Source organism: Carassius auratus, chromosome 41 (genome assembly GCF_003368295.1).
Source record: "Carassius auratus strain Wakin chromosome 41, ASM336829v1, whole genome shotgun sequence".
NCBI lineage: Eukaryota > Metazoa > Chordata > Actinopteri > Cypriniformes > Cyprinidae > Carassius > Carassius auratus.
Window position 1 is genome coordinate 19,666,040 of NC_039283.1, and position 101,467 is coordinate 19,767,506.

Genomic DNA, 101,467 nt, shown 5'->3' on the forward strand with positions numbered 1-101,467 from the left:
TAAACACAAATAATAAAATAATGATTCTAAACTTTTAAACGGTAGTGTATATCAGAATAAATAATACTGTTCATATAAATACACATATGCTAGTCATATTTAAATATAATACCCTCACAGTGTCAAAATAATCATGAAATTTCATGATATTTAATCATATAAAAAGGTTTTGTTTTGTGTATGTGTGTTTTTTTCCTTTCCTAATTGACGTCACTGATGTCTGATATCAGCAGAAACTAGTCATACACTTCTTCTGCAGCAGCAGGCCTGTGAGTGTGTTGTGGGGAAAATCGGTCAGCAGTGGTTTCAAGCGTGCAACATTTAGACCATCACAAATTTGCTGAACAACAGTAATGGGTAATAACAAAGAAAACCACAACTCACAAGTTACACAGTGTGTGCTTGCCCAACATGACTGTGCTCTTCGCTCAGCTGAACATGCTTAGATTCTTCACTCTCTCATATTTATGAAATTAGTTTAAATTTACTGTGAATCAAATGCAAAGGTTTTGCTTGAGATTTATGTGTAAAACATACACAATTATAGTTTAGCTTATTTTTAGTATTTGTCCAGAAGTCAGAAGTCCAAACTACTCCATTATAACTATTTATTTCTCAATTGATTATATCAGAAACACATTCGGTCAGAAATGTGGTTACAAATGACTGATATCAGCAACAATTACTATAAGTAAAATATTTCTCGTTATCGTCTATCAATCTGAGCTTGACTTACCCTGAGAGAACGACACGCGAGGACGCAGGGAGGCCTGAGATGGATCTATCAGTCCTAAGAGAAGGACCTTAAGCATCCAGATCCTGAACAATCCTGCCATGATGCTAAAGGATGTTTTAAGGTATAGAACCTGTTCTGATCAGCTACCGAGACAGCGAGTGACTGGATCTCACTTCCTCTGATATAACCTCTTTGAGCACAGCAGGAAGAAAGGCTAAAAAACCTCAAACCACTCTCAGGAGTTGACTCCTCTCTTTCTCAGTATCCACTACTAGACACTTACTGCTAATGGCACTTCTTCTGACAGCAGCACGGAACTGAAGAACAATGATACTATCTAGATATATTTTTATATTCAGTGAGCTTAAAAGCTTAAAATCTTTGGCTAGTTAAACTAGTCTGATTTGGGAGACAGAGGCTTTGGGAACCTTTTAGCTGGTTAAAGTGGTAAACCAACTCATTGGTCAGCTAAACCAGTCAAGCAGAGACCATGCAGCATATACTGTAATAAAGAATACATATCACAAACAAATAACCCTACTGAGCGTTACAGTTAGTTTGAATTGATTAAATAGATTGCTGTAAATAAACTGCAATATCGAATGAATCGTGAACGATTCTTGTAGCACTGCCTTATAATATGCAATAAATTACAATAAAAATATGGAGTTACAGAAGGCAGCACAATCATGCAACCATTTTTTTTCAACTATTATGAAATGTAGGTAAGAAGGTCTTAAAACACAGCTAGAGAGCGAAAGTGGTGGGGGATGCAATATGTGGCTAAAAGAGGGGATGTGGATAAACTTAACGCATATAGGAACATGCTGATTGCAATGAGAATAGGCCAAGTTGCTATTTTAGGCATTAAAGTCAATTTTAAAAAAAAGATGTTGAACTGAACTCTATAGGCAGAAGCAATGCATGGACTTTCAGTATGACATAACGTTTGTGCTCAGTAGGAGTGGAAACTGGGCAAGCAAGTATACTCACAGAGGTGAAGAACAGTTTAGTGAGTTCAGAAAGTCAAAAAACTCTTCTGCTATAAGAACTTCAACATTTAGCAGCATCTTCAGAGGCAGCTCTGAATACACAAAGGTGACAATATGGAGCTATGACCTTTGACCCTCCATGCTTGAGCTTTCAAATGGGACAGCATAACTGTAAACATGTTTTATGCTATAAGAATGAATCATTCTGCACAGCACACAGCAAGGTTTACACCAAGTAATGATACAATGACTTTGGTTTAGCTACACCTGTCAAAATTTTTGTACTTATATCATCTCATTTATTATTACTATGAATGTCATGCTTTTCCACATTTAAGAATAATGCATAGGTTATTAAATTTATGAATTATAATTATGAGGAATTGTTGCAACCATTAATAAATAAATATATTTTAAAATGGATTTATATTAAAGTTTGGGTACCTAATTAAATGTGAGTTAGCTTTTTTTTCTTGTAATTGTGATCTTATGGAAGTTCTTTCTTAGAATTGCGGAATCCACAGTTCCGACTTTATTCCTAAGTGTCCAAACTCTGCATTGTTAGCATGTACAATGCGAATATTGTTATTAACACTAGCTTTATCAAATGGAGCCTATCCCAAAACAACCAAATTGTGTTTCTTTTATTTTAATTTCTTCTTCTTTGTAATTGCTGAACATAACAGCAACAATAAAGTTGCATTTCAAGGAGCAGAACAGCAGTTTTGTCAGTTGGAGGGATTTTTTTATTTATTAATTTGAGCTTTTTATTATATCCCTCATTTCCCCACTCCCTTCTTTTTCCATGTATTCTTCTTTTTGTTGTTCATTTCAAAGGTGTTCAAAGGAGTTTTGTTCTACTGTCAGCTTTATAACACCTGCAGATCCTCCAAAACACCTCCAGGGGGCGAAACCAGAATTCTGATGATCAGAATCCATGCTAAGTCTCGTATAACTTTAAGATAAAATATTATACAGTGCAGTTTTTATTGATATTATTCTATTAGCAGTTAGACTGATAGGACTTGATTTATTTAATCTTATTTGTTAATGTTAGGTTTGTTTCGGATTGGATTGTTTGACTACTAGGCGATTTGTTTAGTGTGTGACAGCACTCAAACACTTTGTCTTTGGTTTTGTCTCAAATCTGCATATGCTCGCAGAAAAATGCCTGAAAAAGCTTAATGACTCACTGTTTCCTTTTTTCCTCTACCACAGTAATTCTCAAATCCTGCTTCTGGCAGCTCTGAGACACGGCATACTGAGATGCCTTCCTCCTCTAGCACATGTAATTCAACTCATCGTCTCATTATTAGAGGCTCCATGACCTGAATTGTGTGTAAGATCAGTGAGACTCCTAATATGTGCAGTGCCAAGGGGCCACTAATATACACCTGGGAGCCACTAATATAACACTATTTGAGATGAAATTGCTCTTACACAAACCTTACAAATGCTGATAACAACACAAGTATTAAAGAATTTCATAGAACAAAAAAACAGCCTAAAAGTATTTTCAGTTTATTTTTCATATACTTATTTGATCACAGCTGTGAAATATTGTTTTTTCTTTCTTTTCTCTCTGAGCTAGTACCTTTGGGCCACCTAGTGAGCTGTAGTAAATTCCACTTGTCAAGAATCTGACAAAATCCTTAATATTACCATTAATTGGTATTTCTCATGGCAACATTATAACCAGTGGTGGAAATGACCAAACTTCACTAGAGGGACTCTAGTTTCAAGGGAGAGGTGTTATTTTAGATAAACTTTCAGATGTATTTAATTGTAAAAGCCTTCATAATCTATAATAACATTACAATGATTTAATGTTTCATATTAACCATATGTTTTCTTGGCACATTACAGGTCAGTGAACAACGTCCATTAATAATGTGGGGCATAAACATTCATTATCAGATAATTACCTGTGTAATTCTGGCCAAATTAAATACACATTGTGTAGTTATCTGTGATCATTTAAGCATTATTAATGAACGACCTCTTGTTTTTAATAAAAGATTAGCACTTGCGCTCCCAATTTAAACAAAATTAGGAGATCAATGACAAAAATTAACCTTCCAATTAAGAGATGATATTTGACTCCACAAAGGGGTCATGTGACGTTGATAAAAACAACATCATTTTGTGTATTTGGTGTAATGCAATGTGAAATGCAGTTTAAGGTTAAAGAAACTTTTTTTTTTCACATAATGCACATTATTGTTGTTCCTCTTTGCCCCGCCTTTCTGCCTTTTCGTTTATTTTTACAAAGCTCATCGTTCTGAAAAGCGAGGTGTACGCTGATTGGCCAGCTTTCCAGTGTGTTGTGATTGGCCGAATACCTCATATGACGGAAATGTTACACCCCTCACTATAATGTGATGCCTGTGTCCTGGTACAATAATACAAAAACAATAAAACCCATAATTAAAAAACATAATTACTGTGTTTTATACGTGTTGCATTGCAAACCTTTAATGTCAAAATTATAAATTCGTATTATAAACCTTTTAAAAATAAATTAATGAAAACGATAAACAATAAACAATAAAAATAAGTAGGAACAACTAGGAACAATGAGGAACAATAAGTTACCAATCAAATGGAATCAACCAAATGCATCTTTGCACTACAGAGGTGGCACAGAAGAACACAAAAGTGGCATTTACGTATATTTACACTGTTTAAGGAGGATGAGTTTAATGTTTAAATATAAAGTTTTGAATACAGAAATACCAAATTATTTAAAAACTTTGTTACTGAACCATTCATTCAATCTATTCGTTCAAAAAGGCAGATTCACTCATAAAGGAAGCACCCCTGTATAATGGAGATGTGCAGCGGATCAGCTGTGACCTTTGATACTGTAAAGCTACTCAGACACAATCAGCATTGTATAAACAGCTGTGGGTTTTGTTTGTGTATGTTTATTGTTTTTTTGTGTGTTTTAGCTTTGATCCCCATCCACTTACATTATAAGACTGATAGACTGCACTACAGATAAAGGTGAATTTTTTATCAATTGATTATCGTTGAGGAAGCAGAGCAAAAACAGTGTAAGTCACTTAATATTACATTTTTAACTGAACTGTATAGCCTAAAATCAGTATCACATCTGCAAACTCTTTTAATAATTAGCCTATTAAAAGCTGTCACTAAACTCACTTCATCGCGATCCAACAAACTTCTGTTATAATCAATGATAATCTGTTATAATCAACGGATAACTCAACACTGAACAAAATGTGTTTTGGCCGTTAACACAGCTTTATATCCATATCAAATTTTCAGTTATCGAATATGTATCCTAAGATTTTGGGCAAAATCTTATTTTTATTTTTTATGAGGCACAGAATAATCATCCCGCAGGGGGAGCATGGTGGCTCAGAAAGGCAATTCTTTCACTAAAGCCACTTAATCTCTCACTGTATTTTGGTTTTACTGGAAACACCTGTACACCAGTAGATGAAATCAATTAAATCTGTTACATATATGGATTGGTTTTTATCAGGAAAATGGATATCTACCTCATCAGTATCTATCAAATCTATTTAATAAATCGTCGCTTAATACTCTGTGATTGGTTAAACCCAAAAGCGCTGAGAAAAGTAACAGGGAGCATGTGACTATAGTGTTCGCTTCAGACGCAATGTTGATGATAAAATGTCAAAAAAAAAATACAAGATCAATGTTTTACTAAATTTAAATTAAAAAATTAAACAAAAAGTTAAATTAAGATAATTATGTTTTCAAAACCAACCAAACCACGCCCACCTTCTATATACATTTAATGCTAATTGTCATTCCACCCGCTTATTCCATTTCTATGGCTCAAGTGAGAGTCAGTCAGAGACTGATCCAAAGCATCAGAAGAGAAAAAGACGTGAGGAAATTAACAGCTGCGTATCAGAAAAAGACTATCATGGCATCGATAGATCTCGGGTTCAACGGGGCTCGTAGAAAAGTATTAGCGCGTATCAGAGCTGTAGAGAGGAGGAATCTGATCACCGTTTGCAGGTAAAATATAATTACACATTCATCATCACTGTAGCCCTCCGGCGCGCGGAACGTGTGGGATGATGTCATAGTTATTTTTTTAGCAAGGTAGTTTTTTTTTTTTGTAAATTGCTGATGCTTGAACAGGGGAGATGAGATAATGTACGTGCACCGCACACAGAAGCGCTGATCTGAGATCTGTCTTTAGAGCATCACGTCATTTAGATGGAGTCCTTAGAAAAAGTACAGTGGTGATATCTACTGAATGATTCGTGCACCATGGCATATACATTGTGCTCCAAGGTACTGAAAAGAATGCATGAAAAAAAAAGGTTTTTTCTATGGTATGTAAAAAAAAAGAAAAAAAAGAGAGACAAAAGCACAGTAGAGTATCTAAAAATATTTAAAAAACCTTTGGACAAACAAAACATAATGCAATGGTGTAAAAAAAAAAAACAGGTACATAGTACAGAGTACATATTAATATTTTACACCATTTGATGGCAGTTTTTCATTAGATGTTTGTTTTATATTTAGAAAGCTTGTGTCTTATAGCTGATGTCTGATGACTGAGACTTAAAAAGAATTTGAAAGAAGAGCATAAAGTGACAGTTCACACAAAAATTTAAATTATGTCATTAATAACTCACCTTCATGTTGTTCCAAACCCATGAAACCTCCGTTTATCTTCGGAACACAGTTTAAGATATTTTAGATTTAGTCTGAGAGCTCTCAGTCCCTCCATTGAAGCTGTGTGTACGGTATACTGTCCATGTCCAGAAAGGTAAGAAAAACATCTTCAAAGTAGTCCATGTGACATCAGAGGGTCAGTTAGAATATTTTGAAGCATCGAAAATACATTTTGGTCCAAAAATAGCAAAAACTACAACTTTATTCAGCATTGTCTTCTCTTCTGTGTCTGTTGTGAGAGAGTTCAAAACAAAGCAGTTTGTCAAATCCGGTTCGTGAATGAATCATTCGATGTAACCGGATCTTTTTGAAACCGTTCACCAATTTGAACGCATTAATCCACAAATGACTTAAGCTGTTCAAATTTTTTGACGGGGCTGACACTCCCTCTGAGTTCAAACAAACCAATATAATTCATTTACTCAAACAGTTGCTACACTGACTGAACTGCTGTGAAGAGAGAACTGAAGATGAACACCGAGCCAAGCCGTCTAATTAGGCAACACCACAAAGGGTACATTTGAAGCAGGAAAAGTGTAAGTCTGAACACAAATGAATGTCCATGAGGGGGCACAGCAGGAATCAGCCAATCAAAAGGCTTCGAGTGTGACGTGTCCATACATGTACAATCACAGTATAAGACTGAAGCTCACAGCTCAGTCAAATAAAGTGATTTTTACTGTATGTCTGAGGAAGAAAGAACAGAGAAATAGATAAGCAAAATCCATTTCCTCTCATGTTTGTTCTGTGATATCTGATCTAGAGTTCGTTCAGGACTGAAATAAATCACTGCAGGTCCTTTATTATTATTATTTTTTTAAGAATTATGAAAGGAAGTTCATGTTGTCAGAATGTCTTGAATGAAGATGTAATCTGAATAATTGATCTAGATCAATGCTCTTAAAAAGGCTTCAAATAAAACTTCAAAGAAGTCCAGAGAATTTGAGACCATATCAACTTAGATGTCAGACTGGTTTAATCTGCTTGAGTTGTCACAGGATGGCTCCTTCAGATGGTTTTATGAGTATCAGATTTAACATTGTCAGTGTGACAATTTTGTTTGGTTATTTAAAGTGTTTTCAAATCTCTCTCTGTGCCATAAAATACTGTTTCAATAAACATTTCAAGAAGCAGTAATATAATTGGTGCCATGTGACTTTATTACATTGCATAAGTTTTACTATTATCACACTTACTGTAAATGCTATTTTACTATAATTTATATACAGTTATAGTAACATTTGGAATTAACTTTTATATTTGTATTATCAGTTTTCATTTTAATCAATTAGATTTTAGTAATTTTGTTATGTTTGTAATTATTTTATTTGTCCTTTATTTAACATGCCAAAAATGTGTAATAGTTTTAGTTTTAGTCATAAGAATTTAAGAAGGAGAATTTAAGCATTCCACAGGATACACACACAAGCTTTCAGGTGTTTGCAAAACCTTGGCATGCTGCTCTGCATTTTTTTATTTTTATGATGATACTTAACAGTTATACTAAAACTTTTTCCTTTTTTTCCCCTACATTTGCTCTGTGTGTTTTAGAAAATGTCAGAAGTGAAATTATCTCTGAAATTACATTTGCATGAAGGCTGCTGGTAGGGATGAAAGGATGCACCACGAGCCAGTTGAAAATTCATACAAATATGTGGTGATTCAAATCGGTTAAGATATTAAAGGGGTCATATGATACGATTTAAAAATGTCATATTTCAGTTTCAAATTATCAGCATTTTGTTCAAGCAATAATAAAAGGACATCTTTTCTTTTATAATTTGTATGAAATCCAATTTTGTAAAAAAAAAAAAAAGAAAAGAAAAAGAAAACAATCTTGAGAAAATCGCATCGTGAAGTATTTCATCGTTAGTTGAGTGAATTACATCCCTATCTGCTGGGTATTTGGAAGTCACAAAGAGACACATAAAAGAACAGTAGCTGCATATAATGAAAAGGACTGTCATTTATGCCATAATTACATTTGATGAGACCACAATAAACGGCACTAATGGTCCTCCACAAAACACAAAACCTCTCCTTTGACTCAAATGCACTTTTAGTGGTTTTTAAAAGCTTTATTTTAGGGTTTTACTGAATATAATATAATATAATTTAACTTTTTTTTTCTTTTTTTTCTGGGTTTTATTTTGTGTGTGTGTGTCACTGTGTCCAAATAGCAGCGTTGCTATTGTTAACTAAAACTAAAGGTATTAAAATATTCTTTTTTGTTAATTACAATAATGTTGAAATTAAATAAAAATAAATATTATTCAAAAATGTCAATTTAAACTTAAATGAAAACTAGAAATGTTGCCTTGCCAACTAACTGAAATAAAATTACTAAAACGCAAATAAATATAAAGATAAATATAAATAAGTGTCAATAACATATGAAAATTACTCAAACTAAAATAAATAAAAATAATATAATAATAATAATAATAAAATAATAACATAATAACATAACCGAGCATTAAAAGATATTTAATGCATTATGAGTTGCATTAAAATATGGCCAAATCTCAGAAAGTAGCATAATAATGTTAATTATTTATAAGTCTAAAGTTTGTCAGTGTTTTACTGTATTGGCAATTAGATATGTTTGTATGAGTTTAAACTGTATTGTGTAATTTTCTGTTGTGCCCATGATTGTGTGTGTTTGAGTACACAGGTTCTCAGTGAAGACCCTCATTGATCGCTCATGTTTTGAGACGATAGACGACACATCTGCTGAGTTCAACAACTTTGTCTCCGTTCTAGAAAATATTCTCAGTCATAGACTGAAAGGTGAGGAACAAGATACACAACCTGTCCAATTCCACTTTGAAATGTAAACGGCATTGTATCTTTATCTGAGCAGCACATTTTTAGCAAACTGAACTTAACTCGATAATAAACACTCAGCATGTGTGAGCACAGCAAAACAACATTTACTTTTATAGTTATTGTATAATTTTTTTTATATATATTTATTTTATAATATATTATGCATATATCACAAAACAACAACAACATACAATTGGCAGCGCCTTAGACAACAAATGAACTGACATACACACTCAGAATAACTGTTGAAGTGAGCTGTGCCAGAAGCTTCACACATCATTGCATAGTGATGCTGTGATGCATGCTGTTAAAAGACCTACACACAAACACACACACACACACACACACACACACACACACTCCTGCTGCTGTAATGAAGTATAAAAACAGCACTGATTGTCTCATTTTGTGTAAGAAGAGCTTAGACGAATCTCACAGCATGACAAAACAGCTCTCACACTCACACATCGATTATTTTAGACGTTCAGCAATATTTGATCACTCCATGTTAATGTATGTTTCCTGAAATGGTTTTAAAAGTTAAAAATCCCTGTTGAGTTCATCACTTGTCGAAATCAACCCTTTCAAACACTAGCTCAGATATTAACCAACAATGTTTTGCATCCTGAGGAATCACTCTGCTTTTACACTGCATTGTGTGTGTGTTTTCCCTCTGTAGGTCAGGTCAGCTGGTTTGGCTACGAGAGCCCGCGCAGTTTCTGGGATTACATACGTGTGGCGTGTAGTAAAGTCCCGCACAGCTGCATCCATAGCATCGAGAACATGGAGAACGTCCGCAGCTCTAGAGCAAAGGTCAGGACACACGTTTGTGTTGCAGTGTTATTTTAGTATTTATTATTATTTTCAATTACCTTGTTTTAAATATTTTTAGAGTAAGTTTTTGTAATTTTGTTACATGCCTTTGTCATTTTTATATATATTTTTTGTGTATATACCATTCATTTATATTTATATTAGCTTTATTAATTTTCATTATTATTTTTTTTTAAAGTTAACTTATTAAAGTTTTAGTAATTTTAGCACTTCAACTAATTCCAATTTTCAGTTTTAGTTTTCATTTAAGTTTTGTTTCATGTTAATTTTAGTTTACATTTAAGTTACTTTATGATGTGCTTGTTATTTTTATTACTTTTTAATATAATATTTATTTAGCTTAATTCCTATTCATTTCAGATTTAGTTTGAGATTTTTTTGTTTTTAGAAATTCATTTTATTTTAGAGAGTTGCCAATGCAAAATTTCAGTATTATGGGTATTTGTTTTAAAAGTATTTATATGCGTTTTCTTTTTTTTTATTTTCTTTTTTTTTTTTTTTTTAGTTGACAATAACAACATTGGTTTGGTGTCATATTTCACCAAAGAATAACACTCTCATGCTATCACAAATTATAAAATCACAAAAACTCCCAGATCAGACTTGTCCTGTTTAAATCTGGTATTGTTATCCATCTCGGATGATTCAGTCACAAGCGGTCCACTAAGACAGAACACCGGCTCAGATACTGTGATGTTACTTCAGTTGTAAAGGCTTCAGTGGTTGACAGGTAAGAGCATCTCTCTCTCTCTCTCTCTCGTTCTTTCTCTCAGGGTCGTGCCTGGATTAGAGTGGCGTTAATGGAGAAGCGTTTGTCTGAATACATCTCTGCAGCTCTGAGAGACTTCAAAACTACAAGGTATTTTTCCGCAGCACTCGTCTAAGATACACACACCGAGTTCTCTTTTTTATGGGTCCCTATTGTCAACATCTCCACAACATGGATTGTTTAAACATGGCAACTTCACTGAAATAAAAGCAGCACCGTATGACTTTTTAGCAAACTGTCAAGTTTCATCCATTCTTCCATGTGTACCATACCAGTTTCATGTGCAGAGACATCAGTCATTTATAGCTTGACTTTCTAAAAGTCGCTGTGGCACTATCGAAACATTGCTTCTTCTTTTTTTGAGCAGTCTGACATGTCACCTTCTGGTTTAACTGAGTGGTTTTAGTTTGGCGGAACAGAAGATTGTCAGAAAACATTAGTATTTCATTCAGTTAGAATTCATTCTGTTGTCACAATGAAACACTGACACTGAAATTACACACTTCATCTTGAAAATACCAGGATTCCCATGATCTTAAAAAACCTGGAAATATCATAGACAATTTACAGCATCATTACTCCAGTCTTCATCGTCACATGATCCTTCAGAAATCATTCCAATATGACGATTTCCTGCTCAAAAAATTCTTATTATCATCAATATTAAAAATAGCTATGCTGCTTAATATTTTTGTGGAAATGTTTATAAACACATCTTTGTGGAAATACATTATTTAAGGATTTTTAGAGAAATTGACAGCATTTATTGAAATAGAAGTCTTTTATAACATTTTAGGGTCAGTATTTGCATCCTTTGATTAATTTAAAAGTTTTAATTTCTTTAAAAAATATGTTACTGAACCCAATTATTTGGTGGTATTTTACATATCTACATTGTAAAAAATTATAATAATAAAAAATAGCAACTACAAAATCATGAGAATACAAAAGTGCTGTTCTTTTCTGGTCTTCATCAGTTTTGTGTGTTTGTTTGTCAGGAGGTTTTATGAGGAAGGGGCTGTAGTTCTGGGTGAGGAGGCGGGGCTTCTGGCAGATACACTGATTGGACTGAATGCCATTGACTTCAGGTACGTTTATGTTCATTCACTTCCTTTCTATGGGTGGCACTGACATTCAGCTATGCCCCAGCAGGACAGGATGCTGATCATTCATTCATTCATGGGTGGTGCTCTATAAACACCTGCTGACACAAGCTGCAAACACACACACACACACGCAAAACATAGATGCTGAGAACAGCCTCTGTATTGTTTTGTAGGATAACCACCACTTTCCATAATATAGTACCCTACCACCATGACATTCTCATCAAATGAAGAGCATTTGTTAGCTTATGCTGAAATTTTAATTCTTGATTGACAGTTTTTGTCTGAAAGGGGAGGGGCTTGATGAGAGCTGTCCTGTCGCCATTGACTACACACCGTACCTTAAATTCACACAAACGTAAGAGCACGACATAAAAACACGCTGGCTTTGTGAACATGCTTTAGGCCTTTTTAATGCTTGTGATTGAATATAATTCATGTGTGTGCTTTAGTTCTGACAGCATCAGCAGTGATGAGGAGGAAATGAGAACGCTGGGCAGCAGCGGCAGTGAAGCAGGCACTCCTGAAACCCACATGGCCGCCAGTCTGATGGCCGATCAGAGCACCTGGTACAGCAAGAGCAAAAGACTAGAGCAGAAATACAGAGTCGTGCTGGAACAGAAGGTGAGGAGGACTACTGATCGTACTGTTTATGCAGTATGCAGAGCCTACTGCGCACAGTATGTAGAATTTTTGTATGAATAGAACACCCACATATACTACAGTTATGGCGTCAGAATTGTTGCATTATTCCAAATAAATAGATTATGATCCATAAATAAATGTAACGAGATTCACAAAAATATATCAAATTCACAAATAAATGTAAAGAGTTTCACAAAAAAATATAAAACACACAAATAAATAAAATGAGATTTGCAAATAAAAATATATATATTTACAAATGTGTTTAATGTCACAAACACAACTCTGCCTGGCATTTATTTGTGAACCGCTGTCCGTGCATTTGTAAATCACTGCACGCATTTGTGGATCGGTTCCTGTGCATTTGTGGATTTGAAACACTTCTAGCGTCGACGTGCAGATAAATCCACAAATAAGTGGACTCCACCCACCGTCTACTTAACCCAATCAGACAACGCCCATGTTGCCCTGACCAATCGCAGCACGCTCTCTCTCCAACCAATCACGTTTTGCCTAACAATCAGGGCGGGACCAGACACATGAACGCGAGTCACTCGCTACAGTCTCTTCAACATGGCCGATCAAGAGGAGTAAAGACAGGTGAGTGATGCTAATTGAACACAGTAATTAACTGAAGGTTTACCAGGTTCTTGATATTTCATCATTTGTCATAACTAGTGAGGTAGTTTGACAATGTACACCATGAATACTCTAAATAATCATAAAAAATTGTTGAAGACAGGCATCCGATGTCCCCTTTAAAAAATCTTTGTAGTCAGTCAACGCTGCATGGTGTTTACATACGTTTTAAAGTACCGTATTTTCCGGACTAAAAGTCACACTTTTTTTCATAGTTTGGCTGGTCCTGCGACTTATAGTCAGGTGCGACTTATTTATCAAAATTAATTTGACATGAACCGAGAGAAATTAACCAAGAGAAATTAACCAAGTGAAAACATTACCGTCTACAGCAGCAAAGGGGCGCATGTAGTCTACACTGAGCAGCATAGAGCGCCCTCTTGTGGCTGGAGATGATAATGTTTTCTCTTGGTTCTTGGTTTTAAATAAATGCGACTTATAATCCAGTGCGACTTATATGGGTTTTTTCCCATCATGACGTATTTTTGGACTGATGCGACTTATACTCAGGTGCGACTTATAGTCCGAAAAATACGGTAGTATGTAGTATAGAATCTAATCTGTCATACTGTATATGGACTGTACATATATTGTGAGACATATGCAGTAAGCTGTACTCTGGTTTTCTGTATTCTGTGATGAACTTTGAATGTTAAACTGAATGTGAATATTTCTAGATCAGTGATTCTTAGTGCTCCTGAGTGTGTCACATTTTAAGTATCTAGTCTGACAGCCTTAGATCAGGTCGTGGGGTCTGTACCGATGAGTGGATGAGTCAGTCAGGTGGGTGTTAGATAATAGAGACATCCTGGGGGACCCGGGAGCAGGACGAGCAAATACTGACACCGATCACCTGAATTATTATAATTGTTCAGGGTTATTTGGAGGAGCTGGTGCGTCTGAGGGAAATTCAGCTCTCTGAGTCTGTCTCTCAGAATAAATCTCTACAGCAGCGGCTCACAGACACAAAAACCAGCCACAAACTGGAGAAAGAGCACCTGGAGTTCATCATACTGGAGCTGCAGGATCAGCTGTAAGTTGTGTATGTGTGTGCATGTATATATAACCTCTTTTATATACACACTATATATATATATATATATATATATATATATATATATATATATATATATATATATATATATATATATATATATATATATATATACACTTTTTGATATTATTTTTATATTTTCAGTTTTAGTTTAAATTTCAATTACTTTATATATGTATAAATGTGTGTGTGTGTGTGTGTGTGTATGCTTTTATATTATTTTTATATTGTTTATATATTTTCAGTTGTAATTTAATTACAGTTTAACTTATTTTGTTATGTGCCTTTCTTTTTTTATGTTTATTTTTTTAAAGAAATTATAATTTTATTCTGTAAGGATCAAAAGTGACAGTAAATGCTTTTATAATGTTAAAAAGATTTATATTTCAAATAAATGCTGTTCTTTTGAGTATTCTATAAATCAAAGAATCATGATTATATATATATATCGTAATATCCGGACTATAAGTCACACTTTTTTTCATAGTTTGGCTGGTCCTGCGACTTCTAGTCAGGTGCGACTTATTTATCAAAATTAATTTGACATGAACCAGGAGATAGGAACCAAGAGAAAACATTACCGTTTAGCACACAGCTATCATGTGTATATACGCCAAGTTCATCTTTTTAGCACTGTCTCTTTAAATGATCATATTTGTTTTTCCAGGACGGTGATGAAGAATCATGACCTTCGCTCCAGACAGGAGCTCACCTCGCACCTGACAAACCAATGTCCCTCACCTGCTACCTTGGATACCAATGCAGTTGCCTTGGATACACTCCTGTACAGGAAACGCACAGGACCATGGGAAGAGTATGTTCCTTCTGTTTTTGTATTTCATAAAAGTATCCTCTCAGATTGTGACATCAACATGTTCTTTACTTTTTCATGACTTTAAACCATGCGTGTGAGCACAGGAAAAGCTTCAAGAGTTTGGAGCATCTTTCTGCAGATATGAGTCTCTCGCAGATGTCTCTGGATCCAGCACAAGTGAACACACACAGTCTGGAGAGCAAGGCAGGACTTACACACTGGCACAGAGAAGGTTTGTGATGTGTGTGTGTGTGAGTCATCTATGGTGACATCATTCTCTGATAACCAGCTCTGTTATAGATTATTTCATTTTGCAATGGAAGGGACATCAGCATCCCTTCCTCAGTATTTGTGTGAATCTCATGAAGACACCACACAATAATACAAAGAAAAACAGGAAATTATATTTACTCTAAGAAAATAAGGTATATTTTAAGACAATTAAGCATTTATGCATTGTGACATTATTTAGAAAAGGTACCCACATTTTCATTTCTTTAATGATTAATGCAGTTTGGAGTTTCTATTAAAAAAATAAAAAAATAAATAAACATAAAAATAAAACCTTTTCAAAACATTTGCATAAAGGCAGAACAGATAAAATGTATGTATAAAACACTTAAATCGTGTAGAAGTCATTTTTTTGTTAATACAAATGTTTGTATTTGTATTGATGCTGACAAAATCTAAATAATGCAAAACCGTTAACAGTTCTAAAAATTGCCAAATATGATTAAATTGGAATTGAAAAATATATTTTCTTAAATCACAGTTGATATTGCTTTCGGTTTGTTCACTTGGCAACATTAATCAGATAACAGTCAGGTTGAGCGCAATGCATTGTGGGGTAGGCAAAGTATCTAGAGTTATTTTAGTATTTTATTCTAGTATGATACTTATTAATATTTTTAATTAGCTTTAAGTTTGATATTTTCAGTATAATTTTGGTTTATGTTTAAGGATTTTTTTGTGTGCTTTTTTTTCTTTATTTAGCTTTAATGCATTTTTATTTCGTTTTTTTAGTAATTTAAGTACCTTAAAATCTGAAACAAGACGAGAAGTGTTGCCTTGGTAATTATTCATTTTTAAATTTTATTTCACATTTATTTAAATTACCCAACTCAATTTTTAATAGTTACATTTTTTATTAAAAAACAACTATTGCTGCATCTGTTGTGCAGATGTTGTGGCTACATCCTCGCTCGTGTGTGAAATGATCAGTGATGTCTCCACACTCTCGCACTGTGTGTATATGTGCTTGTTTTTTCACAGGGAAAGAGGATACTCCGTCTCTGAGGGGTTTGTGTGGTTCCTTAACCTCAATGGCCAGTTACAAATCTCTGGCCAGTCTCAAGTCCAGTGAGTATCTGGCCAGTCCAACATTAGACATGACCAGCCCAGGACTGACACCATCCTGAGAGACATGTATAGACATATAAACGCATACACAAACACATGAAACCTCAGTGCCTTCCTGACTGCTTTTAGTTTAATTTGAAGTGCAATTCATTTTTAAATCTGAACGTTTGGCTGATGAAGTCCATAGCTAGTGTTAGCATTAGCATTATTGAACATTGAGCATAATTTATGATGATGAATGACAGTCTTGACTCAGGACATCAGTGAATTTCAGTTGTTAATATACCTAGTTCAAATGTTAGCTGTTTTTGGAAAGTCCATAGATTAAGGTTTTTGCCTCTGCTCATAAAATTTGTCCTGTGTGGAATTATGCTTAATTATTACTAAACTTCGATTTAACTTCAGTGCCCCTATTGAAAATGATAGTTTATGAAAAAACAACAACATCAGATTCAAAGCACGTCATAGCTACTTTATACCAGCACAGCTGTGTGGAAAATTGGTTGTCTGGGCCAATGACCAATTTACAATGATATCTCATTATTTAACTTAATTTTATTTTATTACATTTTATTTCATCATATTTTATTTTAATAAAGATTTCTAGTCGCAAGCCTCCTCTAAAATCAACTTTTCATAATAAATTATATCAGTTATTGTGATTAATCTGGCCCCTCTTTAGACATTTTGGTCCTTTTTAATAAAACAGAATGAACGTGCCAAGTAAAATACATTTTAAACCATTTCACCAACCAACACCCCTTTCAAAATTTTTACATGAATATATAGCTGTGATATTCAGTAAGAAACATATTTAGGATGTTAACTTAATTGTATCCACCAGAAATTGTCTGGATTGTGAGAAGTGGGTGATCTGTCTCAGAATGGAAAAACTGGAGCCCTAATAATGTTGAATTGTCCAATTAGGACAGAATTGTGAACAACAAATACTGCTTTGTTGATTTGCCATCATTTGTCTTTTTAGGGAGTAAGAGGAATGTGATTTCAGAAAATTCTCTGGTGTGCTTAATGTGGATATTAATACATTTGTTTATTATCTCTGGCTTTTAACTGAAGTGTTTTGAGATTCACTCTTATGTGAGGAAGTTTTACATATGAGTTCTGTGATTTACATAATCATACAGCACTCAAACATCAGTTTTGCATTTTTTCCCCATCTTCACTCACAGATGGTGGCTAATGTGCGCTGGTGTGAAGCATTGCCATGCATTTCTATACATTAATAAAAATAATATGATGCATGTTGGACTAGAACTAGAATGTATTCAGAACCAAAAGCAACGATCTTTAGCTTCATCTGTAAACATCTGAACCAGTGTTGTCAATTTCATGGGATTAAAGTTTATCATTTCCTTTCATTTTGACCCATACAATGTTTTTTTTTTTTTTTTTTGCCATTGCTACAAATATACCCCAGCGACTTAAGACTGTTTTTTTTGTCCAGAGTCACATTTTACATGTGAAATGCATGTTTTACAACGTTCAGAGGCCAGTACATCTAAATGTGCATCTCAAGATTCTTACTGCACTGTTTGTGCAATTAAATGCATTTTATGTGTATAGTGGAATGAAGGAAATGCATTTGAGTACCCGAGTGTTACGTTTCTGTTTCAAGAGTTTTAGCCTTTAAATTTGAGAAAAAAATAACACGTTTGAAACTGCAGAATTGTCACATTGAGACATTTTTGAATGTATTTTCTTTCTCAATGCTTTGAAATCTTTTTTTGTGATTGAGCTTTTGTTTCTATTGTGTTCGGTTACATTGTGACAGAAATAAATGGGGTGAGGATAACGAGGCGCAATGAGATGAATATCATATATTCAGCTAATTATAATTTAGCCTAAATATATTCAGTCAAATTTCACTTTATGTCCTCATCTATGATTTTTTTATTTATTTTCTTCAATAAATTAAAATGTAAATACAAGCTTGGCTGAATGCTGATTTTATTTCATTGTTTATGTTTGCATTGGAATACTAGCTTACAGAATATTGTCACAAGACCTCATCACATTACAGCTTTAATTTGGTTTTTGATGTCTAGTTATCAATACAAATTAAATGCAATTTTGTGTAAAAACAAAACGTAAACGGAGAATGCTAAAATTCCTTCTCATTCTTTTATCACACTGGGAATAGAAGAAAAATTATTACAATTTTGCACATTGCATAAGATCTTATGCGCTCCTGGTTAAAGCAACATGAGTGTAAATTAAAATAACTACAGACAATATTCTGGACTGAATTAAGGAATTCACAACAAAGAGATTTTAAATAATTAATGAATCACTGTTGAAGCACTTAAAAAGAAAAGAAAATTACAAAAAGCACAATTGTTTAAAATGCTGTGAATATTCATTCTAAAAAAAATTAGATAATCATCATCCTTATTTTTGGCACCATTTGCACACACTTGTCTTAATTTAACATAAACCTCGGAAACTGACTTAAACACTAAACAATTACAAGTCAACAAGACAGAACAGGTAGAACAAAATTACAAGGATGAACATGACTGATGGGATTAAATTTAGTGTGAATTTATCAATTTTCCTAACCCTTAAAATAAAATGAAGATGCATTTATAAGCAAGGGTTTATGTTTCTTCACCTTTTTTAATGAACACATTTAAAAACACAAATATTGAACTATTATCTTCAATAACTTGAACTATGTGGAAGATACTCTGTTACTTTTAAATATTTACTAGAGAAAGTAAATACTGATTTATTTCACAGCAACTCTATATAAATCCTCTTTTAGACTGACAGCAAGAGTGATAGATTACATGCTGGGTAAATTTGTGGCGTAGCCTGTGGTTAATTTACTGAATCTTAACAAAGGTGTGTGATGTGGGATCAAGTGTTCTTCTAAATCAGTGCTTTTCTGAGTGAGAGCAAGTGCTGGGCTGCAGTTGTGTCCCCCTCTGTTTCTTCTGGTTGTATCTGTGGAAAAAAGCTTTTCCGAACTCATATGTGCTGATCATTATAGCACACGCCGGAGCCACTTTAATCAGCCTGGGCAGAAAACCTGAGAATATGAGACAGAGAGAAATCTGAGCTTTACTGCTGAGACATCTAGTGGTGATTAGAAAATCATGGCCCTTTGCTTACATATACTGTATATAAATTAATCATCTTATTTAGCAAGGACGCATTTAATTGATCAAAAGTGCCAGCAAAGACATTAATAATATTACTAAAATTATTTTTCAAATAAATGCTGTTCTTTGGAACTTTCTATTCATCAAAGATTTCTGAAAAAAAGTGTCACAATTTCCCCAAAGGATACAGTTTTTTTAATATTGCACAACTGTTTTCATATTAGCATATTAGAATGATTTATGAAGGATTTTTTTTTCTTTTTCTGAAGGTTCACGTGACACTAAAGCTGGAGCAATGACATTGAAAATTCAGCTTTGCATCAAAGAAATAAATCACATTTGAAAATATATTAAAATAGAAAAAAAATATTTTAAATTGTAATAATATTTCACAATTTCAATATACAGTTTATTAATTTTATCAATCTCAGATTTTAGAACAGTAGTGTGTGTTCTATATGAATATACATATTTACCTGCAAATAGTCCTGATACTCCATTTTCAGCAACTATCCTTTTCATCACATGATACGTGCTGGATGAGACGTGTGTGGACACTAGACCGATTATACTACACATTAATGTCATATTCTGTTTCTGATGTCAAATCAAAGCTCAGAATCCCAATTATGGAAGCCATTTACATAATTTCACCTGTATACTCACATTTTATCGTCTGCAGTTCACCCAGTTCTACCTGTCGTTTTGTCTTGACCACATCAAACGGCAGTGTGATGACCGATGCAAACTAAAGCAAGAGAATTCAGGTACTTATACAGGTACTTGACATATCAGGACATGTTTTTATTTACTGTCCAAATACAATGAGGCCAAGCACAACCTGGATTTTTCACACTGAACTATACTTATGCATGTATTTAGTACCAGTAAATGAGACCCATCAGAGCTCTGATGATACAGATGTAGTAGATCACAGACTTACTGATCCAGACAGTGCTCCAGCCGTGAATGTGATGGCAACGGTTGGATCTGTACAGTTGTAATATTGACAGAGCCAAACTTTACCCTTCTCATAGTTAAACCAGTACATAGCTAAGGAGAAACAAAGTCAAATAAGAAATTAGGAAATAGCAGCAAACAATACACATTCAAAGAGTCGTATGAAGGTATATGTGACCCCTTCAAAATATGGTCAAATGGTAAACATTCTGCTATTTCGTTGCGCATGTCGGTTTAAAAGTTTGGGGTTGGAAATATTTTTTAAATGTTTTTGAAATAAGTCTTAATATTATCAACGTTTATATAAATCTATTATAGAATATAACCAATTTGTGGGTGGATTTGATATCCATCAGAAATCCCATTCAGTTTTATATGTGTTTCTGTCTTAGGTTTAGTATTTTTGAGTCTTGTGTTTCTAAATCAAGTGCTTCAAAATGTGAAGTGTGTCATGTGAAGGCTGTGTGTGTTTCACCTGAGAATGGGACGTCTCGGAGCAGCGTGGGTCCCCAGCCCCTCCACAGAGACCGCCAGCCCTTGTTGTGCAGCGCTGACCGGATAATGGCGCTCAGCTCCTGGTACGACTGCTTCTCAGACTGCATCTTTGTGCGGACCAGCTCCAGGGGGCTGATTACTGTAGCCGACCCCACTGTCACATGCAGAAAAAACTCATGTGATGCCAGGCTCACTTTGATATAGAAGGTCGACATGCAGAGAAAAGGTCAAACACTGAATCAGCAGGGATGAACTGTACCTCTCGCGATGGCGCCGGCCAACAGCGGTGCATAATCTGATCGTTCTCCCATCCTGTGCTTGAGAACGGCACACAGCTGATCGTAACATGTGAAATAGATTACGGTTGCAGGTACAGCCATCACTCTGCAAGGGGAAATGCATTTCATAATTTATATCCCAGGGTTTGGACAGCAGAAATGTAACTGAACACCTACAGTGTTGGAGGAAGGCCGCTCCATAGAGAACTGACTCCTTCCATACGTATAATCTTAATAAAAGCATCCTGAAAGAGAAGAACTGAGCATTTGAATGAGTTCAACCTATGGTAATATTTTTTATAAAGCATCACAGGTGAAGAGAAACTGTATTCACATTTTTTTATGGTTTAGCTTACCAAAGTGCCGGTGAAATGACCAGGTGTTTTGTACCATGCCTTTGAATTGACATTCTCACAGACACATATATGATCCATCAGGCCATTACAGAACACAAAACATTTCCCTGCAAGGCATTAAAAAAAGGAGTGAGTCAAGTTTTCAAACACATGAACATTTGAGTACATTTGAACAGAAAAAAGCACCAGCTTACCTTTGGGGAAAGGATTGTTTTGTGCCTGCAGTCTGATCTTCACCACATCCAGAGGTGTTACTGTGGACATAAAGAAAAAAAAATATTATTATATAGTTATATTTTAATGAATAGATGAAAGCATCTGCTAAGTGAGTAAACGTACTAACGTAGTGTTCAAAAGTTTGGGTTCTGTAAGATTTTTATGATTTTGAAATAAGTTTCTTATGATTACCAAGGCTGCATTTATTTGATCAAAAATGCATAAAAACAGTACTATTGTGAAATATAATTACAAATTTGCAACAACTGTTTTCTATTTGAATATATTTTAAAATATAATTTATTACTCCCCACTCTCAATTTAAAACAGTGTCAAACCATAACACTGTGTACTTTTATGAAATGTCTCAAAGAATGTTAAACATGGTACAGACTATTAATAACTGTTATTAGACTCCAGACTATTTTAGATTAATAGATTCACTTTACATTGACATTGCAATTTACTATGAAGCTAAACAAAATATGTGTGTTTTTGTGTCACTGAACCCTTCAGTGCACATAATATATTGTTTATATTTGTAATTACGTATTGCTTTTTTGAATAACATAGTCAAATGTGTATTTAGCAAAAAAGCAAATCGATGCAAATCGATTTATAGAACAGTATATTAATGGCGATTTTTAACAGAAACATAAAATCTAAATTGTATATTTAATATCACTGAATCTAAATGTATTGCCATTCACAAAATATGTAATGTTAAAAAATATATTTCTGACCTGCTACATTCTAAAGGTCATAGGTTAATATATTTTTCCGTATGTTAAGATATACAAAATCCATAGTCTCTTACCAAACAGTGACGTAATAATTGCCCCTGAGCAAGATGCGATCATCTGCTGGATGGGTGTAATGTCCTTCGTGGGTACTGAAGAACTTTTCTGAGAGTTCATCTCCATGCTTGCGATGTAGAGAAAGTTCCGGTGAATCTGGTTGTACAGACTCCGTTAACCTTTACTGAGTGACATGCCAAAAATGGACCACATTTCCCTTGTTCCCAATGGAGCTAAACATATAAACCGGGTTTACTGCATTGACCTCTATCAGTTATCATTATAGACTATAGACTAGGTAACGTCGAAAGAAAAAAGCATTGTCATCAGTGCAGTCCAAGGATATGAATGAATCCCATTATTCTTTGAGTTTCACTCTACTGCACTAGTGTGCGCATATGTTTGTCTAGCAGTCTATTTCGCACCAGCAGATTCGTAACTTCCGGCTATTTAAATTTCGCCATTGGACACAATAAAGCGCTCGCGGACGTGACAGTGTATCAAAGTCATATTTTATACTTTTAACATTCGTTTTATTATGCATATTCTACATAAAATTCAAGTTGTTTATATTGGTGTAATTGACGTTTCAAATGTCAGCGCTTTGCGGAGTCGTTTTTGAAATGTCAAAAAGTATACGTCGAATCTCCCTTCATGAACTCCAAGATTACAGCAGGTTTTGTCGAGAGAGTCTCGAGCGGGAAGATGGAAACAGGTTACGTCGAGTGTTTGTTATGAAGACATTTACAAACAGTAGAGGCATTTAACACACCGTTGTGTTTTTAGTTCAGCGTTTTAATTAAGGAACACTTATTAGTAATGCTGCCATATGTTGGGGGTATAACTAGCTGGTATAGCCGGGTTTAGGGCTGTAACACGGTTAACCGTTGGAAGTAAAAGCTACATGATGAAGCACGACACTTTCTCACAGTGTAAGGACAGAGGTGCTGTGCTGTTTATCTCTTTTAAATAACTAATTTAACTTACGCTTTTTTTCTGTAAAAGTGTCCTTTGAAAATAACACGTTTCCATGCTGCTTATGTTGTTCCGTATGTACACAAAATGTATGTGTTGTTTATTTTAAGTCTATGGTATATTGATCTTCACAGATTCAAAACTGGACGGACATACTAGTGTATCATCTAAAATCAAAGTTAAAGCCACATGCGATGCTCTTCAGAACAAACCTTTTAAAGGGAGAATATTTTACTTGGATCTGCCATGGAATATGAAAACACAACGCTTGGAAAATGACATCAAAACACTTGGTGGTGTAAGTGCAGTTTACTGTTTATTGTTATAAGTATAATATATATAATCAATGCTGTTTTGCGCAAAATATAAATATTTTCACATGCAGGAAGACAATGCCCTTTAAATTGGAAAAATTTGACTGCTGTCTCTTTAGAAACTCAGGAAAACGACTAGTTTAATTAGCTTCACGATTATGTACTTGTGTTCTCTTCTGTCGATGTAAACAAGACTGGAATTTCTGCGTAATTTAAAGTTTATTATATGAATTACATCTGGGTAAGAACTAAGAAGTGATAACAGTCTGTAACTTAAAAGGAATGGTTCACCCCAAACCTTCAGGACGTCCATTAAGATTGTTTCTTCATCAGAACAGATTTGGAGAAATTTTGCTTTACACGTATCACTTACACTGTTCTAAGGAAAAAACAAACTAATCTACATTGAAAATAGCCTGAGGGTGAACCATTCCATTAAAGGGTTAGTTCACTCGAAAATGAAAATAATGTCATTAATGACTCACCCTCATGTCGTTCCAAACTTAGTAAGACCTCGCTCGGTTCATCTTCGGAACACAGTTTAAGATATTTTAGATTTAGTCCGAGAGCTTTCTGTCCCTCCATTGAAAATGTATGTACTGTATACTGTCCACGTCCAGAAAGGTAAGAAAAACATCATCAAAGTAGTCCATGTGACATCAGAGGGTCAGTTAGAATTTGTTAAAAAGAAGCATTAATAATACATTTTGGTCCAAAAATGATGACTTAATTCAGTATTGTATTCTCCTCCGGGTCTGTTGTGAGTGCTTTCACGACTCTGCTGACATGTTTTCTGGCGCGCCCAATAACAAAGATAACACTTCAGCAGCATCACTGCAGTGTTGTGAACGTGCTCACAACAGACCCGGAAGAGAAGACAATGCTGAATAAAGTCGTAGTTTTTGCTATTTTTGGACCAAAATGTATTTTCGATGCTTCAACAAATTCTAACTGACCCTCTGATGTCACGTTGACTACTTTGATTATGTTTTTCTTACCTTTCTGGACATGGACAGTATACTGTACACACACTTTCAATGGAGGGACATAAAGCTCTCGGACTAAATCTGAAATATCTTAAACTGTGTTCCGAAGATAAACGGAGGTCTTACGGGTTTGGGACGACATGAGGGTGAGTCATTAATGACATAAGTTCCATTTTTGGGTGAACTAACCCTTTAACTAAAATCACAGATGAAGTAACCTGTATGTTCTGGTCATCAGACAGTGGAAAAGTTCTTCAGCAAGGAGATCAAGTATCTTGTGTCCAGTAAGCCGGAGGCCCGTTATGCCCAGCGTCTCCTGCCGGAATCTCCTGCTCCCAGTCCTGATTCTGGTGTCAGCTCTCCTCATCCCAGCAGCAGGAGAGAAAGCCATGGGCACAGGGGCAGCTCTCAGGGAGTCACGGATACGGTTAGACAGGATGCTTTTTTTAAAAGCATTTTTAATTTTTTAAAGTCTTTAAAAAGTCATTGTAAACTTATGCTGTAAATGTAATTTTTGTTTTATGCCTAACTAAATTGTAAAGTGGAGTTTCTTAACAGCGCCCTTTAGCTATTCAAATTTCACTGTAAACCATGGATTCATGGGGCTCATTGCTTTTATATAACATTGGGTTAGCATGCACTTATCCCACAAATTAAGTCAAAATTCACTGACATGTTTATCTTGCGCTGGAATTTCACAGGTGGCTGTAAGTCGAGGCAAATCCCTTGTGGAGAGAGTCGTTAAAGAACAAGTGAGTCAATCTTTATCATAACTCGTTTGTTTGTTTGTGAATGAACTCTGTGCTGCAGTCTTGAGTAGTTTATCACTGCTCTGATTGAAGGTTTTCTGTTCTGTTTTAGGAACGTGTTCAGATGAATGGGATCTTGGCCAATGCTCTGGAATGGGGGGTCAAAGTCCTGCATGTTGACGGTATTATCTTTATCACCATTAATACTTGTTAGAGAAATGAGATATGGTTTCAGTTTTTCATGGTATTTGATGCTTGACTTCCTAACAGATGTTGTTTCATATGTTGACAAGAAGAAAGCAAAACTCATTGCAATGAACGCTGCTAACCCAGTGGTGAAAAGAGCTGTGAGTAGTTTTGTCTGTTGCACATTTTATTATATTTTTTATATTAAGAACCAAATGTACAAGTTAATAAAATTAACCATTGAAAAAAACTTTTCTGAATATTGTGTTTAGTAAATAACTATAAAATTTGTTATTTACTGTCTTGTAGTCTAAAATTACTCATGTAGAGTCTGCACAGGTTCTCACTATTTCTGCCCTCATTTGGAAATCTGTGGATTGTAAATTGCACAGAGAGAAATCTATGGAGCTACAAGCTCTGTGCAGCACTGCATATAAACTTTTTTTCCTGTATATATTCAGTTTATCACTCTTTATTTTTAGGCCAGCATTCAGCACACAGAGAAAAATACATATCACAAACTCAATGGTAAGTAGATCGTAAAGAACCTGTTTTAAATGGTTGCATCCTCCAGTTGAAAAAGTTGAATATATAGCAGTCTTTATTTGATTTTGTTTATTTGTTTTTTATTTTCCAGCTGGAAGAATTTGTCGTCCATTTGTGAAAGTAGAGGACTCAAGCAGGTGCATTTCCTTTGTCGATTTTCTTGTGTTTCATGTTACTTGTCAAGTTCAAGAACAGTCTGTGATGTTTATGCAGGCATTATCGTCCCATCTACCTTCCCCTGTCCAAAATGCCCGTGTGCAACCTCCGGTCTCTTCCACCCTGCTGTCCATTCCTGATGGATGAACATGGGAAAGAAGATCCAAAGAAGAGACCGAAAGAGCCAAGGTACAATGAGAATCAGAAATCTCTTTTTGTAATGCAGTCATTTTTGAGAGTTTGTGTGTTTGAATGAGAATCGGTGTTTTGCCTCAGGTCTGGAGGGGAACGAGGACCTCGAGGAAAGAAGGACAGGCGCAGAGGAGATGCAGGGCAAGAGAAAAGGAAAGGAGGGTACTGTGAGTGCTGTGAGGTCAAATTCAACAACCTAAAGATGGTAGGTATTGGAAACAATAGAAAGGCACTCAATTTTTAATAAACACTTTGTATATGCTGTTTCTCATCTGAAAACAAACAAACAGTAATTATACATTCTGGGCTGAACCAAGATTTGCATAAAATACATGACATCTGTGCACACCTTCTGACCAACAGCACCTAGAGAGTGAGCAGCATCAGACTTTCTCTAAGAGTGAGGAGTACACAGTTGTAGATCGAGTCACTGCTGGGCTGACCTGTGACCTTATTAACATTGGCATGCACAGCAGAAGGTACAAACGTCCTTAAAAATTTTAGCTCTCCTTATTGTTTATTGTTTTTTTTTTTGTTTTTTTTTTATGGCATTATTACAGCACTATTTCAATGTCCCTCTGCCATAGGGTGAAATGCAGTACATCAACCCCTGTTCTGTGTGCTGGAGCTATGTTGCCTTTAAAGGAAGATGTGGGATCTGTAAATGTTGATTGGAAACATGAAAGCGATGAGTCTTTGCCTTGGAGCTCTACATCAAAGCAACCTCTTTCAGAACAGACCAAAGAAAAACCTCTGTCAGTTCGCAAACGCAACAGGGGCCAGTGTGAATACCCTTTGAGCAATCGGGACAGCTTTTTCGACCAATCTGACGTTCTGGAGAAGTCCCAGTCTAAGCGTGGAACCTTTGCGTGGGAATTCCACTCACAATCTGCTGTGCGGAAATCTGAAGGTGCATCTTTTCTCAGCAGAGAGCAGAACTGTGACTCTAATGCACCTGAATGCAGGACAGACCAACAAACTTGGACAAACCCTGACATGTACACCGCTCAACAGTTCAGGGAAAGAAACCGAGAATCATTAACAAGATTTGAGTGCTTTAGGACTAACTGCTGTGAAGTTTATTTGCAAAGTATGCCAGAAAATCAAGTTGAAAATTCAGCTCTTTGGCCTTCAGGCAACACAGAACCCGAACCGGACCTCGATAGCCCCAATGATTCACTGCAACGAAAGGTTCGGAATGTCAGATCCAGAAGAAGAAAGCAAGTACCAGCCCTGCACATTGACTCCGTGAGTAAAGAGAGAGAATCAATGAGCTCTCTTACACCTGTTAAACCTGTACTAGAGTCCAAGAACCCACCTGATTATCTCCTGGACCTGTGGCAGCTCTTTCAGTCCAGTGACAACATGGATGAAGACTTTAAGGGTTTTTCAGATTAAAGCTGTGTAGAGGAATTTAACATTTATGTATTTGTTATAAAAGTTATTAATGTGCCAAATAATATATATTAATGAATCTATTTTCTTTCAGCAATATGATGGAAAACTGCATTCTTACTATACAGGCTTTAAAAGAACGTATAGGCTGAAAAATACCTGCTGACTTTATACAGGAAAGAAATGTGTGGAGATACTCAGCAAGTATGTACATTTAATGAGTGGATGTAATTGAATAATATAGCAGCATGAGATTTTCTTGAAATGTTTTCCTGGTTCCTGTATTAAATTGCTAATTATTTTTTTTACAATGGTTTAGGTATTGTTTTTTTTATTATTATTATTTTATCATGGTTTACAAGCACCAGTGTTTTGCAAAAACGTGTGTGTGTGTGTGTGTGTGTGTGTGTTTCTGATTTGCCATGGGCTTCTGTTTATCAGTGCATAATGTGTGATAAGTACATTAGGGGGTGTATTCATAACATCTGTATGAGAAAGTATTTTTCCATTACCATCAGTGTTTCAAGATTTTCTCAGACCGATTAATATTTTATATACACTACTGTTCAATCATTTTGGGCTGGTAAGATTTTTTAATATAATGAATACATTTATTCAGCAAGGTGCATTAAATTCATCAAAAGTAATAGGAAAGACTTTTGCATAAAATCCCCAAAAGTTTTAAAGATATTAAGGAGCACAACTGTTTTCAGCACTGATAATAAAATGTTTTTTTTTTTCTTGTGCAGCAAATTAGCATAATCAGAATGATTTCTGGAATATCACTTGAGACTGAAGATTTGAGTAAAGATGCTGAAAATTCAGCTTTGCCATCAGCATGAACTAGATTTCATGAATTATAAATATTAACTTGTAAACAATTACTTTCAAAAAAATGAAGCATTGATGTGCAAAAACTTAACGATATATATGTATATGTATGTGTGTGTGTGTATATATATATATATATATATGGAAATTCTGTGTTATTTGAAATTCAAGCTCTGTTTTAAGACTTGCTCAGGATAATGCGAAATTTATTTAAAAACGTGTTTCTTTCCAGGGTAATAAATCACAGTCACAGAAATCGCAATCACAGAATTTTACTGTTTTGGTTTTATTTTTGCTCTTTTCTGGATAATCTGAACATTATAAAATTATTAGTGCATAAAGCATTATTATTCCCTGTATGGTTGCATGCTGCATACTAAAGGACGTTACGTTATTTAATAATCTGTAGTATATTTCCATATCAACCACAGTGTTTCACTTTTCTTGTGCATCACACGGGATCTTTATCTGTTTGGCGCAGAAGGTGAAAGCAGGTGGAGCGCGCACTACACTACCCGTCATCCCGAGTGGAGCTCGTTCATGTATATTTATGAGGCGTTTCTGCAGTGAGGCGGATGGATATTTTTGATGTCTTGCTAAGGAGGTGGTGGCTTCTGCTCACTGAAGAAAAAAGGGCCTGAATTTAGTTTTCCAGAACGCACCCGCCTTCGACCAGTCATTCGCCCGCCGCTCGCGCTACCCGCGTCTCGGTGCGGAGGCTGCTCGCGCGTCACTAATGGCAACCAGCGCGCGAAAGGATGTGTGTGCGCGCCTTCCTGAGGGAGAACGAAAATCGCGTATAACTTGGGATTTAACTCGTGTATCGTATAATTTGGGATATATGTGATTAACCGCGATCTTCAGAAACGAATGGACGCGGGAATGATGCCTCTCCGTGTCGGGATTTCCTTTCTGTGTCTCTTTGTAGCAGTGATGAGCTCTGTTATACATACCAGCATCTCCCTGACTCATTACGGTGAGGGTGCGTTTTTATACATTTCATAACAAAACTAAATAATTATGGCGTATTTTTACCATATTAGTGTAGTATTGTAACGTTACTCCCCCATATTCGTTTCAGACGATGTAAACAACTATAATGTGTAAACGGTAAATATTCGACACTGAGCCGTGATTTATCATTATGTATCCTATCCAACAGAATATTATATACAATTTCATACGTGTCCCTCGAGAGAAAAATCTGTAACGTTAGTTGTTAAAATCTACTGCCGTGTTTTTGTTATTCTAGGAGACGCCTTGGTAAAGACGAGGGCTCGGCGTGATGACGCCAGGTTCCTCGGAAGAGAGAACACGGTCCCGGTCCGGTTAGTGTACCGAATGGACGAAGACAGTCAGGCCGGTCATGATGTTCTCAACACACGGGTCCGAATAAGCTCTGACGCTAAACAGGTGTGTATTATTTTTATCCCATGTTCGAATGTCATCTGTGTATCACAAGGATGCTCTCTCCACTCGTTGCCATTGGAGACACGCTGCTCTTGGAATGATGTGTGTTTTTGTACTCAGACTCATATACAAAATAGTATATACAGTAATATTGTGAAATATTACAATTTAAAATAACAGTTTTCTGTTTTGAATCAATATAATCTATTCCTGCAATGACAAAGTTGAATTTAATCAGCCATTACTCCAGTACAGTGTCTCATGAGTCTTCAGAAATCATGCTAATAGTATAAGCGTTTTTTTCCCATCCTGCTCAGGTGCTCATACTTTGTGTTTCTGAATAATTCACAAAGGCACAGATATGCAAACGCTTGTGGCCTTGGTAATGTATTGAGTCTGACTGGTTAGAATGACTGTACATGTGTCCTAACGTCCCTGTTTTGTACTTTGGGCTGTGTGTGCACGTGTGGGGCTTAACCCTTTGTCTGAAGTGTGCAGCTGAGCTCTGTGTAATTCTCTCGAAGGCTTTTTTGTAATGTCAATACATTGTATTGATTTGATCATTGTGGTGTTATACGTGACCCTGGACCACAAAATCAGTCATAAGGATACATTTCTCAAAATTGAGATTGTATGCATAATCTGAATAAATAAGCTTTCCATTGATGTATGGTTTGTTAAGAACAGATAATATTTGGCTGAGATACAACTATTTAAAGATCTGGAATCTGAGGGTGCATAAAAATCTAAATACTGAGAAAAACACCTTTAAAGTTGTCCAGATTAAGTTCTTAGCAATGCATGTTACTAATCAAAAATTAGGTTTTGATATATTTACGGTAGGAAATTTATAAAATATCTTTATGGAACATGATCTTTACTTAATATCCTAAATTATTTTTGGCATAAAAGAAAAATCCATAATTGTGACCCATAATCCTTTTTTTGGCTATTGCTAAAAATATACCACAGCACAGTGACTTAAGACTGGTTTTGTGGTCCAGGGTCACATATATGATTATACATTAGAGACTGGATTAGAAGCATATGCCAATGAAATAAATGTTATCATAAATGCATTCTACATTACAAACTAAGCTTGGGTCTGTTTCTAGCTCCACGTTTGGCTTACAGTTGGATCTTTTTGAAGATGGTTTTATTTATAGAAATTCACTGATGCAAAAAAAAATGAGGGGAAAAAAAGAAGAGAAGTTTGCTAATTTTAGATTTTCTCCTTTTTTTACACAAAATGTAGATCAGAAAAAAATAAATAAATTGAGCATTTTAAAACAATATTATGATGAAACGGCAATCGATGATACTAAAGGCGTAGTCTAATGGCCAAAAGCTGCAGCCCAGTCTCTTTATTAGATTTGTGTGTTAGAGTGTTATTGTGCATCTTGTTTAGACTTCACAAACAAATACACATTTGAGGAGCAGGAGATTGATGTGGGTGTGACTCTGTGAGGTTTGGCGCAGGTTGGCCCCTACATATTTCTTCCACCCCTTCATTCTCCTTCCATTTTTATTGATAACTACTTTGCTCGCTTAGGGAGAGGTGTGATCCCCTGGGGGTGTTAGACTCTCCTCACCTCGCTCATATGCTTCTATTTCTGCCTACCCCCCACCTCACACACACAGACACACACACACATACACACACATCCACTCACAAGCAAAGAGAACAATGCATTGCAATCCAAAAGCTTCTCTTTCCCCTGAGGGGGTGTTATACGGCCCTGGCCATATGGGCCCCAAGCAGGCAGTGAATTAACCATCAGACAGCCACCAGTCCTGCACATCAAAGTGTACCGTGATGGATAAAAAAAAGCAATTAGCGCATCTAATTTTAACCCCCCCCCCCCCCTCAACACACCAAATATGTTCTATTTTTTACATTTTTTATTGTCTCGGCTCATGTGTGACATTATAAGAGATGAGAATGACAAGGTATCATCTTGTTTTGTCTCTTATAGAACCACATGGCTCAGGCTAGCTTCCAGGTGCAGGCCTTTGGACAGACCTTCATTTTAGACGTGGAACTGAACCAGTGAGTATTTGCTTTCAGGATGTCATGTAGCTCTTTGAGCTCAGAAAAGCACTGGAAAAATGCTGTGTGTGTGTGTGTGTGTGTGTGTGTGATATGACTAATGTGCATCAGATTCTATTCAATTAGCAAAGGGTTTTATGTTGCTGCTGATGGTCTGCATGATCATAATGGCTGATGATTTATGCTGAAAGATTGGGAAAGACCTAACCAATCTATCGATGATGACATCTACACAATTGTCTTTCTCTGTCTCTCTTTCTGTCAGGATTCCATACATTACATGTTTTCTTAATTTTGAAAAAGATCACTATTTTCATTAATTCCTTGTTCTCATTTGATTGGTCCTGTAGTGGCAGTTTTTGCATTTTTGTGATTGTTTTGAATTTGAAGTCATAATGCCCTAATCCATTTACTAATATTTTAGTACAAATATTTTATATTAATAACATAAAGCCTTTTAAGGATCCTAAAGATTTCTTGCATTTTTACATTATTTAGCCAAGCCCCCCCCCCCAAAAAAAAACCTTATTATAGTTTTTTTTTAATTCTTATTACTCTCATTTATGATCCTCATTAGATTCCCTTTACTGTATAACAGTGAATTTTGTATTTAAATCGGCATAAATTAAAGTACAGCAAATATTGCCATGACGAATAAATACTGTACTATTTGAATCTATTCTTTTTTTACATTCTACTAATTATTTTTTTTTCTTGCATTATGGTAATGAGAATTATGTGGAAATTATGCCTTATTAAGAATAATTCGATTGGAAATACATTTTGAAGTATGAAACATTAGTTATGAAAATGTCTCAATGCAAAAATAAATAAATAAAATTGGGGCTGAACCATAACCTGGCATGTTCTTACATCCTCAACTGCACACACATCTACATACTTTAAACTGGTGCCAGACAGAGTCAGAGTCAGCAGATTTGATTTCATTACAATAATGCATCATGAATATTTCAGTGTTCTCCTTCAGTGTCTGTGTTTCTCCTGAATCATCTTGGTGGAGAGAAACTCTGGATTTAAGATGCGACTCCCTGTGTTTTTGTCAGGCCCTTTTTTAATGGAGTGTGTTTGTGTTGTGCTGTTGGCATTCTCATATAGTTATACCTCTGTAAAGGAGTCACTTCATTTGAGTTTGACATGCATAACTGCTGTTAATATTAAAGGACTTTTAGGCCTTGAGGGCAGTCTTTATGAGTGTTCAATGTGGCGCTGCACATACCCATCTGTGATAGTTGCTACTTCAAAAATTGAAAGCGGAGACATTAAGTCGCACACTTTCTGCTCCTGGTAGTGATGCTTGCGTGATGTTTGCATACTCCAACTCCCCCAGAGTTAATAAATTGAGTTTTACCATTTATGAATCCATTCAGCCGATCTCCGGGTCTGGGGAAGTCACTTTTACCATAGCTTGATCTTTGAATCCTATTAGACCAGTAGCATCACGTTAAAAAATGACCAAAGAGTTTGGATGTTTTTCCTATTTAAAACTTGACTCTTCTGTAATAATATCGTGTACCAGTGGAAAATGAAAATGAGTTGCGATTTTCAAGGCTGATATGATTAGGAACTATACCGTATTTTCCGCACTACAAGACGCACCGGATTATAAGGTGCACCTTCAATGAATGGCCTTTTTTAGAACTGTTTTCATATATAGGGTGTACCGGAATATAAGGCGCATAGAATAGAAGATACTGCAGTCAAACATTTGACTGGGTTTGCTTTATGCATCCACTAGATGGAGCTATGCCAAAGGGAATGTCAACATTTTGACAGAGTGCCTTGATCCATATATAAGGTGCTCCGGATTATAAGGCGCACTGTCGTTTTTTGAGAAAATTAAAGGCTTTTAAGTGTGCCTTATAGTGCGGAAAATATGGTACTTCAATTCCGGCATAATAATTAAGGAACTGTGCTGCCGTAAAAATGTGTGTAGTTGCAGCAATAGCAGAGTTGCTGGGAACTATTTTCAGGCGCTGCATAATATGTTATGCAAATCTTCCCACATAGTGACGTAAAGATGTGGGGGCGTGTTAGAACGAGCCGTTTTAGGGGGGTGTGGTTGACTCTTAACTTTAAAAAGAATATCTCTTTGATTTTGAGTCTTTAGTCTTTGCAACTTTACAGATCTAGATTTACAAGAGCTTGTTACACTCAAAAGAGAAAGGAAAAATCATATGACCCCCTTTAAATTTTTATGGGCTTGTTTCTCCTTGCAGTTTATTTCAAGATCAGGGAACACGAATGAGTCAAGACGTACCTTGTTGCTTGTTCCCTGTGATTTCTTGCACTGTGAATACAGAAGAGAGACACATCTCTGATGTCATTAACAGCTAGTTGTTTAGTTTGGTTCCCAACAATCTGTGCGATGGTACTTGTGTGTGCTAAAGACAGTCATGTTTTGCTTGTTTGTACATAGTATTGTTTTTCACAAGTTGTTGCAGTGCATTTTGGGACTGCATTTCCACAAAATTTACATGCACTGCTGGCTAAGAATTCCAGAGGTTTTCTTAAAGGCAGCATAATCATGCTGCCTTCCTTTTTTAATAGTCGACGCGTCAGGGGCACACCTCTGATACTTTTTTTACTCTGATAAAATCCTGTCTGCGTAGGCTGCTCACCAGGTTTTGGATTAGAGCCATTGATACAGGTTATTATATCAGTTAGTGTTCTCTCTTTAAGTCTGAATGTAGCTTGTCTTGTTCAGTACAGGTTTTTGCATTAATGGCTTCTGATAGGATGGATTTGATTTCCTCTGTCCCTTTGAATAGTGCTGTGTGTATACAGTATATTGCAGCGAGAATCACAAAAGTGTGTGTTGCGTTGTTTAGTTTGTTCTTCTGCACCCATGGAGAGCTGGCAGTAGGATCCGTCCTGACTGACCTGCGTCCAGATTCGTTTCCCAGTTTCCACCTAGGAAACCAATTCATTCTTTCATTCTCATTCTGTCACCTCTCTCTGTTCATTTCTAAAGTGTTAGGAATTTTCTTAACTTGTTTGTGTGTGTGTTTGTGTGAATTTGGCTTTTCACTGGCCTCCTGCTGAGACCTACTTTCCTCAAAAATGTATTTTGTATAATCGTTCAACATCTATAGCTTAGCAATCTCAATACATATTAGCAATCTCAATTGACATATATCATTTTCCACAACAATAAGTCTTATTTTGCTTGTATTATTTGAATAACACACACACACGCACACACACACACACACACTGGCTTGCCCCCTGCACCCTCTCATGCACTCTGCATAATGAATGAGGGTGTTTGATTAAAGCGGTTGGTGCAAATGGACTTTCTGCTTTTCAATCATGCTTTGTCATCGTGACAACGGTCCATGTGGCAGAAAGGAAGCATTGAAATCGGTCAGATATTGCTGATGCTGGGGGGTGGGAACAGACTGCTTCAACTCAGAACAGATAAAAAACTATCACAAGTTCACCTTTGAATTTAGAAATCAGTGCAGACAAGTCATCCATTAATATCAAATCTTTGGTATGTACATGATAAATCCCATTTTTGTCTTGCTTTCCAGTGCCCTCATCTTAACTTCCTTAAAGCAAAATGAATCTACCTGTGAAGCAAAATTCCCATTAAACATGACAGAGAATGTCTTGAATGTGTTTTATGAATCAAATGCATTAAATTGGCAAATTTGTTTTCATGTTAACTAAATCATTATATTGTAAGAATAATGAAATAATTATTTAGTTTTTCTTCACCCTTTGTGTTTACTTGATATTTCAGAATATATTTGAATCCATTAAATTGATCAGAATTGACGGTAACGTTTTAATGATACAATTTTTATTTCCATTTTCTTTTTATTTTATCCAACATTTATATAATAGTATTTGTTTTACTGTATTTCTGATCAAATAAATGCAGCCTCTATGAGCATAAGAGACTTCTGTCAAAAACTCTATTTTTTTTTCATTTGTATGCTACAATACATATTCATTTTATTATCTGACAATAATATATAGATTTAGTGAGAATGCCAATGAATTATTGAATCAGAAATTGTAATAAAATTTCCCAACAGTATACACATTTAATTTGGAGATGCAAAACATCCCGGTCATGTCTTTCCCATACTCACAAGTATGTAGAGATACTTTAATGTCTCTAATGTGAGACTCATTATATTAAATATTTGAGTATTTTTAATATTTATTTATGAAACTCAAAAGTAATAATGTGTAATGTTGATGTTCATTTTATACATTAATCTGTAGTAACATTTAAAAATTTCCCTGTAAGCAACACCCACAGACTCCATGCAGGGTCTGAGCTCAGCAAAACACAGTGCAGAAGAATCCCAGTGTCATCTGCCATCTGCTATTATAAACTTCTGTCTGACCCAGTCAGCACACACATGAGGTCTCATCAGATCAAACCTGTGACAGGACACGTCTGTTGAGATGCTGGTGTGTGTCTGATTGCTGTTGAGTGAGCTGTATGCAGATTGGTTTTGTTTTGGGCATTTCATACTTGTAATTATAAATCATTCTAAAAGTTTATTTTAGAGATAGGTACAAGCATACACACACCTCGGATGAAAACACTTCATGCATTGCCATTTACATTTATCATCCTTTCACCTGTGTTCAGCATGCATGAAAGAGTCCAAACACACCTCAAGACACACTCATTGGTTTAATTTCAGATGTCTGTTGCATCTGAGGGTTTTGTAGCATGTGTGTACATGCGTGTGAGATGTCGGTTTCTTATCTTCGTTTGATTCTGTGGTACTGAGTTTTTTAGACATTATGATCAAAGAACCGGTTCTTGTTTCCAAACCATAGGGTGAGTGTGTGGCTTGATCAAAATAATTTGCTTCTATATAACAACACATTGATGTCATTGTAATCATAATTTAGATTATACAGGAAATATAATAATTTCTTTAAGTGTTAATTGTTAATGTGAAATAGTTAACACATCATGTATTTAGTTAAGCAGAAATGTTATTATAGCGTGCAATTACAACTTGTTCATGATTACAGTATAAGGATGATGTTCCAATATAAATATAATATTTGACATTGTTGTTATGTCGATGCAAAGTTGGCATCATCTGGGATCTTCACAATAGTAGATAAACAACAGTATCCAGATATGAAGACAACTAGCACAATATTGACTAAAGCCATTTTTGTAAAATATCTATTCAGTGTTTTGAATGTCAGTGTCCAGATCTGTTATATGTTATCTTAAATAGCTTGAGTTTATAATGATTAAATTTATTCAGCTCCATTTTACCATCCTTTCAGAAAACTGCACAGTAAAGGAAAGCTACACAAAACATGAGAAAGAGGCAGAGAGAGAGAGAGAGAGAGAGAGAGAGAAAGTGAATAAGTTATTGTATGGAGGGAGAGTGAAGTGTGTGTAGGTGTGTGATGGAGGAGGAGATGGATCCAAGAGAGAAGGAGTCAGGAAAAACAGCTGGCGTCAGAGTTTCAGAAGTGCTCCTGCTCATATAGTTCACATGTACCATGACGCAAGATCATTTCAGAAGCAGGTCTAAGACTTTCTGCTCTACCTGTCCATCTTAAACAGATTTACACAGATTTGTAATTAGCATGCACCTATATTATCCTCTTTTTTCCTTTTTCTTTCTTGCAATGTTGCAAATGGAACATTTGATCATTAGGCGAATCTTATTTGTTATGCTGTAGCATGTTGTGGCACGTTTATTTTTGGTGATCTTTATTATGTTGTTTCTTGGATTCCTTAAGGTATTGTTCACCCAAAAATGTAATTCTGTCATTAATTACTCACCCCCATGTCATTCCAAACCTGTAAGATTCTCATTCATCTTCAGAACACAAATTAAGATATTTTTGCTGAAATCCAAAAGCTTTCTGACCCTGCATAGACAGCAGTTCAACTGAAACGTTCCCAGGACCAGAAAGATAGTAAAATGTTATGTTGCTATGTAATGTTATGAAGCTACAAGAATACATTTTGTTCACGTTATTTTTGTTATCTTTGCACACAAAAAGTATTCTCATAGCTTCATAACAATATGATTGAACCACTAATGTCACGTGTACTATTTTAGCAAAGTCCTTACTACCTTTCTGGGCCTGGGAACGTTTCAGTTGCCCTGCTGTCTATGCAGGGTCAGAAAGCTCTCTTAAACTGTGCTTATAACAAGTAACGTTTGTTGAGTGAGTAACAAATGTGACCATGAAGAATAGAGTAATGCCTGCAGAAAATTCAGCTTTATCATCACAGGAATAAATTACAAAGCAAACTATATTCAAATAGAAAACAGTTGTATTAAAATGTAATAATATTTCTCTGTTGTGAATTACTGATTAATTCAGAAATGTTTCAAAAAATGTTTAAATCTTATCAACCCCAAACTTGTGATGGTAGATTTGTATATGTATATATTTAGAGAGAAAGAGAGCGAGAGAGAGAGAGAGAAATGACTAGAGAAGTAATGTAAATTCATCACCTGGTGTGTGAGAGATTGTGTTTAGATTGTGAGTTATTGGGGGGATTTGATTTTGAAGGCATATCGGTGTAAATAATGAGCATATTTGATATGAACAAGCTCAGTGGGAGGAGCTGGTGAAACACACGTTCACAAAGAGAACTACTGCACCTGCTCCCCTCAGAATATTTCTTCTTATGGGGGGAAGGGTCTCTCTGTGAAATATACCAAATCTGTCTTACATTGTAAATACATTCCCCTGTGTGTGTGTGTGTGTGTTCATGCATGTTTTATGGTTACATATTGCTGATTCTATTGTGCACATTTAATTTAATTATAGTGATTATTTGTGGGTACTGTGAATGTGTATGGATAAGGCTGCTCGCAAGTCTTTTGTTTGCTGAGGCTGCAGTTTTGTCTCTTCGTGAACACGGGCAGAGCTGCAGGTTTAAAAACTCCTGGACAGCAAAAGCACAAAAGAGCTGAAGCGCTCAGCATACTCTTTACAATACTGACTTCAGCTTTTACAAACACACACACATTCCCAAATGCTCTCACACAATACTTTAACATGATGTTGATGTATTAATATCTCAATACACTCTAGATACCTTAGACTTGCATCCACTTTTGTCTAATGAAGATGTATTTGTCATGAACAGGCATTAGTCTCTATTGGGAATTTGAGTCACTGCTTTAATCTCAAACACACATAAATCACAGCAGGAATCAGAATCGCGAAAGTCTCCATATTTCCATGGAATATAAATTGTGGAACAACACACTACTTTTACTACTCTCATTTGTTTACAGTAGTTGTAAGTGTGTCAATTAAAAAGTCAACTTTTACTGTATGTGTTCAAGTAATTAAATCAGAGATCGGGGGCTCCAGCTGTGCTGGGGGGCATCCTTTCCTCACAGGAGAAGTTCTTCTGCTGCTCTCCAAGGTCTTGAACCAGACTTACTCTTTAAAGATGCTGCATATGTCAAAATGTACTTGTCTTATAAATTTGCATTTATGTAATTGTGTACAAATGAAAAAAAAAAACTACAGTTCAAAGGGATGGGGTCGGTAAGAATCTAATGTTTTTGAAAAAAAAATTATTCTCTTATGCTATATCAAAAATACAGTAAAAACTGTAATATTGTAAAATATTTTTACAATTTAAATGAACTGTTTTCATTTATCCTATATTTTAATGTATGATTTATTCCTGTAATGGCAAAGCTGAATTTTCTGCATCATTACTCCTTCAGAAATAGTTAAAATATGCTGCCTGATTTGGTGCTCAAGAAATATTTCTTATTATTATCAATGTTTAAAACTGTTGTGATGCTTAATATCTTTATGGAAACTGTGCCACATTTTTCAGGATTCTTTGATTAACAGAAAATTCAAAAGACGTTTATTTGAATATGAAGTATTTTGTAACATAATAAATGTCTTTATTTCACTTTTTATTAATTTGATGTTTCCTTGCTGTGGAAGGAACTCCAAATGATGCCTTTTACTGAAATCTCATTTTCATTCGTATAGGACTCTGAAGTTTGTCTGAGCAATAGACCAACTAGGAGATATAAACTTGCATTTGTAAGAAGAAAAGTCTGAATTGTGAGATAAATAGGTAAATGTTATGTAAAATTGTATAGGTTTAAACAGTATTTTATTGCATGCATTTTAACTGTAGGGCTAATACAAAATGTCCCCTATGAATACTATATAGACCTATTGTTTAAATCAAATTTGTGCTTTAAAAGTAGGGTGATCATAGCAGGTTTCATCCATAGTCTGTCTGTTTTCCGCTATGTATCCTATGTCTTTGGAAAGGACACATGCTGTCTTGTCTTAAAAGGGGTATTACTGGTGGCAGCAGAATTATGGCAGGATGCTTTAAAATGTTGTCCAGGTAGGCAGCTCACTAGGTTTTTGGACAGAAAAAATCTCTGTAATAAAACCTCTTCACCTCACACACACACAGAAAAAGCAGCACTACTTCACACACAATCTGTTCTCTTGGCTGCAAACCCCTTCATTTCTATTTCTCTGGTTTCCCTCTCTTCTTTAATTAGCATGTCTCTCTCTCTCTCTCTCTCTCTCTCTCTCTCTCTCTCTCTCTCTCTCTCTCTCTCTCTACCTCTCTCTCTACCTCTCTCTCTCCCTCTCTCTCTGACAATGGACCAGTCCATTAAGCTTTACATGAGAAATGAGATCCATTTTGTAGTCATGTGACGGAGCCATATTTAAATGTTTTTAGGGCAGGGTGTGTGTGAAGAGGGATGGATTGGAATGGGATGGGGAATTATGGGGCTTTCCTTATAAATAATTCAAATCCCAAAGCAATTAAAGCAGAAATCTGCCATCAACTTTGCATTTCACAAAGGACAATACACTGCAGATTTCCACCTCTGCTTAGACTGGGACAGTGCAAACACAGGACAGGTATTAGATTTTTCTGCTAACAGATCTCTAGAGGTCCCCTGCATGAACAAATAAACGAAATATACTTTGAATATATTGAAAAAGTATTATATAAGGGAAAATTATTAATATTTGAATAAATATTATAAATATTATAAAAATAATTTTAGGAAAACTGTTATTAGAAAATAATGTTAAATGTATGATCAAATTTAATACAGTATACATATGTAATACACACACACATACATTTTAGAATGTTCAAATATTTTTCCTATAAAATGTTTTCTATAATAATATTTATTATCTTGAACTTAATTTGATGACACATAAAACATATTAATTGCATTCAGTCACCAAAATGGAAATAAATGGAACAAAAGCATAGTTGCAGATGCACTTTAACAGAGAGAGAGAGAGACTGACTTACCTTGATTATGATGTTGCAATTGACATAATGACATAAAGCTTTATTTTCTTGTTTTATTTACTTATTAAAAAATAGACAAAATGCAGTTTTGTGGTCAGAAAAAAAAAAGATTATTTTCAGCAAATTCACCCACCTTTTTCTGACAAGGGTTGGGGAAGGAGACGCAACTGTATATGCTTTTTTGTGTGAGTGTGCAAAGGCAGCTCTTATAATCTATCACAATGTATCTCTCCTTTGACATCCCACTTTATCACTCCCTCTTTATCTTCCTCTGCTCCTGTTCTGATCCTCTTTCAGTGCTCAGTCATTTTCTCTCTGTCTGCTTGTTTTGATTTCCTTCTCACAGTCACATATATTTGATGTACATTTGCATTTACCACAGAATGAGTCTTTAAATACAAAAACGTATTATTTTTCCTGTTATGGTACTGTGGCTCTATAAATACCCTACTAATCACCTAGTTTAGTGAACTGCTGCTAAAGACGAGTGTTTCTGTCTTTAAAGGCAGGTTTGATGTCATGCTGTGATTGTCCTAGTGATGAGCTCACAGTAACTAATCTCACAGTCAGTGCTCCTGCTGCGAGACACTTTCACCCATCTCTCCTCCTGCGCTCAGTCTGTTTTTCGCTTCATTGCCAATTTGTGATCATTGCAGTTATATCATTTGGCTCATATAGTTTGGTTTTATTTACATGCTACAGTCACTAAGTATCATCCTCCAGGGGAACAGTGTGCTCTCCCAGTGAATCTCTCGACCCAGTTTATGAACAACTTTTTGAGTCCAGCTTTGCCACACAAACTAAAGTGTCCTTGAACACCACTTAGTGTGAGTTGTGATGTATGAAATCATCCATGGATCTCTCTGCAGGATTACTGTGCTCATAACTCTCCAGATTCTGTTCCATTTCAGGCCCCTGTTAGATAAGCTGCACACATGAGTGACATCAGTGTTGATTTGATCTGCTCATTGAATGTGTGATGCCAGGATCACCAGGAGTGTTTGGGAGGATGATGAATCATATTTACAGTGCCCATATTCATCAGGCAGTCTGTTTTCCTTTATTTTCTATTTCTCCACTAAGTTTCAGCAAGTATTTTTTAGGTTCAAGCTTATAATATGTATATACAGCACGTCTAAGATTAAAAGATCACCAGTAAAAATATATAGAATTACATAAAATGTGTGCGCGCACACACACACACATATATTAAACTTGCACTCTATTTATTTACTAACTGCTTGTTTTCTTAAAAAAACACTAGCTTCTGTATTCTATCTCTTTGTTTTCTTTTTATCATCTAATTAAAAAAACGAAACAAAAAAGGCCTCTAAAACTAGCTTGCTCTATTCTTTTTTTATTCTACCTGTTTTCTTTTTATTTATTTAATAATTTAAAAAACCTTGCTATGTGTACTGCGTTAAGCTAGCTAAGAATTGTTTTAGCACTTGCATATCATCGCTGTCTTGTTGATTTTGTTTGTTTCCATTGTCCTCATTTGTAAGTCACTATGGATAAAAGCGTCTGCTAAATTACTTAATGTAAATGTAAATATATATGTGTGTGTGTAATCTTAATTTTATCAATATATTTAATCTTAAATTATTTTATCTTAAGTGTGCTGTATATTTATTTTCTCTTTAAGAAATGTGAGATATTGTATAAATTGCAATGGCAGCATTATAGTATTTGCATACTGAAATCTGTTTGATATTTGCTCACTTGCATTTATTTACGGTCATAACATTCCAGACCATTTCTGAACCAAAGCCTAAAATCTAACCTTAGGTGACGCTTTTATTCTTTTGATGTTTTGCAAGCCCTGCTATTTTCTTTAGGAAATGCAATCAAGTTTTTTTTGTTCTGTACTCTTGTAAGATTTCTGTGATTTGTTTTAATTTAAAACAAGTTTCAGAATAATATTTAACAAAATAGTAGAATAGAACTTACATTTAGTAAAAATGTAATAACTTTTTACAAACTTTCACTTTTTTTGCAGTGATCTTCTATCATCAAATTACATTGAGAGGCACATAACAAAAGAGGGGAAGTCAGTTGTCAACAAAGTGAGTATAAACTCTCATTCCAATATCAAATAAATATCTGCTTTAGACCAGAAGTATATTAAACCTTTAGCTCATGATTACTCCACTATTACTTTTTTTTGTGTGTGTATACAACCAAAAATGTATTATTTTGGACCCAGCCTGTCTCTCTGTGATTCTTGGGACTAATGCTTGCTGGGTCATTATTCTGAGAGGGGCTGTTTCTACAACAACTGCACTCTTCAGGAATGTCTCTGTGTTGTTGTGGTAGAGACTGTCCTCAGTTCTTGATTAGCTGAGAACCCCTGAGGACAGAAAGTGCTACATGTGGAAAAAAGAAGCAGAAGTGCTCCAGAGCAAGCTAGAGGAAAGAGAACAGCAAAAGAATGGATAAAACTCAACGTATGACACTTTTTGTCCAGTGCAGAGAGAGGGATGAAATGAAATTGATCTGCTGGTAAATGTTGCAGCCTCAGTCCTCAGAGAAAAACCAGGAAGAGAAAAACCTGCATCTCTAATGGCAGTCGAGCACTTACACTAAAAACATTTCATAAATAACAAACACACTCAGGAATGCTCTTACAAGTCTTCCGATCACTTCAGTACTAACAAAAGTGGCCAATATAAATGTTGACCCACACACATGCAGAATTTATACATTTAATATCAACATAAAATACAACAATCCATGATCTTAGTCTTATTGGTGATACTGCTTTTATACAAGTTCAATATACAAGTTAATGTTGCTTACATTTTAGACACAATAATGGCTGTTACTTTTTCCGCTACTTTTAATTTCCAAATAGAGCTGCAACAGAACCATTTTGTCTCTGAGTAACACACAGTAGTGGCGCTTCAGTCCTGAATGAATCAGCGTTTATGAATGATTCTGTTGAATGAATGTTTCAGTGGCTCAGTGTTTTTTATTCTTGAAAGATAATGCATGATTCCGTGACTCACTCACAGATATGAATGAATTGGCATTCTGAACAAATCGTTTCAAAGAACGAGTCAGTGATTCACTCATAACGACAGTCATTTGTCGCCACCTACTGGTGTAACGATGTAGCATACAGAAAGAGTCATTAGCTATGTTTCCATCTAAATTTGCGAATTTGATGTGTGCAAAACTGTGCTGCATAAACAGTGTTAAACATTTGCGAATAAGCACCGTTTCCATCCAAACAAATCAAAAAGAACTAAACCGTCACTTCCTGATAAACTGGCACTTAATATCACTAGGAAAATAACAGAAACCACTGAATATAATATTTTCCATATATAATAAATTACTTGCATGATTACCTTGTCTCATTTGATTATTTTCTCTTTTTATTTGGAAACTGATGGAAGCAAATCCTGATTATACATAACAGATGAATAATAAATCCAGCAACGGCTGCTTCACATAATGCTGCATTTAAGTTAAAAACAAAACAATAAATCTAATATTATAAGAGGGATGGTCCTTCTGACTTTTCTTACTAAATTCTGATTGAATTAGCCACATTTAAAGCTGTTTGTGATAATTGTTTGTTTGTCCCTGCAGGGTGGAGAACACTGTTACTACCATGGGAAAGTACGTGATATTCCAAAGTCATATGTGGCGCTTTCAACTTGCCATGGATTACAGTAAGTCCTTCTAAAGATGTGCCCCACGTCTGAATGAACATGCAAGCACAACAGTTTACAAAAGCAGTTACAGTTGCCCACAGAACTGTCCGTCTTTTTCTAAGACACATTCATAAAGAAACACATGTTTGCAGGCCAAAGCTGCGATTAACCCATTCAGCAATTAGAGCTGTATAATTACAGCATGCTATTATCTTCCTCTCATATTACACACTGATGCTTTCGTTCTCCCATGTACTGGTGCTGTAATGTATTGCATCACATCTGGCCTTTTGATCTTCTATTGCAAGTGGAAAATGTAATATATGTTTTGTTTGTAAGATCTATGTTTGCATTATTGTCTACCAGCCGTGTAAACCTGAAGTAAACCTAGCTGTGTTCCTGAGCCGCTCATGTGCCTGAGGAGAATTGAGTTAGTCTCTATAGAGCCTTATGAACACACACCACCTCTATGCATGGCCCTCTGGGATAGCTCAGTTCCATCCGTCTGTATTTTTAGTGAGAAAAGGAGTCAGGTCATTTCGATCTCTCTCTCTCTCTCTCTCTCTCTCTCTCTCTCTCTCTCTCTCTCTCTCTCTTTATGTGAATGTCAGGTCAGATGCAGCTCAGAAATAGAGCAGCAGTGCTCTTCACATACATAGTCATCATTCTTGAATGTTTAGAGCTTTAATATCTTCTCCTCAAAGGATCACATATGCACAGATTTAGGAGGAAATTAATTGCTGTTGTTGTTTGCTTGCACATGCTTTCTTGGCAAAAGAATAAAAAAAAATTCAACAAATTGTATTACAATATAGTATACTCGTAATGTTATTATTCCAGGACAGTGTTCACATGTTTTTTGTTAAATGTTGATGTATGTTTAAATAAATATATAAAATATTAATTTTAGTTGATAAGACAAATATTAATCTCATTAAAACTAATTAATTTGATATTATGAAATACAAATTATCATTATTCTCTTATTGACCCCAAATGGAACTGTAAAAATGAGTAAATAAACTGTGACATATAAGAGAAGTAATAATACTTTGAGTAATTGATATCTGCTTATGAGACTGCAGTTTTATAGTGGTTTATCCAAATGTCATATCATGGGTCAGACATACAGCATTACACTCTAACAGTCACGGGCTGCTGATGACAGCCTACAGCAGACACTTTTAAAACCCCTCATTGACTGAGAGCTATTTGACCTTTTGCAGATCACTGACCTAAAGCCATTATTGATGTAGTTATATTGACTGACTGTTCTATTATGATACAAACTTGGCTTAGGGTTACTTTAAGATCCTTTGCATTATGTCTACACTGGACACAAGCAGCATGATGCATTAAAAGTATATTTAATTTATTTTTATTTATCTGTCTGTCTTTTTTTTTTTTCTCTCTAAATGAGAAACAATGTGAGACTAGTGTCTGTCTTGATGAATCTTCATTTTTTGGTTTTCCACTGAAATTCTTTCATGATTCATTCAAGTGTGCATGTCATGAATGTAGTCAGGCTAAAAGGCTTTATATTACCAAAATGCTTATTATTCAAATGCTTTCAGAAGTCACCTTGAGTGTCTGTGCTCCGTCTGGAGGCTCTGTGAGAGTCACCGACTGATTAATCTAAAAGATAAATTCCATCAGAGCAGAGAATGATATCCTCTCTGCATGTCTCAAAGCTAAAAGGGAACAATGTCTGAACTCACAGATATACCAACACACAAACGCAGTCTCCACAAAACAAGTGTGAGAATTACCTGCATTTGGACAGTCAGCACTGAAACATCTAGATGGATCAATCTTATTACCGTATGCTAAACCTTTGTGGACAAAATTGCATTAAAGATGCATAGTAACCACTTTTATATACAAGATTGAATGAATTATGCAGCATGGTGAGGTTTATGTGCAACAATGTAGCATACAGCTGTTAATTGCATGTTTTTTCAAAATTAGCAGGCAGTATACAGTATACTGTGCAGAATTAAGCAAGAGTCATGTAGAATTCTGAAGAACTTCAACCTTTGATTTCATCTTAGTATATATAAGGCAGATAGAAACCTCCAACTTTAAATGCTTTTTAAACTTTTATCAAGATTGTGTCAAACCAGCATCCAAGTTTTTTGACAAACTTTGCTTCTAATTAAAAAAAATGACAGTTTTTATTCAATTCTTTAAATGTTAAGTCGTTTAAATTGTAAGTCTAAATTGGATAGATTTAGCTAGCAAAATTACAATTTAAATGTGGATGTAAGAAACATTCAACATTAATTCTAAATGATCTTTAATCAGCATGTTTTTGTATCACATTCCTTTTTAATATAATGGCCACTAAACTGTATAACATACTAACTACACTGTAAAAAACCACTGTAAAAGTAATGGCCAAATTCTGACAGTACTGTTTTCCATTGTATCGGTAATGTACTGTAGAAAACAATCCAAATAATTTTCACGGTAAGCAACTGCTGTTAATTTACAGCCCATTTTCAACACTAATCTACTGTATCTATGTATTAAAGTTTTGTACTGTAGTACGCAATGCATTCTGGGCTGTCAATTTAAAGCAATAGCACAGTGGTGCTGAACAGTTGTTTCACATGAGTTTGAGAACAAGTAAGTCTTTGCCTATCCTTGTTTGCGCCGCTCATGACAGGAATATATGTGGAAAGTAGAAGAAAACTGATCAGAGGAGAGGGAACTTTGAACCTGACTGCGGTGAGGACTGGGGAGCTTGTTCTTTTAAAACTGGACTGGAGACTGTGATGAGCGGGAAGAACTGAAACTGAAAAAGTGCTGCCTCAAACTAACCATTCGTGTTCTCTGCACTTATGACACAACGAATCTCATAAGAGAGAATTTTGAAACTGACAGTGAGGAGCACATTCTTTTAAAACTGGAGGTCTTTGTCGAAGTGTTTTCTCTCACATCCAAATTCACCCTATCGGTGACCGATGAGCTGGAACTGAACAAGCCGGAATGGTGCTTGAGAATGCTTATAATAAGTGAGTGCTTATAAACACATTAATAGAAAAGGGTAAAATTCTGCCGATGCACTGTAATACATCATTTATTCCCAACTTTCAGTGCTTATTAAGGCTTTCAGCATGTGTATTATGGCACTGTAAAACACACCAAATTATTTGTTATATTTAGTTTTTACACATTATTGATTGTTAAACTTTTAAAACACATTTTCTTTTTGTCTGTATAAGCTATATTACTGAGTTTGAGTTTGTACTCTTATGCACTTTTTCTTATAAAAATGTTCACATTGCTCTTAAAGGGGTCATATGACATTGATAAAAAATAAAAAATAAAATATATATATATCTATATATATATATATATATATATATATATATATATATATATATATATATATATATATATATATATATATATATATAATTTTTATTTTTATTTTATTTTTTTTGGTGTAGTGCAATGTGTTTACGCAGTTCCAGGTGAAAAAAAAACATTATTTTCCACATGAATATTATTGTTGCTCCTCTATGCCCTGCCTTTCAGAAATGCATTGATTTTTATAAGGCTCATCGTTCTGAAAAGCGTGGTGTGTTCTGATTGGCAAGCTATCTTGAGCATGTGACAGAAATTTTACGCCCCTTACCAGGTTCAGGAAAACATTAAATCGCATCAAATGACCCCTTTAATCTTGCCTATTTTTGTCCATTTTGGGTGTTCATGTTTATAAATATTCGCCTTTTATTAGCCTATTACTATTGTCTGTGTTTTTAATTTCCTTATATGATTTAAAAATAATTTAACAGTATTAATAACGTAGAATTACAGTATATTGCTAGTGACTCTGCTGTCAGTATTTTACTGTAAAATAAGAAATACTGAAAAATACTGTGTTTTGTTTTTACGGTAATATGCTGTAAAGCAGTTTCACAGTATTCATACCATAGAATTACAGCAGATTGCTGACAACTCTGTTGCCAGTATTTTACCCTTATTTTACATGATTTTTTTACAGTATATGCATCACCATCTCTCTCTTTTTCTTTCTCTCTAGTGGAATGTTCTTTGATGGGAACCACACATACATGATTGAACCAGGAGGAGAGAATACTACAAGTGTAAGTATAGTGGATTCCTACATTAAACAAAGAAAATAGTGCCCATATCAGTATTATGAGATTTATATATGTCATCATGTTGTTTATTAGCTATAAAGTACAAATAATTTTTGTATTGCCACAGTTTTTATATATTTTTATATACTTGCTCCATCTTTACTTTGGTTTTAAGGTGTCTGTAGATTAAACTGTGATTGTGAACTTGATAGTGATTGTTTGAGGCAAGGAAACACCCCAGAGCTGTTTAAAAGGGTTTTTCCAGTGCAGACAGGTCATATGTTGACTGATAAGCCCTTCACACAGTCGATAGAGTTACCTGACTCTGCAAAAGCACAGCTATTATCTGCTAATGGCAGAATCCCATGTGAACACTGGCAGAGAACGAGGATGGTGTATCCGGGAAAGACAAGCTAAAGCTGTGTCACTGAGACACTGAGGTTTTAGAAAGGAAATATCATTTCTCAGTCACAGAACGATGATCTGATTCATTAAGTGACTCACAGAGGTACATGATAATGAAGAGATCTGTGTCATTTAAAGCAGCAGTGAAAGGCTGAGATGTTGAAGTTCTTTCATTAATGAAAGAATGAAACCTGTTTAGTGACACAGGAGGGAGTTTATGATCCATTCACAGTTTGCTTTTTTTCTCACAATTTTGTTGTATCTGTTCAGTCACAAATATTATAAGTCCATCTTTATGCCATCAGAAATGACTTAATGAATGAAATTCAGCATAATTCTCACAAATGTTTATCTCTTTATAAATGTAAATGTATATTAAATATTCATATATATATGATAATGCTTAAAGATTTTATAAACACTTGTATACACAATAATGTGGAAAATAATGTCATGTATCTGATTGTTACTGGTTTCTAGGTTATCTCCAAGTTAATAAGCAAGTTAATTAAATTTCTTCAGTGGGAATTTGAGGAATCCTTATCTTCTCACTTTTGTTGTACACTGCTTCGTCTGCTTGTCTTATGAGCATCTCACCCTGAGAAATGACTCGGTTTCTTTGTCGTCTTTCTGCTGATGGTTTTGTCATAGTTCGTATCAACCCTGTGACCTGGCGTGTTGGGGGTCTCAGCAACAGGGCAGTCCTCTGATCTGATTCAGTCAGACACAGTCAGAAACCAAAGGGACAGAATCGTCCTGTGTACCATATGGCACATGCATCTGTTATCCGCCTCGCACTGCAGCGGGGGACATGAAAATGTGTCCCTCTTTGGCCGCTGTAGCGTCTCTCACTGCTGGATCCTGCACAAAGCTCACAGAACATGCAGCGCCTCTGCCTCTCAACCTACCTGAAGTCATAATGAAACTAAAGTGGACATTCTTTACTTTACCTTTACTTCAGATTTTTTGACAGTTTCCTCAGTGTCCATGTTAGTCCTAAGAAAACAATGTAATAATGTATTCCACCTCTGAAACAGCAGTTCTTTATGATTGACGTTTGCTTGACTGGAAATAATTTGAGTCCTTAGCCAAATAGGTAAGATTACAGCTACTATTGCATGGTAGTATATAGCTTTTCTAAAATTTTACACAGTGAAGTATAAACAATCATTTAATTTATTTGATAAAATATATATGTGATAATAATACATTTGTGTTTATTAATAATAATGTATTTATTTATTTACACAAAATTAATAGTTAGCTATAGGACAATAATGGAATTATAGTGGAAAATATTTCAAGCTGTTCTTTTGAACTTACTATTAATGAAAGCTGCACCAAATCAGCATATTAGAATGATTTCTGAAGGATCATGTGACACTAAAGATTGCAGTTAAATGCTGCTGAAAATTGAGCTTTGCCCTCAATTATATTATGCCCAAATTATTTTTTTAAATGTTATATTAGAAAATAAATCGTAAATATTTTTCACAATATTTCTGTTTTACTTTATTTTTGATCAAGTAAAAGCAGCCTTGGTGAGCATAAGAGACGTATTTCAAAACAATTAAAAAATCTAACCCCTTGCTTTTGAACAGTAGTGCATATATTACTGATTATATGCTTATAATTATTTATAATAATAAATTATTAACAGTAGTTTAATGTTTGCTAACATTAAACAGTGAAACCTAATAGAGGTTATGACAATAACAGCAAATATTGATAAATAATATAAAAGACAGAACTAGATAATTTATGATGCCAAATTCTGTCTGCTGATACACCATTTTAATTTATAATAATAAAATAAATATCAAATATTGATATATACAATTAATTAAATTATGCATGATGTAATTAAGCCTTGTTCAGACAGTCAACCCAAATCCCGATTTTTGTGAATATCCGATTGGAATCCGAGCTAGATGACTCTCCACACTGTGTATCACAACTGTTCAGATCTGATTTGTGTGTCCCGTAGCACTCATTCATTTTACTGAATATCTGCAGTGGGTACTTTCTATGGCAATGCCGTTGCATTGTTACGCCTGCGCTTGAAACAATAACAGCAATACAGCTGTGGTTTTATGACATGACAACATGTTGCCGTCACGCTGGATTATATTTTGTTTTATGAGGTAGCAGCAAATATGCAGGAAGCTGGAATGTGCGACTTTTTTCCGAGTTGAGTTTCAAAACTCAAAAAGTGTATTCTTGCAATAGGTATATTTTCTTTTTCCACTTGGTTTGCACATCGCAACTACAAAAGCTTGTTTCTGCAAAGACATTTAGCAAGTTTCCTACAACTGTTTATGTTTTACGTGGTGTGAGAATGTGAAAAAGCTATGCTAAATCTTACCTGACTGGTCAGACTGAAACAGATTTCTAGGAATACGATTTGAATAGGACTTAAACCACATATGAATGTAGCTCGAAACGGATCTGCAAAAATTCCATGTCGTTTGTTGCCATTCAGAGTATTTTAATATAATCTGATTTAAATCAGATTTGCACAAATATCAGATTTGGGCTAACTGTCTGAACAAGGCTTTAGTTTGCTTAAAATCGTGTTTGTGTTTTGAGAGACATCTCTTACTTGTCTCTCCATGTCTTTTTAGACTCAGAGGACAGTTGGGCTGTTGGTGTTGGGGGTGGGTGATCGTCTCTGGAACAGGGCAGCAGGCACCCCACCCCCTCAACATTTTTAACACACTTTCCAAAAAAATGAAAGTGTGCCATCCCCCAACCTGCATTCTATTCATAAACTAGTCCCCAAGAGAACACTCACACCCCTTCCTCTGCTCCAATACAGAAAACCCCATCTTATTTTAAACCAATACATCTGAGAGGCCATCTGCGTTATATGGCTAATCCTTCACTAAGTGCTGCCTCTCATACGTGAGTATATGGGTGGTGGACTGGAACAACCTCCATAGAAACGAGGTCTGTGTCTCCCTCGTCTTTCTTATCTAGCTCACTGATATTCCCCCTGGCAGCGAGTGCAAGCGTGCAGAAGTCTGCTGGCAGGATGTGTAGTGTTCCTGTAGCTCAGCTGGTAGAGCATGGTGCTAACAATAGCAAGGTCATTTCCCAAGAAATGCTTATCTGATAATACGCACATCAAATTCACTTTAAATCGCTAGTGTCTGCTAAATGCAGTGATGTAAATGTTGAATACTGTAGTTGTCTGATATTTCACGTCAGCTTTTGTTTAACATCTCGAGACTGACTGGCTCTCTGTTCCAAAACCTAGTGAGCTGCCATCCCACATAAAAAGGAACCTAAGTGACTGATTTGTAATGGTTTGTAAGGTTTGTAATGGTTTGTAAGCTTTCGACATTGTACTCTATCTGTTAAGCATAAAATGCATATAGCAAACAAATTTTGGGTAAATTATTAATAAAATATTGATTAAAAAAAACTAAAGATAAAAATAATTAAATATTGTTCAATATAATAAACGTTTTACCTAATAATTTTTATTTAAAAATATTAGGGACTTTGCTATTAGGGAAATATTAGGGAAATGCTATTCAGACAACAAGGGACAGCTCTATGCTATATTTCAATAAATCAGCAGATTTAATTTAATCAATTGCAATCAACACATTAGTACTCTATACAGGTTACATATACACACACACACACTCACACACATATACATGTATTAAAAAACATATTAAAAATGACATAAACATTTTGCAATAGAGCTTTGTAGAAACAGGCAAGATGAAATTGATCTGTGCAATATGTCATAGGCAATGTTATAGGAACTATTTGTTTTAGAGACATTAGTGTTTTTAAAAAAAATGTAGCAATGGACTATGTAACAGTAAACAAACATACTACTACAGCATTTAATTAAAATGCTCTGAGTTACACTGCAATGACTTCTCTGGTGTGACACCTTTAAAATGCAATAAACATTTGCACTAAAAGGAGAGAGTGGAATGCAGTGTAGTGTTTCATTCATGGTTTGTAGCTCATGTAAGGCTAATTACAAAGCATAAATCAAAAAGTGGTAGTACAGTCTTGATAACAGTAGCTAAACTGCTCGAAGGCATCAGGCAGAAATGAGTAATGAACCCTTAAACATATATAAAATAAAATAAAAACAGATTCTGTTACACAAGTGTTCATGTAGCATCTTGACAGTTTTTAAACTGAAAACAAAACGGAAATAAAAATGTATTTCCATTGCAAAAATAATAATAAACAGCAGGTAAATCTACTTCTCCTTCACTTTATGTAACATCAGAAATTTAGAAAAAAAAAAAACATGATGTTCAGTTATTACAACAATAAGGCAAATATGAAAATTCATGGCATTGACAGTAGGAATAGTGTAAGCAGTCATAAAACTGTAGGTTGCGTCTCTTAAGCATTTACTAATCACATTTAGATGTTAGCAGGCATATTCACTAACAGGTTAAAACAGTGCTTAACATCAACATAAAGTTCAGTGTTAGTGTTGAGGTTTAAAAGCAGAAAAAAGACTTAAGGTCATGCAACGTGAACGGAATGAATTTCTGTGTACATAATACGTAAACCTGTCACACTGAATTCAATGCAATGCAACATATTCAGGGAAATTATGAACAGTTTACACAGAAATGTGTACTGCTTGGGTTTTATGAATAAAACTCATTGAGAGAGGTACACAACTTTCTAATTGCACCTGTGTTATTGGTTTGATAATTTTTACGTTGTATGGCCATTTTCAGTGCTATTACTAAGAGGCACCTGGCTACATCAGTTGAATAAAAGGCATTTCTTTTAGTTTCACTTTATTTTGTTCACTTCAAATTCCCTGCCACAGTTAATTTACCATTACTAATTTATAGGAAGAGAACACCAGTTTTACCTGTTTGATTTGAAACAACTAACTCATTGTCAGTCTGTAAGGACAGGAATGTCAATCTCAATGCCGGACATACGGGAGCGTGTGGAATAGCGGTGCCCAGCATACCTCTGTGAGGGGGCGTAGCTTTGAGATGGGGCATATCCCTGAGAAGGCGCGTAGCTTTGAGAGGGAGCGTAACTATATGCCTGTGAGGCTCCAAGTTCTATACCGTAACCATCAGGTATGGACATCTGTGGCATGTAGACATGGGGCGGCATAGGCTGTGTAGGTGCAGGCTGAGGGTAACCCTGTGCTGGGAAAAAAGTGGGGGCATCCAGAACAGCCGGAGGGAAGCTCTGGGGCCCATATGTCATGGGAGAAGGCAAGCCATTGGCCATGAGGGGCTGAGCTGAGAGGCTGTTGGTCATTGCAGGAACTTCAGGTAGAGGTAGCCAGAAGGGTGAAGGCAGTTTTTTACACATGCAATACCACATGAGCATCAGCAGAGCGGCTAGGATTAGCCCACCAGCACTGCCAATGGCCACATACACCCCAAACTCAACAGCAAACAGATTATCATACCGCTCATTAAGCTTACGCGTGTGGAACAGGAACCAGACAGAGGGTGGCATGGCAATTGCCCCGCCTAGAAACAGAAGCATCCCAGCCACTAGATGGCAGCCTGAGCTGTTGACCAAGCAGCGGGAGTTCTTGATGTCATCAGGAGTTTTGGAGCAGCAAGCAGTTTTACACATGCCAGTGAGGCAAAGCAGAAGAGCCAAGCTGGAAAACAGCAGGCCTGTGGAGAGAAGAGGCTGATGTCAACAGAATAAACCCTATGATTTCCGTGACGCAAATGAGGACAGAATAACTGAAACCAGTCAAAAAAAAAGTTATTTAGTGTACAATGCAGAATGTTCTGGAATTTGGCACAAATTGGATAAATAAAAGTAGAGCTGTAAATGTAATCAAACTGTGATATGGATTAGTGTCAGTGAATATAAACTACAAAAAGACTGCCATTTAATATGAAGTAGATTAATAAGTAAATGAGCGGCACAGCTTGTGTTTTCAGCAACCACTGTCTCATTATATATAGGTCATAGGACACTACAAATGAACTTCATCTCCAGAGCTGCTCTAAGAGTCACATCACGAGTGTTTTACCATTACATTGGACAAAACTTTGTCATATAGACGCAGAAACCCAAAGGTCTTAACTACAATCTGTTTGGTTTGAAACCTTGGCCACTTTTAAGGAGGCACTTGATCTTTGTTTCCAGGCACAACGTTAAAAAATGCGACACACACATCTCCTGGAAATCCTGTATAATTTCATTTTTCAATGACTACTTAGAAACTCCTTAAGTATTTCCAATTTTGTGTGCCGTATGTATCAGGCATTCAGCCAACGGTCCGTGGGCGTGACGTCTGAGGCTGAGACTACAGTTCACCTAACCGTCTTTCTCTGCATATGCCTTTGAGCAGGCATTATGCTAATATTTTAAACTGTGATGTAGATGTTTGCAGAAGTAATATCTAGGCTTCAATCAATGCATTTTAGGCAAGTCTGGAGCAGTGTTCTCTGTTTGAAGAAATAAATCCCTTTATGGGAGACTTTGAGCTTTGTAACTTTGCGGATTTTATACATAAGCAGCAGATACAAAAAGAAAACAGTCAAAATCATCATATGGCCTCTTTAAAATGAAGCTATTAAAACATCATTAAAATGGAAAAAATTTAATTTGGGAGGAAAATGTATTTAATACAGCTTTATTAACTGAAGAACAAGTTCATTGAACCCATCATTAGCACCTACCTGCAGGTAAACAGAACTGAAGTAGTCTGAGGTCCAACTGGTCTACTTTGGCATACCAGTCTGCATCAAAGTAATAGCAACCTGAAGAACCATCTCGAAGCACACACTTTGTCCACAGGCCATCGTACACGGTCACGTTTTTAGCATTGCGGTTAAAGGTGAGAAGGCGGGTGGTTCTCCACTGGGGAATGAGCATGGCGACCATCAGACCACCCACTGACAGCATTGCGATGATGAAGGCGAAAGCATTGGTGGCGTGAACGTCACGACAAGACATGGCTGGAGGCAGGAGAAAAACTGGAACCTAGTGGGGAAAGGGGACATGAAATGACATTTTTAGACAAGAGGGGTGATGAGAAAAAAGCTATGTTTTTATTTATCCATATTTCATTCTGCAGTCTTAAGGTAATTTGCAAGTTTGCTTACAAAAGGGAAAGTTTCATAAGATTGTATGCAAATACAGAAAGTGTACGTTACTGGAAATCTTACTGTAATGTCCACTCCTTCACAAACATACAGTAAAGATGAGTCAGAAACCAGTGATGCTTGCAATGTTTAAATATGAGTCGTATTAAGTATAAGTGTGTGTATTAAGCATTGATGTGTTTTTCTAAGTGTAGACCACAATAAATGTATCTGTGTATATGTAAAATAGGTATGTGTAACGTTACTGTTTACATGGAGAGTTGTGCGCAAGCTGTCATTACAAAAAATGTCAGACATTAGCAACTCTGTAAGAATTAGCATTTTCTTGCTGTGTCAATCAGAAGATACTTATTTTAAAGTTATATTGTTTTAAAGTTACAGGGGTGTTTATGGTTTGTTTTGATTAATTAAAAGTAGATTCGAGCGTTGACAAGCTAATCTCAGCTAACAGCTAACATTATGATACAACCTGTTGCGCTTTAGTTTCCTCCGAGTGACGCTTTTTTTAAGACCAGTATATCGCACGTACCTGATTAATAGTGAGCTTCAAACGACTCCTTTGGCGATATAACTGTCATTTTATCACGCAATTGGTGATCTTCTGTCCGGTTTCGTCGTGTAGTGTTTATATTTTGGGACTCTTCGGGAGCGCGCACAAACTCACTGAGGCGGGTGCCTTGTGACGTCACATGTGCGCTCACTTGTGCAATAAAACCATCAGTGTAATGTGAATAAACGCAAAACCAGTATAAATATTCAAATTAACAGTGTGACAATTATACAGTGGCATTTTAAAAGACAATTATTTTGCTAATTTAAACGACACAGTCTGTGGAGCCTCCTCTCAAGCAAATCGAGTTGTATTTTAGAGCCTCCAACAAACGATAGTCAAAACGTTCATTTTCCATCTCATCATTTTTAACTGTCTTAACTATTTCTTCACAATAAGCTTGATGTCACATTTGTGAATAGGATAGTCATGTTTTTTTAAGTCAAATTCTGTTTAAACGTTTCAAAAATCTTTTGAGGAAAATTAATTAAAACAACAAAACTGTAACATACTGTAACAAACTTGTTTAGGCCTACAGAATATTGTAATTAGTACATTTAGAACTTTTAGACACAAATTGCCTAAATCAAAATGTGACTTGCATTATTATATGTGCTGTCTGTCTCTTTCTTATACAAACATAACGGTTTGTCCCGTCAAACTATCTAAGTGTTACAAAAGGGCATTTGACAAATATGAATCATATCATATCCTCTGATTCTTTCCCTGTAGGAGGAGGTTGATGTGCACATGATTTATCAGTCTCCTGGTTTGGACCTCCCAGAGGACTTCATTTCTGCAGGTATGAACCATCTCGTGTTCCAGTTTAAAGCATGATGTATATAGCATGCAAATACTATATATAAGGGTCCATGGGGGATAATTAATAAAGAGGAATGAGTTAGTTTTGTGTGCATGCACTTTGTGCTCAAGTGTCCATTCTGATAGTAAATATATTTGTTTAAGATCACCTGGCAAAGACACTGTTCCAGAACCCTCCACTGTCTAGTGCCTCCCACAGGAGGAAAAAGAGACAGGTGTGTATACTTAAAGCATGCATGGCTCATGGTTTCTCTGTGTGTGTGTGTGTGTGTGTGTGTGATCTGATGTGATTTCAGTGCTGTTGTAAGTGCTGCTCTCTTTCTGTTTCTTCTGTGTCTTTCTTGTCATCCCCATCAAATATTTACAGCAGGGCTGTGGACTCTTTATGGCACTAATGAATAGATCAGCTGTTTCTCATGTTTTGCATGCTGAAGGGTGATGATATGAAACATGTTTGTCAATAGGATTGGGAATCACGAATAGTTCAGAATGCTTTCCTTTTTAAAATAGATTAAAATTTTCCTTTCTCTTTGGAATGTTACAAGCTCTTGGTGCATAAAAAAGATCTGTAAAGTTGCAAAGACTAAAGTCTCAAATCCAAATAGATTTTCTTTATAAAAGTTAAGAGTCAACCACACCCCCCTAAATTGGCTCGTTCTAACACACCCACACATATCTACATCACAATGTGGGATGGGAAGATTTGCATAACGCCACCCAGATGTTCATGCAAAGAAAGAAGAAATACCTTTTATTCTCATTGTAGTATTGTTGTTGCCGCCGTCATGTTGTAAAGACCCTGTGTGTTATACTGAGAAAGTGAAACTACTTTGTTTGGCCTTCCAAATGAGGACATGACTAGAAATCATGTTTATATCATGTTTATGATGGGTTTAATGTTTATGTCTCATCGCTCCGGCCAGACAGGGCATCACAGTATGTTAAGGGGCGTAACATGCCCATCACACACTTGAAGTATTCAGCCAATCACAATGCACTGGATAGCTGGCCAATCAGAGCACACCACGCTTCGTAAAAATCAATGGGTTTTAGAAAGGTGGGTCATAGAGAAGATACAGTACTGTACAGTATGTGGAAAATAATGTGCTTTTTAACCTTAAACTCCATTAACACATTTCAATACACCAAATACATCAAATAATGTTGTTTTAGCAACATCATTTGACCCCTTAAAATAATAATAGAATAATCATTTGATTCTGTTGTTCTAGAATGTCTAGAATTTTTTTACTGATGTTGCTTTAAGGCTTTAACAAAATATGAATAAAACATGCAGTACTCGCTTCAGTGCAACTTTTAAACTCTGCTGTTGTCATGACAACGCAGTGTCAGTGCATGTCAGTCTATGCACAAGAATGAACAAAACTTCAGAGTGTGTGATACATTGTTTTTTGGGGATTTAAAATATTTTCAATTATTATTGTTCCATTTAGATTTTCCCCACTTTGTGTGTGAAAGAGGTCCTATTGTGCTTTTTCACTTTTTGAATTTTAGTCAGTGTGTACGTTTGGGCATAAAAAAGATCAAAGTCCACTCCAAAGGCAGATATTTCGTTTAAAAAAAAAAATCCCTTTTCAAGAACTACAACAAATGGCTTGTTTAGGCTATAGCGTTGTTTTCCGGGTTTTTGTGATATCACAAAAGATTAGAATATGATTAAAATTCTGCAGTATTTACACTTCAATCACGAGACTACAGTGTTTCCCATGTATTGAGTGCGGGTGTTTTCATATCACTGTATTTCTGAAGGAAACCGACTATCTACATGTCAGAGAATTGGATCTCATTTATATTTCATCATGCATGTAATTTCTGATAAAGCAGCGTTGTGAGCAGAACGCTGCTGTGTACAGCCTTTACCAACCTTGATCTCTACCACTCCAACAGTGCCTTCTGCTCTCAGATAATGAATTTGCATATTCATGCCGCCACAAATAGAGTGACTCTGTGGGAAACACTGGACTATGCTATAAATAAATTCAACTGTATAACATTTTCACTACAATTTATGTTATAATGTTAGAATTAAAGAACATTAAACAAAATACATATGAACTTATCTGTGCATAGTAAATGCAGTTGTTTTAAAGTGGTTATTGACATCCTTTCTTAAACGTGATTTAGCCAAAAAGCAAACAAAAAATGAACAGCAACAATAACGTTACCACTCTAATATGTCTTGCGATATCCATGGGTGCAAAGTTTCTGCGTGATCCTTTTGTTCAATATTCTTGGGGTCTGAATCAATATTGATGGCAATATTGACGACATCTGGAACTTGCTACTTTGACAATAGGCGTGGCAATACTGTTAGCCAATCACAATGCACTTGGATAGCTAACCAATCACAACACATTGCATTTTTTGGAAGGCGGGCCTTAATCAAAACCGGAACTAATCAAGCCTTTGTGCAAAGCTGGGGAGAAAGGTATTTTAATAATGTAAATTATGTGAAAAATAATGTGTTTTTCAAACCACCAAGCATGAGAGCATGTTCTAGTACACCCCTAAATCCAATCATTATGATTCCAGTTTCATTGTCACTGTCTCAGAGCTAATCAGAGTCATAAACTACATGAAATTGATGCACTTTCGAATTTCTCACACAGATATTGCGAAATCCACGGAGTGTTTCAGATGAGACCAAATATATAGAGCTGATGGTCATAAATGATCATTTAATGGTAAGATGAGTGACCTAATTAACCAACATATTAACCAATTTATCCTTTTTTTTCTTTTTTAATGCCTGTAATGCATTCATTTGACTATGTAATCACATTCATTTTTCCCAGTACAAGAAACATCGTCTTTCCGTTGGACAAACGAATAACTACGCCAAATCTGTTGTAAATATGGCTGATCTGGTAAGTTGCTGATATATACAATTCAGTCTTCTATTATTCACTTTAATAATATATATCCTTTTAATATTTTTTTCTTACACTGCAAATCCATTAAACAGAAGCCTGATCCTCATCGGTTTCCCAAGTCAAACAGACCTTGTTGTATTCTGACAGTTACATCATGAGCTGCTTTATCTGCTTGTTTGTCAGTCTGTCTGCCCTTGACAGTCACATAAACATCCCTCCATTTCTCTTTCTCTTTCTGTGAGAGACAGTTGGCATTTATCTGCTTCAGTCTGTTGTTCAATATGTCAAAATGGAGCTCTAGAATTAAAACTAAAAAACATCCATCATCCAGCAGTCATCATCTGTGTCTTGTGGATTCAGACTTACTTGAAAAAGATAGAATTCTTTCTTCCCCTCTTGTTAATAACAATGTTTTATTTGTATCTGCAGTACTTCAAAGAGCAACTCAACACTAAAATTGTCTTGGTTGCGATGGAAACATGGGCTGCAGACAACAGATTTAACATCAACGACGATCCCATGGTGACATTACGAGAGTTTATGAAGTACCGAAGAGACTTTATTAAAGAAAAGTGTGACTCCGTTCACCTTTTCTCGTAAGTTATCAAAAAATACAAAGCAGACATTAGTTTTATGATCAGGTAAAGTGGCACTTCTAATCAGTTTTCCCTCTCCTTCTAGGGGAAACCGCTTCCATAGCAACTGGGGAGGAGCCTCATATATGGGCGGAGTCTGTTCACTCACAAAAGGAGGCGGAGTCAATGAGGTTTGTGGTTATGAAAGATGCTTTTAACTAATGAAGATTAATCTGTTTATCAGTCTGGGTGATTTTTTTCCCTCTAATTTGTTAGTATGGAAAGACTGAAGAAATGGCCATAACTCTCGCCCAGTCACTAGGACAAAATATCGGCATCTTTTCTGATAAGAAACGCATTTTAAATGGTGAGTTTTCTCGATTCCTATTCTAACTTTGATATTTTTTGTATTTTGTCAGTAAATACAGAAGTACTCTCACAAACAGACTCTCATCGTTTGTCACTGTAATTCGTCTTTCCCTCACAGGGGAGTGCAAGTGTGAAGATAAATGGTCTGGCTGCATAATGGATGATGTTGGGTAAGTTTCTAATAAAGAAGATTTCATAGATTTCCTAACACATACACATAACTGACTAATGTTTTGAGACCCTATTGGATATTCATATTAGTCTTAAAACAGCCTGTCATGCTTTGTGCTGAGTCTGTGTTCCTGTGTTTTGTTGCTTAATAACTCTAAATGAAATGTAGTCAACGTAACAGTGTTTGAAATCTGTGCCACTTGCTGATCCATAACACTTTCTGTCACGTCAGATGCTGTAAACTGGCAGCCAGTGAGAAACTTTGAGACAGATTTACACTATGTGAATTCCACTAGGTGGCAGTAAATAATTTGGCTTCTCAATTCATCTGTCTCAGCTCTTACTCGTATTTGTGTCCCATTATCATTTTCATGGGAGCCTCACAGACTCTTGATGCGTGGGTAAATTAGCATTACAGTCTGTGAAAGTGAATCTCACAAAGCCTTCCACAAAATATGCAGATTTCACATTCACATTTCACCCTAAAATCAAGTCTTATTGTAATGTGCCAAAAAAACAAACATTATTTTGTTTTATTACAGTAATAAGAATCACAATTGAACATTACACAAAAACTCCAGAAGACATCCAGATGAATGTTAATGTTCTTAATTACCCTTAATAAACCCTATAAATTCTGTTCTCTTTATTTTTGTTTTTGTTTATATCTATCTATATTTTTTCTTTTGATGTTGGGGTGAAATAGGGCATTTTTGTAAGATTGAAATATGAACTCCTGTGTAAAATAAGAGCATGATATCCTCAAATTGTCTTGAGAAAGTGTTATTGATCATTTTAGTCTGATTTTCTATGCTTGGCTCTCCACTGTTGACATTTCACATGTCGATTTAGACATTTCACTGTTCACGTTTCAAATTTGCCCTTGGTCAAACATGTACAGACAGTGTTTGTCAGTTTCAAATTAAAACATTTTATTAACAGAATAACAAACCACAGCTAATGATTAGTATATATGCTTTAATAAGATTCAGAAATGTTCACAGTGGTTGTTTGAGAAATGCTTTGATGTGAGGTGATGCGATTTTGTTCATGTCATATTGTGCGTCTGTGTTGTGTTGGTTTGTCTTTATCCATGTGTTTTAATACCTTTTGCATTTCCCCCCAATCCCAAATGGGACAGCAGGTGAGCAGACGCTTGGTTGTGTCATGCTACTCGCTCGTGTCCTGTCGACCAGTCAGCTGCTGAGTCTTTTCAGCCCCTCACTCCATCTAATAGCATTAGTACCTCAGTTTTATTCAGTCAAGAGAGCAATATGGCAGAAGCTGCATTGTGTTGGAATATTCTGTAGTTTCCTGTGTGCTCTTTTTTACTGGTTTTTAATTCGGCTGATAGCTCATAGTGGTACATGTTTCGTTAAGAGAGGATTATTGGGCTCCTCTCAGCTTAAAGGGGTAATATCATGCATTTCAGTCTGAAAATATTGGCTAAGATCTTTCAGTATTTTCCACCTCCAAGAATTAAACAGGCTTATTTTTTTTATTTTTTTTGGAATGGAAGTTTTGAGATCCAAAACTAACAGTATCACTTTTTTTATTTCACAAGATCAAGGAAAATAAATTTTTCGTGATATGTCCCCTTTAAAGTGTTTAAAACTGTCTGCAGTCATTCATACACAAAAGAACAGAACAATCATGATTTCATGCTAATGCCAAACGTCATAAAGCATGTGTGACACACACACACACAGTCTACCTCTAATACAAAAGTCTGCTTTTATAATACAATTAGATAATCAGAATTATGGTGACAAAAGCGACTGACATCTGCCATCTGATGTGTAATGGCTTACTGACAGGACGTAAGCTGAAATTCACACCAGCACTCCCAGTGTGTGTTCACCCTCCATCTTGCTGTTTGCTTAGCTTCTCAAATAAGATTTCCTCTCTCCTCAAGTCATGTTTCTGAATTCATATATTAGTCATTGACAGTTTTTACAATGCAAAGGTTTCCTCAACTCCTCCTTTGGACCTCCAAACTGAAATATCATGTGTAGAAGATGAAAAACTGAGAAAAAAAAGTGTTGTAATCACCACACAGAGCTAAGCACGTTTTCACTATCAGGAGAATATGGAACTATTGGGGCAAAAAGTCCAAACTTCTGAGTATGAGAAAGTCCTCTGGTTTCGACATGCACATATGATGTAGTTGGGTTGCTTTTGATATATTAATAAATATTCATAATTTCCTAAAAGCTACAGCACACTATCACGGCTCATGATATTAACACTAGTGTCAATGGCCTTTCAGACAGACACACTCATGTCGATCTGTCTCTCCATTGATGGATGTTTTAAGAGGTTTATTTTCCATGAAACCTGCATGTCCGATCTGATCCACTAACTCTATTGTTAATGTGGCAGGATGTTTTGTGTTTTCTGTTTTCCCCCTTTACGTGTGTCTTCCATTTTTAACAATCCTGTGAAAAAGTCTGCAACACTTTAAAATTAATTACCCATGCTCAAACAGGTAAGACCTGATATTCCAGGATGACACTCAGCATCTGGTAAATGAAGAGTAACCACTCACACATGGCATACTGTGAGATATGCACTTATTGATTCTCAGCCTCTGGTTACGGCGTCCTGAAACTGCATTGTTGCAGAGTGTCAGAGATTGGAATAGTGCTTACAGCCTCGAAATGATATTGAGGGCAGCGACCCAGCTGATACAAGCTGAGCAGTGTTCAGCGTTCTCGTACAGTTTGAGCGTACTGCCACACCTCTGTGTTGACAAGTAGATAAACTGAATCTAGAGGATAAAGACGTAAAAATGAGGAAAGTGTCATCAGAATCAGAGAGGATTCACCTAAAAAGGAAGAATGGTATTTCAGACCAGGGTTTTCCAAACTAGGCTTCGTGGACTGCAGGGCGTTCATAAGAAAAAAGGCATGACTATATGAAAATATGGTCATGCAGAATAAGGCATTCATACGTGTTTTATAAGTACTAATAAGCAGCCAATCTGTAAGTAAGAAGCATGCTAATAAGCATGTAATACACTGCATGTCCACCATATTGAAGAGTTAAGCTTTGCCTGTAAATACAGGGAATTGACTGATTCTTACAATCTATTTTCAACAAATCTGGTTGTTGCCCTCTGCTGGTCTGAATGAAAAAGAGGCAGTTGCCACAGAACCTTTGGTATTTATAGCTGTTGGTATTTCCCTGTAATAATGATAAATTTGCAATAGGAACATCCACTTATTCTTCTACATATGGCCAAAGAAAATAATTATCCTCTATTGGTAAGCGCCTCCAGTATTTCCATACAGGAGTAGTGAGGAAAAAAATGCATATCTTAGTTTATTTGTAATATGATTACATGTGCAGCACTGAGGAATTAGAAGGCTGGAATACCTTAATCAGAAAACAATGTGCATGTAAACGTGTTGACTGAGCTAAGATTTGTTGCTTTTCAGTTTCAGCTCAGTTGAGACTTTGATTAGCATTACAAACACTTTTTTTAATAGCCTGTCTCAGTGGCTGTGTTAAACACAGGGCGTGGAAGTAAAGTTCGGCAGTGTGACTCTAGTGCTTTGTGGATCTCTCTAACAGCTTCTACTTACCCAAGAGATTTTCTGACTGTAACGTGGAAGAGTATCATGATTTCCTGAACAGTGGAGGTGGTGCGTGTCTCTTCAACAAACCTTCAAAGGTAAACCCACTTCAGTTCTGTCTGTGTGTTCATAGCATACAATTTCCTTAGTATGTCACCAAACCCACACAGAATCTGCACTCCAGAACTCCAGCAAAAGTTCCACAAAATTGGACCACTTATAAGTTTTATGCATGCAAAAGTTAGGGACAGAAAGAATTTATTTACATATTTTATAGAAATAGTTATTTTTATTCAGAAAGGATGCATTACATTAATCAAAATGAACAGTTAAGACATTGTTACTAAATAGTTTTATTTCAAATAAATGCTTTTCTTATGAACTATTATAAAATATATGCTTTTGCTTTATACCTCTTTTTTTGTTCTGTAGCTCTTGGATCCTCCAGAGTGTGGAAACGGTTTTGTGGAGGCAGGAGAGGAGTGCGACTGTGGAAACCCAGCCGTGAGTGATCTTACATCAACATCATGATCACATTAATCTGACACTGCATATGTATTCAGGTTTTTTTCTGTCTTTCTGCAGGAGTGTGCTAGAGAAGGGGAGAACTGCTGCAAGAAATGTATGTTGACTCAAGGAGCCAAATGCAGTGATGGTCTCTGTTGTAAGAACTGTCAGGTATACACTTAGTCGAACAAGAAAACTCTGTAGCCTTCTGTTTGTGCGTGTGACTTTTAATGATCCTTGTGCTGTCTCTGTAGCTGGAGTTTATGGGTGTGCTTTGTCGTGACGCTGTCAATGATTGTGACATACCTGAAATGTGCACTGGTAACTCCAGCCAGGTGAGGGCAATGTTACGTACATCTCACAACACATCATACAGCAGTAGAATAAATTCATCAAAGGAATAGTTTAAAAAAAAGAAAATGTTCTGAACATTTTCTAACCCTCAGGCCATCTGAGATGTAGATGAGTTAGTTTTTTTTTGTATCTTAATGTTTTTAATCGGTTTAATGGTATAGCAGTCACTTATATAAACATGATTATATAAGATATAGCTTCTGATCCAAGTCAAACACATTGCATTATGGGACACAGTATTACATTCAGTGTGCTCTGCTGTATATTGCACATTTCTACAAATCTAGTAAATCATACTGTTATTCTATGCATACATCAAATTCACATATCCTACTCTACCTGATATACTGCATATGACATTTATTTAAAAAATAAGTAAAAAGTATGCCATTCTAAACCTGCTTTAAAATGTAAAACTCCATATTTTTAGTGTCCTCCAAACCTACACAAGATGGATGGGTATACATGTGAGAAAGACCAAGTGAGTTTTTATGTATATAAAATGTATATATACACACACACTCATAATTTATTATTTATCTTTTTTTTTATTATTATTTTGACATGTCAGTGTAACCTATTTTCCTTAATTTCACTAATTTTAGGGAAGATGTTTCAATGGCAGGTGCAAAACCAAGGACAGACAGTGTAAATACATCTGGGGAGAGAGTGAGTGGCCATTTTGAAATTATTTATATGCTATTACATTATTCACAATTTTGCTTATTCTACAGTAAAATACTGTTCTATTCTACAGTATTTGAGCCTTAAATATGTTTTATTTCAGTGTTAATGTTATTTATTGTAGTACTCTTTTCAGTTAGCGGTGCTAATGTAATTATGACATGTGTGAGTCTCTGTTTCTAAAGAAGCAACATCGGCTGATAAGTTTTGCTATGAGAAACTCAACATGGAGGGCACAGAGAAGGGCAACTGTGGACGTGACAGAGACACCTGGATTCAGTGCAAAAAACAGTGAGTTTGACTCTCATACTTCACTGATGGGGAAGTGTGTTAACCTTAAAAGTGTGTGTATGTATACTTTATATTTAAAAAATTATTTTATATTATAGAAATTTCTATGAATTTTTCCAGGCTTGAAAATGATGCTTAAAATCACATAATTTCCTAGTTTGTGCTAATCTTGCGCTTATTACTTTTTTTCTAATTTATTATGACATTATCTTATTTTCATTTACTCTAGCTAGATTAAGAAGTGTGCATGTGTGTGTTTTAGGGATGTACACTGTGGATACCTGCTGTGCTCCAACATTTCTCCTGCACCAAGACTAGGAGAGTTACATGGAGGTTTGACTTCTTTCTCCGTGGCCCAGCACAGCGCCTCACTGGACTGCAGGTACGTACACAAACACTCTCACTTCAGCTTTCAATGTGATTGATTTTTCCTAACGTGAGTTTGAATGTTTCAGTGGAGGCCATGTGCTGATTGATGGTGACATTGATTTGGGATACATAGAGGATGGAACGGCGTGTGGGACGGATCGCATCTGTTTTAATCACAAATGCCTCCCAGTGCAGGAATTCAACTTCAGCACTTGCCCCGGCACCAACGAAAGGGTGATCTGCTCCGGACATGGGGTGAGGGATTGTGTGTGGTGTGAATTGTGACAGTTGTGTCAGCCACTAATCCAGTTTCAGCTGGAAAAATATATATATGAATAAATGAATAAATAATAAGGAGATGATTTGTACTGTTAACTTGTAATTTTCTAATTTATTGTGAAAATATATGTGCCAAATAATCTAAGTGTGGGAAAGATGACCTGACAGCTTTCATTTAAACAGAGAACCCTGATATTGATAGAGAAAGAAACATCTCTGTATTACTATATACACTATATACACCACACTATCTAAAAGGCACTAAATGTCACATTTATCATAGGCTAATGGGATAATGTATGGTGGGTATAATTGTTGCATTATTCCAAATAAATAGATTATGATCCACGAATAAATGTAAAGAGATTCACAAAAAATCTCATTTGTGGATTTTGTAACATTTCTAGCATTAAAATGCTGAGAATCCACAAATGTGTGACTCCGCCCACCATCTACTCAAGCCAATCAGATAACAGCCACACCTCACTGACCAATCATAGCAAGTTCTTACTATAACCAATCATGTTTTGCTTTACAATAATTGTGGTTTCTTACTGAAATAACTCCATTTATAATATGCATTAGCTCAAATAGGATTTAAAAGTGGCATAAAAATGTATCCAGTTCAAGATGTTTAAAATGTAATTTTATTAAATCATTAGACTGTGTATGAAGCCAAGCCACAGTATATTCTACATGCCTTTGAAAATGCCAGATAAACAGCACTTTAAATCACGGCTATGGGAACAATGCTATACTGGATACAAAAAACCATGCTGTTAGACTTCATTCTATAATTGCTTTGTCTATGTGTGTGTGTGTGTGTGCTGTAGGTGTGCAGTAATGAACTCAGGTGTGTGTGTGACCTGGGCTGGGCAGGTGAGGACTGTAACTCCACCTCTCCTCTGAGTTACTTACTGGTGCGACCCACAGCCAAAACACCAGGTAGGCCAAATGTTCACCTTTCTTAGTCTTCACATGAGAATGATATGCAGAACCAGTTCCACTATTTGGAGATCTTTTACCCACATGCATTACAAAACCAACTTATGACATGAATCCAGAAGCAGCAGACATGGCAGTTATGTGCAAAAGCTCCCAGCAAGTGGAGACTCACCGCCTTACAATCAGATGTTGTGTCTGGGCATATTTCATTGGTCATTTGTGTAAAACGGATACATATGTCAACTTTACTAGTAATAAAGTATTCTCTTAAGCACCAGCATTATTAATGCACTGAAGGATTAAATTTAACCATTTTTATTTATTTAGTGAAAAAGAGTTTAGAATTGATTTATTATTCACAAGATGCTTACATTCAATTAATCCTTACATTTAAAAATTTTAATCTACTTGACTGTTAGGTTCAATTTGATAGGTACTGTTATTGCAGCACAAATGTAAGCTGTTTCATATACATAACCATTAAGATATTTAACAAATATATACAGTACTGCCGCTCCCTATTCACAGAGTCTGCAGTTTGCATAGGGCACCAACTCAGTTGTTAAAAAAAAATATATTATTATCAACATATATACATAAATACCAAAAATCTGTTTTATTGTGAACGCAGTAGAAAGGCCAAGCGTACGTGACGCTCTATTCCCACATCCGCGCCCGCCTCATGTTTGCTGCTGACTCCAAATGATCATAACTGATAGACAGCTATGCCCAGGAAAAGACATCTGTTGTCCGGCGCCAAGATAACAAAAAGATAAAATGTCTAAGATGAAGCCTGTGCATCACTTTTAGGTACATTCATAATTCTGTGAAACTTTTTGTAATGTTGACGTTAATAACATCTTAATAATATCACCCGCCGCTTCTTGCTTAATATTCTCTCAGAGTTTCCATGTTCCTTTAAGAAAATTAACTGTAATTTCACTACGAATGAAAAAAAAAAAATTCTTTATTCAAATAATATTTTTTATTGCACTTTACAACTTTCATAAAATGCATTATATATAAACAATTATTAATTAATAATCGTATGGTTTCATTGAATAACACTTTTAAAATACATAATGTAATACAAAATCAAAATTTATGTAAATGTCATATTATTACAAGTGCCTGCAAAGAGCGGCAAAGGGCTGATAATATCTGTTGTTACACTTACAGGATGATCAAATCCTTGTTTAATATTGACCAAATATTTAATTTAAATATCCACTTCATATCATTTTTTTTCAACAAAAACATGTGGACATCACAACTTTTACAAACATGTATCCTTGGTTTTATCGAAGTAAAACTGCTTAATTTTTTCTGAATGCTTGCGAATATAAAATCAATCAGACAACTGTATTAATAAAGTCATAGCCATAGGCGACTGTCTAGCTACAATTATAATTTGTGAATAATACAGTTTGATTACAACTTATGTACTTTTAAATTTTATTAAAGTTTTGACCCCTTTAACTGTTGCTTTTTTTAACTTCCATAATATTTTGGGGAGGGGGCACAACAATACAATTCTGCTTAGTGCACCCATTCGGCCAGCACTGGTCCTGAATATATATTTAAATATATAAATGCTGAATATATCGAGATATTTTTTTTTAGTCTGTTTTTCTTCTGTTCTGTTTTCATGTTCACGTTCAACAGTTCATTCACCACTCACACACATTTCACACGCTTTTAATTTCTCTCTTTTTTTTCTGTTTCATGGCTTTTGTTTAAACGCACTCGTTCTTGTGGACAGGCTCATGTCTTTTGCTGGAGTGACAGTGAGTTTAGATTTGAGTTGCTGTTTGTTGTCGTTCACTCGCCCCATCATTCCTCCGTGTTTCTGTCTTATTGAAAGCTAGCAGTGTTTATCTGCTGTGCTGTGTTGTTATAAACGTTGTCATATACCCTTTTTTATGGATTTGATTTAAATGGATGCCTTTAACATACAGCCTCCTTGGACAGAAGGAGTCATAAATCGTTATTGAAAACTTTTTTCTGGTTTCTGTCTCTGTCTGTTTTTATTCCAGATTGATTTTTGCCATGCATTCAACTGGACAGGATAAACGAAACAAATTTTTTTAATTCTGTATCTATATCAGATTAGTCTTGCCATGTCCAGATGATTGCAGGTTAGTGTTGACTTTTAGGTGCCATGGCTCCACATTTAATGTTGTGTTCCTCTGACAGGCATCATCACTACTAACATCATCATCGGGGCAATTGCAGGCTCTATCCTGGTCCTTGCACTGATTCTTGGCATTTCTGCATGGGGATACAAGTGAGTCACATGAATACAGACCCCACAATAGCTGAAAACTTTTTTAAGCTTTATTTAAAGGGATAGTCCACCCCAAAATGAAAATTCTAACAACCTTTTACCTTGATATCATTCCAAACTTTCTTGGACTGCACCAAGAAGAAGATTAGCAGAATCTCCAAATTGCTATTTTTAATTTTGTTGAACTTTTGGAGCATAACAGCTTCTACCTTCACATGGTAAAGAGCACATCAGAAATTTTCTAAACAGTTCCTTCTGTGTGCTCCACGGAAAAGAAAAAGTCATACACACTGTACAGGTTTGGAACAAGTGAGGAAGACAGTCATTTTTCGGTGAACTGTCCTTAAACTGGCATTTTGCATGCACTCGTGATTGAAACAGGCATTGTTTACCACATACAGAACCATATACAGAATATACAGTTTTACATTTGTTCTAAGATGTTTTGCACTAATTGTGGTTGTTGCTTTATTCTGTGTTGTCTCCCATGTGAAGGAGCTACAGACAGCGTCAGTATGTGGAGTCAGAAGTACACAGAAGATTCTGTCGGTTCGTTCTCCTTTCTCTTCATTTTCTGAGAGGGTTTTTACAGTGTGTGTTGTGTGAGGGAGCTAAAAGTTTCGAATTACTGCTAAGGTTATTGTTATTGCTTATACTTTTTGATTTAGGATTTCAACAAGCTCCCTAACTTATGTATTACATTTGCCACCCAAATGTTTGGGTTTGGGTTTTTTATTATATTTTTTAACATAATTTCACATAAATTCTTAAATGCTGATTTGGTATTCACATTTCTTCTGATTATTATCAATGGCGAAAAAAGTTGTTCTTATTAATGGTGTTGTGGAAATAAATTCATGAAAATACACGTATTCATTTCACCCCACATTTTGAATGGTAGTGTACTTCATACAATTTACAAACTTTCTTCATTTTGTCAGTCAAATGCCTGCTGGTGATTACGTGAAGAAGCCTGGAGATGCTGATTCTCTGTACAGTGACATGCCGCAGGGCGTGAGCTCAAACTCTGGCAGCAGCTCCAAGAAGAGGTCTGCCTACCTGTCTCACCTACAGATCAACACCCGCTCTTTCACCGCCTCTATCCCTTCCATCAGCCAAAACATCTCTCTGTTCGGGTTCAGGTGTGCTTCATCTCCATCTTCATCTCCATCGCTTTGCCTCCTCTGCTAACAAATAGTGTAAACGTTTACTTTGAGAGCTGAACAGACTTTATGGAGTTCCCAGTTATGTTTAATTTAAGTACCAACTTTGTCTCAGATGTTTCTGTGAAAATTGTAAACTTGTTGTAACATATAGGAAAAGTATATAGCTATGAACTTGATGCTTATACATCATTTGAGGAGAAATGTTAAAGTTAATACTGAGATCTCTGACTTCTTTTTTTCTTTGCAAATCTGAACACATTTTGACACACTGTGATCTCTTGTTAAACTCTAGAGGAGACGTATGTGAGATAACTTATACCTCAGGACAAACATCTCAGAAGTCAGTCACCATTTGAGCTGGATTTAGTCACATTGCAGTCTAGTAGATGCAACTGAGATATTAAAAAGATCTCACTTGTGAAGGGACAGGTCATACTTTTGACTATATATTATTAAAAGTGAAATAATTCCAGTTTTATTTGGCTCAGACTTCTTCAAAATAAACTGCCATTCCTTCTACTGGACCTCATTTTTAGTCAAGACTTGAATATTTTTATTCCTTCTTTAATGACTTCACTGCTGCAGGTTTGTGCTATGTCTGTGCTCAAAACTGTCTGTTTGTCTTTCTCTTGGTTATTGTTAAAGTCCTATCAGGCTCTTGTATCATTAATACTGGGACATAAGTAAGTCAGTGTCTTCATGGTGTCCGTCTCCACGATCTCATGCTCATCTTGCTCATTTCAGTGTGTTCGTCCTGCTCATCACAGTGATGCGGGTCATTCCTGCTTTACAGTATCTTTTGATTTCTACTTAAAAATGAATGTACTGTAATGATTTCTAGCTAGATATTTTGATTAAAGGAAGGAGAAATTAAGAACCCCCTGAAAAATTGCCCAATACATTGCCAGTTTTCCATGATATTATGCAGCGCACAGATACATGAGAAAAACACACTTAATTGTGTGCTGCTAAAAGATCTTAAATAACAGTGAGTTTAATATTTTATCTAATATATTAAATTATACATGATGGGAACATTAAAATGTACTGCTTAGTAGGAATGGTCCATGTGACGTCTCTGTCATTTGTCTTCCTCATACAGAACCCTTTTAATTTCTGTAACTGCATTTATTGAACTTCTATAAGAATTTCTCTGTTCTTTGGTCTGAAGATCTAATGGTCTGTCTCACTCCTGGAGTGAAAGAATCCCAGATGCCAAGCACATCTCTGACGTCTGTGAAAATGGACGACCCAGGAGCAACTCGTGGCAAGGTAACGCACCTATAAATACATCTGCTCATCATGAAACAGTTTGCATCAGCATTAAAATCATGTGTTCTTCTCCTCTGTCAATGTAGGAAACATCACAGGTACCCGTAAGAAGCTCAAGGGAAAGAAGTTCCGTCCGCGCTCCAACTCTACAGAGTAAGAGATGAAGTGTTGCCACAGTGACGTGTGACATTAATGTTGGATGTTGGACTTTGCCATGTTTCAGTATTACAGTCTGTAGAAGTCCAAACAAATGAACTGAAACTTTATTTTGAGTGTCTGGAGTAAATGTTGGTTTGTTTTGGGAGTGCATTGATGTGTGCATCGGTTTAACATCTGGAACAAACAGCACGTTGAAACTAACCTGCACGTCTGTCATCATCTGTATGAACACAAGATACTGTACACTCTGATTCTGAGCTCCGCTTGATGCTCGTTTCCGCACCTCAACTCTCTTTTTTCAAATGCATGTGACAAACTGACTGTGACACAACTAAAACAAAACCCAACATGCAGCTGACCTACACAAATACTACAACTTTATTTTCAAATATTTGTTCAAATCTCAGGCAAGACATAGTATAGTATACTCAGCAGCATCACACTTCTGAGATGTGTTTTAACGTTGAATAGCTTGATGGTTTTGGAAAAGTTCTGCTAAATTTAAAGGAATAGTTCACTGAAAAATCATCATTCAATTATCATGTCATTCCAAACCTGTATGACTTTCTGTCTTTAGAATGTGAACAGAATGTTGATGCTCTGTTATACGAAATCATTTCGTGATCAGAGCCTATTCGTGATTAAGCTATTAAAAATTATCAAAAAAGTAAAGTAGTCCATATGACTCATGCACTATATTCTGTCTTCTGAGGCCATATTGTATGATGTGAGGAAATTTAAGTGTAATTACTGATTACCTTAACCTCTGCCATGTGATGCAGTATTTTTTATGATTCTTTTATGAGTAGAAAGTTCAAAAGAACAGCATTTATCTGAAATATATGGACATTTATAATGTTACCAAAAATGTTCCACTTTTTTCATTGCATCCTTGCTGAATTAAAGTGTTCAGTTCTTTAAAAAAAAGCTTACTAACCCCGAACTTTTGAACAATAGTAAATTGTAAACTTTTGAATATGCACATGTGAATGAGATATTAGTGCTACAGGAAGGGGAAGATTTTCATAGAATATGGCTTAGAGTACTTAATAAGAGTTCTTGTATGGCTTTGAATACAGTGCACAAGTCATACAGAATACTTTGATTATTCTGTTTTTGTCATTTAAATATACACTAACACTAACTAATTTCACATTCATTGTTTTGAAAAGCACATTCTAATTTGTGTTCCATTGAAGAAAGTAAGTCAAATAGGTTTGGAGCGACAAGTAAAATGGTCAATTTGACATTTTCGAGTGAACTGAGGTCCTGCACCAACCATAATGTGAAAAAGCTTCATGATATCTGTAGTCTGAGCTGCTGTCTGATCTCTCACCTGCATCTTGGATCGTAAAGAATTTCAGTGCTGCTGCTGTCTTTTACCAACGTCCTTCTTTATCCTGTTTCTCCTATCTCTCCTGTTCTTTCTCTTCTCCCCTTACCCTTCCTCTATCTCTCTGTTCACTATCACTCCTTCCCCATCCTCCTGCAGGTATTTAACCCCTTGCGTCAAATCAGAGTATTATGTAACTAAATGGGTAGAAGATGTGAATAAAAACACTGAAGGACCTTATATTAGGTACAATAACATCAGACTGCATTATATATCTGTCTCCTATTCATCAGTTTCCCTCCTCGGTTGTTTGTTCCCCTGACCAAATATTATTTTTCAGAGATGAGAGCTGAGTGCTAGGGTTTGAAGATCACTTGCTGGCAGAAACGACCCCGAATCCTCTCAAAATCCAATATTAATTTCAATGTATTTGTTTCTTCTAGTCCTTTATTATTCCATTGCAACAAGTCATCAACAGATACACTAGAAATTAAACTGCAATGTCACATATCAGAGAAAGTTTTTTTTAAAGTAGTGAATTGTAAATGCATGAACATTTCTACAGTTACAAGAATCAACAGTATATCCAGTGTTTTGTAATCGTAAGTCATAAATGTTTGTCCTTAGAAATCTTCCATTCATACTTCACAATACCGTCGTTTAACTGATGGCTTGTCTTTAAAGGAAGACAGAAGGCATTTGATAATCAGTACGTCATTTGAAACATCAAAAATCATGGGATGCAAGTATCCAAAAATGCCTTTCATATGATCATCTCACAAAATCAAGAACATGTTCTGATTTGAGTCCAATATCAACAGAAATAAGAAATAATTTCACATTTTTAGAACCATTCATTTTTTGTTACATTGTGACATTATTTTAATGACAAAAAAATGACATTAAAAAAATCTCAAAATTCTCATTATTGTAATGCAAATAAAAATTAACAATAAATAATTAATTTAAGAATCAAAATTCTCTTCAGTGTAAAGCAAATATACATTGTTGTTCCTTTTTACTACCTTTAATCTCTTTGAATTTAAATAAAAATATAACAGTAGTTATTTCAGTGTATTACAGTTAAAATTACTATAAATTAGAATCACCAGTCAGTTATAATGATACATTTTTCAAGTAAAGTATCTTAAGACTTGTCACTGTGCCAATGATCACGTTCCTAAAAAAATTTGTTTATGGGTATATATTTTATATGTCATTATCATATATAACATAATTATCTAATTAATTTTCTGAACACAATATTTTCTTTTAATATTGGACTGAAATATAACTAGGATGTGTTTTCGTGAGATTCACTCAGGTTCTCTGTGTAGGTTGTGTTATTTTTGCATCTGTGTGTTAACATCTAAAGACCAACCCAGTATCATTTATTGTAGTTAAAGCTCTGTGTATGTGTAATTGTAGTTTTTTGGTTTATTCCTCCTCCACTGCTCTATACCTCTCACACTCAGTGTCCCTCTCTGCATGCCGGCTGCTGCTTAACGTGTGTCGTTCTGCACTCTGTGATGTCATCATCATGTGGCTCACATAGTCTCTGTGATAATGATCACATGTGTTTGTCCTGATCACCTCATCATGTCCGCCATGTCTGTAAGCCCACATGACGCGGGGTATGTTTGTTTGTTAAACATCCCAACAGCACTACATTGTGCTCGCAGTATCTGCCCAGCTTCCAGTATGAGACAGTGGGTATTTTTGTGGCAAGGACTGATGAAGTTAGTGATTTTGGATGATGGTTTGCCGTGGAAACACTCCCTCTGACCTCTTCAAGGGGTCAAAGGTGACAGCTCCATGTTTGTTAACGCTAGTATGCAGTTCACACACAACAGTACTAATGTCTCATATCTCCATACCCTCAGGACATTGTCACCCGCCAAATCGCCCACTTCTTCAACGGGCTCCATTGCCTCCAGCCGGAGATACCCCTACCCCATGCCTCCCCTTCCAGATGAGGAAAGAAAGGCCAACAGACAGAGTGCCAGGGTAAGACTTACCATCAGCGTCAGCATCACTATAATACCATAAGTACATAATTTAATTATTTAGAAACTTTCCTCAGAACAGTGATTTAGCTTTTGTTTCTCAAGGGGGTTATTACACCACATTTTCTGCACAATGTGTAACTTTAGAGCTTTTTCTCAAGATGATCAGTTCACTAATGAGGAGAGCATTTGAAATACTGCTTCAAGAAACTTTGAAACATTTGCATGTTTTGAATCAATTTCAGATTTCAGAACTTGTATTAAACTTTCAAAATTCCAATGGTTTGACACTATATGGCGTCAGGTTATCATACAGTAGTTAAGTAAAAGCTTTGTTTTCCCTTTGCTATCATGCACAGATCATATGAAGCACTGGGTGCACAGATACCCACAAGCCTGGGGCCACATTCACAATTTAAAAAAATAATAATTTAAAAAGGTGTTCACACTTGTATGGAAGCATATGGGTAGCAATATTCAATTTGGAATTTAATATGCAAAATGACAATGCAATATGTAAAATGGCAATGCATTTCTGTATTCAAATTTACATTTACAACGTTTGGTGCAAAATGAAAATGAAAATTCAATTACATAATTTTCATTTGCCATCTCATACACTAGTTTTAATATGTAAAATGAATACTAATTTTAACGCTTTATAGGTTGCAAAATTAAAATGAAAATGTATTACAGAAATGCTTAGATATGTATACCATGTTAAAGCAAAAACTGTGGCAAAATTATCATTCAAATGCTATTTTTCTTAATTGCATTAACACTCACAGTCAAGACACTTACGATTGCATTTTCATTCAATGTCCCGCAACGAATGTAGCAAAATTCAATGTGCACATTGAAAATGCATTCCGAGCCGATCACATGTCCAGCCCCTCGTGCCATGTCAATCACTACATGAACAAGGCGGGGCTTGCAGAAGGTCAGAGACTCAAGACTCAAGAAGATTCAAGTGAGAGAACATGGACACGACAGTTGGTCCGTGTACGTCATCGGTTTATATCTATGCGTGTATGTTTTGATCATTTCGGTTTATGGCTTGAATATTTCATTCGCACTTGTGGGCGGAGCTAAAAACGCTGCTTTTCATCTGATTGGTCGAATCGTTCCACCTTCAGCTCTGTCTTTTCATTCTTTCCATTCCAAATTAAATATTGCAACCCATATGCTTCCATACACTTGTAGTTCGATTTTCTTGGTTCTTTTTGTGTGGACCAAAATTGTCAAATGATATATATTCAAAATATATACACCCCAAACAAAAGCTTAGTCGACTTAAAGGATCTATCTGCTCATCGTCGAACACACCTAATGCCATCTTCTGAACTAAGCACACTCATTGTTGTGTACTTATTATTTAATTTTGACCTTCTAAACTCACAGAGAGCTCAAAAATGGCATTTTACCTCCTTGTTGCTCCACATTTGCCCTCTTTGCCCTCTCATTTTGTTTCGGATACAAAGCTCATTCTGCGTCAAATCATGTTGCATATCATCTTGTCATTACTTCCTGTTTCTGGTTCCTTTAGAAAGAAGTATTTGGTCCAGTTTTCATTCAAACTGCACCAGGGTTTGTTTAGAACTGGACCAGGACCCATCTTTTTAGCAGTCTCGGTCCACACCAGGGTACGGATGGCAGCATTCACACTTATGGTGTTTTAACACTTGTCATATTTGGTTTGATTAAAACAAACCCTGGTGTGATTGCTCTGTTAGTGCGGTTCAATAGAGTAAGTGTGAACGGCGCCGTCCGAACCCCTGGTGCACACCAAACAAGCGGACCAAGACCACTAAAATGAACTCTGGTGCAGTTTAAATTAAATATGAATGCAACACGGACAACATCTAGACTTTGACGCCAATTGCACATTACTGTAATAATCATTATGAGCATGCATTCTTTTTTCAACATGACTGGCTTGAATAGCATGTGTTCATTTTGTCTGTGCATGATCTGTTTCAGCTGTGGGAAACGTCAATATAAAAGAACTCCTCGAAAATGGTCTGCAAACTCCGTAAAAAGATTTTCCTCCACTTTTGTATGAATGAGAAAATGAAATAAGAAAATAAGGAATTCAAATGGAGAAACAAGGGACAAGTGAATGGAAGAATTGGGCATGGTCTTCTCTGATCTCTGTTCAGCATTTTCGGTATGGAGCCATCCCACCCTGGACATTGAGGAACATGGTATCAGATTCCCATTCCTGCTGTCATTCATAAACAGGACTCAGGAATACAATTTCATCACAGGACAGTCCCGGAATGGCAGCCGTGCTAAGCAGAAACAGATACAACAGCAGCCACTTGTGCCCTGGATAAACCCCGCCCCCTCTTGTGACCCCACACATGCCCAGTCCCGCCTCCAAACACATGCTGTCTTGTGATTGGTGCCCTTGTTGCCCGGTTCCAAGAAGCTCATGCAGGAGCAGGAAGTTAACTATTGTTTTGAACGCACGCTGTCACTGTAGAACCTACTGCTGCATGCATGAGAAAACATGTTTATCGATTCCTTGTAGTGTTAACGGTGTACAAATGTTTTAAGATCTTTCACTCAAGGGTGCCGCATGTATTGAAGGACAGCTTCGTAGGCTGGTAAGATTCAATCCCATCTGAAACCCCCACGTCCACTTCACCAGAATATCATCCGGGTCCGTTCATGCAGTCATCTCTTCTCAGAGAAGTTTGTACATATGTCATATAATTCAGAGTGAAATGTGAGTTTTAATGTTTGTCTGTGCAGAGCGTGGTGGAACTTCTCTTCTGCTTTAGAGTGTCCCGTGATCGTCTTTCTAAATTTAGAGAATTCATCACAAGCCTAGCACACGCTACAAGGCAGAAGCGCCATTTCATGATTTCTGCATCAGTCCCAGGTCATAGCAGTACATCCAAAATCTTCTACTTCAAATTGAGTAGTTAAAGATGTAAAGATCAATTTGAAAGTTGTGACAACTGGAAATAGCTATGGACTACCACTACCAAAGAGAAGTCTGTCGTTTTTAATGGAAGCTTGTTTCTGTCACAGAATAAAACAATTAAAAAAGTTAATTACAACTCTGCAATTCTGGCTTTTATTTATGTATTTATTTATTTTACTCAGAACAGAATTGCAAGATAGGCTGTAAAAGCTTTTTCTTGCAAATCTGAGTCTAGAACTTGCAATTGCAACTTTTCTATCAGAATTGTGAGATTAATTCTGTGGTGGAAACGAACCTCCAAACATCTTGACTAAACATTACAAGGTCAAGAGAGAGACAGAAGTAATATGAATGGATGAATTGTTCACAATAGCATACACCATAGGTCTTCAGTCGTGCTTCTGGGAACCCACTGTCCTGCAGAGTTTAGCTCCAACCCTAATCAAACACACCTGAACCAACTAATCAAGGTCTCCAGGATCACTTGAAAAGTCACAGGCCAGGTGTGCTGATACCAGAGGGGCAGGGTTTCATATTTTATTGAAGCAGCCCTGGGCGCCACCATTGGCTAGCGGACCCCCACCTGCTGTTAGCATTCCATTGACTCCCATTCATTTTGGCGTCACTTTGACAGCGAAATAACTTTACATTTGAGGCGTTTAAAGACTCCATTTGTCCATTAATTATTTCTAAAGAAACACGAAAATGTATAAAAGGCTCCATTACCTTGTATCTTATGGTATGGTCCCGTAGAAGCATTTTTTGTAAAAAATAGGCTAACGATTGAATCATAACCTGCGAATCTCTGTTGCACAGTAAAGATATTACCGTATGGACAGGAGGAGAAGCTCGCAGACAATCTTTTACTGTCAATCTGGGGTTCGTGGAGGCATAAAGTCAAGGGAGATAATTAATCAGAATACTTACCAAAATTTGCTCCTGTTCACACTCGCCTTCTCTGCAAGATTCAGTGGGTGATTCAGATTTCTCTTGGCACAGTGATTAGAAGACTTACAGGTTGCTCACGTGACATCTACGTCATCAAGCTCGGTTTGAGTCTGCGCTGTACGCCCGACCCCCAGGAAGTGCGTGCTTCTAATTGACATCATTTTTCTCTGTTGAATCCAATGGGGTCTCTGTGTCCATTTTTTTTACTGTCTATGGCTGATACAGGTTGGAAAGAAACGGCAGGACAGTGGGTCTCCATGCAGGAGCAGGGTTGAATACCTCTGCCACACATTAAAACAATAGATAGGATGGATTTAACGATGACTTTCAAAATCTGCTGTAGTGTCTACATAAGTTGACAAATAATGGTGTCAGTTTCAAAGTCCTACCATGCCAACACATGAAAAAAATGAAATGAGCTTCTTCATTGTAACGTGCACGTAGTCTCTTTTGTGATTCAATCGAGTTTTTCCCTCATGCTCACAGCAGAATGTAATTCTTTCATTTACTTATAGTCTTCATCTCACATTATTTATAATTATCTCGTAAGTGTAAGGAATGTGATTTTAGCTGATTGTTTTTGGCATAGTTTTTTGTTATACATGCTGCAATCATGAAACAACTAGAACAGATTTGCGTATTGTCTATCCAACTTATTTTATCGTAAGTGCAGGCGCTGCCATTTTTCGGCAGTGTGTGAGGTTTCCGGTCTGTTATGATGTTACTGGTCCTTTAAAAAAGAATTTTAAAGTTTTACAGTTAACTGCATTTTGTTATTCTTCTTGTTACTTAACCATTGCATCTGATGAATCAGGACTCTAGCACATTTGAAAAAAAAAAAAAAAAGCTTGCTTCCGCATTGATTTTAGATTCAATATTTAAAAAGTAATTTTCCCATTGTAAAATAAGTTGGATAAAACTAACGCAAATTGCAAGAACAGAAGGCAATAAATGGCTGCTATGAACTACTGAACTAATTTACTCAACTGAAACCCCGGAGTGAATTAGGAGGTTTTTTTTAACACATCCTCCCTGAATAACATGCATGTAGACTTGCTGTTATGAACCCATAATCACAGTTTTCTGATTTTGTTAGACGTTTGTTTATGGCATGACGCCTCACGCTACAGTTTCCTTCTGGTCACATGATCATCCAGTCTTGATAGATTGCCTACTTCTGGTCAGAATTGTATTAGTAATGGCAGTTTTCATCTGTACATATAGGCTAGTATGCTGTGCATCGGCATTGATTTTTGCACTCTGCCTGTAATCCACGAATAACGTCCCGTAACATCGCCATGATGCATATGAAGTATTTTTAAGGTGACTTTGTAACGTCTTTCCCTCCTCCAAAGTATTACTACTTGTACATATTTAACCCCAACAACAATTAAGTGCTTTAGAATGATTAATACCGCAATAGGTTTTGTGCAAACTGTTTATTTCATTAACAGGCCGCCTTTGTACATCAAGTGAAACATGACGACTTTGTGTTTGTATTTGTAGTTTACACATAAAATACCATCAGGAGACTAGACTCACACAACGAACATGAACAATAACTCAGTATTGTTTATTTTCTGTCCATCTGAAGCAATACTCTCTGCTCACTGTGACCCTGGCCTGTTCGAAACAAATGCACACTCGATCTTACTGGAATAAACGTGTCTGTCAAAACCGAGTCAGATGCTGGTCGTTTTAATCGATTCATCGGGTATCTCAGCACATTGATCCCTGATTGAAGTAAGGAACCAAAATACCTATGAATGTATTTAAGAAAAATCATATTTTCACACATAGCTACACCCACTCTGAGATCTATAGAAGCCTATTTTCTCCACAAGATTAATAATAATAATAATAATAATAATAATAATAATAATAGTGATTGCCCCCCCACCCCACAGTGTGAATGAGAAAAAACTCAGAATTTTGATTTAACGTTACTTTCTTAGAATTCAAAGTTTTCGTTAACGTTCTTTTTTCCCCACGATACAGAATAAAAAGTGAAAATTGTAATTTTGTAAAAATGTAGGAATTGCGAGATATAGACTCAGAATTCTGACTTTAATCGCAATTCCGAATTTACGTGTAGATTTTTTTTTCTCCGCTACAGAAGGAAAGAAAAAAAAAAATTTTTTATGGTGCACGGTTTAGTTTTTTTTTCTTACATTTTTTTAAATGCATTGTTTTATCTAACAATTCTGTCTTTTTTTTCTTCTTTTTTTTTAAAGTTATCTCACCATTCAATGCTTTTTCCTTAGAATTGCAAGAAAATAATTGAATGTTTTTATCCAATGGTGGAAACAAGCTTCTACAGCGATCTCTCTCAAAATCACACAAACTGGAATCCAGGACAGCGTTAACCGGCAGTGATTTTTTTTTGCAGCTGTAATTCAGGTCTTTTCCATGCTTTCTGCTCAGTCAAGCCTCTGTCAGTTTCTCTTGTGTTCGCATCTGACCGTGTACACAGTTTATATTCATAGATTCTTCATGGCTGTTTTTGTTAATTGTGTGCTGTATATAGTCTGACAATTAAAATGATAAATGCTCATTTTTTTCATACAGTATCCATTCAGTATTGTAATATATTTAAGATAAAAGTAAAACTTTCATTCAAATCATGTGTTGTGTGTTGTGTGCGAAAAAAGTTCTTGTATACAGGTTTAGAATAATTCTTACTCTATATTCTGATTGGTTGAGCCACAGAGTACATTTAAACCAATGAAGCACATGCACAAAATAGTTTTTATCTTACTGCTGTTGCCACTATTTTATAAAAGCAATAAATCTTGAGAGGTTGTGAATTAGAGATTATTTTTTGTGTAAATGTCTGAAGTTGTATCAAAACATACACATGGCATTTATTACACCAGCAGAACATCAGGTCAGTAACGGCTACCAAAGATGATCATGTTTTAAAACTTAAATGTTAAAAATGTTAATTTCATTAATGGTTAAAGAGAAAGACAGATGATATCAAATATGATTTGACATTACAACAGGCACATTTACAGTACAGTCCTGAATTCATCAAAAATGAAACTTGGCACATGAGCCTCTGCCACCTGAAAAAAGAAAAGAAAAGAAAAATGATTTCTTCTCATTTTATTTTGTGAAACATTTGTCTCTTTAAAAAAATAAATGGTAGTATTTCCTACCTTTCTGGGCAGTTTAGTGTAACGCACATAGTCCTCCAGAAACATTAATGCTCCGACTACATCTGAAGGCATATCTGGAATCTTCTGACTGTAAGGAACATAGACACTGTTAAACACTTCTGTTGTTATCATGCAGAAAAAATAGATTCTGTTTTAAATTAGAGAATAAATTATGCCTTTCTTAAAATTAATATCAGGATTTATTTTTGCATTATTATTTTAATGCAGCCATATTACAATTTTTTTTTTACTGTGATACAAAAAAAACGTATTATTAAAAATTACAAATTATTTAGTTTATATTTATAAATCAATTTAGTATTTGTTGTACTGCCTTTTTCTATCTATCTATCTATCTATCTATCTATCTATCTATCTATCTATCTATCTATCAATATATATATATATGTATGTGTGTATATATATGTATATGTATATATGTATATATGTATTTGTGTATATGTATATATGTATATATGTATTTGTGTATATGTATATATGTATTTGTGTATATGTATATATGTATGTATGTATGTGTGTGTATATATATATATATATATATATACACACACACACATACATGCATACACACACACACATTGTTATACTCTACATATTTACATTTTTTATATTTTGTGTTATTTTACTCTATATAACTTGGTTAGTTGTTATATATTTTCTAATATGTTATGTTTTATAATATATGTATATGTATATTATTTATATTTCTATACCATGGTTTAAAAAAATATTTTATTGTTTAATATTTTATAACTATTGTAACGAAGTAACAAAAAAGGTTTTATTGGTTAATTAACATTTTTATAATAAACTTCACTTACACAGCAATGTAGTACTTGATGTACAGCCTTTATGCAGATATTATTTACTAAAATTATATTTAATAAATATATTTATTTAATTTTTTTACTCTATATATGTTTTATTCTAAAACAGTATATCTAAAATAGTTATCATTTCTTGTTTCTCTATCTCACACTAAAGTGAGGTACCTGGTGCACTGCTCCATTATGGAGCGAATAAACTGTCCGATCAGAGCCAGGAAATGTTCAGTGTATCTGGAATGAAACTGTTTGAGCAACGTCAGGAGACCCAACACCAGAGGAGCCCAATCCAACGCATCTGCTGCCTTCCTGCACGTCATGCCTGTAAAAAAACACAAAAACCCACACGAGCAGGATGTTTTCACTACCTCAAATATAGTTATACATATGACAAATGTTCTTTTGAAATTCCTATTCGTCAAAGAAAAGTAAAGTACCACAGTTTCCACAAAAATCTTAAGCGGCACAACTGTTTTCAACATTGCTATTAACAAGAAATGGTTCCTGAGCAGCAAATCAGCAGATTAGAATGATTTCTGAAGATCATGTGACACTGAAGACTGGAGTAATGATGTTGAAAATACAGCTTTGAATAAAGAAATAAATTACTCTTTAAAAGGTATTAAATTAGAAAACAGCTATTTTAAATTGTAAAATTATTTCACACCATTTCTGTTCTTACTCTATTTCTGATCAAATCAATGCAGCCTTGGTGCAACCTTCTTTGGAAAGCATTAAAAAGATCTTACTAATCCCAAAACATCTGAATGGTAGAGTAGAAAATCAGTTCCAGACCTTGGCTTTTGTTGTACTGCAGTTTGGGCAGCTGCGCGATGAGGAACAGGAAGTTCACAATGGGAAAGTAAGGCAGACGCTTGGTAGTGATGTAGATCTGAAAGGAGCGTTTTAAATAAGACAACAAAAAGTGGTTCATGACTGCATCATGTCACGTAGGATGATTTATTTTTTCTGCATCAAAGTGACTAATCAGGCCAAAATATGGACAGAAACATCTAATAAAATAATGACTGTCGTGTCAAATGAAGATTTGACATGCACATGACTCACTTTGTTGAGTGGGTTGTGGATTCCTGCGGCCTCCAGATACGCGGTGATCTCGTAGAGCAGAGTGTTGTCCTCTTTGGGATACGGCAGCGAAGGATCCTGGTAATGAGCTTCGATATCAGACAGCAGAGACCTGGAAGTGAGCACACTAACACTGTGAGATGTCTATGAGGGAGAAGGTGAAACTATCCCAAGTAACTAAGACATAAATCAGGAAGAAACATCATTCCCAACCCACTTGTTCAGATTATCCAGCGCCGCAGCGAGGTGTTTCGAGTCAAATTTGCAGGAGTAGTTCAGTTCATTAGCTATCTGCTGCCTCAAGATCTGCATCTGACCCACCTGTCGAAGGATCACTGTTTGATTTTGAACATTTATGCTGAAAAAGGAGAAACGTCTCGTAGATAGAAAGCAGCACCTTCATGATGGCTTCCAGATACGCTGGCCAGATCCTCTGAGTTTTGGCCGCAGCGTTGGCGTAGACTTTGCTCGCATTTGCTGAATATTAATGCAGGGACAAAAATATATCAAGAAGATTGTTGTGGGAATTAGTGTCAGATTTACAGTAGTTTATCAAACACACCTACCCACAATCCCTTTGACAGGATTGACAGCCGTCAGCAGAGCTTTAAAGACGTCAACCACAGCTTTGTCCCTCAGGATGTTCCTCTGAAAGACTGTCAGAAAATTCTGCAATGGACAAAGAAAAAAAGATTATTATTATTAAAATGGCACCTATTGTGAAGAATGGGATGCATTATTTAAAATAATATATGATATATATATGATATATATATATATATATGATATATATATGATATATATATGATATATATATGATATATATGATATAGATATATATATATATATATATATATATATATATATATATATATATATATATATATATGCACACACACACACACACACAATCATGGTTGTTGATTCAGTTTTTTACTAAATCATGCAGTGTACCTGAAATTTGACATTTCTGATTCTTTTGTTACAGTTTATAGCTGTTTTCATTTATATTATTATTACTACTACTAATAATAATAATTGTATCATTATTGCTGTTGCTGTCATTATTATTAACCATTTTTATTGTTATTTTATATGTAATTTATGTTACATTTATTGTGTAGAAGGAGATTTCATGGTATCGTGATATGATTTTTAAAAAATATTTAATCGATTTCAGATACAATTACAATTGTTGATTCTGTTCTTTACTAAATTAAACAACATTTTTATGCTATTCATTTTGATTCTTCTGTTACAGTTTATAATTGTTTTAATTTATTATTATGCAACTAATCTTATTATTATTGACTACTTTTTTATTTTAATTTAATATTTAATTTTATTTATCATTTACGTGTCTTTTATTGTGAAGAGAGAATTTCATGGTATTCACTAGAGTTGTTATTTCATAAAAATTCAATTTTTTATTTAATTTTGATTCATTACAGAATCAAATCATTATAGAATTCATTAGTAGATTACTTCAAAAAAATGTGTCTTGTCTGTGATTATTTGAGAAATGATTATTATATTAAGGTAGACCTGCAGCTCTTTGACGATCATGAAACATAAGAGTCGGTCGAGTCCGTTCAGGCCAAAGGTGCCCAGCGTGTCCTGAATCTCAGAGAAGAGTCGGTTGTTGGTCACTTCCTGATGCGTCCTCATATCGTACCAGGTGTTCAGCTGATCAATGTAACACGTCGTTCTGAGAGAAACACACACAAGAAACGCGACTTTGCTTCACACTTGTAGCTCTCGACTATCAAAGCTTTGAGTGTTTGAAATGATCCCGTCTGCGCTGACTCACTTCGGATCTGTGATCCTCAGGATCTCCCTGCAGAGGCGTCCGATAAACGTGGCCGATTCATCAACGGACGGATACTTGGGAATGGGAATGTGAGTGGACTGGTAGACGCTTTGCCAGTCTTGGATCTAAAAAGAACCGCTTTAAATCAACACTAGCAGTAAACAGCAAGTTGTCAATAAGATACTACAAAGACAAGACCTTGGTTCGGAGGAAACTGTTGCACTCCTGCTCTACGTTGTAGTTGATGATACGAGACACTTCCTCCTGCCAGATCTTCAGGCCGTAGATGCTCACGTAATCCTGAATGTATTCAAACGAGCGGTAAAACCCATCCATGGTGGCAGCCATTTCCTTCAGCTTTGGCATCAGTTCACTGGGCTGAGAGAGACATCAGAAACCAGACTGATCCTACAGAACGTAATCTTAAGAAACAGAGTTATTCAGCAAGGTTAAATGGTTTGCTCACCTTGGCTTTGGGGTTGAAGAAGAGGCCTTTGTGCAGGGCGTAAGCAACACGTTTGACGAGCTCTTTCCTGATCCCGTCCTCCAGAAGCTGCTTCGGATCCACCTGAAACAGACGTGTTTTCATGCTTCCTGAGCTCTCGTGACATAAGTGATGTTTAATATTCCACAAACACAGTAATAAAGTTAATTAGAGCATCTTCTCAGATACAGTAGTCAACATGAATTAAAAAAAAGACCCAGTTTACTTTCTAAATGCACTTTTCTGGTCTTTTTGCGAATTAAAAGAAAAATGCCCGAGTTTGTGATCTATCAAAATCAAATGATGGTTGTACCTTGATGATGCCGACGAGCGTGGTCTTCATCATCAGAATACCTTCAGTGAAGACTGAGATGGCATGAGTGAGCTTAGCCACCTGTCAGATGAAGAAGGTCCGTGAGTTACTTTATTATTATTATTACTTATAAATACATACACAAAAACATCAAGATGGTGACTCAAGGCCTGAAATGTAAAATTAATTTAAATTACTATGCAGCCTCGGTTTTGTAAAGAATTTTGCTGAGAAAGTTAGTTATGCAGTACAAAATAATAATAATAAAAAAAAGTAAAAATATAGAGAGTAAAATAAATATTCTATATAGAGAGAAAGCGAGTAAAAAAAAATTTTTTTTTATTCTTTTACTCTCTCTCTCTCTCTCTCTCTATATATATATATATAGTATTTTTCAGACTATAAGTCGCACCTAAGTATAAGTTGCATCAGTCCAAATATACGTCATGACGAGGAAAAAAACATAAGTCTGACTGGACTATAAGTAGCATTTATTTAGAACCAAGAACCAAAAGAAAACATTACCGTCTACAGCCGCGAGAGGGCGCTCTATGCTGCTCAGTTTAGACTACAGGAGCACTTTGGAGCCGCATAGAGCGCCCTCTCGTGGCTGGAGACGGTAATGTTTTCTCCTGGTTCATTTCTGTCGGTTCATGTCAAAATGAATTCTGATAAATAAGACGCACCTGACTATAAGTCGCAGGACCAGCCAAACTATGAAAAAAAGTGTGACTTATAGTCCGGAAAATACGGTATACATATATAGAGACTTAAATAAATAAGGAATAAAAGAATAAGGAAAAATAAATATATAAAGTACAATAATACAACATACATTTATGATGTAATATGTTTTTATCTGCATAAAGTCAGCACAAACAAATACTACACTGATTTATAAATATAATAACTTCACAATTAAATTAACAATTACATTTTTGGATTTTTTAAAATATATATATTAATTTAAAAAAATGAATAGAGAAAAATATATATATACACAAGTATTTATACAGTCATGTAATGTTGTAATTTTGCTGAGCAAGTAAAAGTCTTTGTAAAATGCATGTTTATTAATAACACATCTGGTTTAGTGACAGTGATTCTTTAGGCCTTAAACTGATGATTTTACTCCGCCTCTTTCAAGAATTCATCAGATGGTATCTGTCGTACCTCATAGCGGGCACTGAGTTGAGCGTAGTCCTTCAGTTTGTCTTTGTCCAGACGTGTGGGCACCTCCATGATGTCATGGATCTGCAGTTTGATGATCTTGGCCAGCGAGGTGAACATGCTCTCTGGAATGATCTGCAGGACCTGGAAGCGTGTTTGCAAGAATCACCAAGTCAGAGTGAATACAGAGAGATTTTAAGCAAAAGATCCAACCACAGATCAAAACCCTTCTCCAAACCTTTCTGACATAAGCCACCAGCTCCCCAGAGTAAAACTGAGACACGCTCAGCAGATCTGGACTGTTGACCTGGTTGATTCGGAGGAGAGGCAGATCCAGCGCAGACGCAAGCTGTTCATATTCATAAAACTTGTGTTATATTTCACAATTTGAGTTGTTTCTAGTGTCATATATTAACGGGTCAGTCTGACTCACCTTCAGGAAAGTGGCTCTGAGTTTGGTCACCATCGAAGGGTTAGCTCTGATACTCTCTTGCATTATTGAGGTGAAGCTGTGAGAGACACATTTGGAAATGAACTTCAGTTTAAAGGTTTGATGAGAAACCAAAAAGAGGTCAATGTAGCGCCATCACCTGTCAATGATCTGCCAGGCGTAGGACAGATCTCCCACTATCTGCATGGTGATGAGCACTTCCTCTTTGATATTGATGGTGCGGATCATCTGATGCAGGAACTTGCGTGTGTCCGCCAGGAACTGACTCACCTGCAGGTTGGACTCCAGCTGGTGAAACTCTTGGACCTTTCCAGAGAAACAATGTCATGTGAAACCACTGCAGACGGTCACGTCACAGCACACGTTCAGATGTGTCCATACCTCCACGAGAGCCTGAATGAGCTGCACGGTCTTCCTGCCGGCAGCGGTCGAGTCCTCGTAGTTCAGGGACTCGATCTGTTTGGAGATCTCTCTGAACCAGGCCTGAAGGTTCTCTGATCAAACAGATGAATGCATGAACACACTGATGATAATGTCCACAGTTTGCCTCCTGAATATTGTGGGACCTCAAAAGAATTTTACCGTTTTTCTCCACCCTGGTGAGAGGTTTGACTCCAGAAAACACCTCGGCCAGCTCCACCATTCTCTCCGATCCCTCTTTCTTATAGCTCTCCCACTTCAGCTGCTTCTCTGCCAACATCTGCTTGAACATCTGAGAATCACACAAACCCAGAGAAATGAAAAACCAGAGCCCCAGTAACAAATTAAACTGTCTTACAAACATTTGGGGTAGGTAAGTTTTTTGATGTCTCACCAAGGCTACATTTAATTGATGAATAAAAATACAGTAAATAACAATATTTTGAAATGTTGTAATTATTTATATTTTAATAGATATTAAAATCCCATTTATTCCTGTGACGCAAAGCTGAATTTTTCCGCATCATTAACCTTCAGCGTCACATGATCCTTCAGAAAACTTTCTAATATGCTGATTTGCTGCTCAAAAACGTCTCTTACTAGTACTTTTTATTATTTAAACATTTAGTAGCAGTAGTAGTAGTAATAAAAACTCACTGGAGTATCGCTTTAAGATTTAGAATTATCATCATTATATTTACGATTTACCTCTTTGAGTATGAACTCAAACTGGGCCGTGTCCAGAAGCAGCTGAAACAGAATTTTGGGATTGTATTTGGAGTCGCTGATGACTTGATCTTTGATCTGACGCAGTCTCTTGTTGTTTGGATCATAAGCTTTCAGAAAAAAACAAAAAAAAACAACAATTTAGAAAAGCATTTGGATGCATTCTAAACAGCAATGTGTTAAACGTGTTAATTCCTTCCAAATAAATTCCGTAATCAAAACCTAAAACATTTACACCAAGAGTTCTCAACAGGGGTCCAGAGCCCACTAGAGGCCCTCAACAAAACTTCCACAGGGCTTGCTGATTTAAACCATGATGTCTCACCGGACTCTGCAGTGTGCAGCATCAGCCAGCGGATGGCGACGTTACAGTCACGGAGGCAGTTGAGCAGTTTGGGAATGTTGTCCAGGATGATTTCCTCTCTCAGGAATCCCTCCTTCAATGACTGCTGCACCTGCGGCCGCAAACTCTCCACACTGGCAGCGTATCGCCCGGCCTGAGAGGACACAACAATGACTGAGTACGAGTCCAGAGTGACCCTGGTTTAGATCGGGAGACGCCCAGGTGACTGTACCTGTTCTCTGATGTTGGCCGTGTCCAGTGTGTAGTTCAGGGCAGTTTTAGCAGCCTTATATGGTTCCCACGCCTCCACCAAATTCACGGTGATCCCCATGTATATACTTATAACCTGAAGACGTAAGATGGATATTGCAATATATCAAGAAGATCCCATTTCTGGAATCTACATGATTAATAAAGTCTGCTCACCCAGTTGTCAGGGAAGTATTTGTCCACGATCTCTCTCATCTTGGCCTGTTGTGTGTGCAGGATGGAGGGGGTGAAGTATAAGCAGACACACAGCATAGCGGCCTGCGTTGCCAGCGCTGTACTGCGGTGCTCCGGCAGAGGATACGCAGAGACCTGCAACACAGCAGACAAACATGTACATAACATGAAGCTTGAAAGTTTGATGCCACAGAGCCCCAAATACTGTATGCGAAGAACCTTCTTCTTAAAAATTAATGTAAGACAGCATTTTCAAGTATAAAACAAAACTAGTATATTTTTTATTCAGTTTATTTTCTATTATTATTTAATGACAAATTAAAATAATTTGTCATTATCAACTTATTATATTAGCATTTTTTATATGCGGTTTTTAATTTTTTTTACATCGAATAAAACAAGTTGTCATTATCAAAATGATATACATTTTATATATATATATATATGTGTGTGTGTGTGTGTGTGTGTGTGTGTGTGTGTGTGTGTGTGTGTGTGTTTACACTATTTTCTTTATTTTTTTTATTGCATTTTATTGCATTTTATCTTAATTAAAATTGTCATTATCAAACATATTTTAATATTAACTCTTTATACAGTATAACTATGTTTTACACTATTTTCTCTGAACCTTTCCAGTTTATTTTTTGCATTTTATCTGCCAATAGAATTTTTTTTAACACTTTCCTTCTGATCCTTTAAAAAAAAAAAAATAATAATAATAATAATAATATATATGTTGCATCTTATCTGTCAAATAAAATAATTTTGCATCATCAAACTAATTTTTACTATTAATGGTAATTTACATATATGTTTTAATGAAAAAAAATCTCTGAAGCCCCTAGCAGCCCCCAGTTTGAAAAACTAAAACACACTGCTGTCTTGCCTGGTTGTAAATGTCATCAGAGCGGAGGCGGCCGATCACCATACTGAGGAAGACGGGGCTGATGGGAACTCTCTGGAAGTAGCTCTCAGGGTAGTTTGGTGGCCGTTTGGCCCCCGGGTGACTGGAGTATCCCGTGCTACGCAACAGCTTGCAGATGTCGTCCAGGTTTGAGTCACCCGAGGAGCGAGCAGCACTGAGGAGATGAACATTTGTATATAATGCGTTTATTCAGTAGCACATTGACATGTTTGTCCAGTTGTTGAGATATATCACCACATCTGATCAGCTTGTAAGCTGTTGAAGCCAATCAAACATCTCCAAAAAATACAAGGGTATAACGGACAGTCTTACCTGTATCTGTAGTAGGACACCAGCATCCTTTCTCTCACCTCTCCCTCCATCTTCTGATCAATGACCAGTAACATGACTCCATACAGGTACAGAGCCTCACACTGACAGAAATCACATGCATTTACACTCGGATTTACTCTGGGAATTCTCATCTGTATTTAGCGAAGTAAAAAAAACTTTACCAGGAGCTGTTTTCCATCTTCATTTAATAAAACAGTTTCTAGTGTTTGCTGAATGTAGACCCCTTCATTGAGATCATCCAAGTACCTTCAGAGGAAACACTTTATAGTTTTTCATTGAAAAAAAATATTTTAAAATTTGATTTAGGAAGGAAAATTACATAAAAGCAAAGCATTACATAAAAAATACATTTAATAAATACATTTGAATAATTGCTCCGTACTGTCATCATAAGATGATTTGAACATGCCGCTAATTTCAATACAAATGGTTTTGTCACAATTTCAGATTAGTTGCATTTCAAAACAACACACACCTTATCAAGTCTACAACGTATTTATGGACACTCTCAAAGGCCAGGTAGAACCGTGTCAATATCTCGATGTTATTTTCCCGAAACTCCTCATCCAAGTCCTGCAGCTCCGGCTTGGCTTCCAGTTTACTCTCATAAAACTCCGGACCCTAGAAAACACAGATTCATATCAAAACCACTTGCTTATTGAAAATCTTTCCGATCATCCTAGCAAACCCAGATCCTATTCCTTTAACAAGATAGCAATTGGAGTACCTTAAAGTAGCTGAAATCACAGATTATGTCTCCATATTTCTGCTGGTCGCTCTTGTCTTTGAGTCTGAAAACTGCAGGGATAAATTCTGACAGTCTGAGTAGTTCAGCTATGATGGCGTTCCCTCTGGACACGATCCTCAGGATGGCCTGACCACACAGGTTGTTCTCTGCCAGAAAGTCCACCATGATGAGGAAGAAACCAGAAGATCTGCTCTCTGATCAAAGATTCATTCAGTATCCTTAGGGATGGCAAGATCTGATGAGATTCAATAAAAAACTTTACTGTGCATACTACCCACGATATTGAGTGTCATCTCTACAGATGTACATACAGTCGTTTTACAATACACTGACCTCAGGTTCTTTATTTCTATAATATATTTCAACAGAAACCTATTTTGATCGAGATTTGATTCGTTTGATTGAATGCACCGGTTGACTATGAATAAAGCGATGCACTATAACAAACAAAACCATATAGATAACAAGTTTATATGATTATATTACGTTTGGTTAATTTAGATTCTTGTCACTCACCCTCTGCAGTACGGACCAGACACTTCCTGTTTACAAATCACGTGAGTGTCACGAGAAGAGCTCCGCCCAGCGCTTAGTGTAGCGTTAACTGCTTCAAAATAAAAGTCTCACAGATGACTGAGTGATTCTTCATGATCTAAGAGTTTTTTTATTAGGTGCTATTACCAAACTATAATTAAGTATTTTAATTCAGAAACATTCAATACCTTTTTATTTCCTCTCTCTCACACACACACACACATATATCTATATATATATCCTTGATTACCTACCAGATTACCTTGAAATTTTTTGTGTTCTAACAGAGGAATCGTTAACAAATTAACATACTATTCAATTATTGTCATTTGTACTATATTTAAAATGTTTATTTTTAATATGTGTATATATTATTCTTCTATTACAGAGATATTCAAAGAAAGTTTTAAAATAAAGCGCATCTTTCACCTGTACCTCATCATCTGCAGATTTATTCTGTATACCCAAAAGTAAACCACCGCTCATGAATTATTAATCGTCTAGTACTGCATGCAATGTTATTACTTACTATATAAAATGTAATTATGTATTAAAATGTGTTTCATGCCACTCCCCCAGTATTACGTTTTATATTGTAGTCTTGGTTATTATTTAAGAGATTTAAAATCGATAAGAAGAATGTGATGCCATTAGGGCACTTGTTCAAAAGACCATCTCTGAAGAAAAAAAACAGCATAAACCACTTTTTTTTAATCCAAATTTATTGCGTTGTCCTCAAACAAGTAGAAAATATATACATTTAGTCTAAATCAAGCAAAAGCCTATTAAAACAGTTCAATTAAATTAAAAGCATTGCACATGGCTCTGGGAAATAAAGCTTTTGCCACCACAGCGGCATCTATAGATTTTAAGGCTCGTCATGAGTTTCAAATCACAGTCCATGATGGTTCCAGATCTGTATTATTATTAGTAGTATTGGTGAATGTAAAAAACTGTTTTTCAGAGCCTAGAAACGGACTAATCCAATTCTGACCATTTTAGAAATTGTAGTTTTATGCTATTAGCAACAGGAGAAGGATCCACAACATATAAACGTGGCTTGATTCAAAACTAAAATGCAAAGCAAGATCCCAGTAAGGCTCTCAAACGCAAAAAAAACATGAGAGGATTGATTGTTAACTGGAGAGGACACATTTTGCTAAGTTTAAATGTGCTATTTTGTTCAAACAGTACTTACCGTGTTCACAGAGGCACCTTTGATACACTACAGTATTCACAGGAAAATGCAAGCAGGGTTGCAAGCAAATCAAATACATTTTCACCAAAAAAATAAGAAATCAGGACATAAAACCAAAATTACATCACAGTGCACATAAAAACCTGTAAAATATCAGTCTCAAATCACACAATAATTATTTGAATGATCGCCATACAAGTAACACGCTCGTGTAGAGGTGAAATTGAACTATAAATACAAACTTATAAAAGGATTTAAACTACTGGTTGAGCATAAAGGTATTTGTACAAACTGAACACTTTTTTCCTCCATCGTTCTACTAAATGTCAGATACACGCTGTTATAATGAAGATGGTGAATGTCTTACACAGGGGTGATTTTAAAAGTACCAGTCATAGTGCGGTTTTCATGCGCAAATATAAAAAGACAACCTCAAATTACACCCATGTGGTAATTATTCATCAATAGTTCATGCTTCATTTAGTCCTACAAAAGCAAGGTATTAATGGGAAAAAAAAAAACATATTCCTCGAAAAAGATTCTGCAGCAGTCATAAAAATGGAAAACATACCACTTCATGATTAGGGCATATACACATTGTTTTCTTAACATGATCCGTTAAAATGTGCCAAGCAAATAAAAGTCCCCTTAGCTTGCAGGCTTATGAACTGTGTAGAGGAGAAATCGGTGGGATATCTCACTATAAAAATGAACAAACAGCAAACAACCACAAAAAAAAAAAAAAAAAAAAAAAAAACCCCGAAAATTCCCCATGTTCCCATTGAATTTTTGAAAATACTTGAAAACTGTCCAGATGAAAAACTGCAAAACAGTCACATCGCCTGTTTATTTCCACAAAATAACTTTCTCCGCAAGATGATTATTAGCCGTTATTGTTTTAAGATGACCCCCATTAACCCCGGTTAATGGGACTACAGAAACACCTACAACTTCCTGCTGGGATGTACTGCGCTGTATATCAGATATCCATGGTCAGTATGTAGACGATAAAACACTGGGAATGAAAGATAAAACACTTGCATGTCACTGAATTTGAAAATTCAACTTGAAATGTTTGGTCTTGCCCTACACAAATAAGGTGGCTAAAGTTGTATTCAAGGTGACACAATGTATTCATGCATATTCCCTTAATTAGCTACTGTGCCCATTATTAAGAGAACCATAACATTCAAAACAATACCTTTGGCACTAAGTGTTCTCCATTTGACTCCAAATAAAAAAAGCCCATTTAAAAGACCCTATAGAAAAGCCTAGGATTACTTTGCATGTACAAGGGTTTAAGGTGCATGATCAATTCTTGTAGACATAAGTTAAAATTGTATCCATGATATTGTTAATATTATTTCAGGGATGCACTTCAGAGCCGTGGAGAAAAAAAACCCTGTTAATGTGGATGACTTCTCAATCTTTGAATGTAGTCAAACATTCTGACCAAAAATGGTTCTCCTCAATGTTTATGATCTTTAAGATCTGGTTAAACCTTATGTGAAACTACATAGAATATAACAAGAATTGGTGCAGTGGTAGACGGCATGTGGTCGAGACCCAACACTGTAATATTTTTTCACCTAGGGCCATTGCGCAGAATAAAGCCAATTCACAACGATCACTGACCCTCAGACATGGGCAATGTTTTTCGAACGCTCTGTGGAGGCTCCCAGGCATCGCTGTCATCAGTGTCGTCATCATCCTCATCACCATCTTCATCTCCCAAAGCAGGTCCTTGCTCCTCAACCGCAGTCTCATTTTCACCCTGTGACTCGTCCTCCTCCTCATCTTGGTCTTCATTTCCCATTTTATCTTCAAACGGATTGGTACCCATTTCCTCCTTCTGATGAATCTCTGCAAACCACTCTCTCACCTGCTCGTAGCTCATGTTAGACTTGGCAACAAGCTCATCCAAGTCCTGTTCATTTAGGAACTTGTGCTTCAAGTAGTACTCCTTCAGAATATCCCTTCCAGACTTGAACCTGACTGGTAAATTCTTCTCCAATTCTGTGTGCTTCTTCACTTTTCTATTACGGGTTCTTCCCCAACCGCGGTTTCGAATCCTCCGTTTTCTGTTTTTGTTGCCATTCGCTCCTCCCATGTTTCCACTTTGATAGTAAAAATACCACTTCAAGTTGCCATTCTTCCAGGCATAGCGTGTGTCGCCAAACCAATTGACAATGTAGGAACGGGGCAGTCCACTCTCCTCAGCCAGCTGGTCGTATTCTTCCGCCGAGGGCCACTGGGTGCGAACAAATGCTGTTTTTAGAACATGAAGCTGCTCTGGAGTTTTCTTAGTAACCTTTTCTTTGCTTAGCCTCTTTCCTCCAGGTGGAGTTTGGCTCCCCTTCTTTTGGGATGTTTCACCATCTGCTTTTGACTCTGCGGAATCGGGCACAGGGGTTTTTCTTTTTTCCGTAAACCAGGCGTCGATCTCACGTCTGGTAAGTTTCGTCTCAGCCCTCAGCCGGCTGAGCTCTTCATCAGTGGGTGTGTCACATTTCTGAAAGCTTTCCTCTAGGACCACCAACTGCTCAGGTGTCTTTTCTTTAAACTTCTGCAGTGTAAAGTCCGGGAACGGATTCCAGGTTTTGGCACGTGTCTCCTTCTCTTTGACGGGTGATAGTGTCGGAGACACCGGCGTTTCATCGCTGGAGTCGATAACAATGGTTGCACTGCTACTACCCTTGGGATTGTCATTCGCAATGAAGGCATGGCTGTTCTTAGAATTGCGCTGGTTGTATCGGGTGTCGCTGAACCACTTTTTAATCTCACCCTTGGTGAGATTGGTTAACCTCATTAGCCTAGCTATCTCAGCATCACTGGCAAACTGATTAGTCAAATAGCTTGCTTTCAGTTCAGCCAGCTGTTCCTTGGATTTCTTAGGCCGCAGGCCAAAGTGATCGGCACTGAGTGCAGAGTTCTCCTGAGGGGTCAGCGATGGGGGCTGAACTGTAGTAGCTCTTTTAGTTTCACTGAGCGCAGGGCTTGTTTGATTGGTTGCGATCTTGGGTGTCTGGCTTTGACTGGGCATTCCTGCTACGGTCAGGGTTATCGGGGTGGTCACTGGGAGGCTGTTGGCTGTGCCAACCTGTGTCAGAACCAGACCTGGTTGACCCACAATCTGGCAGGTCTGAAGAATAGACTGCAGGCCGTTAGTGGTGGAAAAATGATGGGCTGGGATGACTGTAATGGTCTGGGGAACTGTGTGGACTGTGCCATTAAATTGCTTCCTCCTGGCTTCCTCAACCTCTTCTGGGGTCCAACTAACCCCATGCTTCAAACGCTGAGCCGAAAACCAGATCTTTATCTGCTCTTCACTGAACTTGGTCTGTGCTGCAAGTCCCATGATTTCAGACACAGACGGGTAGGGGAACTTCTTGTAGGTGTTGACTAGGACTGGATTGGAGTCCATCGTAGAGTTATATGTGGGAATACTACTTACTGGTATTAGAAGTTGAGTTTGAGCACTCTGCTGGGCCTGCAAGGCAGAAAGCACTTGGGCCAGGCCTGCTGGAAGAACCGTTGCAGGGTTCATAACCAACTTCTTCTGATCTGCTACCACAGGGTTTGTAATATTGACAAGAACGCTGGGCTTTACAGACTCTGTGAGCAATGGGCTCATGAGTTCTGGTGCCATGGAAGTGCCCATCAACGATGCTTCCAGTGGCTCCAGATCCATCTCACTTTCAGTCACTGCCTCGCTTTCACTTGTGCCTTTTACAGACACAGCTATTCTCTTGGGTTCAGACTTGCTTTTCATTTTCATTATAGGCGTCTTGCTGAGGGGGATTCCAGTAACTGAGGGGTCATCACTATCCTCCATCTCTGTCTGCACAAAACCATCCTCAGCGATCAGATCAGAGATGGGCTGCTCTAGTGACGTTTGGCCTGAGCGTTTTCCTGAAGAACGACAGTCCTCACTCAAGAAATGGATTCCCTCATGTTCTGTAGGGATAGAAGAAATATTCCTTTGATTAGAATAAGTACTGTGCATGAGTGTCTGATAGGTAAAAATGTCAACAGCACTGTGCGACAAGAGGTTATTTAAAAAAAAAAAAAAAAAAATTATATATATAATTTTTTTTTTTTTTTGGCATTCTGCAAGGTAGCCCCGGCAAATTCCATTGGTCTAAAAACGCAATCAACATAGCTGTATTTTGAAGCATCAGAACTTTTAATGTGAACAGAAATGTTACTTGTCATGTTGTACTTGGTAAGGACACCATTCCAACCAGGACAATTTTGCCTTGAGAAGTGAGCTTCACCTGTCTCTGTTTCCATGGGCACCACTGCTCCCTCAGTTGGACCATCTGCCATACTGTCGGCTCCTTCATTCCCTTCCAGGGCCTCCGTATCAGGATCTTGCTCTACAACATCTGATGGAAGCACCATGCAGGGGGTCGTGGACTTCCTTCTGCTTGACATTGTGCTTGTGAATGTGAAAAAGAAAATATAAGATGGCCAAAACCTCCAGGAAGTTGAATTTACATGCTAAACGTTTGTCCCATTCCAAGATTTGAACTCAACATCCTGAAAGTCAGAGAAACAAAAACACACACAAGACACTGGTTGAAATGTAAACATGGGGTATTGTTATTGACAGTTGACCTATAGTTAAAATATTTAATGTTGCATTCATACAGACACTATAGCAAATTACAGAGATTGTTAAGTGTAGTATATTCTGCTGCATTCCACAATTTTCTTGTTTGACACTAAAAAAAGTTGCTTTGACACAATCAGTATTGTATAAAGCGCTATATAAATAATGTTGACTTGATTTGAAGACTGTAATTTAGAATTAAATGCTAATCCAACACTGCAGAATCTAGGTACCACTTTACAGTAAGGCTGTATGTTACCAGTAGATTAAACATCAGTTGATGTTAACTTGTGTTAACTAA

General features: G+C 36.1%; 7 protein-coding genes across 11 annotated transcripts; 3 read left to right on the plus strand and 4 right to left on the minus strand.

Annotated features, from left to right (window-relative positions):
- The first annotated feature begins 5,562 nt into the window (after positions 1-5,562).
- Positions 5,563-18,412, plus strand: LOC113059199 (RUN domain-containing protein 3B-like). Its single transcript, XM_026227529.1, has 11 exons — positions 5,563-5,745; positions 9,089-9,204; positions 9,923-10,056; positions 10,851-10,936; positions 11,845-11,934; positions 12,230-12,310; positions 12,405-12,576; positions 14,112-14,269; positions 14,958-15,104; positions 15,209-15,336; positions 16,377-18,412. Exons 1-11 carry the CDS (start codon positions 5,651-5,653, stop codon positions 16,520-16,522), a joined length of 1,353 nt encoding a protein of 450 aa, XP_026083314.1. The 5' UTR covers positions 5,563-5,650; the 3' UTR covers positions 16,523-18,412.
- A 443-nt stretch (positions 18,413-18,855) lies between these two features.
- Positions 18,856-23,099, minus strand: LOC113059200 (solute carrier family 25 member 40-like). The gene is made up of 10 exons (XM_026227531.1): positions 22,711-23,099; positions 21,872-21,931; positions 21,678-21,784; positions 21,499-21,566; positions 21,303-21,427; positions 21,024-21,197; positions 20,532-20,641; positions 20,255-20,336; positions 20,065-20,145; positions 18,856-19,515 (listed from the first exon to the last, which is right to left on the minus strand). Exons 1-10 carry the CDS (start codon positions 22,814-22,816, stop codon positions 19,361-19,363), a joined length of 1,068 nt encoding a protein of 355 aa, XP_026083316.1. The 5' UTR covers positions 22,817-23,099; the 3' UTR covers positions 18,856-19,360.
- Positions 23,100-23,361: 262 nt separating this feature from the next.
- Positions 23,362-29,103, plus strand: LOC113059198 (protein DBF4 homolog A). 2 transcript variants are annotated; one of them, XM_026227528.1, is made up of 12 exons: positions 23,362-23,622; positions 23,800-23,963; positions 25,204-25,392; positions 25,667-25,717; positions 25,827-25,896; positions 25,985-26,061; positions 26,383-26,428; positions 26,538-26,583; positions 26,660-26,791; positions 26,879-26,999; positions 27,158-27,273; positions 27,382-29,103. In XM_026227528.1, the coding sequence occupies exons 1-12, from the start codon at positions 23,595-23,597 to the stop codon at positions 28,190-28,192; spliced, it is 1,851 nt and encodes a 616-aa protein (XP_026083313.1). In that variant the 5' UTR covers positions 23,362-23,594; the 3' UTR covers positions 28,193-29,103. The 2 variants fall into 2 exon arrangements, with proteins under 2 accessions (XP_026083313.1, XP_026083312.1); XM_026227527.1 differs by having other exon boundaries at positions 23,363-23,634; positions 27,382-29,102.
- Positions 29,104-29,494: 391 nt separating this feature from the next.
- Positions 29,495-81,226, plus strand: LOC113059201 (disintegrin and metalloproteinase domain-containing protein 22-like). Of its 4 annotated transcripts, XM_026227535.1 has the most exons (32): positions 29,495-30,002; positions 30,273-30,433; positions 32,407-32,480; positions 43,796-43,862; positions 45,394-45,476; positions 49,510-49,573; positions 58,352-58,421; positions 58,586-58,656; positions 61,072-61,146; positions 61,258-61,329; positions 61,765-61,931; positions 62,017-62,101; positions 62,187-62,277; positions 62,398-62,449; positions 66,027-66,126; positions 66,461-66,532; positions 66,614-66,706; positions 66,790-66,870; positions 67,320-67,370; positions 67,495-67,558; positions 67,759-67,864; positions 68,127-68,246; positions 68,320-68,488; positions 69,346-69,457; positions 71,654-71,744; positions 72,240-72,293; positions 72,686-72,886; positions 74,082-74,182; positions 74,269-74,335; positions 75,834-75,920; positions 77,558-77,681; positions 79,661-81,226. In XM_026227535.1, the coding sequence occupies exons 1-32, from the start codon at positions 29,891-29,893 to the stop codon at positions 79,679-79,681; spliced, it is 2,958 nt and encodes a 985-aa protein (XP_026083320.1). In that variant the 5' UTR covers positions 29,495-29,890; the 3' UTR covers positions 79,682-81,226. The 4 variants fall into 4 exon arrangements, with proteins under 4 accessions (XP_026083320.1, XP_026083317.1, XP_026083319.1 ...); XM_026227532.1 differs by lacking the exon at positions 75,834-75,920 and having other exon boundaries at positions 29,496-30,002; positions 79,661-81,225; XM_026227534.1 differs by lacking the exon at positions 75,834-75,920 and having other exon boundaries at positions 29,497-30,002; positions 72,686-72,793; positions 79,661-81,225.
- LOC113059202 (claudin-12-like) lies at positions 53,540-57,750 on the minus strand. The gene is made up of 3 exons (XM_026227536.1): positions 57,599-57,750; positions 56,644-56,947; positions 53,540-55,623 (listed from the first exon to the last, which is right to left on the minus strand). Exons 2-3 carry the CDS (start codon positions 56,918-56,920, stop codon positions 54,875-54,877), a joined length of 1,026 nt encoding a protein of 341 aa, XP_026083321.1. The 5' UTR covers positions 56,921-56,947; positions 57,599-57,750; the 3' UTR covers positions 53,540-54,874.
- A 2,999-nt stretch (positions 81,227-84,225) lies between the features above and the next one.
- Positions 84,226-95,428, minus strand: LOC113059203 (WASH complex subunit 5). Its single transcript, XM_026227537.1, has 29 exons — positions 95,336-95,428; positions 94,799-95,054; positions 94,547-94,692; positions 94,233-94,317; positions 94,051-94,151; positions 93,700-93,892; positions 92,796-92,948; positions 92,602-92,715; positions 92,352-92,523; positions 92,009-92,136; positions 91,463-91,592; positions 91,262-91,374; positions 91,020-91,186; positions 90,863-90,938; positions 90,668-90,778; positions 90,433-90,573; positions 89,260-89,340; positions 88,929-89,030; positions 88,661-88,840; positions 88,463-88,587; positions 88,198-88,360; positions 87,219-87,321; positions 87,050-87,129; positions 86,870-86,973; positions 86,635-86,764; positions 86,362-86,458; positions 85,735-85,888; positions 84,722-84,809; positions 84,226-84,628 (listed from the first exon to the last, which is right to left on the minus strand). The coding sequence occupies exons 2-29, from the start codon at positions 94,982-94,984 to the stop codon at positions 84,572-84,574; spliced, it is 3,480 nt and encodes a 1,159-aa protein (XP_026083322.1). The 5' UTR covers positions 94,985-95,054; positions 95,336-95,428; the 3' UTR covers positions 84,226-84,571.
- Positions 95,429-96,058: 630 nt separating this feature from the next.
- Positions 96,059-101,419, minus strand: LOC113059204 (zinc fingers and homeoboxes protein 1-like). Its single transcript, XM_026227538.1, has 2 exons — positions 100,829-101,419; positions 96,059-100,508 (listed from the first exon to the last, which is right to left on the minus strand). The coding sequence occupies exons 1-2, from the start codon at positions 100,986-100,988 to the stop codon at positions 98,179-98,181; spliced, it is 2,490 nt and encodes an 829-aa protein (XP_026083323.1). The 5' UTR covers positions 100,989-101,419; the 3' UTR covers positions 96,059-98,178.
- Between the last annotated feature and the right edge of the window lie 48 nt (positions 101,420-101,467).

Bases quoted from the DNA above. Each gene is read 5' to 3' on its own strand.
- LOC113059199 (XM_026227529.1), top strand. From the start codon at position 5,651: ATGGCATCGATAGATCTCGGGTTCAACGGGGCTCGTAGAAAAGTATTA. The intron at 15,105-15,208 runs GTATGTTCCTTC...GTGTGAGCACAG, and splicing joins CGCACAGGACCATGGGAAGA to GAAAAGCTTCAAGAGTTTGG. The intron at 15,337-16,376 runs GTTTGTGATGTG...GTTTTTTCACAG, and splicing joins TACACACTGGCACAGAGAAG to GGAAAGAGGATACTCCGTCT.
- LOC113059200 (XM_026227531.1), bottom strand. From the start codon at position 22,816: ATGGAGATGAACTCTCAGAAAAGTTCTTCAGTACCCACGAAGGACATT. The intron at 21,932-22,710 runs GTAAGAGACTAT...TTATGTCCACAG, and splicing joins AATTATTACGTCACTGTTTG to TAACACCTCTGGATGTGGTG. The intron at 20,337-20,531 runs GTAAGTCTGTGA...CTCTTGCTTTAG, and splicing joins CTGGAGCACTGTCTGGATCA to TTTGCATCGGTCATCACACT.
- LOC113059198 (XM_026227527.1), top strand. From the start codon at position 23,595: ATGATGAAGCACGACACTTTCTCACAGTGTAAGGACAGAG. The intron at 26,584-26,659 runs GTGCATTTCCTT...ATGTTTATGCAG, and splicing joins AAAGTAGAGGACTCAAGCAG to GCATTATCGTCCCATCTACC. The intron at 27,000-27,157 runs GTAGGTATTGGA...TCTGACCAACAG, and splicing joins AATTCAACAACCTAAAGATG to CACCTAGAGAGTGAGCAGCA.
- LOC113059201 (XM_026227535.1), top strand. From the start codon at position 29,891: ATGGACGCGGGAATGATGCCTCTCCGTGTCGGGATTTCCTTTCTGTGT. The intron at 69,458-71,653 runs GTAGGCCAAATG...TTCCTCTGACAG, and splicing joins ACCCACAGCCAAAACACCAG to GCATCATCACTACTAACATC. The intron at 74,336-75,833 runs GTAAGAGATGAA...ATCCTCCTGCAG, and splicing joins CCGCGCTCCAACTCTACAGA to GTATTTAACCCCTTGCGTCA.
- LOC113059202 (XM_026227536.1), bottom strand. From the start codon at position 56,920: ATGTCTTGTCGTGACGTTCACGCCACCAATGCTTTCGCCTTCATCATC. The intron at 55,624-56,643 runs GTAGGTGCTAAT...TTCTCTCCACAG, and splicing joins TCAGTTCTGTTTACCTGCAG to GCCTGCTGTTTTCCAGCTTG.
- LOC113059203 (XM_026227537.1), bottom strand. From the start codon at position 94,984: ATGGTGGACTTTCTGGCAGAGAACAACCTGTGTGGTCAGGCCATCCTG. The intron at 94,693-94,798 runs GTACTCCAATTG...TGTGTTTTCTAG, and splicing joins GTGATTTCAGCTACTTTAAG to GGTCCGGAGTTTTATGAGAG. The intron at 91,375-91,462 runs GTAAAATTCTTT...CTGTTTGATCAG, and splicing joins CACCAGGGTGGAGAAAAACG to AGAACCTTCAGGCCTGGTTC.
- LOC113059204 (XM_026227538.1), bottom strand. From the start codon at position 100,988: ATGTCAAGCAGAAGGAAGTCCACGACCCCCTGCATGGTGCTTCCATCA. The intron at 100,509-100,828 runs GTGAAGCTCACT...CTATCCCTACAG, and splicing joins GCCCATGGAAACAGAGACAG to AACATGAGGGAATCCATTTC.